At 32.4% G+C, this 106053-nt stretch overlaps 12 protein-coding genes across 17 annotated transcripts; 6 read left to right on the top strand and 6 right to left on the bottom strand.

Moving 5' to 3' along the window:
- Positions 1–31501: 31501 nt before the first annotated feature.
- Positions 31502–32875, bottom strand: LOC148233912 (peptidyl-tRNA hydrolase 2, mitochondrial-like). Its single transcript, XM_088188575.1, has 2 exons — positions 32668–32875; positions 31502–32107 (listed from the first exon to the last, which is right to left on the bottom strand). The coding sequence occupies exons 1-2, from the start codon at positions 32788–32790 to the stop codon at positions 31739–31741; spliced, it is 492 nt and encodes a 163-aa protein (XP_088044701.1). The 5' UTR covers positions 32791–32875; the 3' UTR covers positions 31502–31738.
- A 2347-nt stretch (positions 32876–35222) lies between these two features.
- On the top strand, positions 35223–37828 carry LOC148233913 (coiled-coil domain-containing protein 42 like-2-like). The gene is made up of 6 exons (XM_088188652.1): positions 35223–35654; positions 35722–35923; positions 36807–36980; positions 37051–37332; positions 37388–37535; positions 37612–37828. Exons 1-6 carry the CDS (start codon positions 35524–35526, stop codon positions 37758–37760), a joined length of 1086 nt encoding a protein of 361 aa, XP_088044778.1. The 5' UTR covers positions 35223–35523; the 3' UTR covers positions 37761–37828.
- Positions 37370–51290, bottom strand: LOC148233914 (coiled-coil domain-containing protein 63-like). The gene is made up of 10 exons (XM_088188650.1): positions 42336–51290; positions 42032–42154; positions 40945–41139; positions 40681–40820; positions 40438–40612; positions 38931–39113; positions 38721–38871; positions 38482–38653; positions 38281–38413; positions 37370–38209 (listed from the first exon to the last, which is right to left on the bottom strand). The coding sequence occupies exons 1-10, from the start codon at positions 42459–42461 to the stop codon at positions 38063–38065; spliced, it is 1545 nt and encodes a 514-aa protein (XP_088044776.1). The 5' UTR covers positions 42462–51290; the 3' UTR covers positions 37370–38062.
- A 1101-nt stretch (positions 51291–52391) lies between these two features.
- Positions 52392–58810, top strand: LOC148233915 (xylulose kinase-like). 3 transcript variants are annotated; one of them, XM_088188646.1, is made up of 9 exons: positions 52392–52589; positions 54708–54790; positions 54851–54998; positions 55062–55241; positions 55304–55537; positions 55603–55759; positions 57417–57677; positions 57781–58055; positions 58409–58810. In XM_088188646.1, exons 1-9 carry the CDS (start codon positions 52392–52394, stop codon positions 58631–58633), a joined length of 1761 nt encoding a protein of 586 aa, XP_088044772.1. In that variant the 3' UTR covers positions 58634–58810. The 3 variants fall into 3 exon arrangements, with proteins under 3 accessions (XP_088044772.1, XP_088044775.1, XP_088044773.1); XM_088188649.1 differs by lacking the exon at positions 52392–52589 and adding an exon at positions 53727–53868 and having other exon boundaries at positions 58409–58773; XM_088188647.1 differs by lacking the exon at positions 52392–52589 and adding an exon at positions 54473–54599.
- Positions 58811–59534: 724 nt separating this feature from the next.
- LOC148233916 (AP-1 complex subunit sigma-2-like) lies at positions 59535–61063 on the bottom strand. The gene is made up of 5 exons (XM_088188651.1): positions 60945–61063; positions 60544–60722; positions 59960–60068; positions 59757–59894; positions 59535–59689 (listed from the first exon to the last, which is right to left on the bottom strand). Exons 1-5 carry the CDS (start codon positions 60945–60947, stop codon positions 59645–59647), a joined length of 474 nt encoding a protein of 157 aa, XP_088044777.1. The 5' UTR covers positions 60948–61063; the 3' UTR covers positions 59535–59644.
- A 4836-nt stretch (positions 61064–65899) lies between these two features.
- On the top strand, positions 65900–71907 carry noi (splicing factor 3a subunit 3 noi). The gene is made up of 11 exons (XM_088189005.1): positions 65900–66060; positions 66161–66208; positions 66274–66432; positions 66499–66568; positions 66645–66736; positions 66805–67026; positions 67098–67258; positions 67334–67462; positions 70958–71144; positions 71211–71412; positions 71477–71907. Exons 1-11 carry the CDS (start codon positions 65965–65967, stop codon positions 71608–71610), a joined length of 1500 nt encoding a protein of 499 aa, XP_088045131.1. The 5' UTR covers positions 65900–65964; the 3' UTR covers positions 71611–71907.
- Positions 71908–73133: 1226 nt separating this feature from the next.
- LOC148233918 (uncharacterized) lies at positions 73134–74807 on the bottom strand. 3 transcript variants are annotated; one of them, XM_088188796.1, is made up of 7 exons: positions 74683–74807; positions 74290–74414; positions 74196–74232; positions 74047–74129; positions 73832–73986; positions 73547–73754; positions 73134–73473 (listed from the first exon to the last, which is right to left on the bottom strand). In XM_088188796.1, exons 2-7 carry the CDS (start codon positions 74317–74319, stop codon positions 73306–73308), a joined length of 681 nt encoding a protein of 226 aa, XP_088044922.1. In that variant the 5' UTR covers positions 74320–74414; positions 74683–74807; the 3' UTR covers positions 73134–73305. The 3 variants fall into 3 exon arrangements, 2 of the variants coding, with proteins under 2 accessions (XP_088044922.1, XP_088044923.1); XM_088188797.1 differs by lacking the exon at positions 74683–74807 and adding an exon at positions 74554–74671 and having other exon boundaries at positions 73460–73754; XR_015810249.1 differs by having other exon boundaries at positions 73460–73754; positions 74063–74129; positions 74196–74414.
- Positions 74808–76220: 1413 nt separating this feature from the next.
- Positions 76221–78173, top strand: ND-18 (NADH:ubiquinone oxidoreductase subunit 18). Its single transcript, XM_088189007.1, has 3 exons — positions 76221–76327; positions 76400–76538; positions 77700–78173. Exons 1-3 carry the CDS (start codon positions 76272–76274, stop codon positions 78054–78056), a joined length of 552 nt encoding a protein of 183 aa, XP_088045133.1. The 5' UTR covers positions 76221–76271; the 3' UTR covers positions 78057–78173.
- On the bottom strand, positions 78070–81108 carry Stoml2 (stomatin like 2). Its single transcript, XM_088189006.1, has 8 exons — positions 80932–81108; positions 80757–80864; positions 80476–80683; positions 79606–79794; positions 79201–79356; positions 79021–79136; positions 78823–78951; positions 78070–78543 (listed from the first exon to the last, which is right to left on the bottom strand). The coding sequence occupies exons 1-8, from the start codon at positions 80974–80976 to the stop codon at positions 78298–78300; spliced, it is 1197 nt and encodes a 398-aa protein (XP_088045132.1). The 5' UTR covers positions 80977–81108; the 3' UTR covers positions 78070–78297.
- Positions 81109–81736: 628 nt separating this feature from the next.
- Positions 81737–82198, top strand: LOC148233921 (small ribosomal subunit protein mS37). The gene has a single exon (XM_088188978.1). The coding sequence runs from the start codon at positions 81780–81782 to the stop codon at positions 82128–82130; it is 351 nt and encodes a 116-aa protein (XP_088045104.1). The 5' UTR covers positions 81737–81779; the 3' UTR covers positions 82131–82198.
- A 2508-nt stretch (positions 82199–84706) lies between these two features.
- On the bottom strand, positions 84707–92360 carry LOC148233922 (inhibitor of Bruton tyrosine kinase). 2 transcript variants are annotated; one of them, XR_015810281.1, is made up of 15 exons: positions 92182–92360; positions 91449–91762; positions 91182–91374; positions 90892–91109; positions 90628–90825; positions 89441–89671; positions 89238–89374; positions 88365–88514; positions 87996–88305; positions 87817–87939; positions 87468–87770; positions 87239–87401; positions 86567–86768; positions 85234–86487; positions 84707–85173 (listed from the first exon to the last, which is right to left on the bottom strand). XR_015810281.1 is itself a non-coding variant. In XM_088188974.1 (15 exons), exons 2-15 carry the CDS (start codon positions 91617–91619, stop codon positions 85024–85026), a joined length of 3792 nt encoding a protein of 1263 aa, XP_088045100.1. In that variant the 5' UTR covers positions 91620–91762; positions 92182–92360; the 3' UTR covers positions 84707–85023. The 2 variants fall into 2 exon arrangements, 1 of the variants encoding a protein (XP_088045100.1); XM_088188974.1 differs by having other exon boundaries at positions 87468–87759.
- A 57-nt stretch (positions 92361–92417) lies between these two features.
- LOC148233923 (neuralized-like protein 2) lies at positions 92418–94162 on the top strand. Its single transcript, XM_088188976.1, has one exon. The coding sequence runs from the start codon at positions 92649–92651 to the stop codon at positions 93393–93395; it is 747 nt and encodes a 248-aa protein (XP_088045102.1). The 5' UTR covers positions 92418–92648; the 3' UTR covers positions 93396–94162.
- The last annotated feature ends 11891 nt before the right edge of the window (positions 94163–106053 follow it).

The following is a 106053-nucleotide window of genomic DNA, read 5'->3' on the forward strand; positions in this document are numbered from 1 at the left end:
AAAAACAATTTATACAAAAAAAATATAGTTTAATGATAAAAAGACTGACGACTAATTGATGTTGAAAAAAATTAAGCATTATGATTGTTATGACAAAAAAAAATTTTGAAGGCATTATATTTAGTTGCTTTTAAAATTAATAAATTGCAGGGAATGTGGCGTATACCAAAAATATTAGATGAAAAAAATGATTTTTCATCCATTAGTCAAGTTTTGTGGTAACAAATTAAATATCTATACAAATTAAATCCATCTTCTGACAGTGAATTTATTAAATAAATGTCAAAAGTAATTTCGAAGAATTGACAGCGAATTTATTATTATCAAAGACTGTATAAATCATTGAAATGCCTTTACTAATAAGATTATTTTATTTTATCTGCAGGAAAAACGTGGTCCATTTTTTAAAATTGTGAATCATATTAAAGCTAAGTGCTTAATATCTTAATCTGCAAAGAATTCTGCAAATAAATGAATTTTGATAACGAGGTTCATCTCTTCTACGCTTCTATAACCTGGCTGTCGAAAGATAATGTCAGTCGTGTATTTAACTTGTATGAACATAAAAGGTTATCACCCGATTGAATAATGGCACTCTACGAAAATAATATGTAAATTTTATCTTGTCAAAAAATTCTATAAAGCTTTTGAAGAACGTAAAAAATCTCGCACTCTTAACCGCAAAGAGTAAAAGCCTCTCTTTTTAATTCTGTACACTGGAACGTGAAAGGAACAATTTTTTACGGTCGAGTAGGCGCCTGCGAGCGATATTTACGATTTGTCGTTAGGTCGAAAATCGTTTAACCTTTCCCTATCCGCTGATCCATCGGACGTACGTCCATTGCCGACCCCTGTCGAACGAAACTAAAGTTTTGTGTATCCGTGATAAATTCGTCGAATTTAAGGCTTTTTTCTTTCACCTAGAGTGCTTCACCTTTACGTTGTCCGTCATCTTCGGGCCGAATGAATAATTCATGGCGAGGAAATTTCGAAAGTCTTCATGACGCGCACATAATATATTGCTCTTGTCGTTCGACGTGTTGATCAGTAATGAGATTACTTGCGACGAGTTGGCTGGTGGGGTAGAGGCAGAAGTTTCCCAGCTTTTACTTCGCCCCGCGAGATGGATGTACAACGTCTACATTTCAACTTAATAGTTGCCGCGCCAAGTTTCAACTCCGGGTATAAGGTGTCAAGCAAATTGATGAGAAGTACAATGACGAAGTTACATCTTGGCTAATGTTGCCATAACGTTACACGACGTACGTACATACGTGCGAACGTGAAGGAGATTATATCAACAATATATTTTTCAAGCCTATCTTCATCAAGAAAGGACAAACTTTTGAGGACTACATTTTGTACATAAATATAAATTCATTAAATGGTGAGTAATCTAGCAGTAGCAGAGTTTGCTCCTTTAATATAAAAAATAAATAAAATACATAGGTAGAGACAAGGACGGATTGACCCGGCGGGACACCCAGAAAATTCACGGTGGGTCGTTTACTCTCAAATATATTTTTTTTTTAATTTATCAACAATGTATACACATATATTTTTCCCTTTAAATGATCCCTTGAAAAAATTTTTAATAAGCCTTTTTGGTAACAAAGGTCAAACTAAGCCATTATCAGTTCTTCACACATTTTATCTATTATAGGATGTACCACATTTTAGACGATTTTCCTTCAAATTGTACTATACATTTTCTCAACCTATAAAAAAATGTAGTTATTCAATGCAGACTATTCATGGAAGCTTATTCTTCATTCACTCACTTCAATCATAGCATTGACTACTTGAATAACTACTTGACAGCAGCAACTGAGCAGTATATATAAGACAAGTGATTTCTAAAGTGTACGTGAATTCCTTACAGACGCTATTACAAAAATTTCATAAGTTGTTTATTTATATGTTTAATTTAATGTGGTGCAAATCAGCAATTAAGTTTATAAATAACACTTTATTTGTACAAAATGTTTGCTTTTAAGACAAACATAATTTCATCGAACGATACTAAAATAATACGATAATAAAATAATTTGAACTTCACTCTGCTTTGAAAGCACAAAATTAAAAAGTGCACTAGTATCTTTTTTTGGTATTACAATGACATGGTACATATTCACGAATAATAAAATTAAAATAAAATATCGCAAATAGCATTACACGGGGCATTAAAGAAGCTGCCAAATAAATTACAATGGGATGCGAAGCAATAGGAGCAACACAAACTCAACTCAATGATTGGGCATTCCGTTATAGTGCATACTATTAAATTCTATTCCCAGCTCATTTTAAGACAGATTTTATTTGTAAAAATGACAAACGTAATTAGCTTCATAATGCCCTCTGGTACAGGCAAGTGTAAAATGAATTAAGTTTTGTATTTAATGTTGCTTTTGTGATTATTATAATTTATTATGTATATGTGTACTTTACAACATAGTACTTAACCAACCCCTCCCATTTTTCAGTTCGCATAGCTCGTATCAAGTAGATTTACCATGTTATTCACTTTGAAATGTTATAAAATAATATTATGATAAATACGTATACCTATTGTCTGCTTTATTAATGGTCTTATCTGATATCTACTTGTCGAGCTTTACGTTGATATTTTAAGTGCCTCGTGTTGCGAGTAAATTTAATATTTTGTTACATTATGTACGCATAATATAGTATATTTTAGCTCAATTGTTTAAAACAATAAGCTTTGCTAAAAATGGGATTACCTTATATAATTGCGAATATCGCGTTTTTCCCTGATTCCGTTTAAACAAAGAAACGTTGAGCAAATACAGTAAAATATACGAGGATTTTATAATTTAATACAAGTAATCCAAGAACCGATTTTAAAACACAACAATGTATAAAACAAGGGATTATTAAAGGAATTTATTCTTAGTAATATTACTACCAGATCTTAGAAATCTTAATTTATGCAAAAATATAATCACCTTCACGAAATTAAAATTTTGAACAACCTCGACTTCAATATTTTATTATTCTATATTTAATTTGATGTTAACTACAACAACAAAATGTGATACGGTTTAATATCTTAATGCACAAACTTTTTCACGGTTTATTTTTTGAAATATTTTATTTAATTAAAAAAAAACACAAAAAAAAATGAATCCCACCTTATGTTGTTTTAATTACCTGACTCATATTTATCACGAACATATACTTTTTTCTATACCTCATAAATTGCATGCTTATTCTGATATTATTAAAAATTAAATCTACATTATTATTATCTAATATATGTTAATTAATAATAAAAATCACTAATAAATCATACATTAACTAGTGAACACTTCTTAATCTACAATAAGCGCAATAAATATATTTGAAAGTGTAGATTAAACAAATTTTCTTGAGCCAATATAATTTCTGTCAGTTTCGATTTCTTAGGCAAACAGGCGAATTTCTCTAAGTAGACAAAGAACGAAAAAAGAATGGAATTTTCCGTAATACTGTCGCCAAAGTATTTAAGCTTGGAATTGTTCCGGCGTCTGATTCAATACTAACAAAGTAAACTTTGCCCCGAGGATCACGTGTTGAATGGGGCCGAGGATGTGAAAAGTACAAATTGGCACGACAAGGGTCTGAACCTTTATTTTTTTAAATGATTCAAATACCGACACTGTTTTTGTATAACAAAAAAATCTGTTCCAGAGAAGAGTGTTGTCAGCTTATGTTTTGTTAATACGATTCAATACACATTCGTGTATATAATATATAGTATACATACACGTTACGTATGCCATACTTTAATATATATTAATAAATTGAAAAAAACAGATCATTTAATTTTTAAGGATAAAAATAAAATATATGTGTTACACCTTCTGTACATATTAATCTTATGTTTCGAAGACGTTCTTTTATATTTTCAATTGCCTATAAGATAGATTTTTATCTGTATATATTATGATCCACATGGTATTAAATTTTGCATCCTTGCGTACCATATACAATCATTGCGTACCATATTCACAATTATTTATCAAGGCTATGTTTAAGACACTAAAGCATTGTTGACAACCCATTGCTCTTTTATATCTTATTTGTAGGGTTTTTTTGGATTCTTAATACAGTATTCATTTTCTTTTTACTACTTTTATATGTAGTATGAGCATACGTCTGGTTTTGTGTTGTATTTATGTGTTTCCAAATCTTTATAGACAGCTGTTCTTTTCTCAAATAAGCATATCTATTAAATATAAGCTTACGCGATGCTTACCTTTTTGCTTCGTACTAATTATTAATATAGCAATTACGACGGGGAACGCTTATTTTCGTCATACAATTTTTTTTCATAGACGCCTTAGAAATAAATAAATATAATAACAAAGATTCTGCGTTATTTGCTGTTCGATTAATAAAGTAAAGAATTGCTAGGATAAGTATACTGGCTATCAGCATTTGTACTGAAATATTTTAACCGCAAACAATATTTCTATACTTGTCACTTATGACCAGAAAGGGTATTGTTCTCGGCTCACCTCGCGGTATTCCTTTCGCGGCATTGGGCACAGTTGAAGCTTGTTTTCCTCTGAAACTGCCTTAGTATAAACGTTTATGCCGTTCCGGTCCGATTCGTTCAATGCACCGACGACGACGTTACATTCGGCATGAATACATTACGTTTCGAAATTTCGCATTCGCGTTATTTTTATGACGCACCGTGAACAATGAAAACTTCCAAAAACGCGTTATTGTCGTTTGAAATATGTCCCAAGTTTGGTGGTGCCGCTAGTTCGATTTTGTTGCTATACGAGACAATGTTAACGGCTGTCGTTGCATAGAGAAATATAGCTAGTAGCACATTGGTGTAAAATAAATAAAAAATAGTAATACTCAATAATATGAATAAAACAATAAATATGCAGAATATATTTTCTAATAAATTCAATAAAATAGATAAGAATATAAAAATAGTTTAAGTAACATTATATATAAATTTTATATTTTTGACACTTATTGTTTGGCGTCATTTGAACCGTACAAGTCTACAATGAATCCCGTTAAAAACATAATTACCCCAAGAAAGAAATTTTAGTGTCATATTGTATCGTCTTCAAAATTTCTTTCTGGCGGTTCTCTGAAGCACTTAGATACAGTATAATTTTATTTATTAATATTTTCCCATCAAACTGTACAATAATACGTAATTTATTTTAAAGCATTATAGAACAAATTTGAATGATTCTGGCACGTTTAATGCTTAAAATGTAATTATTATCTGAATCCCATTGATTATAGCAATTTGTAATTTAATTTAAGCTGCTTAAATTCTTCAGTTTCTATGACAATAAGTGAGTCACAAAGACAGTCGCTTAATGTGAACTGACTTCCGAAAAGAATGCTACTCTTAAGCATTAGCTTAATTTTATACCATAAAGTCACGAACGGAGAATTCAAAATACATATGTGTGCTTTGCTATGACAAAAATAAATATGCTGATCAATTTATAGTATAACGTTTACGTCCTTTGTCAATTACCGACTGCAAATTTAATAGATCATATATCGACATGTTTTTATTTGAATACAATAGTATTTTTATTGGTGATTAAAGATGAAAAATAAATAGTTCTTTAGCATTATTTTCGTTATATAGCCGAAGAGAAATGTAATTATTTTGTTTAGTGGGATTAAAGGTGTATTAAGAAAAATAAACTTCTGGAATTTTTTGCGAACGATTAACAAAAATATGCAATATTCTTCAAAACTTGAAGTTAAATAACGTGAATAGCAAAAAAAGTTAAATTTGATTAGACTAGTAAAAAATTGAAAAAAATATTATAAATACATTTACCAGATTCCTACATGATATAAGATGAAGTATTTGTTAAAAAAATATGAGTATTTGATAAATAAATAGCATGAGTCAAGCTAAGAAAATTCAACGTATGAAATAGTATAAACTACTCTTTGATTGGAAAGGATGCGCACTAGACAATACGTTCTATCAAGCGCATAATTTATTTGAAAGCTCTCTATAAATAAAGTATCAATATATATACAAAATACCAACTGCAACAAAAATACATTGTCGCATTTTCTAGTATAATATCAATTTATGTAACAATATTCAATATCCTTGACATTTAACAACCTATGACATACGTGTTTTAAATTAAAAATATTTTATTTTTAAAATATATTTAAATTTTATACTGTGTGAATAATATTCAATGATACACACAGCATGTGAATAATTAAATTTTATGGACATTTTACATTTTAATTACGGAAATAGCAGTTAAAAGCAGAACAGCTAAAAATAACAGTTGTGTGTCAAAAGTGTGATAAAATTCACCTCTTTTTTCTTTTGATTAAAATTTAACATACGTTACAGCTCAACCAATATGAATATATGTAGTAATAATATTTATATACATATGTAGTACATCGTTATGTTGTCCAAATCTTGACTTATTTATGTCACGTTCATTAACATAGTTAATAATAATATTATTTATATATAAGGGCAACAATCTGAATTTTTATTTCATTTTTACTGTAGGAGACCCTAAAATTTTTAATTGTGATATAAATAATTATTCTGAGCTTTACAGATGTTAAATTATTATTATTAAGTTCATAACAACCGTTTTTTTTCAAATAAAATATGTTTTAATCATGTGCATCAAAAAAATACATATACAACTTTTGACTAAACAAAAGCAACAGTTATAAAATACGTATCTAAAATTCAAATAGATAACAATGAGTCAGAAAGAGTAGTTAATTGTTAAACAAGAACTCAGTTTTAATCGTTTTTCATTTAAATTAAAAAAATATGTTTACACTAAATTTTAAAACGTTTCATTGTGTGTTGTTATTTCGCTCGCAAATATTTAATCTTTCGGATTGACTGCGTTATTTTCTTTTATTCGCCCGGGCACAAAACGTACACGACGCAACAAAAAACCCACCCCCGTCGAGGGTTGTTTTAAAAAGGCCCATATTAAATTCCAAAATCGAGCACGCTTATCAGGCGGCAGCGATTGGGCTGGAATAAAAGCCGAGAGCTGTAGAAAAAAGCAGCGTGTAAAAACGTCGAAAATTTCGCTAAGGGTTTTCCCGTTTTCAAAGATCGATTAGCCGTCGTGGAAACTTAACCGGGAATTAGCGTTTGGAAATTTTATCGTCTCGGGCGGCTCGTGAATTTATTTTTAATTAAATGAATAAAAAACGAACGCCAATATATGAACGTCTAAAAAAATTTCGCCCTTTACTTTTATTGTAAATCACACTGTTACGCGTAAACCTTTTTTCTTTACTTTAAAAATGTCGAAAGTCGACATTTCTTTATTAATTAATTTATTTATTTAAATTAAATTAAAATCATCGTGACCTAACCGGTTACTCCAATGCATCACAATAGTCAAAAAATATAAGCATTGTATTATTACAATCCACACAAAAAAAAACAATACATAGTTAGAAAGAGAGAAAAAAATCATAAAATAATAAAATCAAATAATACGAACCGGACAAGCTCCTCGTATCTGACATTAAATATATCAATTTGTAATGTCAGCATATTAAGGATCCAGATGGTGACAGCCATAAGCGAGTCGGCTAGTGCGGATGTCCTGGCTACAGGGCACTATTATTCTCAACGATATTCCGGAACTCAAAACTTTAATTTCAGTTTTCTACCATACGCTAGAGGCCCGGGACTTAAGTGTGGAAGAGTAATATGAAATTCTTTCAAGGAGCATGGGCTCTCGCGGTAAGCTCGTAGCGGAATTGTTTTTATATTTGGGTGATATATTTGCAACGGATTGGACCAATAATGAGGTGAAATTTCTGTAGTATTTTAACTTAAAAATCTTAATAATAATTACAAATCCCTGAAATAAGTTTGACCTTTAAAAAAAATATATCAGACAAAGCTTTAGAGATTGCGTCTAAAAGATTTTACATAAACCACCAAGGTCAGTTAAGCGTAATTTTTTTTATATTAATAAATAGCAATACTACTATAACAATAATATAAGAAATTTCACATATAACACACATATTATATTCTAAGATTGGATAATTTGTAAGCAAAAAATAAATGTACACATTGTTCCAAAAAATAAAAATAAATTATTATGATACATCAGAGAGTAACGAGCATTATTTATGTTATGTTTTTGTAGTTGAGCCGAATAAGGAATAAGCAAAACGATTAACTGGCTTTATCCGCTTGACTAATTACGAGTAATCTAATTATATGTATGTCAACACGGTTGATCCCTGGTTATATATGCTGATTGTATCCGAATATAATCAAACTAGAGTTCTGTGCAGTCAGATAGTGAATATATTATTGTGTTTTGCTTGTCATATTGTCAAAGTATTATAATACATAAATAGTATGGTAATGATTTATAATACATATTATATTAAAATATTTATTATATTGATACCAATATATCATTTAGTATATTGTAAAAAAAAATAGAAACAAAAGTAGCGAAGCTTAGGATTTACAGTTTTTTTTTTTAATTATACCACAAATGTTTCATTTGATTTAGGTCTAGTAACTATAGAGACCAATTAAAAACCGTCAAACCCTCGATGCAAACCTAGCCATGACTTCTTGTGAAGTATGGTAACGACGGTTATATGTTGCGAATCAGATTGGTTAAATTTATTGTATTTGGAAATATTTTTTCATGTTTTCATGTTTTCATGTTTTCTATTCATAGAACACTGCACAAAAAAATATTCTTAATTCTGATGCTGCCATTCTAATGTCATCCTTCTAATTAAATAATTATAATATCACTTTGTAAAATATTATAATATATATTTAATTTTTAATGCATTGCCTGTTATTCGACGTTAATAATCATTTTGGCTTTACTTATTTACTGTCCTCAATTAAAAATTATTATCTTTTCAAAATATCAATAGTATTTTTCTTCCCTGTATATTGCCATGAATTATATAGTGCAATGAATTAAGCGAATTTTATTATTACTATTGAATGTAAGAGTTCTCGATATTTTTATTCGTGTAAATTCTCTTTCTTTATCTGACATTTTATTTCTAGTATATGGTTCTAAAGTATTTTCCAAATATATACATTTTCGTGTGAAACTCTATCTACGTAGCAAGTCAAGCTGAATGTTATATGTATGCATACGTTCATTACTTTAATATTTTGCGTTTAATTTTAGATCATACCTTTTACAGGTTTCTGTTACTTTATTAATGAGCGTTTTAAACCCCTCTCAAATATCATCCATGAGCTACAAATAATAACGGTATGGTTTATTACTGAGTTAAACTTAGTATATTTTTATTTAGCAATGTTTTATTAAAAAAAAAATCGGAATATTACAAATATTTGATATTTTTAGTTGACTCACTCCTTTTGATAATTTCACGATAAAAATTGGAAAACACTAAAGAGCATTTGAGACAGATTCCTAAGGTATTTGTCGCCGATTATTCATTTATTTTATTTATTGAATTAAACAGAGCATATCAGCATCATCATACATATAGTATTTTCAGAACAATTAGATAAATGTACCTACAATAACGGCTAGAACAAATGCTTCCACCTACTGTGAGTATCTGAATGAGAACAAATCAGTACTATCCGACAGTTAAAACTTGGATATCTGTGCTTATTGAGGAGTTATCCAATCTGCTTTTTTTGCATGCGGTACTTTAAACAAGTGCTGATAATTAGGTGGCACACAAAAAGTTTTCCCAGAATATTCCCTATCAGTAACTTAAAATAGTGCTTTACCAAGTACAATCATTGACACGATTCAAAGGAGCATACTTTGTAAGCATTTTCTAGAAAATAAAAATGGATAATAATTATCTTTCCTCATGTACAGATAACTGAGAAACCTTTTCAGACCTTTTTTAATAAAAGTGAGTCAGTTGCATTATTTGGCAACCATACTAGAGAAACACGATCAAGGGTATTGCGTACTAGATGATTACACGAGGCACACAGTATTATTAAGCTTCTTAATCGAAGAGCGTATCGCAAGACAACATATTTGAGGCTTTATTGCATGTATTTTCTATATTCTATATTTATTATAAATATATTAATATGTTGTTCTCTTGAAATATAAATTGGTCACATCTGTGAGATTAAGCACATTGCTGTCCATTTTATATTCAATCCATGTAGTGTTTTTGCTCTAGAATAGATCACCGAATGAATTTTTTGATGCTTAAAAACAATCTGTAATGTTTTTTAATACTAATTCGTAGACCTTTTCTGATCTCTGCAATCACTTATTGTCCCTGAAGTGCTTGTTAAAATATAAAAATCCTTGCCTGACAACTTTGAAATATAAATGTTTTGTTCTCATTCGATGCCTTTTACTGCTAATTGATTTTGCGTTTATTTATTACAAGTTAAATACAGGTAGCCCACAGTTTTCAAAATTTCCAATCACACGTAGAGCATATTTAAAACTAGTTTCGTGATGAATGTTTCGAAATAAATCGTCAGATTACTAATAATATTTTTATATCAAAAATGTATTTGTGACATTTTGAAAGCCTCGGAATCTTTTAAAGAGATTTCGTTTGTTCGGAAGCGAATTTTTCGTAATGCGTGGGCGTGCGATCATTTGTCGTTCCGCCATCTTGTTGTCGCCGTCGTAATCGCATATTAGTGTCCGTAAGCTGTAAATGATGCGATATGAAAATGCTTATCTAGTGCGCGGGCGAAAGGGATTTTCCGGATATCTTTTTATTTATACTCGCATTTATCCCGGCAAAGTATCGCTTCCTCACTCTAGTCTCGCACACACGCCTCAGGCCAATATTTTTCTTTACAATTCGCCTTGACCGGTCCTTGCCCAGGGCAATAGAAGCAGATTAAAGGTTATCTCTCTCTCACGCTCTCTCCCAGTGTGTAGGCAAAATTACTGTAAGCGAAAGACATCGACAAATTTCAAAAGGCTCTTCCGCATACTTTCTTACTTACATAATATATTGCATATACAACAATTATTATTTTTTTATAAAATTTCTTCATATCTATAAAAGACGTGAACTTTAGGTTATGTTTGATAAATTCAAATATATATATTTATAAGGATGTCTGTAAACGAGGATATCACATCTTTTTTTACATTTCTATGATAAAAAGGCGTATGATTTTTTCACGTGTTACTTTATATTCACGTTTAATGGTTGCAAATATTGAATTGGAAATTTGCCACAGAAAATAAAAGATTACAATTTAAAGGTGAATTTTTCGCAGCTTGCTTTACTTAGTCTATCTATTCTCAAACATTTCTTTATGATTTTTTGGCAAAAAATAATGTCTTCAGCCGTCGGTTGATACATTAAAGAATCTTTTCTTTATTTGATCGGTCACCCATTGTTTACGCCATGCACAAATCATTTATCATCTGGACAGGTAAATCTGTCGCCCAAAGGTGGGGTCGTAAGCGATATTTGAATAGCACTGGCCCTGCCAAAAGGGGTGATTAATCCCGAGGCCAAGTTGAGCTTTTCTCTCTCTCTCACTCCCATTTCAATCTGATGAATTATTCATTTTTATCTGCTGATAATCGCCGTAATTCGCATAACCAATTCCGGATTTCGTCCCACTGGTATCAAAGATATACGCGCTGATTCTTCATTATTATTGAAAATTTTACATATCATGTTATAATATACATATGTATGTTTACGATAAAGCTATAATAATAGTCTCTTTAACAATCGAATTATAATCCACATGAGCTTATATTGTCTGGAAGATAGGAATTAATAATATTTATTTCGATCTTCTTACATTAACTTTTTTAGGGTTTTTTTATTCAATGTTGAAAACCTTATTTGATATTATCTTTGCTATTAGTTCAAAACAGCAAAACCAAATTTAAATAACTAAAACAATGATCTTCGAAAAATGTATGATCTTGTGTTAGTCTAAGCTTTTACCTTATCGCTCATTTTTCCTGTTGTAAAATATAAAAATTAAAAGGCATGATCAATGCTATTACTTAAATTTTGTCTACAAGAGGTCAAAGCATATATTTAAAAAAAATGTGAAATCAATATTTGCCTAATTTTTAAATTTCATATATTATAAGCTTGAGCCTACAATCAAAATAAATTGAAATTGAAATGACAATAAAAAAAATAACCATTAATGCATTATAATAACATATCTCCGGTTCTAGTACCGCCATATCTTAGTTGTAGAGTCTCCAATTCGAGTAATCGAGTACTCGATACTCGAGTATTTTTGTCTATTTTTAAGTACTTGATAATCGAGTATTTTGAAAATTACTCGATTAATACTCGAAATTAAAAAGTTTTGAAATATTTCAGAAACAAAAATAACTTTAACTCAGTCCGGTAAAGGTGAACGTCTTGCTTTTATTTGGCGAATATGCCCGAAGTCCCGAGTTAGAGCGGTTACTATCAGGTATATTTTTTTCATAGTTCCATAGTTGCATAGTTCCGGTCGTCGGCTATGTTAGTGGGTACGACGGAGAAATTTCTTTTGTGTTTTCTGTTCGACAGTCCCGACTTATCTAATTTATGGCAATGAACAATATGAAATATCAAAAAAAAAATTTTAGGTTTTATGACTATGCAGTTGTAGCGTAAAGTGTTGTAAATTGTTTATACTGATCCCTCAGCTTAAAATATAAATCAAAACAATTGTGTGTTTTAAAGGCATTTAAAGTAAAGTCATTTCTTTGCGAACCGTTTAGCTCTAGAGTGAAAGGGATTCACCCAAATACATCTTCGAAGGATATATATTTAAATTCTTCGCATTAATCAGAAGGAGTAGAATATTGTAAATTGTTAAGAAAAAAAATCTATTCAAGAAGAATTACAAAATACTATTTTGTCAATAGTCGAAGGAAATAAGAGAAAAGCAGAGAAGGGAATGAAAGAAGAGAACATAAAAAGAGAGTTCAAAAAATTTTATATCTATAAAAAGCGAACAGATATAAATTAAAAGCTTTATCCAACGCGTTAATGACAATAAGACCAACATCAACAGCAACGGAAAAGGTTTTTTCCATAACGGGAATAATAAAACCAAAGGTTAGCAGTAATATTAAATTCGAGACACTTTTTGCATTATTGTTTTTAAAAAGTATGTTCGTGAAGTTAAAATAATTGTAAAAATTAACATACTAAGTATTTTATTTATTTATTTATATGTGCACGAATTTGAATAATAGCTATTTTAGTACATTTGGTAAATACTCGAAAGTACTCGAGTACTCGAGTATTTTAAAACTGTAATATTCGATACTCGAGTAGTTGATGGTTCGAGTAATTGGAGACTCTACTTAGTTGTGGAATGCATTTTGTATGTCCAAGTTCTGACATTCACCACCAAATTATTTTTGCTGCTGAGTTTTATCAAAAATATGACTCGCTCGAAAAATCAACATAGAAAAATAAACGAAATGCGAGACTCATCGAGTACATCTGTGCCATCCCCAAAAGCACTGCCTATCACATTTTGACCGAAAATTCGAGCAAATGGAAAATCTGCTCACGCTTCGTACCACACATTCTGACGGATGATGATAAAGATGCCAGAGTTGAGCACTGCAAAAACATGAAAAGAACAGCCAATATGAATCCGGAATTCATGTCAAAAATTATAAATGGTGATGAGACGTAGTGTTACCAGTATGAGCCACTTACAAAGCGCCCGGATTATGCCAAAACAGAGAGAGTAAGATATTTAGCTGTCATCAGTTAGCTATCTGTCAAACTATACTTCATATATTACATTGATACATATTGAAAAAAATATTTCACTTAACGAATTATGCTCATTAAGCGAGGTTTCACTAGTTTATTTTCAGACTATATTTTATTTTTTCGACATGCTTGATGATTCTCTGTTTACTTGTATTTGTTATTACCGCATCATCAGCATATGCAAACACTTATAAAATAGATATCCATTTATACTTAGATTTTTAATTATAACTTGTATCACAAGGTTGAAGATGAGTGTGAATAATGCTTGAAACCCGATTTTATTTCAAACTTTTTTGTATATTTATTCTGTATATTACTATCGCTTTGGAGCCTTTTAGTGTCGGTTTATTAACCAATCTCACAAATTTATTTTCAGAACATATAATATTTATTTTCTCTAAAAGCTATCAAAAGCTTGCTTAAAGTCTATAGATAGGTGGTGCAGTGTTATTTCACCCTTTTTTGTTTTATCATACTTCAACCTATATCTGAAAAAGTTTGAGTGAATCATAATATCGATGACAAATCTACGATATCTACATATAGGGATCAGACGCTGCCTCTTTGAGAGTCGTGACTTTGAAAGAAGTTTAAGCGCCATATGCACAACTCACATATGAACTTTTAGCGAGAGAGGTTATGATTATCGAAAGCAATTCTCGCTTTGGCAAGCACACCTACCCATAGACCAATCTTGTTCTCGTTTTTATTGCGTCAGACCGTTTTCGCAAAATCTTATTCGGCAAAGTTTCGCGTGTTCGGAGCACACACGCTCTCTGGGCATAATTTACTTTTGTGACTCTCTCGGATGGAAATTTCTATAGCTGCTCACAGGATTAAACATGAAATTTTCTCGTATCGATCCTAGCTAAAGTTTCTCGTTTTCGTTGCACAACTTTTTGTCCTCGTAATAAATCTAAACGCGAGTATGTGTGTGTATGTGCGATGGTACGTAACGCCGAAACTTGGCTTGATTACCATAAAACGGATATAAAATTGATCGCATTACTTTTATTGCCATACGACGGTCATCGTAAATTCACTTAATGGCAGCACGAACGTACTTTTATTAATAATTTCGCTACGTGCCGAATGTCAATTGAATCACTCGACGCAATTAGAGAGACCAAGTTTGCTTGATAAATGTTTGTTTATTAAACAGCAAATTGGGATTGCTCGGCGGTAATTATCTTTCTAATTGGCTGATAGCCGCTTACTTACTTGAGCAACTAGTTAAAAAGGAGCTTTATAATACATGAAATAAGCCTTAAACCTTAAATAGTTACACGCGTTTAAAAAATCTTTATTTTGAACGGCTTATTTGTTTACTAGCATTTAACTACATTAAAATATTAAAATAATTTTAAACATGTACCTACATAAAAAACTAGAAAATGAGCAAAGGCTTATAATATCTGCAACTTTATATTGAGTGCACTATGGCGTAATAAAATTAAACTAATACCAAAACTTTTTTTGTTGCTTTTAACGTCTTTTAGGTAGATTTATTGCTTTTTTATTTTTACTTTTGCTTTTAATATATTTTTTCTGGCACTTCAATCCAATAACTGTTTTAGTGCTCCCAGGATTTACTAAAATATTTTGCTCCCAAGTAAAGAACAATCAAATATTATATCAGTAAAACGTCCCGCTAAAAATCCGATTTCACTGATCTATACCTATAGAATGAAAATTATCATCCCTCAGCGGGGCTTGTTCATTTCGAAAAGTTTGGATTTGATAATTTAATCAAAGGCATAATCCATAAAATATATCCAATTATCAGCTGAGCAACGCCACCGTACCTCTGCGGTAAAAAATATAATATAACGTCTTGGATATTTTTTACGCCTTGTCAATTTTAATTTAAACCTTGCTTAAAACCCTTTAAATGAGCTTATATATTAAGACTCAAGATAGGCGAAAATGCTCCGCAAAATTTACATATTTTGCCATAATCCGAATAAGATGATAAACTGCAGAATTATATAATTACATTTAAATGCGATAAAGAATCCTTAACCACCACAGACTCGGGTCAAATTGTATGACCTTCATTATCAGTCGATCCGCTTCTACTTATGTGTACAATAAAATTGTGTTTTATACACATATTACAAGGTAATAGCATCACTTAAAGCCTTACGATCGAAACAATTATCGCCTGCCAATATCTCCGGTTTAAAAACGCTTCCGCGGGAAATATAACGAGTGCTCAATTTGCCGCTCCAAAGTGGCGGGTTCTTTTTAATTTCCCCCGAGGATCGAGTACTTTTATTATTTTCGAATTTAATACGAAAATGTAGTCTTTTTTTGCAGCTGCAAATAAAAAAGAAGAAGAAATATAAATGAAATCTTGTTCGCCGCCTCGGCCCCGAGACGCGATCCTGTGGGAAATTCAATTGGAGATTGACTGCAGGCCTCTATAAATGATTTAAACGACCGAATCGCCACTTCTTCATCAAATCTTCAAAAACAATATTCGACGATCTACAAAGTTAATGCTACGTCCGTTTCGTTTATATTTTGCTTACAAGTCTCCAACAGTTTCTCGGTTATAGCAACAACAAAAAACAATATTTTAATAACAGTTTAATTGTTAATATACGAGAGGTTTTAAAAGTTATGACAACAAGAGATGTTTGACATTAAAGCATCGTGTATTAATGAATTTTAGCTACGAATGGCATTAATTTTACTTAATTTTCAATATATCGAAGATAGATAATGCAATATTTCTTAAATAAAATAATCCCCCAATACCTTATGAGAACTTCTAATGCATTGTTCAGAAAAGCAGTTTCAAGCAATCCCTTTAATAAACAGTATAATTTTTATAAAATACATTATGAACGATAATATATGATTCTTAGAATGAAAGCAATCCTGATTCTCAGCAGAGAAATTAAATTATATAATTGCGATAAAAACGTTTGCCCAAAAAAGTGCCACAGCTTAGGTTTTTATCCAGAACAACCAACTTATGAAGTGAATTGGTCCAGAATTAGTAGGCACGTCCATCTGATTTCTAATATAAAATTAGAAAATTCATTTCGCTTTCCATTCCAGAATTCCAATTTGGAAGTCAACATTAAGTCCGGAAGATCTCTGGTCAGCCACTAGACGGCTAACCACCAACAGAAACTATCACTACCAATAATTAACCGATGTCTAGAGTCTGATTCAATGCCTGAAAATCATTATTTATTTAAAAGATTCGAACCTTTTTTTATAATAATTATATTTTAAAGAAGCTCTTAATATAAAAATATAAATATGCTTAATATAAAAGCAATTTTAATCATTAATTTTACTTTATGGAAAATGTTGATTTATATTTATAAAATAAGTTGATTCAAGAATGTACGATACTAGTTAATGGCATATATTTTTATTTGGGCCGTATTTCTCTTATCTAGTTCTAATAATTAACGGCTCATCTTTCTTTTTACACTCATTCTCATAATACTGAATAAAAAAAATGTATTTTAGCTTTGTGAAAAAATCTATAAATTATATAGGTACATATAACACATAATCATAATGATCACTGAATACTTTATTAATGTATGATAAAATATTTCAATTTATCGACATGAATATATTCAATTCGCCTGTAAAATTTTCAATTACACATTTTTAAAATTCTCAGTATAGAATAGATCAAATTATAACGAGGCAACACATTTTTTATGATTTCGATTCATACATTGATATTGTATACATTTTAGCTTTGCCTCTCAATTAAATTTTATAATGAAACATACATGTTTGAAACCATACACTCTATATAATTTCAGATACTATTCATGTTATTTAAAAAATACTCGTAATAAAATATACTGCATAATTGTTTACAGAAAGAGACATTATACGCCAAAATACATTTGTATAATATATACCAAAAAAATTTAACTTTGAAAAAGTAGCTATTTGCTAATATATCAAAGTAGAATTCAATCCAATAGTATTTTACAACTAAACCTTAGTTTATTATGTGGTTTAATTGGGTTCAACGAAAAATTTTCGTGGTGAAGTTTTCCAGACACAATTCCTAGAACCATCATAACAAAAATGTAAACGTTAAGCAAGCGTTACAAGTGTTAGCTGTTGTCAAAGCACTCCGTGTTTTAGCGTTTTCCTGGAACGAATTTTCCGATTTAATGGTAGAACATTTTCAGTTCAAATTTATGAATTATTTTATCAAAGATCTACACCGACAATTTATATTATATTGTACTAAATACATCAGAAAAACATATTATTTTAATTAAAAGTATGTTTAGCATAGCTTTTATTGAGAAAAATATATTTTTTTTAAATAGTAAAGTTCTGGAAAAGTTTATATTAAATACATCAGATAGTAATAATAATTCGAATTAAAATATCGAGAGTGCCCTATAAAAATAAGAGCTTCTAATATATATTGTTCTTAAAATTTTTAATTTTATTTCGGCGTATTTATACTAACTGTGAAATGTATTTACTAACTCTAAAACTTATTTTTGCCATTCTTTCTTAATTAAAAACTACTTTAAAGTACCATATTTTTATCATAAAAATAATGTTACTCAGCGACGGGACGTCAAGCATATTCTTTTTTACGTTATTTAGCGTGATTTTTTTTTTTGCGCAAGCACCTAATGGTACGAAAATGAAAATTTCTAACGAAAGTGGCTGGAAATTATTTGAAATAACGCGGGCCCATTTACAAGTACGAATCTATTGTACATAAATCCCGTGGAACGAAACAAATCACATGGAAAGTGCCTGCCGGGGCCCGAGTCATAATTCACCCTTGCGGAAAGAACCATTGCGTAAATCGCGTTACCAATTTTTTCATCCGTCACCTGTGCGAGTAGAGCTTTTGTTCCTTTGATTTTTACGTTTTTTCCTCTCTCGCCGCTCCATAGATGTGTGAATAAAATACATAAATTTAAGTCAATCAAGTCAAAATAATTTTGTAGCGAACACAGGTGGGAATTCGGTTTGAAGTTTATGTTTACAAAAGGTAACTTTTCCGCACTATTACTTTTAGAAGACTAAAATACAATTTATATTTTTCAACCTTTGAATTTTTTTTTAATAATCCTAAAGCAAAAAACATTGATCTCGACCCATTTATATTAGAAATTCGCGGAAATACTCGAATGTTTTTTAAATTGTTGTATATATTAAAAATAATTAAATCAAGTATAATGCTATATAAAATCCAACAAGAAATATACATAATTTTTTTAAATATTTTCTCGCTTAAAAATTGCAACCTCCAATATATTGGAAGTCTGAAAATTGTTGACTTTCCCTCGTATATTTTTTTAGTCATTACAGTCGTAATCCGTCGATAATTGGAGTTGTTCGATAACTAACATAGATAAGAACGTTTGAGCACCCGTATGGCTTTCGATTTAATTGGACGTGCCTAATCTAGGATAACAAACAGAAATTCAGTAAAAAGCCGATAAATTATTTCCTGTAATATTTTATAACAATTTATGTGATATATTGCCTTTAAAAATTGAAGCTTTAAATTATCAATTAGGAGGATCTTTAAAATTTGAAATCTGAGCCGACAAAGAAAATTAATTAAATCGATAACGTACGAATGCTACAAGACAAAATTATTTATGAAAATAGGACCGTATTACATTCAAATCCACACACATAATTAGCGCTATATAGGTAAATTTCATTACATACATTTATATATGAACAACACAATAGGTTCTTTGAAAATGCTCATTGCTTTGAAGATTTAGATCTCACTATTTCATTCGCCGAGGGCAACTCAATTAGGCGATACGAAAATCTCTTTGACATTAACTTATTTATTTTACTAACTTGCTATATTAGTATTATTATCACGTGCGACTGAATGTTTCAATTGAGAGATTTATTGTTTGCAACATACATTTATTCCTTAATACAAAACCGTTATTTATTTGTAAAATTTAATAATATATCTATGGTATAATTCAAGAATTATTAAAATATTTTGCTAGTAAGAATTCTGTTTGTCAGCACCTTTTGGAATTCAGAGAAGCAATTCTCTAATTTTAATGATTCGAAATTCATGAAAATAAAACCTAGGTTTAAAATATTTTGTTATTTTAATCCACAGGTATTTATATAAAAGTCAACATAGATTTATAAATAATGCTTTTATAGATTTTTCCTATTGTTAAAGAAAAATTATTATTACACAATGTACCTGGGTACATTGTGTAATAATAATATCGACATAATTATATTCAGACAACCAGTGTCTACATTTATGTAATGCACAAAATAATAAAAATGAGTGCAGTGTTTTATCCACTTATTTTAAAGAATTTTATGGTACTCCTGCCGATAGATTTATTGTAGGTGAAAATTACACTGTTAAATATACCCAATGGGGCTCCAAGTAGGGATTCTGAAGTCTCGGGTTTTTTCGATTCCCGGGACTCGAGACCCAAATTTTTAAAGTCCCGGGAATTCCCGGGACTCGAGACTTATGTTATGTTAAAAAATTAACTTATTATTATTAACTTATATTATTTGTGTTATAGGTACGATAGTTGAAAATTTATTGAAACAATTTAAAAACACTTTATTCGATATGTATTTAAATTTAATTTATTACAATTTTTTTAATCGAAATATTTATATCAATATTAAGTTAAAACCTTTACTTTTGTAAGGAAAAATATGTTTTTAAAAACACCAAGGCGTTTAATGATGAATCACATAGCCTGTTCCTGGTTTTTGTGGCAAATATTCCAGATGTAGAAAAAACTCTCTCGCTTTCTGTAGATGTTGGCTTAATTGTAAGCAATGATTTGAATAAAAGCTCTAGATTCGGAGTTCGCTTGATGATTGAATCTTATATCTGAAACTCCTTTTTAAAGTTGAATTTTTTATTTCTAGTCGTTGAAATATTTTGGTGGTTCGTGCGACAGAGTTGTGTTGATTTCAATTTTTTTTTTTTAAAAGGAAATTACCAATAATTTCGGAAGTTAATAAAGTGGCATCTCAACGACTTAGAGCTTCAACTGCCAGTTTTATAGGAGTGAGTACTTCACAAATATTTTCCAATACGTGAATGTTCGATTCATTCCAAATTTGGCCGATGCCAAGATCAATTAATGATTTTCTAATGCAATTTCGTAACTTTAAAAATCTCGAGATCATGGGTAATAAGGAATTCCACCTTGTCTTCATATCGAGACATAAATTAAGCTCGACATCAAATTCGCTCTTTACATATTTTTGTAAAATTGCTCTTCGAAAAGTCTCGAGTCCCGGGTTATTAATTTTTAACTTCCCGGGACTCGAGATAGCAAAAAATCTTTGAATTCTCGGGAATAAATTCCCGGGTTGTCTCGACAAAGAATCTCTAGCTCCAAGCTAATTACTCTGCACTTCAAAGAACTTCTAAAAGCAACAGAGAGCAAGATATTACAACCATTATCAACGGGAGAACCAACTTACTGGCCATCAGATAGAAAGAAAATTCCTGACTTAATGTTCTTCTGTGTGACAAAAGCGCCTAATTAAAATCGATATTTTCCCCGGATCTCTCATCAGACCTATCTCCGGTAATAATAAGTCAAGGAATTCAATCCTTATTTGGGGACATAAATAAATCTAATACTACATAAAAGAAGATCTCATGTTACCATTTAAGCTATCTGCAAGAGCATGTCACAATTGTACTAATACACAGAGTGGCAAACAAGATTAATACAAACCTACCAAAGAATAAATATTGCTCAAATACTTTTCTCGATATAAATTAAGTTTTCGACAAAATGTGACATGGTTAAATCTTCCGTCTGTCCAATAAAATCTAACAAAATATTATTGCGGCTCTTACAGAAGCATACAAAATGTTATGCCTTGTGCGAACTCTTGTTGCCCTGTCAATGGTCAAGGATAGTATTACTTACGAAGCGTATAAATTAGTATTACTTATAAAGGAGCATTACAATGGCATCAGTGCAAGTAAACGGAATTTCGTATTGAAGTAGTCTTCAAAAATCAGGATTTTGTACGTCGTAACTGGACCCTTTATCGCAAGTATCAGTGGTGTCCCATTGATACATGTCGCATCGATCAAGTAAAAAATGTGAATATATAATTGTAATTGAAAATAAACACTACAAATGGGTAACGTAATACCACTAATATATACACATTCCTTAATTAATATAAATACATGACATATAAATATTTCTTCAAAGGCCAGCATAGTCAATTAATTATATTTGTTGATTCTGTAACATTCATTAAATCAAAAAATCTCTCAATTTAACGAGATTACAAAAATGTTGAATCAAGAAGACTTCTTAATCGCAAACCTGTGCCTAATTAACAGAGCGAGTCATTATTCGATTCGCAAAGTTTATTATTTGAGCATGCTAACAAGAAATGTCTTCGAATTACACTTGTATGGAGTTCATCCCCTCGAGATGCCACCCTTTCCGTGTAATTGGCCCCGATTCCTTAAATTAATCGCGGCTAATTAATCGATCTCGAGTCCCTTCGTAGGATTTCGGGTCATTGTGTACCCTTGCAATATTTAACGGGCTCAGTCGACTCGGATCGTTTTTGTACACAATTCGATAAGGGTGTGTATGTGCGAGTAAGACCTATATATTGGATCAAATACGTTTAAGAGATATACTATCTAGAACTACATATGGACTTTTGGAAATTACAAAAACACACATACATAATTCAATTTGATTTCAATATCATTAATGAAATGAGATATAATAAATAAATTAAAAATATGAAAAATAATATAAAAATATGTTAAGAACATACTGCTAAAAAATACAGTTTTGCAAAAAAGTATTTAGGGTAGATGATGAGTAAACGAATAGCATATAAATTTGCCGCGGTTTACGTCAGGGATGCGTCCTGTCGCCAATGCGGCGGACACTTCACACAACCTCGATCGGTTTTTTATTTATATTTTCACGATTTTTTAAGATATAACACATTTATTGTGGTGACCCATTAATATAGCCAAGCTGTATATAAATATATATTACGTGTCTATGTCTAAAAAGATAAGTGTTAATTCAATGTGAACTAATAATGCTTAAATATAGATGGAAGATGTCAAGAATTCGTTCTGACTTTTTCCGATAACTGTAGATGAGCATGAGTTTCAAAAGTCCAACATTTTTACAAATTTAGCATCCCTAGCTAAAAATACAAACAATGTATGATTGTGAATTTAAAAAATTATGCTTATTAAGTAGACCTAAAATCAAACTTACCAACAATACGCCAATTAGTTTTTACGAAAAACATTATTTTGACTGGATTGCTTAATAATAACTAAAAGGGATGAGCATATATTTCTGGGAAAGCTTTTGTATAACTATTCCTTTTAATGCACTTTAGCGAAGTCATAGTAAAATAAGGTAAAGCAAAAAGTATAATCACTTTTCATCAATTTAATTTTACATGGCACATAATAAAAACGCTTTTAGAGTATGCGAAAACCTTTTTAAAAAGCAATATAGATATGCAATTTGAATTTATTTATTAATTTATTAAAACTAATATTGAATATGAAAGTAGCATATATTAGCGGTACATTTTTTCTACAATCATGAAAGAAACCCTACAGTACAAATCGAAATTTTAAGACGTTTATATATTTATAATTTAACTTGTGTTTTTAAAATGCAATATAGATATTTAATTATATGAAGATATGCAATTGAAATTATTTATAAATTTATCAAAATGAGTATTGTATATGAAATTTGCAAATATTACACGTGCATTTTCTTACACACCCTAAGGCAGAAAATGAAATTTAGATATTATTTAAATATTTATAATATAAACTGTCTTTTTATAATTTATACCAAAAATAAAATCCTTCAATCAAAAATTTATAATTTATAATGAAAAATAAAATAATTTTTGTAAAATTTAAGTATTAGTGGCTTTAGTTCAAAAAACTTGCCGAAAATGCTTGAAGATGTATATATGGATAATTAATATAAATAATTTACCAGGATCTGACAACACTTTTTTATTAATAGAGGTGACTTTTCTGCATTTCCAAAAATCAGGAAACGATGACGTCTTAGAACTAGATTAAAAATACGTTTTAGAGGAGCAAAGATTGAAAACCCTTCAAAATTAAATGAGGAATCAAATCAGGCCCAGATTTCTCAAATCAGTATTAAAGATCTGAGCGCTCAATTTCGTAGAAAGAAACTGAAGACCAAATACAAAAAAAAAAGAAAGCGATAAAATCAAAAAATAGCCAACCGTCAATTCCGGCGCACATCTCAATGCTCTATTCACAATCCAAAGCGCGAAGAAACTCTTTTTAAAAGCTTTCATCAGAAAGGTTTTTAACTCTTGTCTAGCGTATTGTTTTAATGGATTTATTCTGTTTAATGTTGGACTTGACTTGCCATGAGAATTGTTTTCTTTTCGTTTGTTTGTTGCTAGGGGAACAAAATATGCATCTTAGTTTGATCGTTTTATAATACGAATGTTTATTCGTAAAAATTTGCTATTTATATTCACGGTGTAAATAAATCATTTGAAGTAACTGAAAAACTACAAATGTTAAAAAAACAATAGATAGAACAACAGGTGAAAATGTATTTCAATGTGTATCAGAACCATGAATGATCGAAAATAAAATTAGAATTACTTATCAGCGGTTACAACGGATGGAGCTAAAAATATGATCGGTTCAAATATTGGATTCATTAGTCAACTTAGTCAATATTTTGATAATAATGATATTAAAAACCTATCAATACAACCTGGGAAAGTATTAAAAAAAGCATAGTCAGCGCGAAAGAGACCATTGGAACATATAAACAAAAAATAGATAAAGAATTGGTGACGAACAGCAAGAAAACAACACAAAAATCTATAAAGAAAAGGGAAAAATAGTTACAAAATTGTGCTGCCTTAATTTTTTATCAAAGTATTATATCGCGTTCATATATAATATTTTTCTTTATGAAATCCTACGATTTGTCTGACCAATGTAAATGTTTCCACAATTGCCACAAAAAAATTATATACTCCTTCTGATTTGTTTAATCGTCAAATTTTATTTTGAGATTTAAAATTTGTTCTAACATCTCTTTAGACTAATCTTAACTTTTCTGAAATCCCTCGAGCATATGGTACATGTGAAATAACATTTATATTTACTACTTTTTATTATTATTCTTATTTCTTAAACGCAGCTGAAAATTTTGCGGTCACTAAAATAAGATCCATATTACGCCAGATAATGACCCAACATTGGTCTGCAAACGGGATGCGAGAAAGAAAAAGCGCGATATGCAATCCTTCACATCTCAAAAAGTTAAGTAACGTATTGAATAAATCCGATTACAAATACACAAAATCATAAATACACACGTTAATTTAAAAAATAATATATATAATATAATGTTTATATATTATATAAATACATACATACATTGATTTTTACTCAATTGTGGCTAATAAAAGCCCTACCATGCAACCAGCTCACGTGGCATACTAAAATAACAATAAATTCTACAATTATTTCCAGCACGCCGGTAAAGGCGTATAATCGTCACATAGCGATTCGTTCGCTCAATAAAAACAATTTACATCATAATTTCGCGTTAAAGGTGCGCCTTTAACGAAGGAACGCTCGCCTATAATACGTCTTACGTTTCATAATTAGAATTTAAATCGCGTCTCTCATACCCTCTAACGCCTTATTATTTCGCAGTTTAATTGAGACGTAGGTACTGGAGCGGTTTTGTTGTCCGTGAATATCTACGTTTTTCGGTCAGAGTTGTGTAACATGAAAACGTACATACATAGAGGTACGTTGAATTAATTGGCCGCGGTAATTAAACTTAACGCCTTCAAACGCACCAAAAGGGAAAACGCGGAAACGGCGACAGATACGATTATGACCATGAAATGCGATGTCATGTCATGTCATTTCATTTGGGGAGTTTAACCCCCTCACTCACTCTCCAGATCCAGTTTGAAAGGTAAAATATGTATAACAAATTAAATATCACATTTAACTTGTTTAAAACGATTAAATCCTCTGTCTAGTTTAAAAGTTAAAAATATTTTATTTAATTAAATATGAGCAAGTATTGAGATGAACATAATCGTTTCTCTAAACATTACATTATTATATATGGTCGGTATTAATCAACTGACTATACTCAAAGGAAGCATTAGCAAGCTTTAATAATAACGGTTACTGTACAAATATGCTCTTAAATAAATATGTATACACACCATTACGTTCGTTGAATATATTATATAAAACATACATTTTTTCAACTACAAACTAAAACGTAAGGCATTGACATCAAATGGTAAGATACGTTTCGCATTAGAATATGTTCGTTTTCGTTGAATACACTCGGTCCTAATTTATGTCCGGATAGGGCTCTGGTTTGGGCCCCCAGAAAATTTTGCCTGTTAAGAACTAATAATTCTTTGATGCCACGGCTCAACCGCCCCCCACGCGTCCTCGATGTTATAATATATTTCAACTTGGTACATTGAATTCAAAATGGAAGACATATGGAACTCTCATATATTATTACTTCTCGTGGCAGTTTTATAGGCCTTTTCTGATATTAAATCGCAAAAAGATAAAGTCCCTAAGGAGAAAATAAAGTAACTTCGCCAACGTGATGTAGGGATGCCGAACTGGAGATAATTCACAACGGTCAATATGCAAATAAATAACGTATATATCACTATTATTTTTTCCCGTGCTCCCAATCCCATTATTACAACCTTGAGTTCAAGTTTTATACATAATACATATTTATTTTTAGGTACCATTATAAGTCCATACTTCATATAATATTATTTATTATGCATTTTATTGTTCCTTGATATCGACTTAATAATACATTTTAATCGCATTTATAGAGATAATAAAATATTTTTCATACTTAAGTGAGCATTGTTTCACAAGAAGATTTTTCTTTCACAAAGACATGCAAGCTTTTGCATTTGGCTGCAAATTTTGGCGAAAATGCAACCAAAGAGTTTTACCCTAAGGCTATTCCTGCATGAATATGCATAACCCGCCGAGAATGCACTCTTGCTTCTTAATAAAGAGAACCTGATGTTGTTCGTGGTGAATGAACTCAAGCTGGAAGGAGTTTAGCCTTTAGATGAGAAACATTTATACATACGCGTTTATATATTAACAATTTAGTACATCGATATGTATAAAACATACATATTATTTACATACCGTCAAGAAAGAATGTGTTCGGAAGAATTTTATTTAACCGAGCAGCGGATTTTAATATATATTTTTATTAAAAATATTTGTATCATACACTGATATTTTTTTTATGAAAAATAAATCAAAATTATATTTAAGCAATAAAGAGAAATCTACATAAAAAAAAACATAGTCAACGGGCCACCAATACTAAAATAATCCGAACAAAAAACACAGGATGTTATTATATAATCGGAGTCATAAAAAGCGAAAATAAAATATCCACCCCCAGCATTGCATCAGTCAAGAATCACTGTCTGGTTTTGAACGGTTGACGTACGAAATTATTTCCCACCGGCCGATAATTCAAATTATTGACAACTGTGGCGATTACGAAAAATGGGAAAATCGAATAACATTTTTAGACAATGTACTCTATATTGAAAATATAATTTCCAAGAAATACTGATATACGCAAAGAAAAAATTAAAGATTAAAATGTTATATTATTGGTGCAGCAAAACATTTTTGAAAGCTATTAATAAACCACTTGGAGTAACCATTGAATCTTTGAGAGTGTGTCAATTATTAATTAAAAATAAAAAATAAATTTATTGCTGGAAATGTAATTAATAAATAAATTTGACGGATGCAAATTCACTCTTTTTATATTTTAAAAATAAAAAAAAAGAATATTGAGCAAATTAAAGATTTACAACTTTCGATAAATATAACTGACGAATCGAAAAAATAAGTAAAGATATAATATTAACTAAAAGGTGACATAAATATATACGTAGCCTTTTCCTTACAATATTATGAATTAACTGAAGTGATGAATACTGCACAATTATTTATATGGTATTTAAAAGATATTCAGTAAAAAAACAAGCACCCTTTAAATAATATGAACATAACGCAATTAAATAATTCATTAAATGACATGAACGCGAATATAAAAAAAACTATTATACTAATTGCATAAAAAGAAAATAATTATTTTTAATATAAACGTGCTGCATTTAATTAAACGATCAAATAAAATTTGTGACAAATTAACACAACTATCGAATATTTTTTAGTACGTTCCTATCCGCGGGGCAGGTAGGAGATTAGATAACAATTTTGATTACCGTGTTTTTGATATAAAAGCCAAAATTATTGAAAGTGCGACTATAAAACTCTTATCTGTGCGAAGATTAAAAATAAGTGTACCATAAATCTCCCGATGATGTTAATAATGCTACTCTACGAGTATTATATACATATATGAATATTTTAAAATAAACTTTCATAAAAAATAGTTTCAACGTCGCATAGATAGTTCGCTCAAAAGGCCCGTGAAAAAATGCAATATTTTTAAAACGCTTAATCCTTCACCAACGACCCTTAAATATATAGGGCCGCATATTGCGGCAAGCAGGCAGTGCGAAATTTGAAATTGACCGTTCAAGTATCACTATCCGCGCGGCCATTTTTCACCGTGTGAGATTAAAATGAAAGTGATCCATTACACCGAAGCACCTGCCCTGTTTGCGAAGGTTCTACGAAGTACGCGTACTATATATCGGGGGACTGACAGAGAGAACGTTTGCTGGCTCACCTTCGTCATAAATCAACCGCCTTGTAAATTGCTTACAAAGAAAGCCAATAATAACTTTCACCCACTGAGTGCTGCGGACGCTTTAGCTTTCTTCTTTAAAATTGACAGGAATAAATTTCGACGTGAAAACTTTGCCCGAACATTTTCCTGTTTCAGATAACGTCGTATAATGCGGCCCGCTTCTTTGCCCCATCCCATGCCCTTATTGTTACCTCAGACGATATGTCTGCATATAAATTTGGGTCCTGTTTTTTTCCACCTTCAAGCGGGTTAAATAAATCCGGCTATAAAATACTTTTAAACATCTTTTAGGGGCACTTATAAACGTTACTTTTATGATGTACATAGATATTTTTGTTATGTTACCTGTCTGATATATTTATTTTTATTTAAATTTAATTTTAAATGTTTTATTGCAAATTATTTTATTTTTCTAACATTTCGGCAATACAAATTTATTTTGAAGCTCGAGTTAACTCTTAGTGATTCAGAGTGGCGGCCTGGATAAACTAATCCTGGCGATGAAAGTTAAAAGAATATTTTTCCCGAATTTTAATGTAATATATTGTTTGTGCTTTGGCATGAGCACTACTCGTTATCTACTATATTTACAACTAGAGTGTGAAATGTTAAGTAACAAGTTTTACAATTTTTATGTCACGTGCATAACACAATTATTTTTAAATGATTATTCCCAAGCCCTAAAATTTACTGGGCGGATTTTAAAAAGAAGTCAGTTTTTTAAAACAAAACTGATGTTGATTGTGTTTCGTCTCAAAAAATCTAGTTTAACTCTTATATATCAAACTTTGTAGCTGGACCGTGTTAGGCGTGAAGTGGAAAAATGATGCTTCGGATGGACGATTCTTTCAAGTTAAAATTGTCGAACAAAAATTGCGCTAAATATAATAACACAATTGAGATAAGTAAACAATACAAAATAGAAAAGTTTGTACTAACTTTAGATCTAGAGATTAAAAATTTTCAGCGATCACAACCGTCTGAATCCATTAATTTTGCCTTGTCGAGATATTTAAAGATGCAAATTTTATTTTATAGGTAGTACCGAAAATCTTCTTAGATAGATAAACATCGATGTGGCATAGACACTTGATTGAACGAAAAGCAATTTGGTAGATAACTCAGACTCAAGTTTTCCCCGTTTAAAACTTTAAAAGATGAACACTTCGAACGAACGCGTACATATGTATATATATAGAAAGATAGATAAATGTGTTCGGTTTGGATATTTTTTTAGGGTAATCTATACCTTCTGCGTTGTATGTATATACATACGTATATTCCTACTGACCGGAAAGGGCGAAACAAGGGCACGAACCGTGGAAATATAAATAATGACGGCGATTTCATGAAAAGGGTCTAGCGTCATTTTTAATCCCAAAAATACCCTATATTAATAATCCGTTACTGATACGAACGCATTCCCTTTGGCTTCGAGCGTACCCAAAATATATTATATTATATTATTTATGAAAAATAAAAGCATGTTATATTTAGAAAAAAAATCATATAAATCTTGTTTGCAAAAAGAAAGCCTTCTTTCGATTATGTCGTCTTAAAAGTATTTTTTAAAATAACATATTGTAAAATACATAAACAAAAAATACGTAAACAATGTGTTTTATAATATAATTAAAATAGCCAGAGCTATGTATATCCCTCCTCCTACACCCCGCCCCCCCCCCCATAAGTAATAAATAAGAGTTCGTGTAGTCGTGTAGCGAAAATTGTAGCTCGAAATCATATTTTTTCTTTCATGTGGCTGTTTCCCATTATGTATATTATTTTTTTACATACTTAATTATCTGTTTTGTACAGAAAACCTAACCAACATCTAAGAATTTATGTAAAATAAATATAGCTAATTTAGCTAAACCTAACTGAAAATGAAATGATCCGTAATCATTAAAATTTTCTCATTTTGTAGTAATGTTCTCACTAGTAATATTTTCACATAAATAAAATTAATATATAAGTGTTAAACTTAATGTATATAATTAGATCGGTATCGTCAGGTCTTACTATACTGTAAGTCGTCGTTTTTCGTACATTTAGAATATAATAATATTATAATTCATAATTGTAATCTGTGACTTCTCAAACAGTTTGAAGATGTCATTAACATATTTTTGTAGACTACTGCAAGCATTAAAAAAACATTGATGCTGTCTTTTTTTTTAGAATGAAGCGTCCCTTTTTAATATTAATGTTGTCATTCCTTTATAATCATTTTCCTCTTAATTTGAATACATCAGTTAACAAACTTTTTTGAGAAATTAATATTTTTTTTGCACTCATTTATAGAAGGGGAATATGTAAGGATAAGATATTTTTAAGAGCATATATATATATACAATTTGTAATTATATAACATATTTGTAATTACTTTATCTTTCTCTAGCTCTTATAGTAATTGCTTAATAATTATTTCAATTAGAGTATGTCTCATAATAGCGACCAGATATTTTAGAACGGTTTTGCTACCATATTTCATATTTTGCTACCATAACGGGTTTCATAAATGGAATAAAAAAATACCTTCGTACATATAGAAATAAATTATAATATTAAGACTTTATTATTGTATATTTTCATTTTTTCTTTCTGTTATGTATTTTTTATATATTTTTATATATGTTTACTAAATTTGTTAGATATAAAGATTAGCTATTAAGCTAAATAAATTAATAAAATAAAATAAATAAATAATAGAGAGTTGAATAAAATAACTCCAACAAGAGTATTTATCCATTTGATTTATCATAATTGTAAGTGCCAATACATACAACTAGTAGTAGAAAATAAAAACAAGACACATAGGCTTGTTTCAAGCCATATTTTTTTCACCATCTTGTATATTACTATTATATAAATAAAAAATATATATATATATTAAGAAGTTTTTGTTTTATTGTTAGCATTAACATACAAGATATCATTTGCTAAGATGATCATCATAAAATAATGTAAAGAAATAAAACAAAAATACAATGTTAATCGGAATCTGAAAGATGTTAGTTAATCTGATTCCACAGTCTTGTCTCATACAGCTTCGAAATGAATCTTGAACGCCATCAACAATGACAGTCAGTTACAACTTTTCAGCAAACATATCATAATGATTATTACAACAGTTTCAAGTGTCCGGTCACCATATCAATTTGCGATTTGGGAGCAGGACCGATGCCAAGCACCGTCTTTGAATTGGGCGCTATTTGAGTTCTGCCAGCATCTCTAATCAGCGAAGTAGTCAATTTGGCTTTGTTGGCGTTCTTGTATACTTCCATTAATTCTTCTTCGGTCTCTACTTTAACGGCTACTTTAGCCTGTCCCGTGTATTCCCATTCTTTTAAGACTTCGGGGCAGGCTTTGAGGGCTTTGGAGTAAGCTCCGACAGCAGCGTGAGCACATTGCGCTGCAATCTTACCCTTGCCCATCTTCAGGTCATTCCTTACCACCAACACCAATTTGTACTCGTCATTATTTGATATTTTCTGAAAAAATTTTAAGTTTTATTAAAAAAAAGAATTTACATAATTTTATATATAATATTTTAGTAATGATAATATTTAAAAAAATCTATATAACAGAAAAGATGCAAGTTTAATATTTACTGTTATTCAAAACAACTGTTTTTGTAGTAATACAAATTTAAAAAAAAAACACATTATAACTCAATTTGATAATTTATGATATGGCATCAAAGAAAAGGAAATATAATCGGAAATTCTCAATAAAAATAAATAATTAGGCATTTTACACCACTCGAATATCAAAGGTGACCAGACGTCTTCCTTTGAATATTGATTTCATCAAAAATGTTCTCCTTCTTGAAATATTTCGTCTACTTTTTAGCTCCCGCAGTAATTTGTCTTCAAACAAAAATTCCTACATGGTTTTTGAACAATAAATTCAGAAATGACATTTTTAAGCTCCAGCAGCAATAATGACCTTATTATTTTTAGTGTCCTTTGATATTTTCAAAATCTAGACGCCTTCAACTATGACAGTTGACACTAACATAACCTAAAACAGATATTTTAAATGAACTCACCATGACCGCCGGAACCGTTTTAGTAATAAAATTTCTCTTAAAATAGAGGGTACATAAGCAGACTCCACAAGCAATTCCTGTTATAAAAGAAATTCCGAAATCCATCTTTGACAAGATGCTCATGCGGCAAGCTTATAACCTAAGTATACAGAAAGCGCCACGTCGATAATGCAGAGCATTACTAAATCGACACGATTTTATTCAGTGCTGTCACACTAAATATTTCTAAAAACGTAAAATGATTTTAATATTATAATTTACAACTTATAAGTCCTATAAAATAGCACCTATTTATTTTTTGTTGCTTATAATATTCGAATACAAAGCCTGCAATCATAAATTGAAATAGTTGATACAATTTTTTCAAATAAATTTAATCCCCTCAATAAAAAAATTATAATGCCTCAAATAATTGTACATACTCTTAATTTTAAGAAATAAAATTTTGATTGCTTATTAGCCACACAGCGTAACAATTGATTTGTTGTACAAATACATTGAACTGCTTGCCTAGTATAGAAAAAAAATACAAAATATTACCTTAACTTTTACTTTAACCCATTCACCACGGCTGATATTTTGTAGATAGGTAGTAAAAGTATTAAAAATATTTATCAACATTTTAATACGCCCCCTGCCTAAAAATCTTTAAAAAGGTAAGAATATAAATAAATTTATTAAAATAATATATTTTCAATAAAAACTTGCGTTGAATATTGTCAACTTTGAAGTGTTTAGTGTAATTTATTATTCGTATAATGCTCTGTATCAACGCTGTCCAATTGGCGGCCCAATTCATGTTTTAAATTTTTTTAAATGAGCTATAAAACGTGGTTACTTCGAACACTTCTGTTCGTTTACGAATGCTGGTGGTAGCTAAAAAATGTCACCTCAGACATTTTTGATCGCTTACTAAGATACAGGGTAAACAAAAAAAATGTCCGAGGTGACCTTTTTTAGCTAATAACACCAAAAGGCTTTTTTCCAAAATAAAATATGACCCGTGTACTAAGAGAAGTTGGACAGCGCTGCTCTATATGAATAAATAAATACGCCAATCGCTATGCTTTTCGCTTCACTAAAACTAAAATTATATTTTGCAGCACAAATTGAACGACACGATACCGTTATATACATTTCAATGCTATCCATATGAGTATCGTGACGAACATAATAAATTGATAACAGGGCTGATTCGAGGGGCGGGCTAAACGGGTGGTCGCCCGGTGCACTAGCTCCAAAAAGGCGCTATTTACTTCGAATGAGGACGCTATTTACTTATTTTATTTAACACTGTATCGATATCACATTTATTCCTCCAAATAAAAAAAATTGGAGATGGTATTTGAACAAAATTTTCTAAATTACCATTTTTTAGCTCATGCGACAATTTATTTTTCCCATACAAAAACCCCGGAATAATTTTTAACAAAATTTTCCGTGACAACCTTTATTTTTTTAGCTTTCTCAGAGAAAATTTCTGAAAAGACCTTTAATTTTTTAGAATCGGATCGCTAAACATATTTGGGCCGGCCTGACTAAAGGATATTTGTTGTACGCTGTACGTACTTACATTGCTTTCGACCATCGTGGCGCATTGGGGTAACCTGTTAGGCCACGATGGTCTTAATTTAATCGAAAAAAAAAAAAAAATAATAATTACGCGACAAGAATTATTCCGTCAACGAAAACAAAAGAATCAATGCATCTACGCTCATTACAAATAAAAAGTTTTTTAACGAGCCAACAAATATAATTATATGCAAGCAACATTTTTAAGCTAATATTTATTTTGTGTCACATTAAATATAGTTATTTGATATAATTGTTATTTTATACCAAATAAATACTACCACTCCGTTACGCAATGCTTTTCAGTAATTTATGAATTTATGGAAGATATGTAATTAAATTATTGGACACATATTGTGAATATTGTTAGGCAAGTGGATAGCAAACAAACCAAAAGCTTGCATTTTGTGTCAATAGCTAGGAAGCGTTTTTCGGCGCTTTCGTGTAAAAAACCTGCATTTCCCCCGAGGTACAGTAATACAGAATGATGCAGTAATTATTGTTATGTTAAAACAACCATCTGTTCAAGTAAAATAATATTTGTTTGTAATGGAAAATGGGGATTTTCTATGAATGTTACTGCTACTCAGCTGCATATTGGTCATTTGAAAAGAGTAAGGTGATGACCAATGGATTTGTTCTCCTCCCATACTCACGGCAATATATACATTAGAACACTGCCTTAGAGCAGCCATTTCTGCCTTCGGGCTAAGCTTCAAACAGACCTTAATCCCACTTAGTAAACACAAGTGAATACATACTAAGATCTTCAGGTCTTTGAGTCGCCAGGAGTTAAATTAAGTCAACGGAAAATATTCCTATTAGATAATTTATACTTTAGTAAACGTTTATACCAAACAATTACTATTATAAAGTATATATTATAATAAGTTAATAAATAAAACGAAGAAATTAAAAATAAATTAATATTTTTTAAGAAAATGTGGAGGTAATTTTAATAATAAAAAAAATAAAGTGGCATATATTTATTCCTTACTAGGTAATATTTTTTAATTTCATATTAAATTAATTTACAATGATGTTATGTACAAAAAGATATTGTTTTAATGGTTTTAAAATCCTTTAAATTGAAAATAAACTTAGAATTGAATTAACAAAATTGTTAAATTTTAAAAGTAATAAAAATCTAAAATGTAATATATTAGTTTATTAGTATTGTCCCTTAGTAACTAGTTTGTCTATAGATTTGCCCGTTGCTATAACAATTCATTAAATCGATATCTTATTTTAAAGGGCGTTGAAAGAAAATTTACACATTACAAAATGGACCAAATCAAAATGAAGAAAAATAAATACGGCTCCGGAGATCGTCCCCCATTGGCTGTGCCCCAAGCGCTGCCCTGCGAAACCGTGGGCGAGTACTTCGTATCTAAAGATCACGTAAAATTGGCAAAGTACGTACCTAGTACATTAATAAACAAAGGGTAAATTATTTAATTAATTAATTAAGCATGAATACAGGATCGTTCCAGACTTCGACCTGGTGGGAAGGGGTCCTGGTTTAAATAGCTGGCGAGCTCACAGAGAAAATACATCTGCCAGACAGCAACTGACTAACGCAATGGCTCAATACAAAAGACACAGGGAGGAAATAGACAAAAAGTGGGATGAATTAGGCGAGAGTCAATGCAAAATGAGGGAAGCTTTCATGAAGTTCAACAAGGTTTTTTCTCTACACTGTGTTTTAGTGTTTTTTTCTTATCCCAGAAAATTGACTTCTCCTAGCTCTTATTTGATATAAAGCACTTACATACATGCAAGGTTTTTTTAAATGGGAAACAATTGGAAGTCAGACAGAGGTAAATCAGGTGAATAAAGCCAATGGGTTACCACAGTGGTCCTCAAGCTTTTTAGGCCGAGGGACAAATTTTTTTTTAAATAATAATATATAAGAGCCAATTTTGTCCAAAGTAAGAAAAATACATATTTTGCTTTATTGTATTTAAAATATTCGAAAACATACATACACTAATACAATTAAATCTAACAATAAGTCAAGTATGTACAGGTTTTTTAAAAATAAAAAAACACATATTAATATTTAAATGGATAGTAAATAAAAATCAGAGAAACTAAAAAATATTTTTAGCAAAAATGAATGCAAACAATGTGTTTGCCATTGAATTAGTAAAATTAATCATTTAAATGAGAGTCTATAATTCGCGAACGTGTCTTTGATTTTCTATGTTTTATCCTGGAAAATGCTTGTCTACATATGTAAGTACTTCCAAAAACTGATATTTTATATATAACTAATTTCTTATTTAATAATAATAAATTATAACTATTTCTCGATAAGAGCAATTAGAAGTTAATTTAATTTTAATTTAATTTAATTAATTTCAATGTATCGTTTAACTGTAAGTCTAGTAATTCTAATTGCACATATACATCAACATTCTTTATGTAAAATACAATATTATCAACAAAACGCTTAGCAGAAATATTACTCGAAAAAGACTTACTTAGTATTTTCCCATAAAGTTTGATTGCATTTTACAAATAAGATTAACTATATAACACGCATTCTATATTTGTTATCGCAGTTTGTTTGCGAAAACGAAGATAAGAGCAAATATGCAGTTGATAAAAAAGCAGAAGACGATACTTTGCTCAAAATGAAAACTTTAGAAATTGAAAAACTTCAAGGAGACATATTGGAAATGGAAAATGTATGCACAAATATGGAGGAGAGGCTTGAAAAGTATTCCGTTTTTAAGGTATTTCAGAATAACTAATAACTGTAAATATTAAATTTAAAAAACAATTAATAATATTTAATATTATTAGAATTATTTATCGACAGTGATTGAAGACAGTGATTTTGATCATCCCATGGATATAATTCGTCATTTTGAAGCACTCAGTAAGAATTTTATTTTTGATAAGTTTCAAAAATATATTTTAAAAATATTTTTTCATTTCATATCAGCTGAAACAAAAAATAATCTTTCTAAAATACAAGACGACTTCATTGTTAAACTGGAGGCGACTGTTAGCGAAATGTTGCGTTTAATCGAGAACAAAAAGAGTCAATTGATGGGAATGAACAACAGTTTGGCGACATTGATGGTAATTATTTTGATTTCATTCAATTGAATTATTTAATAAAATTATATTTATCTAGCTTCGTTATGAAAACACGAAAGCCGAGACTAAAAAATGGGAAATGATATTGCATAAGCTGAAAGAGGAGACAGCCAAGAGGTATTTGGAATTTTCAAGGGTTCGCGAAAGCCTCTGGATATTATATCAAAAGATATGCAACGAGAAGAGTACGTATATAACTACAGAAATTGAGGTAATATGTACTACAATTTATTTTTATTATTATTATTAATTTAAAAACAGGCATTCAAGCGACTTGCTCTAAAGACGATTACGAAGGACAACTCGTCACTGTCATGAGAGGTCTTGTCGAAATAAAAAATATCGTGAAGAAGGCAGAAAAGAAATCTGCCATAGATTTGGCATCAGATCAAACCCAAATTTCTGAATAGCTTTCGTGTACTATTTTATGTAATAAAATGTTTAATAAAAGCAAATTCATCAACTCTTTCTAATAAAACTATCTTCAATTAATAAGTTTTTGTTGAATTATTAACATATTCTACAACATATAATACATATATGTTTTATGTACTACGCTAATACTTAAATGTTAGATTTTGACGAAAAAAAATGAAAATTACGTGTCAGACTAACAGAAGATCATATTATAAATAGGCAAATTTAATGGTTTTAATATTTTTATTATTAGGCATTAAAAGTTGCATCAGTCTACGTATTTTTAAAGAGAAATTTACGATTTGGCAGATTTATCAATGCCCCTTTGTTTACTTTTCTTTGATTCCCTTGTTGAAATTTTTACTTTTGTCGTAGGCAATATTGTTGCGACTGATTTTCCTTTGATGTTCTTTACTTCTTCGACGATTTTCTTTACATTTTCCTTAAAATACGTACAATGATATAGTAAAACAGTTTATTTTAATATAAAATTAGACAACTGCTAAAAAATACCGCATAAAGAGCACAATCGACCACATCCATAGTCTTCTTCTCGATAGTCTTCAAATACAGCATCACATTATATATGTTTATATCCGATGTTCCCAACAATTGTAATATAGGTGTAGCACTGCATTCCATTTTTCTTAATACATAGATGAAAAAATCATTTAGATGTTCTACAAATTAAATAAATAAGGACTAAACAATTACGTGTATAGATTTTGGATGCCATTTAAAGATTTATTCAAATAAGTTTGAGCTTCCGTCTTCTTTTTTTCAGCTGCTTCAGTTTTCTCCTTCTGCTTTCTTAGATGTTCCTTCAAAATTTCAATAGATTCCTGCTCACGAGCATCGCGTTCCTTTTTCTGAGCTCTCATATCCTCTATAATAATTACTCATATAACATACCTATCAATTTTATTTTAATAAAAACTATACTAAAAAAATACCTATATTGACTCTTAATTCCGCTACGTTATTTGCCAGGGATTCCAACTCATGATTCACCTCATTAACGTAATTAAAAAGTGCATAATTTTCTTCATCTTGCTTCGTGAATTTGGCGGTGAGTCGTTCTAGATCGGTTTCTTCAGAAAACTCCTTTTGAAATAAATTTGGATTTAATTGATTCCTCAATATTTATTTATAAAGTTTTAGACCTGAATTTGTTTCAATATATCTCTGTGTCGCTCTTGTATAGCAATTTCGCGATCGCGCTGAGCTCGACGCTTAGCTGCTTCTTTTGCTTCCAGTTCTGCCAAAACTCTAACGGATCCTTTAACAGCCAAAAACTGTTGCAGTTTTGAATCGTGATCTAACTTCCTTTGAAGTTCTCCCATTTCCTGATTGCATAAAAAATAGCATATATATAATATATTGGAGTTGCTATGTTTCAAATGTACCTAAATAAGTTTTTTTTAGTTAAGATTACTTGTTTTATGTCACATTTTATTTATTTTTCTTTACAAATCTGACCATTATAACTTGACAAATTGACAAGACCCAATGCGTCATGATGGCTATTATACAAACAATGAACATTTAAAACAAGTAATTAAAAAAACAGTTACTGAGAAACACTACTCTACGGCACTTTAAGACTCGCAACCGAAAGTCGCCTAGCATTGACGGGTTGTCGATACCGCCCCTTAGCAACTTAATAAAGTGCTTCACTTAGGCGTAGCTTTTAACGCCTTGTTTTAGTGCTCCTAGCAAAAAGGAACTAGATTATAAATACCGATACGACCCGTTCTCTATATTGTAGAGATATCTTAAAAATTTTCTTTGAATTCTCTCTAACAACAAGAAGTACCTCGTTTCACTTAGATTCCATATAATGGAGCTATATTCGAGAACACTACGAACTAGCGTATCGTACAGAACGCGAATCTGGAATAAATTATTGAAGCCAAGCATCCTCGACGCCATATGGCAAACTTTGACGATGTGCCTAAAAAATACTCATCACTGCTCGAACGTCAGTATCTAGTCATTGACGGAAGTATTTCTGCTTGAAACAGCTCCACCTAAACTGAAAAGGATTCCGCCGTGCAAGGGGATCTGGAAAATATGACACTCCAGGTCTTTCTGTAAAGATAATAAATCTTCATTTGTGCAAATACTCTGCAATATTTTCAGGTCATCAGCATATATTAAATATTCCGAGTTATTAATTGCCGCATGTATGTCGTTAATAAAGACCAAAAAGAGCAGAGGACATAAATTGGATCCCTGTGGTTCTCCAGAATGAGAGAAGTACTCATCGGATCGACGATTGCAATAGCTCATACATTGACGGTGGCGACTAAAGTAACCCAAAAAAAGCTAATTAAACCGTTAAAAAAGCAAAGTTCCTTAACTTTCGAAAAAGTAGTTCATAACAAACTTTGTTGAATGCTTTTTGAAATACGGTATAGACTACATCGACCTTGATTTTAGAATCGAGGGATTTTATCACCGCTTTCAAAAGGCACAAGAATAATTGTATCAAACTTATTAAGGTTTAGAGTAAATAAGCATCATATTATGAATATTTGTATTATAAAAAAATAATTAAATAAATCACAAATATGCAGATGAGATAATATAAAGAAACACTTAATCGGAAGATTGTAAAAGTGTATCATAAACATAATATTTTTAGAAGACATGAGAAACATTACTTACGTGGGTATGTTCGACTTGGTCGTATTGAGCCCTTTCTCGTATATTTTGCAATTTGTGACACCACTCTTCTCTTTGATCGTACAGTAACGTGGATTGCTCCACAAGTTCCATCATTAAACTCTTTCCATTAGCCAGTGTCTCCAGCGAGTTACCCCAAACGATGTTGAACTGCGACCTGCCATTTTTAATAAAATTTCAACATTAAAAAAAAACACTATGTATACGCTAGCATTGTTATTCCACCTCTCTTGAAGCAAATGGTCAATCTCTTGGCGCATTTTGAAATTGTTAGCGTTGACAGTATTGAATTTTTTAGTAACTACCTCCAGTCGGTTTTCCAACTGTGCCACCCTTTGCTGGCTATGAGCCACATTTTCTAGCTCCTGCGAATAAAAAGATAAACTTTTTTAATATATAGATGGGTACATAGAATCGACTCCGCTCGTTTTAAACTATAGAGCGCTAAACTTTTCTATGAGATTATCAATTAGCGACGCCCCCGCATACCTCTTTCTCGGACGTTTGCTGCACTCTCAGCGCAAACATTTCCTTCTCGACTTGCCTCAAAAGGAAATCCATTTCCTTAATTTGATATTTTTCCTCTGAAATGTCTTTCTGTAGCAGCTCCTTCTCTAGCAGCAGCTCAGACATTTCGTTGCCGATATATATGTCCTTTTTCAAGTTTGACACTGATCGTGAAACCTATTAAAACAATTATAATATACATAAATACAATATTTTTATTACAAAAACAAAATAGCTTAATTTATATATTCAAAATTACACATTGAAATTAGTTAGCTATGTATATTTGTTTCATTATGCTTATGGCCAAACGTAAATCGTAGATATTATCTTTATTTAGCTAGGAATAAAATTTCTTAACATAAAGATCGAACAGTTTATATGTAAAATTATGTGCTCATTAAAAATTAGTAATTAGTTACATTACATATTATTATTCATACAAGTGGTGTAGTTTACTTTACTATACATCAGTGACTAATACTTAAAAGATCTAGATTCGAAACCTATCCTGGAATATCGGAATTAGTGGTTATTATATAATTACAATGACAAACAATCGTCACTGAAAATATTTTCCTAGATTTGTAAGTAATAAAAATAACAAAATCAAATACATAGTGATATATGTATATTGATTGTATGCTGAAATAATGCTTCATAATATACAATAAATATCATTGATTTCAGTCTGATGTCTCAATATGTACTTACTTAGTAGTTGCTGATTTTGTTTACTCCATTGTCACCCATTGGGATACATTATCATGTGACAACGGAAGATTTACAATAAATAAAAACCATTTAATGACATGTATCATAATTTTTGTTTACAAAACTAACTACATCGGCTAAAAGAAAACTAAGAACCTATTTTTAAATAAACGCCTAACTTAACTTACAAATCAGATAATTAAATCTTTGTTGAAAAATACTGGTATAAAGTTGAATTGTAACAGAAAATTCACATAGCTACAAATCACAATATTTAAAAAATATACATAAAAAACTTTACAACGTTTATTAGTAATTTTGCATATAAATAAATTTTGAATTATTGTTATAATACCTTTAAGTCTAGATTTAGCTGATCGTATTCCTTCTTGAGAGATTCCGTCAAATGCTTTTGCTTGCGAAACTTTGGTTTAGCTGTACTGCACATGGTAGCTCTTTCCATTTCCATGATGCGATACTTAAACAAATATTTATATAATAATATCTAATTGTAAGGCTGATTGTATGTGGCTTTAAATATTATATTTTTTTAAATTATGTATTAAAGAACAGTAATATATAAAAATCTGACAGCGACATTGCGTTAGCAAATAGTGCTACTACTTTGCCAGCTTATAATATTATTAATTGTAACATACTTGTCGTTGCAATCTGAGTAGTTCATCTTCAGCAATTTTATCTAAATCTGCTTCTTCTGATGCTGCTGTTACTGCTGCTGCAACTGCTGCTGCAGCGGCTGCTGCTGCCGCGGCCGGAGCCGTCATATTTACTAGCAAATTCTATATAACTTTGTATAAAAACTTTGTTACAATGGAAACGAAGAGCAAACGTGAAATTTAATATTCATAAAGGCTGTTTCTTAGCGAATAAGCCTTTGAACGCTTCGAGCGTCTACTAAAGTGTACCGAGAGCGAACAAATATTCCTATGGCAACGGCGCTTATTTACTCAATAACGCCGCTAAGGGGTTTCTTAAAAATGTATTGCGAGCTTTAGAATTATTGTTGTTATTATTATGAACGTATCTTAAGAAAATTATTTCATTAATAAAAAAAAATAATTATATCTTATTAAAAAAAATCGGTTGAACTCTCGTTCCAAGTTTAGAAGCACGGTGGAATTATAGAAAAGTATTAGCTATTGTCAAGTTATATTCCATTATCCTCTTTTTACATTCACAAATGTTATTTTACATATACCTGCAGATGCGGATGGAGACCTCCCACATACCTTCAGTAGTATAAAGAAATAGTTAACGACTTACTTTCTGCGAGAACTCAACGAATCGTATCTCAACGCTCATAATATAATACATTAACGGATAATAAGCAAATATCGTAATATAAAAGTATCTTAAGGACATTTTAGTGAGTATTTGGTTATTCATGGATTCCAAATTACAGATCCCAATTCAAGGAAACTGCCAACTACGGTGTCATAGAGGATACGAATAAACTGATGGATCGACAAAGTGAAACGCATTTCTCACAACAAAAAGCATTTTAAAAGATTTTTTGCAGACGATAAACAATTTTAAACCATTGGTATGCAGAAGAAAGTTGGAATTTGTAATTTATGTCATTAATAAATAACATAAAGGCTGGACCTTTGCGTAGCCCCCCAAAGGAAGAAATATCCATTCTATAATCGACCACCCATGAACTATCTACGATTGCTCAAATAACTCATAAATAATTGAGTTAGATCATCTAAATAACAGAGATCTAACAATATTTTTATTAATAATTTATGATAAACCTTGTCGAATACTTTTTCAAATTGTATATATTAATTTGAGAAACATATAGAGAAAGCGGCTCTTCAATAGCTTATTTATTAAGTGCTTCTGCCAAATGTACATTAATAATAAGATATGTTATATTTTATTAAATTTTAATGGTCAATGATCTGCATACATTCGTTTGTATATGAAAGAAATGGTTATCTTATGATCTTGGCTATAAGGACCGTGGCTGTAAGGACACTGAACATTTTTCACGTTGAATATATAAAACATGTCCTCTTCTCGCAAGTCCTCCATTCAGCTCCGGCAACAATGTCAACTTGTATACGAGCAGGTCGTTAATCATCCGCGAAAAAACCATTGCCAAAGTTATTCATGAAAAAAGTTTCAAAGGGGAAAAGTTTAGCTTTATCAATGCTTAATGATCTGGTATTAATGTGCCATTAATCGATTCCGGATATTTTTTGTCAGTTACTAACGCCTTTTCGAACACAATATGACACCTTTGTTGAAGTTTCACAATAACGAATAAATAATTTCGCAAAGAAATTACACGTCGGATTGCCGAATTAATATGTATGCATATGTATACAAAATTTATGGTTTGGAATACGCGAACGGGTAATAAATGAATTTATCGCCAATGATGAAGATTAATGCATTCGCAGTTTGCTGATACAAAATTAGTGCCGCGATAAATTCGTAAACGTGCCGCGTCTATTAATTTACGTCCGATGGTCGAAAGTAAAGCTTCGACTGTTATTATTCATTTCGATAGGGATACTTGTGTGTGTGTGTGAATAGGGTGCGCCACACATATTATATTATTTCTGAGTTATTTGAGAGATTGTATATGATAGACCGTAGGTTACGAACTGTCTATATAGTTCCTAACCTACGGTTGTTCATTTTAGAAAGAATATTTTACCCCTACGAGAGTTCCTCGAGAGTCCAAACTGAACCCTCTGATCTTCTCGTTATACATTAATAATCTATAATATAATTGTTCTAAGCCGCTTCCGGACGCGCATAACATAATATGAAACAGAAAATAGTATCGCTTTGTATGAACGGTGTATAATAATACACGTGAACAAAGAAATTATATTTAATTATAATAATAAAAATAAAAATTGAATTTACTTCATTGTTTTCCGAGGCACGGTAATGCATTCTGTTGTTTCGACTAATGAAAAATAAGCATTCAAATATAAAACAAGATGGCCGACAGTACCGTGACAACAGTTTTAAATAATTATTATTTATTAATAAAATTTTGCTACGCGACAATAATTTTCATTAATTCGTCATTTGACTGAATATAAATAATAGGATTGCTAATTAACTAGGTGTGTTATAACTATGAAAATTAAATATATACATAATGTATTAAAGATTAGAAGAATACATTGATTAAACTAGATAAACAATCATAAAACAATCTTCGTAATGAAATCTTCAAATGTTGAATTCCCGGCGACGGGCTCCGAGGCCGAAAAGTGAGTTTTTCCTTTTATAAATAATTGGATTGCAAATTAACTAGGAGTGTTATAACTATGAAAATTAAATATATGCATAATGTGTTTAGGATAAGAAGAATACATTGATTAAATTAGATAAACAATCATAAAACCATCTTCGTAATCAAATCTTCACATTTTGAATTTCCGTCGCCGGGCTCCGAGGCCGAGAAGTGAGTTTTTCCTTTTATATTACATAAACATTATCATTGCTTCTGATATAATGCACATATACGTTAGATTTTAAGAATTGCAATTAAACCAGGTACATTTTAAACGTGAACGTGTAATATATCCTTAGTATGTATGAGGATTGAAAGTTAATGTCGATCAAATCGGCGCAGCCTACGGACAGCTTATAAATGTGTAGTTTCTTGGATGTTATCTAATAAACGACATTTTACAATGATCATAAATATATGACTGCATAGCTGGAATAATCGATATGGCAAAATATGTATACGTCATGGTTTTTATTCAATGTTTGTTCTGTGCCATCATTCCTCTTTCAGAATAGCCAAATTCAAGATATTCAGTTACATCAAACTTACGTAGTATGTTCTTTATAAAAAGATAATACTTGCTGACAGTGACTTCAACATGAGAAAATTTACCCTTTGTTTATATATACCAATTCTACACTGTAGCCATTTAGTATTAATCGGTAATTCTACGTCTAGTATATATATGAAAATTACAAATTCCATTTTTTTGTATGCTGGCAATTTTAAATTGCTAAAATGCATTCCATCTGTTGCGGACTCTTTCTCTCTACAGAGTGGTTTATATTTTCTATGAAGATGAGCTTTCGTTAACCATTTGCATTTTTAGTTTCGGAAAATACTATAATTTGACCATTCTCATTCACCAAAAAAGTATTCCTACAATCTTGTTAAAAACTTTCTGCATAGAAAAACTCCCACTAAAGATCTCGGAATCACTTTTTAGAGCCAGTGGAGATTCTCTCTAAGCGTAAACGACATCTGCGAAATATCTTCCAATATGCTCAGCTTTGTTATGAAAAACACGTTTCACCTTGCCAATCCGTCAGTTTTCGAGTTTACAGCATTCTTGTATCACGATCTATAATTTGAATCTCCGAGTAACCAAATACTCCATCATATCAGAAAATGTTACTGATATACCTCTATATATTTTTTTGTTTTTATATCACGGAATCTTTCATTTAGGAGAGATCTCCTAGAAAGTTGTATATACGCTAAGCATTTATTTAAACTACTGAAAAGTGCTGTTGACAATCTAACTTTTTGAATAATTCTAGTTTTGGGTTCCAGAACGTCATTGAGAGTCTACGATCGTGTCCTTTACTAATGCTCGTTAGAGTAATAATTTTCCAAAGATCTAAAAAATATACACAGATCCTTTCTCCGCTCAAGGATTGGATTTTGTATAAGAAATGCTAAGACAAGTGGCATGTTATCTAATGCGATAATATTGGATATTGAATTTTTATTAAGTTATTTTCATTAATTTATATAATAATTACATCATACTATTAGCAGATTAATTTAATTAAATATTATTATTTGCTCAAAATTATTTCATGAACAAATCGATGAAAGCTAATGATGATGTAATCGATACCGTGACTTATCCTATTTCGTCATACACGTTATAATATTACGTTCATATATATGGATGAATTCTGCATGTGTTTATACAAGTCTCGTAATGCGGGGTGGAAACACCGACAAATCCAGCAGCATTGTTCTGTTTGTCTCGGCGTCTTATCTTCCCGGGGAAATATTCTGTGAACACTGTCTAAACAAACAAGAGCGTCGCATCTCCTCCCGCAGTGCTGTCACATATATTCGACCGTTTGGATAATATTTGCTAAGATGAAAGATTAAGGTATAAACACAATTACACAAGGAAATTCGCGAACTACGTTGGACCGTAATTTATTTATAAACGCCGTTGAGATAAGACCGCATCTAGTAAGATAAGCAGAAGGTTAGGTCGAGGCGAAAGACGCACGTTTTATATTCTGGTATGTTATGTTAATGCTGTGCTCACACCAGCACAGCGCGGAGTAATATACATACGAATAAATTTGCTTCACAATTTTCGTAATGGGTATTCTCTTAAAAGTTTTAGATATTTAACTTCAAACTTTCAATAAATTACTTATATTTGTATAATATACATATATATTTAATAATTATTTTTATAAAATAGCTGCGGTACCTCACGTCAGTGAGGGGCCGACGGCTATTATTTATAAGTTAAACAAAATCCTTTGTAATGATTTTTATAGCACATTTACTTCTGAATATTTTTACATAAAATCTAAGTACCGATTTGCATTATTTATTTTTAGGCTTCCAATTCATCTCAAATTTAAAATAATTATTAATTGTAAATAAAATTAGCTTTTTTACTTGACAGATTATTATTCATTAGCATTAAAAGACATTGAAGGCACCATATTAAATTTGTTTGTGGATGACCACCTTGGAGAAATAATCATATATCATTAAGACGTAAATAAGAGAGGCGGAGTTTGACCATGAGGCGTAATTAGTTTAAATAAGATTTTTTAATTCATTTAAACTGCTCGCAGCATATGGATAAAAGGGTTCACTCATTTATTTTGCTAAGCATCAAATTTAGCCCTTTGAAGACTTTTACACATCATCATATTCTACATTGCGGGCTTATGCACCATGAAAACGTTGCATTGGAACAATACTATTATAAACGTACTTTAAATCTCAAAGATAATCTACGAATTTAATCAACCAAAACCAAACTATATTATTCTGGAAGGATTTAAACTTTACCTTAGATTTAATTTTATGAAGCTACTGTGCAATAATTATCCGCGATCGATCTCGGTCGAAAATATTAATTAGCGCCGTAACAAAGTTTTATTATTATATTTGCCGGTCGTTATTTGAGCCTAACGAAGTTATTGTGTTACACAACGGCGAAACCTTATCGTTAATTAGCAAGAGTGCTTGCTTTCGCAGTAGTGAAATTGTAATGCGCCGGACCCGAAAACAATCGTCGGCGAACGCCAAACAAATCCGATTAAAATTTCTTAAACAAGATTTAAATTTCTTAAACAAGATTTAATTGTAAAAGTCGAACATAAACAGTGCCAAGCATAGTTAATGTTATTTAATTTGTTTTCGATATTGACAAAGGTTCAAGAAGAAAGGCTGACCCGTGAAATGGCGATGTCGACACGATAAATTGCACTGGCTAATTATGTATTGTAAAATTTGCGTCACGTGTTTTAAACAAGATAAAAAATATATTTCAACAATTAAAATATTAGGTCGTTGTCGAATATTTTTTTTAATTGTGTAGAGGGAAATAGTTCAAACCATCAGCTATGAAATACTAACGCATGTAAATTAATGTATAAGAGCGAGTCAATAAATGTATATCTGCAGTACAGCTATAAACTTCATTTCATACAAGAACTTACAACTCACTTACATCACCTCTAAAATCACGCCTTTAGAAAACATACTGTCCAGGTGGCTATTTCGGCGATCGTTAACCAGGTAGTTCGAAGAACAATGGTAATATACGCGGGGTCGAATATATTATCTATCATACAAAAAGGTAGTTTTTTGCCTAATGTGAATGTATTCAGACGACTTATGTTGCCCATATTGAACATATTGACGATGTTTTAAATAGTATGTATTATTTTTTTTTCTTTTTGTGGGCAAACTCAAAGCTATCAATTTTTTAAAAGTTAAGGTGTGTAAACTTTATCAAAAGCCTTTTTAAAATCAGTGTAGATGACATTTACTTGATTGTCTATATCAAAATCTTTCGTCAGAATATTAAAAAACAGAGCAGATTTATTGCTACTCATCTCGATACACGAAAACAATACTGTTGATCAATCAAGTATCCTTCAATATGATTTGAAGCATACTTATGAACTATAGTTTCAACTATTGGTGCTGATAAAATCAAGACCAACCTATAATTCTATATCATAGATTTGTTCCTCTTTTAATGAAGAGAGCCACTTTCGTAACTTTCAACAAATACATTGGGGAATGTATTTGTTTTCAACAATAAGTTACAATCGATTCTACCTAGGTAAATCAATGAACCCTTAATGTACATATATTGTAATATACCGAATAGGTTTTTGATATCATAAGTCAAAACCTCAAACCATCCCAAAAGTTAATAAAAAAAAATTTCATTGATTGTTTTACATCTTCGGATTCATGTGGTACTGGTGTCGAGCATAGTGAAACGCATGTCGGTCGTTATGCATTTTGTTGTTCTGCAATATAAGTATAGGTATATGTACATATTATATAAATATATGTTAAATATATAAATGCGGCGACGCTAATTATTTATATACTATTGTAAACTATTGACGCCGGTATTATTATTTATAAATTTATTGGCAATAATTTGCAAGTAAATTTTGTTTTCTGAAACTTAGAAAGGGACCTCTTAGAATGCAATTGGGAAACCATTATGATGTAATTCATCTCATACGAAATTATATGTATAAGCGACACTGTTGCATCGTAACATTCCTACCATCTGAACAGATAATGGCACCTTAAATAGATACGTATTACTAGTAGATAGGGCAGATCATTTGTCCCTGTACTTTTATGCTCTACAAAAGTTCGTAAGTCTAATTATCATAATCTTTTACTCAAATCACATAAACTGTGTTTACTGTAAAAAGTAAATTTTAATAAGACTCATTATATCAGTAGCAAAAGTTACTTCATAGTATTAAAATCCCTCCCCGTTTACAAAATACCTAATTATTGAAATATATATATGTATATGAAATGTATATGTTTTTTATGCGGTAATGTATTGTAAAAAGAAACGTTAACGAACGTTCCCGGTGAACGGAATGAATTCCGTTCGGATAAGAAATTTGCAAATATTCTCGTTGAAATTCAAAGAGACGGAAGGACCGGCAAACGAAAATCATGCAAAACTTATCTCATGTTTTCGCATGAACGCCCCCCAGTTTTACTAACGCCATAAATAATAAATTGGAGAAGCAGTTCGCAAGGTACGCACTAACACCTTGCGATAAGAAAGGAGTATAAATAATCTGGGGCATGTTTCAAAATAAATAAATTTCAATCGCATTTGCTTGTATTGCTTATTACTTACGTGCGCCGCCCCTGGTTTAACTCAAGTAAAAAAATATACATACATAGGAAAAAAAACAAATTCCGAAAAATATACAACATATTTTTCGGAAAAATAATAAATTTAAGTTCATATCAAGAACCGTATATTGGTGTAACACGCATTAGGGCAAAACACGTCTTGATAAAGTATTAATAATTGTCTAAAAAAAATTAATTACTTTAAAAAAGTTTATATGACATGCCCCGGCCCAAGAACGCTATGACTGACTTGTACCCTACACATTCATTGACCATCGCGATATAGATATGATATAATTATGTTCTATGTTAAATAGTAGGTAAAGGCATATGAACAATTTATTATAAAATACCACATTTCAATACGACCCTCTCAATGTCTATCAAAAGAATGCTTGTCTGTATACAAAAATATAATTTTTATACTTTCAACGAGCTGAGCTGTATGCCTGATCTTGAATTTAGTCCTTTCGTCTCGAAGTGAGCTATACACTACGCTGAAAATGACACGAACTCCCTCCCGAGCAAGCGCGAGTGCTCCCGAATATCACGGGAATCTTTGACCATGCGTAGTTGCTGGCCCGCAAAAACAAGCTCAAATGACGCATACTGCCTCTCGGGCATCGTAAAAATAATCGCCTATTATTTCTGAAACTGCCCTGTGGTCATTGACGCTAAAAAAATGCATAGTATGAAAACTAAATTCTCAGAATAATGCTCTGGATTCCAGAGATTGTCAAAAAATTAGAGCTCTCCAGGATGTTTACAGACTTTTTGGTCTGAGTCTTAATCGTTGGAATATATTATCAAACATAACCGGAAGATTTGAATATAATCTAAAATCATTGAATCTCTTTAGATTCTCTGGATCTCATACATCAATTATAGCTTTAAAATTTTATTATTTCGACGTCAGCAAAAGTTTAAATAAAATCATGTTGAATTCCATAAAATCTGATAAGAAAAATGAAGCAGGGGCAATTAAAATACATATGTAAAACTATGAATTTGTTTTTCGGATCAAATATTTGAATAAAGTGTTATCTGAATTGAACACAACTACGGTTATCCTGCAAAAAAACTTTGATATAGTAAAGGCTAAAAATTGTGTTGAAATATCAATTGTTGCTTCACCAAAATAAAAAATATGATGATATTAAAAATGGTGCTATTAATTTATTGAAAAGATATTCATTAGAAAACTAAAAGAAAAATATTAATCAACAAAAAATATACATTTTGTGATGTAATTACATACATAATAAAAAATTCGCAAAAATGAAATAAACATTATAAGGAAAAACTCTATTTAAAATCATTGGAAAATCTGATCATATCGACTAATAAAAGATTTTATAATACGATCAAATTGCAACAACTCATAAGCTTTTTGGATTCAACAAAATTAAAAAAAAAACTGAACTGAACTGAACTTTTTGAGAAGGCTCACATATTTGTCGAATTACAGTAATTTGTTTGAAAAAAGTTTTTCGGTCTAAATTGTAGCGGTAAAAGAAAATTCTTTGTTGACCTCAACAATTAAAATATGTGACAATTTATTATATTTTTTAAAAGTAATTTTAATTGCTTAATATTTAACATTAGATGTAAAGAACTTAATTAACGCTTTAATTGTATGTATCACATCGCCAACATCCGCTGGTGCTGAGAGATAATTTTCTAAATTTAATTTAATTAAAAACTATTTATGTACAACCAGACACGTACTTTGGGGAGGCAGGCACATAGATATTACACTTTGTTTTAAAAATATCACACTTACTACGGACTTATGATATGATAATATTGGTGAAAGCGTATATAAATCGAATTTTGGTCAATAGGAGGGATTAAAAACAATTATCACTTCTCAGAAGCCAAAACTTCCCGTAAAAAGTAATTAAATCGTGCCACTGCGAAGGCACGATTAATTATGCTTCATTCGATTCTCACTTATTGTAATATTGTTATAAAAAGTCTTAACATGAAGACTAAGTAACTGAGCGTTTCCACTGCGGTGGCTACGGCGCGATTTTATTACTTTAAAAACGACCACTGACTTTCAGTGCTTTTTAAAAATCCGACCTGATAAATATCGTAGTTGCCTGGACGAAATACAAGATCTCCGAACGCTCGGCATCAGCGACTGGCGCTGCGTGGCGCTGCATAGCGCTATGATAATGATGATTATCTTTATTTTAAACAACTGGTTTTAAAATATTAATATTCCTTGTAAAATAAATTATAACTTTTTAATAAAATAAATGAATCGTAAAATACCATGCTATGTGGAAGTGAACGCGATTTACAAACAACATTCGGCAAAACATTGTTATCTGGTATATTGAGGAGGCGTTTGACATTCAAGTATATACTGGTGAAGAGCAGTCGCGCGTCAGCCTTGCCGCCAGCTGTTGTCGGCATGTCGGCCTCTCGCACCGACAACACGTATTTGGGGTTCGACTGGAGTACGCAAACTGTAACTCAGCTTACTTTCTACTACAATTAATTAACGCACCAAATTTTGCCACTCTCGGTATAATCATACCATTTTTTCATAATTACATAATTGCCAAAAATATGACACATAATGAACACATGACACTAAACTTTCAATGACATTTCAACTCTTTTTATACACACGTAATAATAATAATCAGTAGTCAACAAAACAAAAACTCTTTATCCACATTTCATCTCTTTTTACGCGCGTAATAATAATAATAATAATAATCATCATTCAAAACAACACAATTGACTATAAATATAATCATTTGATAATAATGTTATAATAATTGTTATTTTGCCGCTTGAAATTATTTATTTTAAAATATAACTACAATTTTACATTTAAATTAAGTTATACATGATAGTATTTTATTTGTTTATTGTTTTTGTGGTATACTTTTTCCGGTGTGAAAATAACATTGCGTATTATAAAACTTTTTAAGATTAGTATAAAAATGTGTATTGTAAATTATTTTTATGACTTACTGGTGTTTTTTTTATTTTATTTTTTATATTATAGTTTGTAGCAAGCCTTTTTAAATAAAGCTCTAAAATGTGTTTATCAAATATTCAACGCTCAGTTTCCATTCTATACACTAACCTGTTCACTTTGGAAATGCGCTAGCAAAGGAATTATAACTAGTTAGTGATATATGTACTGTCTTCTTTATTTACACCAAAGCGATACGATACTCCAGGTCTAATATAATTCATGAGCATTCAGAGAAGATAGCACTATTATTACTACCAAAAGCAAAAAATTAAGGTTGTTCTTAATAAACAAGTGTTTATTATAGTTATAGTCGTCATACTTACAAACCATATATTATTAGCAATTTTCGTCGCTTTTACAAGAAAAACGAAAATAGATCTCATCTTTATCATATAGACTCGTATCCAGTGGCGGTTCATCCATATGGGCTGTGGAACTGCAGCCCTCCCAGTGTATAATGAATATTATTTTTTTTTAATTTGTAAGTAAAATATCTTATATAATACATATTTTAGTTTTATTAAGAATATTTTGTTCAATCTTTCAACTTTTATTGCTGCAGCCTCTCCGCTAAAAATTCTTACGGACCACCACTGCCCGTATCGTACAATATATCATGCTTGATTAATTTATTCAGTTTCCTGATAACAGTCAAATCGACTGAAGCGGTACACGCAGTCTAACTCTCCAAGCTGATTTAAAAAAATATATCACAACAGTACTGTTCCACCACTGGCAGTATATTGCATCATTGTGCGTAAGTACACTCATTAAAAGGTACAATTATTGCTACCGCATCGGTCTGTGAACTCCTTAAGACCATAAGCACTCGAGGCTATGTCGTACATTCGTTGTTTAGGGAAACAATATAGCTTCTACATTTCAGTTATGAGCCTATTGAGTGTAGCAGCTAATCGGGATCAAATGTTTTTTCCAAATCTAGCATTAAACTACTCTTTTTCATATTAAAATTATCATTGAATGATTTTCGCAGAAGTTGAATTGTTCGTGGCTATAAATTCTAAATATTTTTTCCTGTAAAATTTAAGATGCTAGAGAATGAATCGAGATTATTTTTAATGGCGTCGAAACCAGGCTATTCTAGAAAAAAGATGACTAGAATAATGTTTATGGCTTGTGTATATTAAACTTTTTCTCAAATTATAACAGCAAAAGATCGGCATTATTACTTCTCATGAACTCAAACAGAAATCTGCCCATTTAGCGATGCACATGGACAGAAGATTGACATGGAAAAAACACATATAGACTAAATGCAAAAAAGTGGGATGTAGAACTAAGATATAGAACAAAAGTATAGATCAAAGATAAGATATAGAACTCGCCAAATGTCGAAAAAAACACAGATTGCAAATTAAAAAGTGCCAAATACAAGTACGATTCACCTCCATCCTGAGGGCTATTTTTTCTTCGAATTTGTGCATGCAACGAACTGAAAAATGTTTCCTAATTTATAGAAAAAATTACGTAAATAAACACATATTTATTACACTACTCAACTTTTATAATATGTAATAGTTAATATTTTAATGATGCTTACAAATGTAATCATATGTTTCATTTTTTTAATAATAGTTGAAGGCAATTATAGTCGGAGACGACTTACAGATATTACATGAAGCAAAGGTCGAATACGACAATGATCTTCCAGAATTTCGGTACTTATTTCATAATTTATAATTAATTTATATTCATCTATAAAAATACCATTTTAATAGCACGCATGGAGGAGTATTGCGAGGCGATCGTTTCGAGATAACAGCGCCACCTCTCATGTGGGTGAAAGCCTTAGATCTAGTCCTCGATAGACTCACAATAGAGGGAGCCGACTTCAGTAAAGTAACGGCATTATCTGGCGGAGCTCAAGTAAATACAATATTACATTTTCACAACGAAAAATAGTGATGTTCACATAGATTATTTTTAAAGCAACATGGATCTGTTTGGTGGGCGAAGGGATGCAGCGACCTATTAGGTTCTTTAGATAGTGAACGATTTTTACACGAACAGTTTGCTCTAGCGTTTACGCTTCTGGAAAGTCCTATTTGGATGGATACGAGCACAAGAAAATGGTGTCAAAAACTAGAAGATGCTGTTGGGGGTCCTGAGGTATATAAACATATATGAGTTCATAAGATTCCTTCGATTCAAACTATACTTATTATAAACAGGAATTAGCTAATATCACCGGATCGAGAGCATACGAACGATTCACAGGTCCACAAATAGCAAAGATATTCGAGACAAAGCCAAGACTGTATGAAAGTACAGAACGGATATCTTTAGTGAGCTCGTTTGCTTGCTCATTATTTGCTGGAAAAATTGTACCAATCGATTGGGCTGACGCATCTGGCATGAATTTATTTAATATTAGGAACAAGAAATGGAACATGTCTTGCCTTGAGGTTAAAATTAATAATGCATTTAAAAAAATATTTTAATAATAATTAATATGCTTGTATGTTTATAGGCTTGTGCTGATAAAACTTTAATAGACAAATTAGGAGAACCCATTCCATCTCAAAAGTGTATTGGGAATGTATCATCATATTTTGTACAACGATTCGGCTTCAATCCTACTTGCCAGGTTATTGCATTCACTGGAGATAACCCATCAACAGTTGCAGGTAAATTTTATTTTAAAAAATAACAGCCATGGCAAAATAGTAGAACACTTTAATAAATGTGTTATATCTTTATAATTTAAGAAGATATAAAGTGAAAAACGATTAAGGTCTTTTAAATAATTGATTTCATTTCAATTACAGCTACAAACCTCTTTGCTTCTATAATTTACAGATATACAAAGATAATTTCCTTTTTCTCTGCTAAATTATTATAACAGACAACTTTCTTTAAAATAGAACACATGTGTTTTTAGATTTAGATCTGGTTACTATACAAGCAAATCTATAATCATTAATCCTTCGATATTAACGAACCCTGATTTGTCTTGATGAAATTGATCGGTCATATGACTCTTGACTTTGAGAATATTTTCCAAAACAAATAGATTTCAACATTGAGTTGTATGTGCTACTCATTCATGCGATCCTCGTACATGAACATGATTCTTACCTCTGACACCTTGATGCAACTTCACGTTATGTATGACACAATCAAAGTGATATAATTATCTGTTCGATACACAATTTCAAATATTTTATATTGTAATTGAACTATTTTAAAATTGATATAGAGCTTTATAATCTCAAAGTCCCACATACTCGACCCTTACGCTCACCCATTTATGCAGAAATTTTCCCAGCCACATCTGACTTCTTTCAGAAGTTGAAAAAGAACTGCCATGCAACACGCTATCTTCCTAGACATTGTTGTTATTCGTTTTCTTCCTGTTTTTAGTCTGGACTCACCATATTCATGGAACTATTTTTACGTATTAAACAGGGCTGTGTAGTCGTTTAAAATTTTACCAACTCAGATTTATCTTAGGGTCCGACTTTGATTTTAACAATTTTAATAAGTGAAGCGGTCGTGTTTACGCTTCTATTCGTAGTTATTTGACGATTTGTGGTAGGACGTTTCAGGCAGGCGTCTCGGAAGTCTTCCCTGGCGTATGGTGGACTTTGGTGAGGCTGCTTGCTCCCATGCCGATGGCAAGAGTGATGTGTTCTTGTATGGAAACTCCAACCCCTTATATACCTAGTAGACTTCCGTCAATATTATTGCGCAATATCGTCCTGCTTCCCATGGTTTTTGGTCCTCACGCAAGTGTAATATTTTCTCACGATATCGTCTCCCTTGCAAGGTGCAATATTCATCATCCTGGATTTTATTATAAAATAATCCGTGATGTATTAAAAGTAAGATGTCGTTTCCCTTTTTGCGTGGGATTGTCGGTTTCAGACTAGTTTGTTTATTTTTAATCCAGGAAGACGTAAAATGTTATTGCTCTGTATGCAAATTCCCCTAATTTTTGGTCGCACTTGATTAGCAGATCCGTGTGTGGGCGAGGGGTCGATTAGACATGGGAAACTGTTTCATCGCCTTGTCTGAAGAATATTTTAATTAAGACAACTTAAAATAGCGGTTGTTAATTTTTTATATCGCTATTCCAGAAAGCTCCCCTATTTCTTTGTCGCGCTTGATTAGTACATCCGTGTGTTGGCAAGGGGTTGATTAGATATGGGAAACTATTTTATTCCTCGATTCCATATCTAAATGTGACCATAAATATGTGGTCCCCACATTACTAACAAGATTGCACATTGTGTTTGTAAATTGATCTCACATATCATTTTAAAACTGTTTTATATTTAAAAGGCATGCGACTTTCACGCGGTTGGATAGCAGCAAGTCTCGGAACTAGCGATACATTATTATTATCACTACAAGAACCACACACTGTATTAGACGGCCACATACTTTGCAGCTCAATCGACACTTCCATGTATTCAGCATTGATTTGCTTCAGCAATGGATCGCTGGTTCGCGAAGCGACTAGAAACAGGCTTGCCGATAAGTCTTGGGAAACTTTCAATGAAATGCTGGATAGTACGCCGAGGGGAAATTTTGGAAACATGGGTAATAATGAACATTGACTTTATATCAGCGTATAGTTATAATATAAAATATACAGTAGAGCTAATAATAAGTACATTGTACTTAAATGTATCATTTTGTCTAGGTCTTTTCTTTGACGTGCCTGAGATTGTACCAAAAGGAGGCGGTGTTGGCAAATGGCTATGGAATCGAAATGGCACAATCTTAAACAAACTTCCACCCGAAGCTGAAATTCGAGCTCTGATAGAAGGACAATTTGTAGCGAGAAGAGCTCATTCAGAAGACATGGGCTTTGTGATTGATAAAGACACAAAAATATTAGCAACTGGTGGAGCGTCCAAAAATAAATCGATATTACAAGTACTCTCAGATGTGTTCAACTCTCCTGTATATACACAGGTACATATGTATATTATTAGATGTAATTAGAAGTAATTTTAGATAAAAAAAATTATTAAATTCAACCATTAAAGCCAAATGTCAGAATATAAAATAAACTTTCTTGCTCTTAATTATATATGTGACACCCTTAAAAAAATTCAGTTAACATGTTTTCCACTTGCTAATTCTACATCTTTTATCATTTTTCGAGTAATGTCTCGAAAAAAACAAAGCTCGCTCGTCTTAATCCTACATCCTGCTTATCTCAAACTGATACAATATGTAACAATCAGATTATTTCCATGCTAAAACGTTTCTATATACTTAGTACCCAAAGCCGTTTCTTTTTTTCACATTTGTTTATATTTTAGGATTGTGCAGACGCAGCCTTGTTAGGATCAGCTTATCGTGCAAAACACGGATTCATGGAAGAAAAAATGCCTCCAGAAGAAAAACCCACTTTTGACGACGTTGCCAACATTGTATCTTCGCCAGTATTGATCTGCACACCATACGGTGATGCCGACCAAGTATACAAACCAATGCTAAAGCAATATAGAACCTTCATCGCAAAGGTTTTACAAAATAACTCATAACTTGATAAAAATATTACGACTTCCTCAAATGAATAAAATTCTAACTTATTTTATTAATATATAGATAGTATTACATAGATATTATATTTATTTATAAATATTGACATTCCATGTTTTAAAAATAATACAATTAAATTGCATAAATTATTTTATTAATAAAATATTGCATACATACTTAATTTATTTATAAAGTAACTGCATTTAATTAAAGAAACAGTTTTATGTACTTTAAAACAATGCTTGATCGGAGTTTGAGAAATTTTAAATAAAAATAATAATTTATTTAATTAAACACATTCCAAAACTGATTATGTTATCACTTAATAATTAACAATTAACATGCCAGTGCTTTCATAGACATATATTTTTATATACTTGCACAATATTTAAAAAATTAAGTACATTAAAAATGATTACTTGTTTTATTATGTCTTTTATTTATTCATATCACCATCTTATAAATAAAAAGTTTAATCATATAATATTATAATATATATGTACGTTATTATAAACTAATACCATTGATTAATTAATGTAATTGAACAAATTAGATAAATCGTTTCCAAAAATTGTTTAGTTATTAGTTAAAGATGTTGTCTATAAATAATATTCATACTAAATTAATATGAGTAACAATAGTTTAAATAGTATATTGAAATCAAATCTCAATAATTAAATTTACAATAAAAATAATTAAAATACAAAAGTATTGCCCACTAAAAAATATTGTCTTTTTTATACGGAAATGTTTCCCTTTCATGCAAAATTATTTAAGCTACATGCAGATTCATAAAAATATCAACAGTGTTGTAAAATATTGCCTTAAAAATATTATCTTAATAACATAATGTATTATTAAATTGACTTATAATTTCATTTTATTAACAATACTTAAATACCATTTTATTAATCAAGCTCTTTTTTAATACTTATATTACATATCATGTAATTGAATACAATTTTGAATAACAATGTAAAATAATCAAAAATCATATTATTGAAAATTGTCATTTATCCAAGGCCATGATCTTCAAAAAATCCTTGAGGTGTTTCTTCCTAATATTAACAGTAAAGCATAGTGAGTATTTAGGTATGTAATACATAAAATATCATACTGATATACCTCTTGCAGTAAATCTTGAGCAGCGATGGCCTTTAGAACGTTTTTCTTAGACGTTTCCTGTAACTCACCTCCCAATACTAGCTCGTCCAGTATGAAATATGCTTTTTCAAAATTAAATATAATATCTAATTCGCACACCTAAAAAAGCGAATCAAATGATTAAATTTATGTACATGTAAAAATGATGGTGTATATTGACTTACACTTCCAAAATATTTATCGAGTAATTCGACATATCGGTGGATTAATTCTAGTGTTAACAATTCATTATCTTGTTCTTCTACCGCGCAACAAAAATATAACGAAGCATATCTAAAAAGCAATATAATATATTATTTAATAGTTGGGTTAATCGGTAGATTAGTTTTGTGTCTAGCGGTGCTTAAACTCTTATACTTGGCTAATGAAATTGCAGTATTTCGTTCATCTAGATCCTGTTATACATATTTTTTTATTAATGAAATAATCAGAGTTTATGGACTAGATTGTACCAACAATGAAGACGCATAATTGAATTCATGTTTATAATGAAGAATGTACAAATGAATTACTTGGTTCGGGTGAACATCAAATTAAATAAATCGCAGAGGAAAATAAAGATTTTTTTACTTTAAAAACAATAAAACTTATTTTTGCCATATTCAAACACTCGGCTGTCAAGATCAAGATCATAAAAAATACTAGATTAACGAATAATTTGTAATTTTAACTTTTCATGTATAATGCCCGATTCACCACAAGTACACTAATTTATTACTAGTCAATTGGCAATATTTTATAAACAAACCTTTTATAAACCACTTTCACGTCTTTCCACTCCAAAAATGAACACATTTTCGGCTTTCTCGCTAAAACGGTCGTAATAATTTCTCTTGTGATCTTTTTCTTTAATTTATCTGGATGTGCCACGTACCATTTTTGCAAACGAAGTTTACCCTGGCGACTGAAGAGTAACATAAATTGCATCTAAAAAACCACAATGCACATGTTTCAGTATCACGATCGATCGTTAAACATCACAGTAGAATAAATAATAAAAACTCTAATTTGTTAATAATAATCGACAGTTATGCGTTGTATTAATTATGATTTCAACCATCTGGACTATTTGCATTAGGTCAATTTACTAAATGTTAAATATTTAATAAACAACATGCTATAAATAAATAAACACTGTAACACTATTACCATTTTAAGTCTTGTTTCAATTCGATTAATGACAGAATCGAATGTCGCCCTCTAGGCACAACACCGGCATTCCACACGAACGTCAGATAAACGATTGGCCATAAAAGTATATATTTTGCCCATCAACTTTTACACTTCTTAAATATAGTATTACAACTTGTAATAAAAATTACTTTATATAATTTACAATCATTTATTTATTTCTTTACAGTAACACACATTTTTAATTTGAGACACTTCATTAAGCATAACATTTAAATCATTTTTTATTTGATGCGCTGTATTTAATAATTTGTCAACCTCCATATCTATATCAATGTGGCCCTGAAATTAAAAAATAACTCGCAATCATAACCATTTTTTATATAAAAGCATAATACACATTTATTACATATAATAATAGCCTTACTGAATATATCGTAGTTTTCACAAAATCTTCAGATATATCTTTGAATTCGTTAAATACCGACTTGTTATTGTTTCTAGTGAATTTTAAAAATATAAATTTATTATTTGACTTATTAAAAAATCGTGTATGTATTACCTTTTTTCTTGTGGTAAATAAAATCCATCAGTCATTTTAATTAGAACACTTTATATACATATGTATATATCTTTACTCGATTTAATTTATATATGTTGAATGAAAATCAAGAACGAAAATATTTTACGATGAACTACATTCGTCTAGTGCGATTAAAATAAAACGTAAGTAAAATTCTAATTATAACTAACCTACTTGGCTTGACTCTTCGCGAATTTTTCGTAAATGTAATATCAGGGCTGTGAATTTCGAGTCGCCGTCGTAAAAAACACATTAAGACTTCAAAAATAAGAGCTATTTTTTTGATTAAAAAATAAATAAAATAATATTTATACTTGATTAAACACTGTTGTGAAATTATTTTATTTAACTATTTTCATTCAATTATTACATTGAATTGCAAATTACAATGAAGAATTGATTAATTTGTAGCGGGGGGGGGGTGATGGCCACCAATCAGAACTAACCGTTGCACGTGGCAGCTGGTGACAATAGAAACAAGTGATACCAGGGGCCAAAAAATATTTTTTCTATACTACATACTCAACATAATATGTATTATACATAAAGTGATTTAACGCCCGCCCTCCAGGGGCATGTTTTGATGGCAGAAGTCAAAAAACAGGGTGGGTTTATCTGTATTCGCTCGGAAAGATGTTTTGCGTCTTTACAGCCACTGAGTCCACGAGCTCTTGCCACTTAATAAAACACAATAAAAACAAAACAGTTTTTTTGTCACTCACAAATGTTCTTGTTTTTACTATATTGTTAAAAATTAGCCAAATCTTTGGGTTGTGTCAAGTCTTTTGCTTTCCAATATTTTATTTTAAACTTAATAACGAGAAATGTTTTTCCTATAAACTATAGAAATCATGTATAGGTTATAAGTATTGTTTATGGACGTAGTAAAAATAGCTTTAAAATAAATTAAAAAAAAAACAACGATAATATACACAAACAATAATTTAACATAATAAATACAACAAAACAGATTAAGAGGAAACGAGGAAAACAATCACAGTATTGAGCCAGAATAAAGTAGCTCAAAATGATCAGAGTTGTATATAAACGGGCCCACGTTAGCCGGCCCTTCGTGCCGTAGCTGCGGCTCACTTCTAGTAGCTTAGTAATGCACACACGCGCCAAAAAAATGTACTGAATCTGGGGCCAGAGATTACTAGTCCTAGTGACAGCAATACACGTTACATATGCCACGCCGCTCCGGGCACGATGTTCTCGCATTAAATTATTGTGTCGGAGACTATTTATATTTAAATTTAGATTTCATTATGGCCAAAACTTGGCGGCACTCTGGTAGCACTGACGTGATGGTTTTTTTCTCTCTACTGGCAATCTTCGGCGCGTTCGGTACGGGCGCCGACGTGCCTCATATGCTTACAAACATGTAAACCTTAAATCTTCAATAAAATACTACTTCAGTGGCCCAATCTGTGTCTAATTGCCACCCGCCACCATCCCGTCGTCAAATTGCATTTAAGTAAATAATAATTGATTAAAAGATGACTGTCAATCAACCTTTTTTTTAGTGAGTTAATTTAAACACATTTTTTTAGTATACTTCTGGGAGTAAATTAATTGTACGTATTTTTCCATAATTATTTTTTTGTAATTTATTTATTAGTATTTATATTACATTTATAGTAAATTATGAAAAACATTAGTGTTTCCCAACGTTTAATTGTTTTGATTGATTTTACCACTTTTTTGTATTAGTGTGTGTTAATAATTTATTTTAACATTTTACTAATGTTTTAACTATTTGCTAATAGCACAGCTACCGATCTTTGCGTAATATAGCACCTTATAGGCCATTTTATAGCACGTGTTAACGTACTATCGCTCTTTGTCGTTCTAAATAAATGCTTATTAACAATAGATATTCTAAACTGACAACTGATTTTCAATCTCTCGTTACTCTTATTTCTTATTTGTTCTCGTTTTTTTAATATCGTAGGTTTTGCTTTGAAATTTTTACTGTAAAATTCTTTGTTTTAAAAAACTTTTCATTGAATAATTGGCCATAAATAAATTTTAAGCTATTCGCATTAGAAATATTTGATCAAATGTTATTAAAATACGCGTATTTTTTTTAATTTGATTTTTTTTGTTATTGCTAGCAAATAAAATAAACACGTATTTTTGGGTTAATTTTTAAACTTATTTATATTATTTTAATAAAATAAATTAATGAACGATTATTGTGGTCAGATTTTGCAGTCACTATAATGGAATTTTGTTTTTTTTTATTTGGTAATATTCTCTGAAAACCGTTATTCTTATTTTTATCTGAAATGAGGAATTAATTACTAAAATCGTATTATGGTATTTATAAGGATGTAGAAGAATGAAATAAATGCTGTTGTTTTGATTTGCACTTTACAGAGTAAATGCAGCATGGTTTCTGTGAAGGGATGTTTTGAGAGGTCAGCAATGAAAGCAATGGAATTATTTAACTTTATTAAGAGAATTATAGTCGGTCTACAGAATATATGATTTAATGTAGTCTGTGTCGTAAGTGACAATAATTCTATAAATCGTAAAGCGATGTCTTATTTTGCTTCACCTCCTCAAGTCAGTATAGTTTACAAACATCCTTGCAAAGATAATGCACCTTTGTTTTATATTTTAGATTCTGTTTACGTATTGAAATGTATACGAAATAATTGGATTAATCAGAAGAAAAAAATCAAAAGAAAGAAGTGATGAAAGGAAAAAATGATAAAAAGTATGGCTCCGAAGGACGATCTGTACCTGTTCTTTATTTCTATGTATGAGCAGACAAAAAATACATTCTACATCTCAGCACATTTTAAAAAGAAATGTATTTATCATTGCGTCACAAGAGGAAGCAAGCCTACTAAATACTGCTGAACATACATTTCATCCAAGAATTGGTACAAGCGAGAACAGCAATCACCCGAGGACAAATAATTGGTTCTGTTGATCACATGTGAATTCTCCTGTTTCAACTAACTCTTCAGGGGAACCTGGAGAGATGACGTCTTCATATAAAAGTAATTTAGAAATTACCAACCTCATCTCTTTCGCTAACAATTTTTCATAATAATAATTTGTTATACACTTTTTTCTGTTTCCATATTTTTATTGTAAATATATTATCACTTTTTGTACGTACTTCGTTAAAAAATTTGATAATATTAATAATTATTTGTTTTATACTTTTTCTTTATTTCTATGTCTATTTTCTTATCAGCTTTTTCTTGGAAACATAAAATAAAATAAAAAAACTTACCTCAAAAATACTGGCAGTTTTTTTTTTGTTCCAATTGATTTTTGGACATTGGATTTAAAGGAGTAAATATTAGGATGAATCATGCTATGAACTTCTAAAAACTCCCCTCGATTCAGGCGGAAATAGTTTAAAATCGTTCATTTCAGATTCTCTTGTCAATGCAAATTCCCCGTGAGTTCATTTTTTCTTGTACTCACTTTTCCACCACTTTACCTTCTTAACTTCTGATAGAGTAATAATAATGTTTCTAACTTGGAATCCGAATCAGAATCAGAGCTCAAATCAAGTTATTCTGACATGTTTTTAGTCACTCTATTTAGTCAGACGACGAAAAAATGCGTTGCAGACAGGGCCGGCCCTAGGTTATTTGGCGCCCCAGGCAAAAACTAAATTTGCACCCCCTCCCCCTCTAATAATACTTTAATAACTCATTACATGAGCGCAAAAATATAATTCAAATTAAATTAATTTAATATTATATTTGACACCATATTCTTTTTTGCGATTGTGGGTATTTAAGAATTTGTAGTTTTATTTTCGTCGCGATTTTTTACGCGTGAAATAATCTAAAGAGTGCACAGTAGTGTAAACAAAAAATAATAGCAAATTATATTCTTTAACAATATTGTTTGATTATTTTAAGTGAATATTACGCCTTTATTTGGTATCACGGTGCCCCACAAAATCTAGCGCCCCAGGCGATCGCCTGTACTGCCTGCCCCTCGGGCTGGCCCTGGTTGCAGATTTATATATTAAAATTGTCTCAGTGTGGAAGCATGACCCTGCTTGTCATTCGCTTGTATAGTGTCGCGCGCGTGCACGTGTGTGTAGGTGTGAACACTAACCAATTAATTTAAGTGCATAATAAGTTTTGTTTACTTCATATTACCAACAAATGTTTGTTTATTGATATAATTAGAATGTTTAAATCATGTTAATCATACATATATAATTTTAAAATATAAAAATTGAGTATTTTGGCTGTAATGATGTGTTAAACAGAGTAAGTAGCCAAAAAATTATATCGCTAAAAACGCATGGCGTACAGCGAGTAATTAAGAATTTACCGGTCGGCGGTCTAAGGGTTAAATAAAAAAAAATGTTTTTCATTGAACACGTATATGGACAAAATAAACTGTGTTTAGACCTTCGGAGCTAAATTGTCAGTTGTCGCTGAGCGTTTTCGAGACGCTTTTGGTATAATGGAAACAATATTAGAACAACAACGTCGCTATCATGAAGAACGCGAAAGACTTATGGACGCCATGGTTAAAGAAATCATGCACAAAAAGAACGGGGTCAGTACAACATTTTATTTCTATGTAAAACTTGTCAAGTAGATTTATAGGTTAGGTGTTCAAAGGCTATGTAAATATGTTTATTCTTATAACGTTTTAGCATCGAGAGACGATAAACTCGGATCACAGATTAAAAATGTTGATGGACGTGAGTCTTTTCATCTAAGATTATAATGTTTATGTGTATAAAAATTAATTTCATTCCGATTTCAGCAATACACTGAGAGTACCATACATTTAAAAGAATTTTACGAGGATAAGGATGGATTGCGAAAAGAAGAAGTGTCAGCGTTGTCCGGTCCGAATGAATTCCAAGAATTTTATAACAGACTCAAACAAATTAAGGAATTTTACCGCAAGCATCCTGATGAAGTACTAATAAATGATTTAAATAAATATATTTATCTTAAATGTTGCTAAATAATGTGTCAATTTCAGATAACAGTACCAATGTCCGTTGAGTTTGAAGAATTGGCAAAACTTCGTGATAATCCCAGCGATGAAACGAGTATATAATCTGATTGCTGATAAATAAATTACAATAATATTTTAGATTGTATTTAATTATATGTTTTGTTTTACAGATATGGTAGACTTTTCAGATGAAGAAGGGTACGGTAAATATCTCGATTTACACGAATGCTATGAGAAATATATTAACTTGAAAGGAATCGAAGTGAGACATTGCTCGTTTGAAATTAGAATTATTTTGTATTGTATTTTAAAATGAGTTTAAAATTACAGAAAGTCGATTATGTAACGTACATCGGTCTGTTCGATCACTTGTTTGACATTCCAAGAGAGAGAAAGAACGGAGAATACCGTAACTATATTCGTTCTCTTCTACAATATTTAAAAGATTTTGTAGGAAGAGTGAGACCTTTGTTAGATCCCGCACAAGAGATGGCTCAAGCTCATCATGAATTTTTGAAGCAGTGGGAAAGTGGAACTTTTCCTGGTTGGCCTGTAAGTCAATATATCTGCTAATATATTTATTAAGAAACAAAATTAGACACTTATCTATATAAATATTTTAGAAAGAAACTGGCGGTGCATTGTCTAATGTTGGTGCGCATTTAGATTTATCTGCGTTTTCCTCTTGGGAAGAATTGGCATCTTTGGGATTGGATCGTCTCAAATCAGCGCTTATGGCATTGGGTTTGAAATGCGGAGGCACCCTCGAAGAACGAGCTCAAAGGTGTACAAATCTTATATTCCAAATTTTTTCTTTGATCAATGTTTCATTGAAAATTAATAACATTCGCTGTATTAGATTATTCAGTACAAAAGGACAAGCCGCATTGGATAGATCTCTTGTAGCGAAAAAAGCTTCAAATAGAGGGAAAGCTTCCACTCAACATCGCCATAAAGATATAGCTGCAATTGAAGCTCAAATTTACAGGTATGAAATATTAAAATACTTGCCTCAGTTTAATACTGTATAAATACTACGTTACCTCATTTTTATAATAATTCCGTGTGCGCACACATTAACCCTTCAGGCTCGTTGCCTGAAACAGATTTTCAGTCCCAGGGACGTTTACTTTTTTTGATAGAGATAAAGGTAAAATTGATATTAATATTTGGTATTAGGTTTTATAGCATAATTTTGATCAATTAATACTTTGAGAATCACTGTAATAAATGTTGTTTTTTTTGTTTTGAAAACATTTTTGTTGATATTCTGGGCAGAAATGATTTTCCTTTCCAGTGGTTGGTTTTTTATTTAAATCGTAATAAATTATTTAATTTCAATAAAAAATTATATCAACTTTCAAAATAAATGTCTTTCTGTTAGTCTATTAACCTTTTAGCTGCCCAGACTTTTTTCGCAAGTATATGTCCCACGCCCAACATTTTAAATGTCTAAAAATAGGGTAAAAAAAATTTTTTTTAATGTAAAACATGCTATTACTTACATAATAACAGCTTTTGGATTTTTTATGCCTAAAAAACGCCGGAAATCGGGAAGTAAACGTCGAGTCAAAAGTGTTGCCTGCGTGCAACAAACAAATTCCACACACATAATTTACCGCCACTGATTTTTTACTATTTATATTTTTTCACTTTTTCGAACTAAGTTATAATTTTTTTTTTTGTTTATATTAATATAATATCGTTCTTTGTTGCAAACATATATTGTTTGTTAGTTTCCGAAACAATCAAGTTCATGATTTCATCATTCATAATTTTTTTTAAATAATCGGATTGTTCGCAGTTATTTGTATGAAATTGTGATCCAGATTGGCTAGGATCAAATGGATGCATTTGTGGGACAAATGTTTCGTGCTTCCATTCAAAAGTTGGCTGCATATTTACTTAGCTGGTGGAAGAAGTATCATCAGGAGTATCTGATGGAAGGAGTATCAAACTGTCTTCGTTGTCCGGTCCGACAAGCGAATCCAAATCGTCGTTATCGCTTTCGTCTTCAGATTTGGCAGTTATGATATAATAAATATCTTCTGTATCTTCAGAAGCCATTATTATTAAAAAATATATAGAACACAAACACAAAAAACACGAAATTACAATTTTTTTTGTAAATGCACTTTTATTATCGAAAACTGTATTATATATGCACTTTTATTATCGAAAAATGTATTACATATCTGATATTTAAAATATTATAAGATCAACACTAGCACTCTCGAGAACAACAAAATACAAACTAAATACAAAAGAATGCAAGATGCTTACTTTCAACGCAAAAAATAATACAAATGTTCCACAGATGTGGGAGATTTCTTGCAAGCTGGCAACCTCGGGCCGTTATATTTTGTATGGAATCCAAAAGACTTGCCTTTATATCTAAACTGGTGGTTTTTATCTTGGGTTATAATGAAGAATCCTATTGCTAAGAGATGTCAGACCTAAATTAAAAATTAATAAGTCGAAATATACTTTTATATATTTTTTTATTGATATGGGAATATATGCGCCATATGGCGCGCTTGGGCGTGTGGGACATACTCGCGTTCGCGCCATATGGCGTCTATGGCAGCCAAAAGTTTAAATAGATTTTCAGAGGGTGCTCTATGTGTTGGAGTTTCTGTTTTGGAACCATATTTTAAAAATTATCCCTCAACAAGTTGCATTCTGTATGAAAGATGCTTAATTATTTTTTCGGTATTTTCCTTATATACTATCATTGAATTTATAATCTAAGAATTCAGTAACCGCCGGAAAATCTTCATGTACCATTTTTTCATCCTTTTTCTTTCAATGAGGTTTTTCAAAAAATTGTATACTTCATGGCGCTCTTGTTCTTCAACATCAGATTCACTCGATGTACAATATTATCTGAATCTGAATCGCGATCTTTTGATGACTCTAATAGTGGTCTTTACGAAGAAGATGCCATTTTAATTGGGCTTTATAAATAAAAAAAAATATCATAATAAAAATAATGTAACAAATATCGCAAAGTAATCAGGCAAACTACTTAAGATCGCAAATTAGAACGCGAAAGAAGCTCTTATTCTAACAGACTTCACTAACGCACTGTCGAATATAGTATGTATAAAAATCCGAAAAAAAATAATACTTGAAATACCCTAATAAACATCATTCTTTACGGGACTTGAATGTGTCAAAAATTGAAATCCTTTGTGTTTGCCGACAGGTTGGTGTCGTAGTTTTAAAAAAAAAAGATAAATTTTCAAATAAAAAAAATATTTACAACTCAAGCTTCAATCCATTTTGTATAGTAATCAAGTTATTTGAACGAAACTATTGTTCTTATAAGTAGATGATAAAACAGGGCACTGTTGTCATACATCTATATGTGCGGGATTTTTGATGTGTGTGCAGTGCACGTCATTCGTGCTTGAAGGATTTTTTATGCGCGTGCGGTGCACGACATACGTGCCTGAAGGTTTAAACTGCGTGTTTATTTAGCGCTCTAGCCAAATATTTTACTAATATTATATTAACTAAAATAGTTTTAAAAATCAATATCAAAAATTCCGGAGGCACAAAACTTGGGTGAAAAAAAAATTGTTTTAAATTCGGTGTTTATATACACATACTGAATGTTATAAATAGAGAAATTACTATAGTAGTCACAAAGTTAGATGTTTTTGTTTTTAATTTTATCATAATCTGTATCGTTTTTATTTTTTAAATATGTATATGTGGTGATTCAAAACACAAATTTATTTTGTTTTTTGGTTTATTGATCCACAGTTTGACGCTTACTGATTTTATCATTGTGAATATAATAAACAATCATTACGAAACTGTATTTTAAATTTGACATTAAAACGTTAACTAACTTAAAAGTTATGACTTAGGTTCTAATTTTCACAATAAACCCTCCTTCGTGGCTGCATTTTTAGGAATAATGCCCGGTGTGCAATGTGTTAATATGCAGGGACTATAAATTCCATAAAACTGTCATTGTTCTCGCAGAATAATTTTGTACTCAACCGAGGGAGTTATATTTTATCTATTTTTCTCTTCGTTCATTAACTCTTTATTTACTTAGAAACGTTTGGTTGGTTGTTATTATTTGATCTATACATTACAGTCTATGTGTACATTCCGAACATTTTGGCCTTAACTGTATCATCCTAAAACTATTTCTTTAAACAAAGTTTACCAGTGGTGTACAAACTTTAACAAGTGGCATTCACAACTGTCAGTTCAAGACCACCATAATGTCAAATGACAGTTTTAATCAGAATATAATTTCACTAGCACCTGTCAAATAAATTATATTTTCACTAGTAGAAATATTACAAATGCCAGTGAAAACTTATTCAGTGCTTTGGCAAAAACCATTTCTATAGTTATACGTTTATTTTGTATTACTATTTTATTTATACAAAAACCTTGCACCTGTCCAATGCTGTAAGTACTCTAATACCAGATAATTATACTATAACTGCTATTCTAGATATTCAACGTTAGTTTCCGAACAAAGAGCTGCAACAAAAGAGAATGTTCAACGTAAACAGGCACGAACAGCTGGCGAGAGAGGTGACAGTTCGGGCGACGAGAGCGAACCCGAAAGTGATGGAGAAGGTGATGAAGACGAAGTGCTGTGCAATCCGAAGAATCTACCTTTGGGATGGGATGGAAAAGTAATGCATTTTATAAAAAAAATCTGATAACATCCTACTATATTAATAACTCATGTTTTGTTTCAGCCTATACCTTACTGGTTGTATAAATTGCATGGGTTGAATATATCCTATTCTTGCGAGATTTGCGGAAACTATACGTACAAAGGTCCAAAGGCCTTCCAAACGCACTTTGCCGAATGGCGTCACGCGCACGGAATGAGATGTCTCGGCATTCCCAACACTGCTCATTTCGCTAATGTGACTCAAATAGAAGACGCTCTAGCGCGTAAGTAGTCTCAATAGTAGCAATTACCAGCAATTACATTTATAACATGTATATTTATTTACAGTATGGGAAAAACTGAAACAGCAGAAAGAAGGTGAGCGTTGGGTCGCTGAAAATGACGAAGAATACGAAGATTCATTAGGCAACGTCGTGAATCGTAAGACTTTTGAAGATCTTAAACGTCAAGGATTATTATAAATAATATTAAAATACATGCATTGGATTTTGTGTTTCCATTTCACAAATGGGTGCATTTATTTTAAGTAATGTGGATTATTTCTTATAAAACAAAAATGGAATGCGGTCCATATTTAAATGAAATTGATACTTTGATTTTTATACTAGAAATATCTTCTATTTTGATTTGTAGAATGAATTAATACAATGGAGTGTATAAGAAGATTAAATGTTATAGAATGCGTTATTTATATTCACTATTAATATTATATCTCAGAAGCATCATAACCTTGTGCATCAATAAATGTATTTACAATATGTTCTGCAAATTCTAATTTGAGTTACCTTATAAATTCACTATACATTCTAAAAGTGGTTACCTTCGGGGTTATCTAAATATTCTACACTGCTCCTGTTAACTTCACCATTGAGGCTAAAATAATTCGAAAAAAAACTGCCGACACAGACTTGATAACAAACGCCAAAAAGACGATTATTTTTACAAAGACATAAAGCTGATGCATTTGGTCTCTCAGTATTACGAGACCCTTGAGGACAAGAGGTACCCACTGTAAAATCAGAAAACTAGAGGAAGAAGTTCGATGCAATTTATGTCTGATTGAATAGGTGTCCGAAAATGATTTTCGTAAGACTTTTAGACCAGATCGGACATCATGAAGAAAAATCGACTCATCACAATATCTATGATGCTCTACAGATCCACAAGTGTCTACAGTGTGAGTACCACACTAGCTCAGTTAAAAATTGCAAGAACAACATCTTGACACATGCAAAGCACTTAGGTAGGGTTTTGAAACAGAAGGTGATGGCTTTTAAAAAAAAATTAAACTTACTACCCCCAGTCGTATGGAACGTGCAAGAGACTACGTCAAACATTCTAAGCGAAACTGAAGAAATTCTGTACACCATCATATGTGGAAAAAATTATGCTAACTCTTTGCTATGTTTAAGTGGTAATTAAGGAGTGATATATGTATATCCTAGGGGGACACCGTCGACAGAACGACTTATGCAGATCTTCAACATGCGAATAAATCTAGACAACATGGGGGATTCGGTTCTGTAGAAGAGGTGCAACAGGCGATACACTCAGACATAATAAATTATTTCTACAATAGATAACGAAATACTTAAGGTTTTCATTTGACTCGCCTTCATATAAAATTATTAAATTTAAATAAACTTTGTATAAAAAGTCTTATGCCGAATATGGTCGAGGTCGCCGAGACATTAGAGCGGGCAGACCCGAGCTCGACCGAAGTAGCCCCGAATTAACACATTATATTTTCCGTCCTTGCCCAACCATGGCCTACTTCCAGAGAGTGTGGAGGAAGCATTACTTTTTTAGTATTTTTGAAAATCTAAAAAGTATTTTTATTTTTTTGCAGTCAAAGATTGATGAGATCTCAAAAGTTTCCATAGAAACTACAAATTTACTTTTATATTTAATAACTACAAGTTAAATATGTGTCAATTTTATTATATAAAAAAATATTTCTAATAAAATACATTAATTACTACTCACTTAATCTTACATATATTATTATAGTACAAAATTATTTTTTTATATCATACAAAGGATAACCTTTCACATTCTTGAGATACCTAAAAGTATTATTTAATTTATATAGGTATTCGTACATAAAACATCTTAAATTAATTGTATTTAAACTGTTCCCAAATCAAACTACTGTATTACCTTTCTAATTCGTTTTTCGGAGATTTCGACATAAATTTTTTTCTAGCTTTAGCAAAAGCTGACCCATCTTTGTTTGATGGAGATTTGATTTGAAGTAGCGTAGCACTGCGATGTCTAACGTTTCTAGGCGAAAGATACATTCGAGTTGTCTTTGGTCTACTAATCTGTTGATTATTTAATATTCCTTCTTATAAAATGCAATAAAAATTAACAAAACATGTAACTTATTTAGTAGACCTTATCTATTTTACGTAATTTTACTTGTTTTATTTCTTCTAACGATATTTTTGGTATGAGGTTTTGTTTTAAAATATTTACTTTAAGCAGCGACTTATTTTTTGACTTGAAACAGTTTGATATTGGCGTAGAAGGAAACGGTGGTGGTATCGGAGGAGCTAGCACATTTTCTTTATTATTTATATGTGGTGTTTCTCTTGTAAAGTTCCTGCAAAATAATTGATATATACCATATATTGTTAAGTACAACAAAACATTACCTATTTTTATAACACAATAATTTACCTTTTCTCTAAATAATCAATTCTATTATTCATATTCTTCATTTCTGCTTCTAAGATAATAAATTTGTTTTTAATGTTTTCACATGCTTCAGTTTTATCTCTGTTGTGAAGTTCACAATTTGTTTTAAATATTTTATTATACATAACCACAAAAATCTACAAAAAAACATATAAATCAATATATTGTAGAACCGAATAATATAAATACAGCACTACCTTTATTACAACTAACACATTCAAACATAAAAATATATTTTTAATCAAAGTGTCATGACCATTAAATTTGTCCCACACAGCATCTATAATAAAGAACAAAATTATAAACAAAGATTAAATGAATATTGAAGTATTTTTGTAAAACTTACGCAATAAACATGTTTTTTCATTTTGCTCATTGGTATCCTGAAATTGCAATATTAACCACAACGAAATAATAATGATGTAAGTAGATATTCTAACCTGGCGATTCTTGCTCATTATGATTAACATTAATCTCCATTTTTATTATTAACAAAAGTTTTCAAGGTGTTTCTATAATTGCCCAAGTGTTCGCTTCAATGATTGTCATGCTAAATGATTTTTGCCTATAAAATATAAACACTAAAATTATTGTTACATAATAAATTATAATTACAATGATAATTATTAAACTTTTTATATATGTGTGTATACAAAAGTCGCAGTAAATTGGAATGTATGTCGGAGATGGTCATTCTTACTAACATTAATATTTGGAATCAGAAAACTACAGGCAAAACTTATTATCGGTGTTTACAGCAAACACTTTTGTAGTTTAAAAGTGAGAGGTGGGATAACCTTACTTATACTAATATTTGACAGCAATTCTCTCACCATGAACGACCGATTACATGGCAGAAATTTAAGAGCATGTGACGATCGCACGTTTAATGACGTTATTGTGCATGGATTCTTAAAAATAAATACACTAGAGCTTGCTCTTGTATGTATGTTCGTAGAATTTTTCTTCGAATGAATTAGCTTTATCTAACATTGTAAACGTAATGTTTTCTTTCCCATTTTATTTACGATTGAGTAGATTTACGATGAAATAATTTTTTTGAAACTACTGATCTAATGAACTATTTATTTATTCATTCATTATGGCCAAAACTTTGAGGTACTCTGGTAGCACTGGCGGAGGACAGCACTTTCTTTTGGTGGACCTTGACAGGAAAATAACGGCCGGTGGTGCTTCATCCACCTTTCACTCGCAAATCACACAGTTTTTTCCAATTTATTCTTTATTTTTTTTCTCTCTCTCTCTCTCTCTCTCTTTCTCTCTCTCTCTCTCTCTCAACCCGTTTATATTGCCTTAAATGGCAAATGCGTGATTTTATATTGTCCTGAATTTTAAATGTAATATTTTCCTAAAGGTCTTAATTCAATTTAAAAATCAGAAATTAGATTAAATTGTTTTAGTGTACTATTTTATTCGCCGCTAAAATAATTTGTAGTTGCATTCGGATAACTCTCGGCAGGTTATGCTACAAATAACTGATATTATTGCACTTTTTTTAAATATATAAAAATTGGAAATATTTAAAAGATAATATATTTTATTAATAAAATGTTGTTTCAAATCAAGTGACCGATTTATACTCGATTGAAATCGGACCGTGAAAAAAACAAGATGTTTGTAGTCAATAATTATATTTTTTAATTTTTTCACGGTGGGTGTTGTGTATTTATTTTTATTTTATTTTTTTTAATTTACGTATCCTTTATTTGTACAAGCTCGAAATAAATAAACTTTAAATTTAACGAGGATGCTGCTAATCAGAAAACTGTAAGGCGTTGGGCCGAGAAATTTCGTATTGACAATATTTATCATGAAATGAGCCGCGTGAAAAATTTCCATCTGCTGTTTATGAAGAAAGATTCAGTAACATGAAACTAATTGACAAATAACTGTTCGGACACTCGCAGCAGACTTGAAGTTTTCTCCTGCAACCTTTTCATGACATCTGGATGTCGTTTAACTGTAAGGTAAAAATAATGAACAAATGGTACCGTACAAACTAATCGAAAGACGAAAACAGTAACGTTTTTTAAAGCGAGCGAAAATATTAGTGTAATGAAATAGCATATCAATTTACATCATGCATAAAAACTTACAATAGCCTTGAAGCGAAATAATAAATTTAATGATCAGAATATTGTTTTAAAGGTTTTTAACGACTACAGAACTTCTAAATATGAAAATGTTTATAAAATAATATTTCTACCTTGTGTAAATAATAAATTGAAAAAAGTTTAGTATTATTGTAAAAAATATTTGTCAATTTTGCATAAAGTATAATATTTTGATTAAATTGATAATTTTCAGATAAAGTTATTTGATTATTTTTAAACAATAATATAAATTTGACAGTCCTATCAGTGTTGCCTTGCGCGACACGATTGAGTAACATCTGGTTGCGATGTTGTCTCGGGCTGTCGCGCTGCTTCCGGGGGCGCGCCCCCGTATTTTCGCCAAGTATGTTCCATCTTGAGTCGTTTTCTAATTGAATTGTTATTTTCTTCAAATTCTAACCTAATATTTTTATAGTGCCTCAGCAGCTTTATCGACGTCCAGTCTTTCTATGAAGAACGCTATACCGTTGGATCCAAACATGGTAGTCCAACCTCAAGATATTGTCAAAAAGCGGATTGAATTCGAAGAAGCAAAGATCATTGTGTCTAAAGTGGTGAGAGTACAATTATAACCTTTAATAATTGCAATATTTTCAATAACCACCAGATCATTTTTACAGTCAAATTCAAATTCAAATACTACATTACAGTCCTCCTTTTTATCTTCTTATATTTTCAAAATTTGATCAACTTACTTTAGTTCACATTATTTGTAGGCTTAAGAAAATGATTCTTTCAAATATGTTATATTAAAGTCCAGATGTTGAGTTGAGTTGATAGGATAAATTGACCAAAACCATTGCTTAAAATGTATTAATAGCTCGTAGCTTTCGAGTCAGAATTTATATTAAACAGTTAGAATTTAAATTGGACTAGTCAGAATTCATGATAAATGGTAAGAATTATTTGATTCAGCTGACACTAGTGTTATCGTAGTGTTGTTATTGCTGTAACGCTGAAGGTCGATTTATCATAAGCATGTTGGCAGCTCATTATCATTATCAAGGTGTTTTAGCACCAACTTGTTTGGTCAGATGTCAACACGGCAAGCCAAGCGTTCTCTCCGCTGCCGCTCTGTCTGTCTGAATACCTTTGCGTCCTACATGCAATTAAATAGATTCGTTGAGAGTTATTCATGGGCTTTTAATGTTCTAACAAACGCTGGTTCGCGCTACATTTTTATAAGATATTTCCAAAATAAATAATTTATTGCCCATTTTTTCTGATCGTATGCTATCTTTAGTCTAACCATTGTATATTTATTCTGATCATTCATTATTTTAATTCTGATTGTCCTATATTTTTATTTTGATCATTTGCTATTTTTTCTGACTCTGAATAATATAATTATGACTATTCATTTTGCTGCCTTTATTAATCACAATTCTCACAGTACTGATGACGTTTCTTCTTCCAATATTTAAATGTTTGCATAAATATTGTAAAGTATATGTATATACAAACAATGCTTATTTGATGGGAGGCCATAAGTGAACAAGTTTTAAAGAAAGGGTTTAATGAAGTTTTGTGTCAATTGATGGTTTTCGAGTCTGCATGGCAATTCTGGGTGTTCTTCCGATTTCTAATGTATATTGAGCCAAATTATTATCGTTTTAATGAGTCCTAACTACCATACCATTGTTGAAACATCCACAGGACAAATAGTTTTATTTTATTCATTTGCCCTACTTTTGATCAGTTTAATTATTTTATAGGAAGATTTGGTCCCAATAACTGGTGTGCCCGAAGAGCATGTGAAAACGAGGATGGTCCGTATATATCAACCGTCTAAGAACGCTATGCAGAGCGGCACCAACAGTATCAACCTTTGGGAGATGGAGTTTGACACTCGTCAGCGCTGGGAGAATCCGCTGATGGGTTGGTGCTCGTCCGGAGATCCCCTCTCTAACATGAAGCTGCAATTCAGGGATCCCAACGAGGCCATCAATCACTGCGAAAAGCACGGATGGAAATGGTTCATCGACGAGAAAAAGACGGAGAAGGTCGAACGACCTAAATCGTACGGAGTCAACTTTTCATGGAACAGGCGAACAAGGGTGTCTACTAAGTAAAAAACACCTTATCTAGCGTAAATGTAAATTAATAAATCTTTATTTATAATAGTTATTGTTTGCTGTGTATTTCTCTCTAGTTTTGAAATAAAGTTGTTGAAGCATTACCGATACAAATTAACTTTTATTAAAAAATATATAAAGTAAACTATAAAATAAACTAAGTAACTATACAAAGTGTATTATTAACGTCTAACATTACAAATTTATTTTTTCTTACATATTTACATATATTACAGTTTTACTTATCGGCACCGGGTTTGTTTTTTGTATACTTGTTTTTCTCTTCGTCATCTGAATAATATTCTTCTGCTGAGTTATCGACGGATTCGGACAGTGTCGGTTGATCGGCCAACGTCATGTTGATCAAACTGGGTTTTATTTCTGGCGGGTAAGCAAAATGTTGCGGAGTTTGCTCAATTTCTTCATTACTTTCTATCAATTGGTTCTGGCGTGATGATTGAATGGTGGAATATATAGACATTGCCTATAATTAAAATATAATAATCAATAAAACGCAATTTATATATAATACTTAAATCGACGGGAGAGGCCATAAAATACGATATAAAAATATTTTTTTCAATCAAAATTTGGCCTCTGTAAGATGGACTGGTCAAATCAACTAAGCCCTTAGATTAACTTTCAACTAGTTGAAAATAAAACAGTTCTTTCTATGTGACGCTTTTCTTCCAAACCAATGTTGCTATGATCCATCATATAATAATATTTATGGCGACTACAAATAAACAAAAAACTATATTACCTTTCCAACCAGACTGGTGATATCTCCAGCATTTGATGGTAAAATTAACGTATTATTAGTACGTGCTAGTTTATTGAAAGCCTGAACATATTGCTCAGCGACTGAAAGTGAAGCGGCATCTTTCCCTTTCTGTCAAAATAAATAAGTATTAGATTCGTGTATTATTTATTGAAAACGTATAAATTTGCGAGTATATACCTGACTCATCAAAGCTTGTCCGACCATATTGAGACCCTTCGCTCTAGCCAGCGACACGGCAATTATGGCTTCGGCCTCACCTGAAGCTTTATTTATCTGCTCTTGCCTTTCAGCCTCTAAAATTACAATCTTGAATACATGCAAAATCAATTTAAGCAATGGTTTATTTAACAAACGTACCCGATGCCAAGATTCTTGCTCTACGTTTACCCTCGGCGACGTTAATGTCAGCTTCTCTCACACCCTCTGATTCTAAAATGGCAGCCCTTTTTCTTCTTTCAGCTTCTACTTGCATTTGCATAGCTTCTTGAACTCTCGGCGGAAGTTTAATATCCCCTATTATAATCAAATTATATAAAAATATTCTTCGCAATTCAAGCATACATAAGATTTACGAAAAATTTTGTCATCTAAATATCAACTAATACAGTGATTACTATTATTAATTTGGGGGTTGTTCAGTACAAAGTTTGACGTTTTGTACGAAAGCTTAATTACTGTTATTTCTTTTTGTCGAGATAGTTATTAAAGTTTATTGGATTCCTATGATTCATATATTGAATTGAAATGTTATACTTCACGCACTAATCTCGTATCTCAGGCAAGTTATGCCCCAGGCTTCGCTCGCTTTGTTAATCGACTCCACAATTGAAATATTCAAAGACTCTCGCTCCCTAAAAACTTTGTCCAGTGATATCTTGCCCAGCTCACTTCTCATGGTCGTTTGCGCGAGCTGTGTTATTGCAAATTCGGGATCTTCCACACCATAAGATGCTGAAATACACAATTACACAATAATATTTTATAATATTCACTTAACTATGATACATTATTTTTATCAAGAATGATCCATGTGGGTTTTTAAGTTTTGAAACAAGATGATAAGTCACTATTTTCTCATTTATTTACAATGAAGCAAAATAAATACATTTATCTACAATACCTATTAAGCGATATGATTTTTCATTGTTCAAATAAAAAAACAGAAAAAACACTGTCTGATACAAATCAAATCAGAAACCTCTCATTTGAAAGGTTTCGTAAATCTAGTGTTAAATATTGTAAAAAATTTATTTACGAATTCTTCTACGTTGATATCTTTCTGAAAGAAATTTGAAAAAAATAGTGTAATACTTTAAAAATCATTGAATTTCTCCTTAAACTGTTTTTCAAAATTTTTAATTTCAAGGATCGTTATGTTTGGGTCGAATCGAGTCATATTATAAATATATACGCTTAAAAAAAGAATTATAAGTTGTTGAAAAGGTTTTTTTGTTATTCAAGATTCCAATCACTGAGTTTTTAGCTCAAGTCTGCTAAGAATGATAATTTTTTTGCTAAGCCAATAAATAATAATGTAATAATCTAAATAGGCACTGCGAAAATTGCAATAATTGTGAAAAACGTGTTATAGTTACAATGTAAATATAATAAATTATTTATAAGAATACAAACCCAAATACGCATTAACAATTCTCAAATACAATACTCCGTCAATGTTCAAAGTTACATTATCAGCAGTAATGGCACTTTGTTTAGGCACATCGATGGCGATTTCTTTTAAACTTTGTACGTATTTGACCCGATCTATTATGGGCCAGAGTAGATTGAGACCGGGTTCCAGAATCCTGTGGAATTTTCCCATTCTTTCGATGACCCATGCCTTCAAACATACATTATATATAAAATCGCATTATGGTGCAATATAACATCAGCTTATTAATGTTAATAGTCACCTCTTGCTGGGGAACAAACATAACCATTGTGTTGATCGGAGTCGACGACCTATTTCTCATGGATATAATAAACGGGTGATTGACAACATTCGCGGGCTTCAGGAAGTTCTGAAATATTCATTTTTTCCATTATATTTCATTTTATTTTAATTTCATCAATTACACAATACAATACCCGTATTCCTGAAGAACATATAACGTTTCTCGTTCGAGACAGCATGTTAAGGTATATTCAAGTCTGTCGGCGCGAATGATACATAACCAAGTTAGACAGCTACGAATCTATACTTTCTTCTTAAAAATAAGCGATTTCCTAACACAACTGTTTGTGACCATTGCCATTAATTAAAACACAATCGTCACGTCAGTATAAAATGTTAATCTTTAATATATAATTAAACAGTTGGGTTTAAGAGAGGAAAGGGAATCAGTGAAATTGTGCTACTGTAAAACAAATAGGACAAAAGGGAGGAGAGAGTGAAAATTAAATATTTTATTTGCATATAAAATACAAAATTACATAAAAAATTTAAAAATCAAAATAAAATAACGTTGCTTTTATTTCTTGGTAAAATTATTTAACTACGAATAAAATTAATTATAATTACAAAAGAATAAGTCTGAATCTGTCGCAGACAAAGCCAGATAATAAAAAACCTATTTTATATTATAATCCCTTGATAGTTAGCTTACAAAAATTCATCGTTTTTTTTATAGGATAAACGACTTTTTTTAAACCAAGATACCTTTTATAAAAATGCTTTTGATTTTCCTACAAGAAAAACTATTAATAAAAATATTTTTTTTTTCACACGCCAGTATCTTTTTTTCAAAATCTAAAAATTTGGGTTTACTGATAGATGTTGTGGTACTATATTTTTTACATACTGAAAAATCTTTATTTTACACGAGAAAACGTGAGCAGTGTGACAAATGGCGTTAAACTTGTCAAATATGAAATATACTGGCAGCACTTTTTTATTGTAGGTTAGGAGTTGAATCTGTCAAGTCCGTAACTTCGAAATGAAGGGCACCGAGGTTTCGTACAAGATTCTGAGAAAGGGGGTCTTCCAAGAGAGACTGCCGCTGGTGTTAAAAAATTCCGTGTCGGCCAAGAGCTCGCGCGATAAAGAGGTGAAATGCATTCAGGACCTGGCGGTGATGTTCGCCTGTCTTAAGAAATTCGACTTCAAGGAAGAACTGTGCCCCAAAGAAGTGGAGGCCTTCAAGAAATGCCACGAAAAAACCATGGCAGACGTCGCCTTCCGAAAAGAACAGGACAAGAAGAATCTGCTTATTCCTGGAGAATATAAGATGGGATATAAGAGCATTAACAGATTATTGAATAAGTACCCGACGCCACAAAAAAAGTAGCGTTAGGAACGAATTGTATTTTTAATCGTAGGAACCTTTAATTTATAATACATTTTACAGATATTGTTTGTTGATTATTTTATTTGGTGCCTCGTTTTCACACAATCCTATCAATTAACCAAGGGATCCCAAGTCATTTCATCATGTTTGTGTTATTATTTGAAAATGGATGGTTAAAAGCAGAAAACTTGGTGCTAACATCCATTTTAATTGATACTGAAAAACTGAAGGTGATCTATAAAAAAACCTTTGCACATGGGCGCCGCACAAACTGAATAAAAATAAAATAAAACGTCGTTACGAACTTTGTTCTGTTCTTCTTTTATGTAACAGAAACGATTCATTTCTCAATTATATATATGCCACGAAAAGCAGATCCTTTATAACAAAGCTGAAACTACCCCGAAAATAATTTATATCTAATATAATCACAGCTGAAACTTATTGTCGAGAACTGCGACGCCTGATCTCCGCACTGATCATTTAAAAATATTCAATTCTCTTGCAAGATTGTCACTTCAAAAGTTGAACAAATTGAGCCATGAAATATCAATTTTCGTCGAGTCTCGTCGTAGTTCTATAGTAGAGAGCCAGTCTATTCCGCCCTGCCACCGTCTGACCATGATACTCGCCTCCTCCCTTAGCCATTCCTTTGGGTCACGCACGTCATACTTTTCGCCCTGCTGCTCTGTGGTGTAACAATATTGTCTTATCAACCATAATCGACAGGTGTCTCACTGGGAGATTTTAACTTGTATGAACATATTGACAACTTCTTACAGGTTAAGATTTTCGACAATCAAGTTACTGCCGAAAGTACATTTTAATATTCTGTCATCACACATACAATAATGGGTAAGATGCTTAATTTTTGTGATTAAATAAATTGGACCACAGTGGATTCAATAAAAAATGTTTTTGTTTGGTAAAGGTAAATACTTTACAAATTATACGATAGAAGTTTTCATATACAGTGAAATCTCTTTGTAACAAATACTGAAATTCCCCATATAACGAATATTCAATTTATCCCCGAAAACATTTCATACAAAATGTTTTCATTATAACGAAGACTGATCTTAGTAAAACGAAATATTTTGATTCGAATTTAAAAATGACATTACAACTTTACACACTATTTCTCCGAATTCAGTTCGTTCTTGACTTGGCGTGTGCCAGATGTGTTTACAAGCGACATTCAAGGTGTTTCGGCGACCCTCAAACTTTTTTTACAAAGCATTTTTTAAAAATGGACAAAAAACGATCTGTCAATCTTGTAAGAAGTTATTTTGATGTTGTGGTAATATGGTAATTAAAAATAAAATAATAGTATACCATCTTCCTTGCATTCAATAAGAAATTTTTTCTTCGGTCCCGTGAGCTTCGCTATACTGAGATTTCACTGTAATTGAATTAGAGAATGACTTGATAAAGCTTTTCTTGAATGAGTATTGTATCACGCATCATCAGCTATATGCCACTCGACCGAGTGCAGTAGTCAGAAATTCCTCACTACTAGGGATTCCAATCCCGGGCCAAAATTTTGATCCCGGGATTTCGGTATTGCAATTAGTCGATCCCGGGATCCCGGGACCAGTCCCGGGATAATTTTCATGTTATTTTATCGATAAAAATAATTTAAAATGAATACAAATATATTTTTACATCCGTTTTTTATAACGTACAATGTATAAAGTACGTATAATTTTAGTCTTGGATTTAAAATAGAAAATAATATAATAAAAATAAAAAAGGATTTATTTATTTGAGAAGATAAAAATGAACTTTTGACAATGTATGTACATATGTACATTCATAGACACAATTAATGGAAAACATTATTTTTAAAAAAACTCACGAAGTAACACCAAAGCATCAAACGTTTCATCATTTAGTCTTGATCTGATTTTGGTTCCTAAGCAGCCTGCAACTGAAAAAGCACGTTCAGACTCACACCCTCAAAGATTCACAGATGACACGTGCAACTCGCGCAAGTTTGTATACGAAATATAACGATTTTGTAAATAATAATTCGATTGTGCTTGATAAATCAATCAATCCAAAAAATTCGGGATTATGTTTTATAATCCCGGGACTCATCGGGTATTGAAAATCGTTCGGGATCCCGGGATCCCGGGATTGGAATCCCTACTCACTACCAATCATAGCAGCATTGTCTTGGATTATGAAGTGAATTTTTAACAAACATATCTACCAAATATGCTTAATTGTAGTATTCTTGAAGACTTGACAGTGACAATCGGCTTGCGATTAACCAGCGAGTGTAACTCACGGGACACGAGAATTATCTGATATTGCATGAGAGCTAAGGAAAAATCTTTCTATGAGACAAGATTTTGCAGTAACTGATACATTTTTATTTTTATTAACCATTATGTACTTGTTTTTTTATAATAAAAAAAATTTATAACACCAATGGTTAAGTGACTATAATTTTACTCTGGATTGGATTTTAAATTTAAGAAAAGCTGTGTTGTTATATAATATAATAAAAAATATTTTGTCATTTAAATATAACATAAACAATAGTTGAAATAAAATAAAAAATGGCAACCTTTAATAAAATTACACAACATTTAATATACGTATGTCAAAAATTCAATATAAAAACAACATAATTTTAAATATTAAAATATATACAAAGTCATTATTAATGTTTATTTCTTAGTCAAAGAACATTGATAATAATTCGAATCCCTTTTCACTAAGCATCAAATTATAATTTAACATTTCAATATAAAAATATATGGTAAATCTCAAAACATAATTATTCTAAATAAAATTTGTACCTATACACATTATTATAATTTTTAGTATTATATGCTGTAAAATAATAAAACAGTGAAACGTCTGAATTTAATAGTATCTCTAATTAAGTAACAGAATTATTGTTAAAAGACTTGTATAGCCATTGAGGGGTTGCAATTTGAGTGCAAGTCACACGTTTCACCGTAATTCTCTCACTTTCTTCGCCCATCGATAAGTAAAGCTTGGTCAGTTCCTCGATCGCTTTATCTTCCATCTAAAATTAAAAATATTATAAAATATTTGACAAAAACAGTGAAATTTATTTGGAACAAACCTGTGTCAACAACAACGATTTTGTCATTAGTTTAGTTAAATTTTCTCTCTGCTTGCGTTGATCTTCCAAAATATCGCTAAAGTTATTGACACGATTGACTCGCATCACCGTTGGCATTGCTTCAATTTTTTTCCAAGGATTCTTTTGCGGCGGTGAAACTTCAACTTCGACTTCGACTTGGCTACTTTTCTCCTTAACAGTAGTTTCTTTAGATTCTGACATAAGTCTTTTACGTTGTTTTTGTGATATCTTTTGAGATAGTTTTATTTGCGAAAATGGTACATTTATCGAACTGTCGGCTAGATCTTCATATGAATCGTCAAACGAAGAATTTAAAGTGCAATCAAAAGACGAACTTTGATATGGTGAACCTCTGGTATGGCTTCGGACCGGACTTTCCCTAGTATTAATATTTATAGGCAAACTTTTCGCATTACTTCCAAGTAGCTTCGTATACGATTCAGCTGTTGAGCTGAGCAAATCGACATTATCTTTAGCAGATATGACTGCTTTAAGGCGCGCCTGAACAATCTTTTGTTGCTTTGAGTTGTTACTGATCACCTTTGTCCATCCGTTAGTTGCCGTTTCAATCTGAACATTTTGAACGACGTCATTGAGTACAAAAGGATTTTCTTCCGTATGTAAATCGTTTGATTCTTTTTCTTCTCCGACTTTTTCACTTTCCGATTGACTGCTTTTGCGGGTTTTACCCTTTTTCCTTACAATCGAAGTAAACTCTTTTTTAATATCTTTCAAAACGTCTTCGTTGATAGCTTCTTCCAAATTTGTCGGGAAGGTTGCTGAAATGTCTTCGATTACATTGTCATTTATCGATTCGGAGAACGGCGTTATGACTCGGTGACTCATCTTAGGGTTGAACTCACAGTAATATGCAGTGACATCTTCTAATATTTTAGATGGTAAACATTCGAGAGTTTTCGTTTCTAAGAGTGTTGGTAAATTCAACGATATGAATTCTAAGCAACAATTTTTAAGTTGCGAACAATTATATGTATCGGAAATCATCAATATGTCACTTATGTTCTTCAATGTCAACATTTCAGATAGAGCGACTTCGCACATTTCACGCATACGCGTTATGAACAATTGATCACTTATCACGATCATGTTTCCAAGAAAATCAAAATCGCCCCATTCTTTCAACTCCGGACACTCATCCGTGTATAGAAAATTTATTATAGGGTTTAGCATTTTTGAGCTGATCGGTAAAGATATAGACGAATATTTCGTGTTCTAAAAATGAATACAGATTAAAAATATAATTCAGAACTTATTTATATAATACAGTATGTTTTCATCAGTCAAAACTTACTTCTGCCCAAGTATGACAAAACATTCCATTGAAGTATTCGAGTCTGGCTGCTAAGATACACTTATGAGCCTTTATAATGGAACCATCTGAACATTTAATGTTCGTATCCCAAAAATCTGAGAGCATATTTCGATCAAAGCCATATTTTATTTGATCGACTTTGCAATCCTCTTTTCTGATAATAACACATCCATTGCTACAACTGAATGATAAACACATAATTAAAAAATAAAATATGATTTAATTTTTATACGTATTGTTTAAAAAGTGAGGATCATAATGGATTTTCACTTTCCGAATAGGTTTTTATTTGTAGATTTCAATGTAGATTTTAAGTTTGAAAACATAAATTTGCAGAGGTCAGATGAAACAAATGGAAATGTTGAAGAAAATCAATATGTTCAGTTATGACAAAAAGAAACACAAATAAATATACGTTATCATAATAAAAAAATGAGGGTTATGCAAGTGGCGTTTATCACATTCTAATGTCACATTTTATTACCACCATTATATTTTATTTAATTAATCGCTTCGCGTGGAGCTATTCACCTCTCTCTCCCTAACTAACTATTTGATCACGTTTGTTTGAGATGCAAATAAATATTTTTTAAATATAAAAAATCTATTAAATCTGTGTTGAACAACTAAAAAATAACATGTAATACTTACGCATATTTAGCTAATAATTTATATAGTGAAACTATATTTAATTTTTTTGCGGTGGCTTGAAGTAGACGAACTGGATCACAATGTGAAGATTTTTTTCCTGTATTTTTAATTTTTTCTTCACTTTTTTTGTTTTTTGTATTCCTCTTTTTGTTGACTTCATATGCTAAAAAATAATATGAAAATTAAAAACATATATTACTTAAAATCATTATATTATATAAACACAAACCTGACAGATTTTCATCTACAATGTCTTCTTCATCATTAAGTAATGCTTTTGTGTACTTAGAATCCCCTTCAATCTTGATTGCACACGGCCCAGGAATCATCAAATCGCAAGATCCTGTATAAAGATACATCAATATTTGATTCAGCATAATCGGATGAATCTCGTCTAAAGTTATAACAAGTGTCTCTGTATTGTCGGAGATTTGAGCTTTGTGGTCATGACAAATTTTACTAAAATAATCACTTCCAAACGAGATGATATACTGATGAGCTGGAAACGTTCGATTATCAACCTAAAAAAAATCTTATTATTTTTAAGCGTCAAGATGTTTTTATTAATTGATAATTACTTTTATGATAACGTCATGAAGAAAATCCATATCGGAAGCTTCGTTTAATAAAGCAATTAGATCATCTTTCATTTGAGAAGAAGAAATTTGCGGTATGTCCAAAAGACTGACATTAGGAATGACCTGAAATTTGTAGATAATGTAGCTTTGAATAGCATGATTACATCTACTAAAATTACCTGCAATACGGCAAAGTTATTTGCTTTCAAATCAGAAAATATTTCCACAGCTCGGTGTACATTTGGTATTTTTTTTAATTTGAGGACATGACAATCGTCCATGTCTAGAAATTGATAGAAAGCTTTATTAAAACTGTTTTTTTCTTTGGGCGACTGAGGTTCGTCTGGTGAATTGGCTTTCTTAACAGCAGGTTTTCTCGGCATAATTTTCCCTTGAAACGCTTCACCGCGCTTAGTCGTGATCATAACAAATTCTCTCGTTAACGCAATAGTAGCGACGAATATGAACCGGTTTGGATTTAATATACACCTATAAAATTTCAGAATGATTCAAAATAAACACACATCATTAATAATCCACGACTTTACCTTACGAGTTCGTTGGTATTGTCTTGCCATAAGTATAAGTTTCCTTCAGAGTTCAACATCAAAACTGACACGACTTTTTGTTGATCAGTTAGTTTATCGCCTCCACAAATTTCGCCGCCGATAATGCGAATGCTTTTTATACCTTTTAGTCTATAAACAATATAGAGTATATTTAGGATTAGTTATCTAGTGAATCTCGTGAAAGGTTTGTTGTAATTTAAGATAAATAAAAACGTGGATAAATATTAAAATATATATATATATATATATATATATATATATATATATATATATATATATATATATATATATATATATATATATATATATATATATATATATATATATATATATATATATATATATATATATATATATATATATATATATATATATATATATATATATATATATATATATATATATATATATATATATATATATATATATATATATATATATATATATATATATATATATATATATATATATATATATATATATATATATATATATATATATATATATATATATATATATATATATATATATTGTTCTTCATTCTATTGTTAAATTCAGGGCTTCGAACCGTTATTTTTTTCGTTTTTTTCCCGGTGTAATTCAATTCATTTGTTAGAGTTCCCGAAAAAAATGTTTTTTTCGAATCAGCTCCGAGTGATTAGTTATTTTTTAATGTTTTTATTTATATTAAAAAATAATTTTCTACCATAATTTAGAATCATCAAACCGAATTAAACCGATATTTTTTTGGTTCAGCTCCGGTTTTCGTTCCGACTATAATATTATTTTTTTCCAGTTCAGTTCTAGTTTAAAGCCCTGAATAAATTCAAACGGTAAAAATATTATAATAACCTGGATACTATTTTTTTGCATTGATATTGATAGTTAATGTAAGTATCGCCTACAAGTGTCATGGACACTATGGCTCCATCGCTCACCGCTACGAGCGTGATTGCACCGGCTTCTTTACCGCTACCCATTCCTAAAACCTTAAAATTGAAAATTACATTATCACATAAATTTGAATTATAATGTGTTAGTTATACAATAAATACTTTTTTAGGAGTTGTAATAAATTTTCCTTCCTCTTTTGCGTGTCCCAACTGACCACCGTTCAAACCCCAGGTATATATCGCTCTAGTGTTATAAGCGACGGAATGATAGCGTCCAGCGTAAACACCGTTTATGGAAGTGAGCTTTATGGGTCGAGGAGAGAGTTGATGAGGCGGTGGAGGAACTTGTCCCAATCCTAATTGATGAAAATTGTTTAAGCCGCATGACAAAATCTGAAATCAGGTAGTATATAATCTTGAAAAGTTGAAATTGGGGACTGAAAATAAATAAGGATGACACATTGAAAAATAATAAATTAGTAAGGTGTAATTGCCTAGGTGAAGCAAGTGTGCTTATGTGTAGATCGTAAGAAATTTTACTTTATGTTGGTAAATGTTTTCAAGCTTACCACACAACAAAATAAAAGTTATTGTTAAAAATATAATATGTATAAATAATAATTTAATGAGTATGTAAATGTATTATTTAGTGTGTTTAAATAATAATAAATCCAACTTTTAATTAATTTGTGTTACTATTCAAAAACATTAGGTGATCGAGTGTGTATAGTTAGAGGTGAGTGTGTTTTTCATTTTATATGTTAATAGTTGAAAAAAATATGTTTGTCTGTTATGTTGTGCAAATATTGAACAAAATGTCAATGTTGCACGGTTAGGTACTGCGTGAATATCACCACATATATAAAATAATTAAAGACATTTTTATTTTATTGGTAGGCGATTCAAAATTTGATGGTAATAGATAATATAATTGATATATTCACTAACATGAAACGATGTGGGATATAACTCTGACTTTAAAAAATTTTTTTTACCCAAGTCTTGAGCCATGGAATTTTAGATATCGATTTTTTAAAATTATTTTAATTAATATATTAGTAACATCTGTGACTAGAGGGCGAAATAAATTCGTAGTGGTAAATATGCATTTATTTTGTGCACACAGATACAACGCAAAGTTTCTGAAATGCACAAATTTGTGCACACGGTATTCAATGTGTTAAATTCTATGAATCTTTGAAGTTCACAATAAAGTTTAGTAACCCTATTACGCTGCCGAGGAATTTATATCCAGCAAAACAATTCATAGTAATTCCACAAACATCACCTATAGTGTAGTAGGATACAAAGATGATTTTATATATATATATAAAAAAAAAAAAAATTACAGTGCCAGATTTGAGCAACAGCAAAGTATGATCTCTTCCCACTGCTGCATCAATGCAGGGCTCCGATAACGAAATTTGCGTGGGTTTAACTCTCGTGTCTCTTGTGGCAATACCTAATCGGCCTCCTTCTCCATGTCCGCATGACCAAACGCCTCCACAAGAACTGACAAATATACTATGAAACTTGCCCAAGCACACCTAAAACGCATATAAAATAAAAATACATAATTACTCTGGGTTTGCTATCCGTTTGAAGGTGAATACCTTTTTTATATGAATCTTTTGCTTGGTAAACAATGCAAGCAACTCCGGGTAAGATTTTTGATTTTGTGAGCTATTTCCCAATGTGTAATTTGCGTTGTTTCCCCAGCAATATACTTCGCATGGAAACGATTTTGATAGCATAAAACGCGGGTGCCTGTCTATTAAGGCGAGATCGATGGCGGTCAAACTCTCATTATCCAAGGTTGAAATATTAATACCTGAAATATACTGCATGTTTATACAAGTGTGAAATTTTTACATGGACACGTCTGAATGAAATCTTTACCGACCGAGTTTAATCAATGCTATTGCTGTATGTATCTGACCGTAAAATATGCTTCTGTGTAGCGCAGTGTATCCAGACTCGGAATCTCTGGAGTCGATTAAAGCGGGACCTTGCTGATTTGCGGGTAAATGTTTTATGAGCCATTCTAAAAGAGAGCACCTGCCGCGTGAAGATACCATGTGAATCACGCTACGACCCTGAAAGAAAATATATTCGAATACGAATTATAATACAATATAAAGTATAAATATTTTGGCCTGTTATTATTTACCTGATGATCGAACACGCGCAGAAAATTGAGACATGCGCATCGTAGAAAACTGGCAAGAGCTGCATCGCTAACGGATCGTCTCGTGACAGCGGCTGTGAGTAGACTGCCGTGCTGCCGAGAACGACAATTTTTCGTACACTCGTACTGTTGTAAAACCTTCGATTGACTCATTTTTGATATGTTATGTTCAAAAATAAATATAAAAATGTAAGATATTAAATTGAACTAAGTTATATAAGAAATTTTTTGTTCAAGTTACACCCCTTCGGGGTGACTTGAAGCGATTAGATCTCCATAATCGGTGTAAAAACACTCTGAAAATAAATTGAAAAATATATTAAATATACTTACTGTGTATATGTACAGGAAGAAACTAAATAGGCTCGATTAGTTAAAATTCGTATAAGATTAGCAATACCTAAATATTCTCATTGGAAATATTTTGTAGATTTTATTTGAAGAAAAGTAAAAAATTTAAAAAATCATATAATTAATTTAAATTTTGAAGATTTTTGGCTAACTTTATTTTTCATTTTCGATATTTTGGTTCGTAAAAATTTACCGTCACCAAATACATCTTGACTTTTACTTTTTTAATTATTAAATAAGACCGTTTGACGTTTAAAATTAGATTTGAGACATCTCGTTGCGCAATAGGTTTGCTAGTACTGATTTTTGACATGTCTAAATATATCGAGCCTCAAGTTTCGGTTCTAAAATATACGTTTGTTACCTTTAAATATGAAAATATACAAAGAAGGCGAATGACGCAGAGAAAAAGCGACGATACATGGTTATATGAAGTAACGCTGATGATTCCTTGTCTAAATTCATGCGTTTACCAAAGAACGAAGGTCATATAAAATAAGCCGACAGCTTTCCGCCGACCAACTCACCCGATGACAGTTCACTAATGTTGCCACTGTAGATAAATATAATGACCTAAAATAATTTTATTTATTTGTCTTTCCGTTATTTCATATCAGGCGAAGCGTAAAGAATTTCTCTTGGAATTTGTGAGAAACATACATTTAGTTCTGTTTATTTGTAAAATAAAAGAATTATTGACACGATTGTCCAATATTTTTATTCTGAAAAGGCAAATAATCGAAGGTCGTTTGGACCGAAAAGCGAAAAGAAAAAGAAAAAGAAGAAACGGATCAAGTGTCACGCAGAGTCGGGCTCGCGGGCGATGGTGCGATGGTGTCGCGGTTCCACCCGCTGCACGGCTCCAACATCGTGCTGCGCGACAACAACACTGTCGCGTACCGAAAGGCGTCTTTCGCGAACGCGCTGGCCTTCAGCGAGCGACCGCTGGAGCCAGGCGAGATCTTCCTGGTGGAGATCGAGCAGAACGAGCGCGGCTGGTCGGGCTACATGCGGCTGGGGCTGACGCTGCTGGATCCCGCGACGGCCGCGGGTCGAGCGCTGCCACAGTACGCGCTGCCCGACTTGGCCAGTCTGGGAGCTTCCTGGGTCTTCCCCATCTCCAAGACTCAGAACGGCGTCGTTCTAGAGCTTCTGGGCGAGCGCGCCGATCGCGACAAGGCCGACGAGTGCCTGCGCACGCCTCGCGGCCGCGTCTCTCGCCTAGTGCTGCGCCCCCCGGCGCTCGCCAGAGACATCCTGCCCACCGAGGCCGGCAGTCGCATCGGCGTCTTCTTTCTGCCGCTCGACGACGGCGACGACCAGCTCGCCGAGATGCATTTCGTCATCAACGGCGAGGACCAGGGTCCCTGCGCCAGGGACATTCCTTACAAGCGCGGCCCCCTGCGCGCCGTCGTCGACGTCTACGGCACCACCAAGCAGGTCAAGATCGTGCAGCTCTACGGCGTCAAGTCGCTGCAGAACGCCTGCCGCGACGCCATCCTCCAGTACATCGAGATTCGAGCCGTCGAGCGCCTGCCGCTGCCCAAGAGCCTCAAAGAGTTTCTGCTGCAAGCGTGACGTACTCTTTAAAATACTTTTGTTTCGTTAGTTCAAACGTGACGGTCGTTTCAATTCCACAATTCCACAAAACGTGTAACAATATTGCTTTTATGCTTAACTTTTTTTTCGAATCGTTGTTATTCAAATTTAAATTATTTGAAACTCTACTTGATTCTATGTTTTTATTTAAATGAATTTCTCTCCGACTTTGAACACTGTATAATTTATGCGTGATTATTTTTAATGTCGACATCAGATTTGGGAGAGTGACAACTCGCTAGTGCTTCTCTGATGAAATATCCAATTGTTGTTGCGAGTCTTATCGACAGATGTATCTTCTGTGAAGATTGTATTAAAAAATAATGTATATAATTTAATAATATACGTAAAGGTTGTTTTCACTTTCAATATTCAAGTTCATTCGCAGGAACGAAATGATTTTTTCGAGTTACTCGACTTTTTCGATACAACATTTGTATTTAAAATGTAATAATTTTATAATGAATTTATTTGTAATTAAAATAGTATAACAGTTAATTTTGTATGTGATATATTTTTTTGTTATAAATATAAACAGCTTATTAAAAGAAGCATTATTTTTTGTAAGGTTATAAAATTTATCGACTGATTATACTGTTGCATATTAATATCGTCGTATTCTCTCATCGTATGTGTTAATAAATTGACTTTAAGTATATACATATATTATTTGTGAAAAATGTGTTAAATGTTACGTTAAATATGTATTATGAAAAGATGTGTTAAAATATATTCTTTATGGGAAAGACTATGTTATGATTTCAATTCTTTGACCTGAATAATTTTAACGTATTTTCAGAAATCGGTGTCGATGAACTATTTGTCGTTCTTTAAAAACTTACTATATATATATCTATAAAAACAAATATCCATCAATAATAAAAAAATACATTTATTTCATACCAAAAAATTAACAATATAATACATTTTTACACTTTGTTAAATTACAGTTTGTTCGATTATACAAAATGAAAAGACAGAAATGAGCAATTTAGTGGAAATTTTTGATATCATTTATTGAATTCTAACATTTAGCATATCCTCTAAATTTATTTTTTATCTATCATTGCCGTTTTATAATTTTATAACATGATTTGCATGAAACATTTCATAATAATATAAAACAACTTGTGTGTGAAAATCTACAATAATGCTCGATAGCAATAATTTCGAGACGTGTTTATAAAACATATTTTATGTACAATGAAAAACCAATTTTCGACACAGTAAAAACATTTCATTTTAAATTTATATCTGCATAAAAATAAACATTCAATAATAATTGCATATTTACAAATCTCTAATCATAAACACAATCAGTCACTTTCGGTTTGGCCAATGAAACATATATCATATTTGTTGTTTAAAAACGAATATTTTAACATAAATACATATTTATACATGGATATTTTATTGCCAAAAAAAACATTTTTGGTATTAGGATACCCTTAAAAATACTTCTATAAGTATACACTACAGTAACTGTAGAATCTGAAATTTTCACTCAAAATAAAAATGGCATGGATAAAATATAAGCACAGTTTATGTTTGCATTGAATGAATTCATTTTGCGAATAAACAGTTTGAACAATCAATGGAAAAATATACTCACAAAACGATACAATATTTTCAATAAATAGTACCATAATATTTGTCAGAGTTGGAATAAAATGGTTTGAATCAAAAACATAAAAAGTATTCGTTTGAGTACATTATAATTCACAACAGAGATAGCTTTTTCTACGATATTTTTGACAGTAGTACGGTTAATACAATTTTCATTAAAAAATGAAAATAATAAAATAAAATGTTCGTATTTTGCTAAAAATGACAAAACAAGGCCTCAAGTACTTCATTCGCACCCTTCTGCGTCGTTGCATTCATTCAAGTCGGCACCGCACAGGCAAACTGATACTGTGACAAGTCATGTGCAGACAATCGAAGAAGATTGTTTCCTTGTGCACAAAGATGTCAGTCAGCTTGAGAAAACAAGGCCTCAAGTACTTCATTCGCACCCCTCTGCGTCGTTGCGTTCATTCAAGTCGGCACCGCACAGGCAGACTGATACTGTGACAAGTCATGTGCAGACAATCGAAGAAGATTGTTTCCTTTCGCACAAAAATGTCCGCCAGCTTGAGGAAGCAAAACCTCAAATACATCATTCGAGCCCCCATGCATTATCGCATTCATTCAAGTTGGTATCGGTAACGCACAGGCATACCAATAGTGTAACAAATCATGTGCATACAATCGAAGAAGATTGTTTCCTTGTGCACAAAGATGTCAGTCAGCTTGAGAAAACAAGGCCTCAAGTACTTCATTCGCACCCCTCTGCGTCGTTGCATTCATTCAAGTCGGCACCGCACAGGCAGACTGATACTGTGACAAGTCATGTGCAGACAATCGAAGAAGATTGTTTCCTTTCGCACAAAAATGTCCGCCAGCTTGAGGAAGCAAAACCTCAAATACATCATTCGAGCCCCCATGCATTATCGCATTCATTCAAGTTGGTATCGATAACGGACAGGCAGACCAATAGTGTTACAAATCATGTGCCGACAATCGAAGAAGATTGTTTCCTTGCTCACAAACAAACGGTTTCCCGAAAACCTGATCCTTGGCCTCCTCCTGATCGGCACACCTCAACAGTTCTTCCACAGCAGGACGCTACGGCCTACAGGGGGACGCAGATGTACCAGCAAATGCAAGATCTGGTGCAGGAATTCTGGACCTGGTGTCTACTGAGCACCCGTCAAAGCTACAAGGATGGAAAGTACGGCTGCAGTCGGATTCACAAAGCTGCTGAAAGCGTCGTCAAGGAAGATTACCTGTATCCTTGCTACGGGTGATCAGTATCGTCGAGATGATTCATCCAAGTTCCGATGGAACCAATTCGAGTAGTGACGATTAAAACAAAGAATGGCACTATAAAAAGGCCAATAACAAAAGTGTGTGCTGTGCCAAATAAATGCTAATGCAGTGCAAGTTGTTTTATATTTTGTGTTTTGTTTATTAATAATTGAAATGTGTATCATGTTTCCTATATGTATTAAATTTATAATTTAGCCATGTGGCAAACCAAATTTATAATTTAGCCATGTGGCAAACCAAGTTTATAATTTAGCCAAGTAGCAAACCAAAATAATTAAAATTTAGCTAAGAATCAAACATTTAACTATAATATTTCATGTCTGTTTTAATTTACATTTAAATAATTGTCAAAAAATGAGTGAAGGCTTGTAGTTAGTATTAGTAATAATATAGTACAAACAACCCAATTGTATATGTGTATGTGTTACTAACATTAATCTTTACAACCTTATACAGTACTACTAACATTCCTTTTCTTTCTTCATGTTTATTGTAATTTTATTTATTGTCATGTTTATTGTAATTCTGTGTTAGTATTATTTCAAACATCGCGTCCTCACAGAGTTTGTAATGTGAGGACAAACACTTGTAAGGCCCGCTGATGTGCCCGTCATTATCAAACTAATGTTTCATGGTGGGGGGTATGTTGACGCCCGTTTCGCCGTTTGTACGCGTTCGCGAACGCCGTCATACGGCGTTCGGGAAAGCACCCAATTTTGACGTTAGTCGGCTCCGATCGTCGTTACAAAGCGGTCGGACCACGCCGAGCTCAATAAAACTGTTACACAAGCAGACGTGTTTTTGGATTGACCTAAGAACTAACCAGCACGCGTATCCCTACACGCAACAATAAAATATGGCATTTTGAATCGGATGTTGTGCGAATCAAAGACCGGATATATATGTAATTTCAAATTATATACTGAAACAAACCTGGCAACGACAGTTAAGAATGTTTGTGAAAATTATTTAGATAAATGGTATCACATATATGCAGATAACTTTTATAAAAGTGTGCAACTAGCTGAAAATTTATTCGCTAGAAAAACCAGAATATGTGGAACTATACGAAAAAATCTAGGTGTCCCGGAAGACATAAAAATTTAAACTTGGAAGTTTTAGAGACAAAACATAAAAGAAGAAGAGAAGTCCTAGTACAAATAAAAGAGATGTGCGTATGATTTCGACCGTACATAAAAGCGAAATGGTAGACAGGGAAAATAGACTGATCAGTTGAGACACTAGCTACAGGTCCTAAGTTGACTCCTCCACTAGCTCATCGCTCAGGACCAAGACTTATTATTCGTGGGTCAGGAGTGTCAACAAACCCAAGATTAAAGGCAATAAAAAAGAAAAAACATATTCACTTATTTTATTTACATCCTGGTACATCGACGACCGATGTAGAAGAATATGTTAAAGAACTGTTCTAGTGTGTACAGATATTTCAATCGAAAAAAAAAACAAAAGGGGATTATGCCTCGTTTCACTTAACTGTACCGGAGGAATTTTTTAAGTCATTAATGCTGTCGGAAATATGGCCAACTGGTGTAGCATTTAATGAATGAAGATTTCGACGAACCTTTGCGCCTTCGACATAATGGAGTGCGGAGACAAGACCCCTTATTATGCTATTATCAAAATGTAGGGGTCTCAACACAAAAACTTTGGAATGTTTTTCTGCCGTCTCAGCCCAGGATCATGATCTGATCGCCGTAACGGAAACATAGAAGACAAATTTGCCGATTCAAAAGCCCAGATGCATTGTTGATTACAACAATTACATGAACAGGGTAGACCTGGCGGATCAGTATCTTGCATATTATCCGTTGGTCCAAAAAACTAAAAAATGGCCAAAAAGGGTATTTTTTTATCTACTGAACTGTGCTTTATTTAATCCATGTCCCTTTATTTAGCCCTATGTGCCATCATCACATCGTCACAAGCAGATGCAGTACAAATAGTTGTATTTAAATTGGACCAGTTTTGATGATTATAAAACTAAATATTGTAGTCTTATTTGGATAACTGTGGAATCCAATGATAATCACTATTTCTTTATGCTAATGTCCTATGCTTTTCAAAAAATATGTCTGCAAACATAGCTTTAGTATTTTGATACGTTTGGGTAAAGAGAAGGTACCAAATGAAGCCAAAAACTTACCACTTGGACAGAAGTGTAAGAGGGGTCGCCCCCATAAAGTCAAAAAAGCTCTTATACAATACGTCAATTGTATTTATCTTTTCTTTGATAAAAACTATATTTAAAACAAATATAGCAAATCACCTATAATAAATTAATAGATTATCATAATTTAGGTGATAAAGTTATTGCTATATGTGCTATACCAACTTTGCCAGTATCATTTGGAAAAACACAAATAATAAAAAATTTGGGAAATAGATGGTTGGTGCAAAATGTGATATATTTTATTTATCAGATATATTTGAAAAATAAAAAATTACAAGGAAAAAATTTTAAACTCAAGGTGTAAAAAAAATAATTATTGCTTTTCTTGGAAAGCTCAATCTTTTCAAAATTAATATTGGACGTTGTGAGTTAACATAATTTTCATCATTGGCCACTACCGTGTTTTTCCGAAAATAAGCCCTAGCGTGATTTTCAGGAGTTTTTGGAATATAAGCCCTCCCCCGAAAATAAGCCCTAGTTAAAATAAGGTGAACGCCAACATGTGGCGATTATTGCTAGTGCCACACTATTTACAGGCGGCCTTCAACTTTCGATCGTTCGACATTCACATAATTCGCTACTTCGTACATTTAAAAAAAAACATACGCCGTACATACGTGTCCGCGACCATTTCACTCGATTTTTTTATTTGATATTTGTAAAATCGATTTATTTATTATTTATCCCGACGATACGAATCATTATAGTGGGGCCTATTTATATATAAATTTTTGTTATGGCCAAAACTTGGGGGCACTTGGGTAACACTGGCGTAACAGATTTCTCTCTACTGGCAGTCTTCGATGGGTTCGCGCGCGTTGTGCGCCCGCTATCCGTTATTTTTATAAACACTATGTAACTCTTTAATATTCAATAAACATGCTACTGCAGCGGTTCAAAAAGAAAAGTTTTTATCGATAGTGAAGACGAAAATGTGATGGAAGATTTAGAAGACTTTGTGCTCGATCTGAATAATTCCTCAGATGAGGACACAGACTCGGAAGAGGAGGCTGAACTCCCACTCGCTCGAAGTCCTCAAAGAGGAACAAAAGTGGGAAGATGATGATTTCTCTCCTCAGATACTAGGATTCAGCAATTCATCATCTGGAATTCAGTCTGCATATCAAAGGGATACTGAAATTTACTATTTTACCCTTTTTTTTCAATGTTGAAATCATGAATAACATTGTAACGGAGACAAATAAATATGCTAATCAAATAAGCATAAATGAGTGAAAATTCTAAATTACAAAAATGGATATACAAATATTTCGGAAATGTGTATTTTCGTCTACTATCATATAATGTTGACCAGTTTGGTTGGTAAAAATTCCATGAAGGAATACTGGTCAACAAATCCTGACAGAAAACCTAGTCCAAATCCAAGGTGTGAAGCAACGTGCCGAGGGGGATGCATGGCCACGGGGACTCTAAGCAGCGTGGTCGCAAACGATCTCTTGGTAGGACCAGCCGAATCTCCCAAGCAAGTAGGCTTATCCGGCCAAGCGGGGCTCTGGTCGGACGGACTTTATTCCCTTGCTTCTCGTGGGAACAAAAATGGAAGAAAATTCACAAAATTTAAATTTAAAAATTACTCTGAAGGACCTTGAGAATAAAATTCTCAAGGTTGAAAATTTCACAAAGGCGCACGCAAATGCGCACAAACCTATTAAGGAGGGCATAAAAGCCATACGGCTTGCCTTCCTCAAGACGGCTAAGGCAATAGATGAGATGAGTGGCAAACAAACAAAGAAGCTTTGCCACTCATATACTCAAACCATTGAGGAAATCGAGACAACAAATCCAAAATTTGCGACTTCTGCAAAACAAAACAAAAAGCAGCTATAAAAAAGTCAGCCGAAAATAAAACTGCTGAACCAGCAAAAGAGTGGATTAAAATAACTAAAGGAAGAAAGAACAAGCCACCTGCTTTACCTTTAAAAGAAAAACAGGTGGCTAAAATCAACAAAAAGGTTACTACTGCGCCCGTACTAACACAAGTACCAAATTCTGGGCGAAAAATATCGTCAAAAGATAACAATGTAGCCGACAAAATCATACTGACAAAGAAGAGGTACCAAAAAGGACCAAAAATGCCGACTAATACAATCGTGCTGAAAAGAGCCGACAATGACGGCGCTGCGTCCTACGCAGAAATACTGCGAAGCGTCCACACTGCTGCTAAAAGCAAAAGTTTAGACGTAGACGCAGGACGCAGAATGGAGAACTACAGTTTAAAATGGGCAGAAAGGGAACAGAAGCCCAAACAGAAGCACTCCAAAACCTCATAGCAGAAGCAGCTGGACCACTAGCCAAAATTCATCGAGTCGTACGAAATCGCGACGTTAGATAAGAGATCTTTATGAAGGTGTAACCATTAAGGAAGTAATAATTGCGCTACACGAGGAAAAAATCACGACCTCCACAGACGACACATCGATAAAAGCTAGACTAAGACCAGCTCACAGCGGTATCCAGGTGTGCACTATTAAACTGCCGTGCACACCAGAGACCGACGCCTTGTTGAGAAATGGGCGCATTAAGATCGGTCTTGTGAGATGCCGCATCAGAGAGTGCGTAAAACTATCACGCTGCTACCGGTGCATGGGCTATGGGCACTTTGCAGCAAAGTGCAAGGCACCCGATCGCAGCAAATTGTACCTGCGATGCGGCCAAGAAGGACACAAGATTGTCGATTGCAAAAATAAGCCAAAGTGCCTACTGTGCGCCGATAGCGACAACATTGGACAGAGTCGACAAAAAACTTTAGTCGAGCACACAAGCGGCAGTAGGCAATGTTCTAAATACGCAGCGGAACGCGCGAGGTGTCTAAATAAACCTGCAAAATGATTAAATTACTGCAGATAAACCTCAACCGCAGTCAGGCTGCGCAAGACCTGCTGCATCAGACGTCCAGCGAGTTACGCGCAGACGTGGTCATCGTGTCGGAGCAATACCGCAATTCGGTAAGCCGATGGTACTCCGATACGGGCTCGAAAGCTGCTATTTCCATATCAGCTTCGAGCGACCTGCGCGTAACAAACGTTCCGGTAGTTGGCGGAGCCGGATGGATCTGGGTGGAGGTGGAAGGCTGTAGAATATACAGCTGTTACTTCTCTCCCAACTCCACTACAGACGAATTCGTCAGCGGCTTGAACGCCCTCGCTGAGAGCGTCAGAGAATCAACACTCCCCGTAATAATGGCCGGCGACTATAACGCTAAGGCGCCAGAATGGGGAGCTGCGGTGACAGACGGAAGAGGAAGCTTGCTCTCTGAGATGGCGGCGCAAATGCGCCTTATTGCAGCCAACACAGGAAGCCGATACACATTCGTCCGCGGAAATACCGGGTCAATCGTCGACGTGACGTTTGTCGACGAAACTATCGCGAGTAGAATAAGGAACTGGCAAGTTCTGAATATCTACTCGCATAGCGACCATCGGTACGTGAGTTTCGAGCTAACGACAAGCGCAAGAACACCGCTTCGAGGAATTACCGAAGGATGGTGCGCGCGGAAGCTCGAAGTGACTGTCGTGGACGAGACGGTGGCGAAAAGGCGCAAAAGTGTCATAGACGCTGCAAACACAGGAGCTGGAGCGGAAGACGTCATTCGCTGCCTCAACGAAGTATTATCGGAAAGCTGCGACGCGTCGATGCCGAAGCGAAGCCGGGGGGGCATGTCGCAGGCCGGTCTATTGGTGGAACGACACCATAGCCGACCTGAGACGAGAGTGCCTATCTCGTCGCAGGGCAGCGCAGAGACGGCCGAACGACGAAAATAATAGAGCATACCAGGAATCCAAAAAAGCGCTCAAGAAGGCCATCAAAGAGAGCAAAGCACAATGCTGGGATGAACTCTGCAAGTCGGTCGACGACGATCCGTGGGGAAGACCGTACAAAATTGTACGAAAAAAGCTCACAGTTGGCAACGAGGAGTGTTTTCTAAACAACGTTGCCAACATCAAATCAGTGATTGCGGGTCTTTTCCCGTGGCACACTGAGACCGACTGGAGCTCACCAAACAGCATCGTTCCAGAAGAAGAGTTTTTGCCGTTCTCCAAGGAAGAGCTGCTAACAGCCGCCAAACGGCTCAAACCTGCAAAGGCACCGGGACCAGACTGCGTTCCAAATGTAGTCATCAAACGCATAGCCGACAAAGATCCAGAGCTGCTGTTAGCAGCCCTAAACGCCTGCTTCACCCAGGGGACTTTTGCCGCCCCGTGGAAACGACAAAAAATTGGTCCTCATTTCAAAAGGCACGGCAGGGCCACTCGGTCCATCGACTTACAGACCTTTGTGCATGCTAGACGGAGTAAGAAAGCTGCTGGAGAGGATGCTTTTATAGCGCCTCCAGCACACCTTGGAGAACGAAGAAAGCGGACTGTCACCGCAGCAATACGGATTTCGCCCCAGACGTTCTACCGTAGACGCCATTAGCCAAGTCGTAGACACGGTTAGGCTGGCATGGCAGGGGAGCGTCAAGCGGAGCGAGCACGTCGTGTTGATCGCGCTTGACATCCGCAATGCGGATTTATTATTTCATTTATTAATTATTTCAGCGACAGGGTACTGGAGTACGAGTGCATGGGCGAGAAATTCCAGCAGGAGGTTACAGCTGGCGTTCCACAAGGGTCGGTCCTCGAACCGGCACTTTGGAACGTCATTTACGACGGACTGCTGCGACTGCCCATGCCGGACGGCGCCAACATCGTAGCGTTCGCAGACGACGCGGCCCTAATAGTAAAGGGTAAAACTGCGTCGAGCCTACAATTAACAGCAGAAACTGCGATGTTCCACGTAAAGAGCTGGCTGGACGGAGCCGGATTAGAGCTCGCCGTTCACAAGACGGAAGCCGTTCTGTTTACGCGTCGCAGAAATATGTCGCCGCCTTCGATCGCCATAAACGACTTCGAGGTGCCGTTCAAGCGGTCACTGCGATACCTAGGAGTATGGCTGGACGACAAGCTGCGCTTCGCAAAGCACGCGGAGATGGCAGCTGCGAAGGCGGCCAGAACGGCGAACGAACTAGCCAGACTTATGCCTAACATCGGTGGACCAAAATACAAGAGTAGAAAATTGTACAACGAAGTGGTCCACTCTATTCTACTCTACGGGGCCCCAGTGTGGGCAGACGCCATGAGAGTAGAAAAGACGAGGCAAAGTCTGGCGAAAGTTCAACGCAGGAGTGCGCTGAGAGTCGCATCAGCCTACAGGACGGTTTCGGAAGACGCCATCCTCGCCTTATCCGCTATTCCGCCCGTCGACCTGCTAGCCAAGGAGAGGCAGGCGACCTACAAAGGACGGGCGACGAAGGAACGGGCCAGGGAGCTGACCATGCAGGAGTGGCAAAGTCGGTGGAACGCCTCCCCCAAAGGAAGATGGACCCATAGGCTCATCGGGGATCTAAAGGCGTGGAGTGAGAGGAAACACGGTGAGCTTAGCTACCATCTCACCCAGGCATTAACAGGTCACGGTTGCTTCGGAGTCTATCTGAACAGGATAGGCAAAGAGGCAACCAGTGGGTGCCACCACTGCGAGAGTGACGCCGACGACGCAGAACACACTCTGTTCGGCTGCTCAGCATGGGAAGAGCAAAGGGCACGATTAAGAGCTGCAATCGGGAGCGAGGAACCCCTGACTCCCGAAAGCATGACGCCCTCCATGCTGAGCTGTCAGTCTGCATGGTCAGCTTGGGTAATTTTCGCAACTGATGTTTTGAAGCATAAAGAAAGTGAAGAGAGACTCCGCCGACAAGGCGGTCGTCAGTAAGTAAATACTGACGGGACAACAGACATCGCGAAGTAATGCCTAACGGCGGTTTCCGGGACGTCCGTAGTGAGAAGAGGGGGTAGGTTTTAGTCAGTAAGAATCTGACACTATCCTTCGGCGTTGCCGGGGGATGTCTTATGCAAGATTTCCTACCTCCGGAAAAAAAAAAAAAAAAAAAGGTAAGGAAGTAATACCCGAGTGCCACCACTGCGACACGTCTGAAATCGATGACGATGCCCACACGATAAATGAAGAAAGACAAAACCTAGAAGAAACAATAGGTAAACAAATATCGCCAGATGACATGGTCCCTTCCATGTTGAGTGACAAAATGGTGTGGTCAGCTTATCAAGTATTTATATCGTGCGTTATGACAGCTAAAGGGAAGGATTCGAGAAGCCGAAAAGCTATCCCCACTGAATAACAAGGATGTACTTGAAATAAGCCTAAATCTTGAGAAATAGGAGCGCAAGCTTCAGGACAGCTGCCTTCCCAACGTTAATACGTAAAAGCAACATACTGGGGAGGTGGCGAAAGCAGAGGGAGGTTTTAGTGGGTAAGAATCCCACACTACTGAAGGCTGCAAAAACAGACTGAAGGTGCCTCTCTAAAGATTTCCCCCCTCAATCATAAAAAAAAAAATAGATAGAAAAGCGCTTTGAGAGTTTCACAACAATCACAGCTAATTTTCAGACAGACAAAGGTGTAAAAAGGAACACTAACCTAGGAACACCAAAAAATATCAGGATCAAGGACACTCGACTCTACTGCACCTCGGCGCTCGGACTACATCTTCGCTGAACGGACTCCTTCGAACTCGGACTTACACCTCACCTCTTGTCTGAGCAACCACCTCCATGACACGCTCGAGAACAAGTACTGATGCCTTCTAGAAAGATCTAGTGACGCAAACGAGGATCGACTGTCAAAACTATGCCACAAGCTGAGAGATTTCATTAGAACCACTTTGTACAGTTTGTTGTACAAACGTCCTCCTACAAACCATCAACCGGCCCTGCCGAAAACTTTATATCGAAGCGACAACAACCTATGACCTGAACGCTTCAAATTTAAATCACAAAAGCCATTTATCATCAAACCTGCAGCTGTATAATGATAAATTACAGTAAAATCAATTAAAATACATTTTTATAAATAAAATATAGTAATGTTCTTTGCACATCTATCAGATGAAACAATAAGATCGACGTATCTGACGCATTTTTACCATATAAAGAAAAAAGATGCGGCAATCAGTAACAATTCTTAATCAGGTGAGATTTTAAAGAAGATCATATTTCTAAGCAGATCAACCATGTGGCTAATAAAAGTGTTTTTGTCTTTGTCGTTAATAATTGTGAGTATAAACCAGGGCTGTGGAGTCGTTAAAAAAAAACACGACTCCGACTCCGATTCCGATATTTACCATCAACACGACTCCACTCCGACTCTGACTCAAAAAAATTTCATTTTATCAGGTATTTTTGGTGTTCTTCTACACGTTTAATATTCATACGCTATACACATTCATTATTACGCAATTAAAATTTCATAAATTTTATAATTTAAAAAAATGGTTGGAGTCGCTCATTTTTCACGACTCCGACTCCAACTCCGGCCAAAACACCACGACTCCAACTCCGACTCCACAGCCCTGGTATAAACCATTAATTTAGTTCGTATTGACATTGAAATTTATAATACGATTAAATCATAATAAAACGATAAGGATATTCTAAGAAATTCTCGATTCTAAATGACAATTTTCACCTTCGTATTGCATTAAATTCACGAACTGTACTAGAA

The sequence above is a fragment of the Plectrocnemia conspersa genome, unplaced genomic scaffold (genome assembly GCF_051122295.1).
Source record: "Plectrocnemia conspersa isolate PC_06_02 unplaced genomic scaffold, ASM5112229v1 ptg000007l, whole genome shotgun sequence".
In the NCBI taxonomy this organism is placed as follows: Eukaryota; Metazoa; Arthropoda; class Insecta; order Trichoptera; family Polycentropodidae; genus Plectrocnemia; species Plectrocnemia conspersa.

Coding starts and splice junctions, on each gene's coding strand:
- LOC148233912 (XM_088188575.1), bottom strand. CDS start 32,790: ATGAGCATCTTGTCAAAGATGGATTTCGGAATTTCTTTTATAACAGGA. Junction 32,108..32,667: donor AAACGGTTCCGGCGGTCATG/GTGAGTTCATTT, acceptor AAATTTTTTCAG/AAAATATCAAATAATGACGA.
- LOC148233921 (XM_088188978.1), top strand. CDS start 81,780: ATGAAGGGCACCGAGGTTTCGTACAAGATTCTGAGAAAGGGGGTCTTC.
- LOC148233916 (XM_088188651.1), bottom strand. Junction 60,069..60,543: donor GTGAAAGTGGTTTATAAAAG/GTTTGTTTATAA, acceptor ATTGCTTTTTAG/ATATGCTTCGTTATATTTTT. Junction 59,895..59,959: donor TCGATAAATATTTTGGAAGT/GTAAGTCAATAT, acceptor TCGCTTTTTTAG/GTGTGCGAATTAGATATTAT.
- ND-18 (XM_088189007.1), top strand. CDS start 76,272: ATGTTGTCTCGGGCTGTCGCGCTGCTTCCGGGGGCGCGCCCCCGTATT. Junction 76,328..76,399: donor CGCCCCCGTATTTTCGCCAA/GTATGTTCCATC, acceptor ATATTTTTATAG/TGCCTCAGCAGCTTTATCGA. Junction 76,539..77,699: donor AGATCATTGTGTCTAAAGTG/GTGAGAGTACAA, acceptor ATTATTTTATAG/GAAGATTTGGTCCCAATAAC.
- LOC148233915 (XM_088188646.1), top strand. CDS start 52,392: ATGCTATGTGGAAGTGAACGCGATTTACAAACAACATTCGGCAAAACA. Junction 52,590..54,707: donor TCGACTGGAGTACGCAAACT/GTAACTCAGCTT, acceptor TTTTAATAATAG/TTGAAGGCAATTATAGTCGG. Junction 54,999..55,061: donor CATTATCTGGCGGAGCTCAA/GTAAATACAATA, acceptor TTATTTTTAAAG/CAACATGGATCTGTTTGGTG.
- Stoml2 (XM_088189006.1), bottom strand. CDS start 80,976: ATGCTGTCTCGAACGAGAAACGTTATATGTTCTTCAGGAATACGG. Junction 79,795..80,475: donor AATTGTTAATGCGTATTTGG/GTTTGTATTCTT, acceptor TGTGTATTTCAG/CATCTTATGGTGTGGAAGAT. Junction 78,952..79,020: donor GACAAGCTTTGATGAGTCAG/GTATATACTCGC, acceptor TTATTTTGACAG/AAAGGGAAAGATGCCGCTTC.
- LOC148233922 (XM_088188974.1), bottom strand. CDS start 91,619: ATGAGTCAATCGAAGGTTTTACAACAGTACGAGTGTACGAAAAATTGT. Junction 87,940..87,995: donor ATAACTTTGCCGTATTGCAG/GTAATTTTAGTA, acceptor TACAAATTTCAG/GTCATTCCTAATGTCAGTCT. Junction 86,769..87,238: donor AAATTATTAGCTAAATATGC/GTAAGTATTACA, acceptor TTTATCATTCAG/TTGTAGCAATGGATGTGTTA.
- LOC148233914 (XM_088188650.1), bottom strand. CDS start 42,461: ATGACGGCTCCGGCCGCGGCAGCAGCAGCCGCTGCAGCAGCAGTTGCA. Junction 41,140..42,031: donor AGCTAAATCTAGACTTAAAG/GTATTATAACAA, acceptor TTGTTTTAATAG/GTTTCACGATCAGTGTCAAA. Junction 40,821..40,944: donor AGCAAACGTCCGAGAAAGAG/GTATGCGGGGGC, acceptor TTTTATTCGCAG/GAGCTAGAAAATGTGGCTCA.
- LOC148233923 (XM_088188976.1), top strand. CDS start 92,649: ATGGTGTCGCGGTTCCACCCGCTGCACGGCTCCAACATCGTGCTGCGC.
- noi (XM_088189005.1), top strand. CDS start 65,965: ATGGAAACAATATTAGAACAACAACGTCGCTATCATGAAGAACGCGAA. Junction 67,259..67,333: donor CTCGAAGAACGAGCTCAAAG/GTGTACAAATCT, acceptor TCGCTGTATTAG/ATTATTCAGTACAAAAGGAC. Junction 71,413..71,476: donor AATAGAAGACGCTCTAGCGC/GTAAGTAGTCTC, acceptor ATTTATTTACAG/TATGGGAAAAACTGAAACAG.
- LOC148233913 (XM_088188652.1), top strand. CDS start 35,524: ATGGACCAAATCAAAATGAAGAAAAATAAATACGGCTCCGGAGATCGT. Junction 35,655..35,721: donor GATCACGTAAAATTGGCAAA/GTACGTACCTAG, acceptor GCATGAATACAG/GATCGTTCCAGACTTCGACC. Junction 36,981..37,050: donor AAAAGTATTCCGTTTTTAAG/GTATTTCAGAAT, acceptor TAATATTATTAG/AATTATTTATCGACAGTGAT.
- LOC148233918 (XM_088188796.1), bottom strand. CDS start 74,319: ATGTTAATCATAATGAGCAAGAATCGCCAG. Junction 73,755..73,831: donor ATTGATTATTTAGAGAAAAG/GTAAATTATTGT, acceptor ATTATTTTGCAG/GAACTTTACAAGAGAAACAC. Junction 73,474..73,546: donor AATTACGTAAAATAGATAAG/GTCTACTAAATA, acceptor AATAATCAACAG/ATTAGTAGACCAAAGACAAC.